The 139,791-nt window shown below is 35.6% G+C and overlaps 18 protein-coding genes, 1 non-coding gene and 1 pseudogene across 24 annotated transcripts in view; 11 read left to right on the forward strand and 9 right to left on the reverse strand.

Annotated features, from left to right (window-relative positions):
• Window positions 1-4,309: 4,309 nt before the first annotated feature.
• LOC132191091 (cucurbitadienol 11-hydroxylase-like) lies at window positions 4,310-7,761 on the reverse strand (annotated as a pseudogene).
• Window positions 7,762-9,860: 2,099 nt separating this feature from the next.
• On the forward strand, window positions 9,861-10,914 carry LOC132190407 (uncharacterized). Its single transcript, XM_059605386.2, has 2 exons — window positions 9,861-10,062; window positions 10,167-10,914. Exons 1-2 carry the CDS (start codon window positions 9,945-9,947, stop codon window positions 10,688-10,690), a joined length of 642 nt encoding a protein of 213 aa, XP_059461369.1. The 5' UTR covers window positions 9,861-9,944; the 3' UTR covers window positions 10,691-10,914.
• Window positions 10,915-16,823: 5,909 nt separating this feature from the next.
• On the forward strand, window positions 16,824-18,687 carry LOC132190578 (alkane hydroxylase MAH1-like). The gene is made up of 2 exons (XM_059605613.2): window positions 16,824-17,790; window positions 17,973-18,687. Exons 1-2 carry the CDS (start codon window positions 16,824-16,826, stop codon window positions 18,563-18,565), a joined length of 1,560 nt encoding a protein of 519 aa, XP_059461596.2. The 3' UTR covers window positions 18,566-18,687.
• Window positions 18,688-21,026: 2,339 nt separating this feature from the next.
• On the reverse strand, window positions 21,027-24,166 carry LOC132189871 (dolichol-phosphate mannosyltransferase subunit 1). The gene is made up of 8 exons (XM_059604689.2): window positions 24,026-24,166; window positions 23,596-23,695; window positions 23,437-23,470; window positions 23,292-23,368; window positions 22,841-22,866; window positions 22,572-22,736; window positions 22,375-22,489; window positions 21,027-21,328 (listed from the first exon to the last, which is right to left on the reverse strand). The coding sequence occupies exons 1-8, from the start codon at window positions 24,118-24,120 to the stop codon at window positions 21,224-21,226; spliced, it is 717 nt and encodes a 238-aa protein (XP_059460672.1). The 5' UTR covers window positions 24,121-24,166; the 3' UTR covers window positions 21,027-21,223.
• An 868-nt stretch (window positions 24,167-25,034) lies between these two features.
• LOC132189181 (1,4-alpha-glucan-branching enzyme 1, chloroplastic/amyloplastic) lies at window positions 25,035-32,787 on the reverse strand. The gene is made up of 14 exons (XM_059603773.2): window positions 32,669-32,787; window positions 31,507-31,626; window positions 31,143-31,353; window positions 30,665-30,734; window positions 30,300-30,569; window positions 29,078-29,984; window positions 28,658-28,774; window positions 28,259-28,321; window positions 27,859-27,966; window positions 26,759-26,860; window positions 26,236-26,303; window positions 25,993-26,074; window positions 25,755-25,871; window positions 25,035-25,492 (listed from the first exon to the last, which is right to left on the reverse strand). The coding sequence occupies exons 1-14, from the start codon at window positions 32,735-32,737 to the stop codon at window positions 25,256-25,258; spliced, it is 2,541 nt and encodes an 846-aa protein (XP_059459756.1). The 5' UTR covers window positions 32,738-32,787; the 3' UTR covers window positions 25,035-25,255.
• A 2,286-nt stretch (window positions 32,788-35,073) lies between these two features.
• Window positions 35,074-37,480, forward strand: LOC132189739 (small nuclear ribonucleoprotein SmD3b). The gene is made up of 5 exons (XM_059604520.2): window positions 35,074-35,318; window positions 36,437-36,489; window positions 36,609-36,675; window positions 36,763-36,819; window positions 37,162-37,480. The coding sequence occupies exons 1-5, from the start codon at window positions 35,160-35,162 to the stop codon at window positions 37,222-37,224; spliced, it is 399 nt and encodes a 132-aa protein (XP_059460503.1). The 5' UTR covers window positions 35,074-35,159; the 3' UTR covers window positions 37,225-37,480.
• Window positions 37,481-38,188: 708 nt separating this feature from the next.
• Window positions 38,189-45,365, reverse strand: LOC132189142 (BTB/POZ domain-containing protein). The gene is made up of 13 exons (XM_059603690.2): window positions 45,244-45,365; window positions 43,815-44,725; window positions 43,354-43,683; window positions 42,187-42,417; window positions 41,660-41,821; window positions 40,868-41,080; window positions 40,728-40,775; window positions 40,458-40,513; window positions 39,963-40,095; window positions 39,731-39,805; window positions 39,568-39,648; window positions 38,744-38,812; window positions 38,189-38,544 (listed from the first exon to the last, which is right to left on the reverse strand). Exons 2-13 carry the CDS (start codon window positions 44,610-44,612, stop codon window positions 38,326-38,328), a joined length of 2,415 nt encoding a protein of 804 aa, XP_059459673.2. The 5' UTR covers window positions 44,613-44,725; window positions 45,244-45,365; the 3' UTR covers window positions 38,189-38,325.
• A 1,247-nt stretch (window positions 45,366-46,612) lies between these two features.
• TRNAE-CUC (transfer RNA glutamic acid (anticodon CUC)) lies at window positions 46,613-46,685 on the forward strand. Its single transcript has one exon. It is a non-coding gene; the product is annotated as a tRNA-Glu (tRNA).
• Window positions 46,686-47,134: 449 nt separating this feature from the next.
• LOC132189209 (G2/mitotic-specific cyclin-2) lies at window positions 47,135-50,633 on the reverse strand. 3 transcript variants are annotated; one of them, XM_059603826.2, is made up of 12 exons: window positions 50,371-50,629; window positions 50,104-50,162; window positions 49,865-50,000; window positions 49,617-49,673; window positions 49,488-49,533; window positions 49,262-49,411; window positions 49,066-49,191; window positions 48,534-48,623; window positions 48,212-48,433; window positions 48,024-48,122; window positions 47,754-47,932; window positions 47,135-47,665 (listed from the first exon to the last, which is right to left on the reverse strand). In XM_059603826.2, exons 2-12 carry the CDS (start codon window positions 50,156-50,158, stop codon window positions 47,524-47,526), a joined length of 1,302 nt encoding a protein of 433 aa, XP_059459809.2. In that variant the 5' UTR covers window positions 50,159-50,162; window positions 50,371-50,629; the 3' UTR covers window positions 47,135-47,523. The 3 variants fall into 3 exon arrangements, with proteins under 3 accessions (XP_059459809.2, XP_059459811.2, XP_088366964.1); XM_059603828.2 differs by having other exon boundaries at window positions 49,066-49,188; window positions 50,371-50,628; XM_088510838.1 differs by lacking the exon at window positions 47,135-47,665 and having other exon boundaries at window positions 47,750-47,932; window positions 50,371-50,633.
• A 2,397-nt stretch (window positions 50,634-53,030) lies between these two features.
• PUB15 (Plant U-Box 15) lies at window positions 53,031-56,867 on the forward strand. The gene is made up of 4 exons (XM_059603829.2): window positions 53,031-53,620; window positions 53,729-53,845; window positions 54,197-54,622; window positions 54,969-56,867. Exons 1-4 carry the CDS (start codon window positions 53,276-53,278, stop codon window positions 56,022-56,024), a joined length of 1,944 nt encoding a protein of 647 aa, XP_059459812.1. The 5' UTR covers window positions 53,031-53,275; the 3' UTR covers window positions 56,025-56,867.
• Window positions 56,868-60,657: 3,790 nt separating this feature from the next.
• On the forward strand, window positions 60,658-64,708 carry LOC132189213 (catalase isozyme 3). Its single transcript, XM_059603832.2, has 8 exons — window positions 60,658-60,766; window positions 61,096-61,192; window positions 62,063-62,340; window positions 62,802-63,578; window positions 63,698-63,787; window positions 63,958-64,025; window positions 64,218-64,311; window positions 64,436-64,708. The coding sequence occupies exons 1-8, from the start codon at window positions 60,752-60,754 to the stop codon at window positions 64,493-64,495; spliced, it is 1,479 nt and encodes a 492-aa protein (XP_059459815.1). The 5' UTR covers window positions 60,658-60,751; the 3' UTR covers window positions 64,496-64,708.
• A 2,311-nt stretch (window positions 64,709-67,019) lies between these two features.
• Window positions 67,020-70,409, reverse strand: LOC132191092 (putative late blight resistance protein homolog R1B-16). Its single transcript, XM_088510840.1, has one exon. It carries the CDS (start codon window positions 70,148-70,150, stop codon window positions 67,436-67,438), a length of 2,715 nt encoding a protein of 904 aa, XP_088366966.1. The 5' UTR covers window positions 70,151-70,409; the 3' UTR covers window positions 67,020-67,435.
• Window positions 70,410-73,434: 3,025 nt separating this feature from the next.
• LOC132189924 (disease resistance protein RPP13) lies at window positions 73,435-76,628 on the reverse strand. The gene is made up of 2 exons (XM_059604767.2): window positions 73,966-76,628; window positions 73,435-73,800 (listed from the first exon to the last, which is right to left on the reverse strand). The coding sequence occupies exon 1, from the start codon at window positions 76,615-76,617 to the stop codon at window positions 74,008-74,010; it is 2,610 nt and encodes an 869-aa protein (XP_059460750.2). The 5' UTR covers window positions 76,618-76,628; the 3' UTR covers window positions 73,435-73,800; window positions 73,966-74,007.
• A 22,501-nt stretch (window positions 76,629-99,129) lies between these two features.
• LOC132191103 (disease resistance protein RPP13-like) lies at window positions 99,130-102,195 on the reverse strand. Its single transcript, XM_059606115.2, has one exon. It carries the CDS (start codon window positions 102,064-102,066, stop codon window positions 99,385-99,387), a length of 2,682 nt encoding a protein of 893 aa, XP_059462098.2. The 5' UTR covers window positions 102,067-102,195; the 3' UTR covers window positions 99,130-99,384.
• A 7,982-nt stretch (window positions 102,196-110,177) lies between these two features.
• Window positions 110,178-113,677, forward strand: LOC132190233 (disease resistance protein RPP13). 2 transcript variants are annotated; one of them, XM_059605155.2, is made up of 2 exons: window positions 110,178-112,947; window positions 113,080-113,677. In XM_059605155.2, exon 1 carries the CDS (start codon window positions 110,320-110,322, stop codon window positions 112,936-112,938), a length of 2,619 nt encoding a protein of 872 aa, XP_059461138.1. In that variant the 5' UTR covers window positions 110,178-110,319; the 3' UTR covers window positions 112,939-112,947; window positions 113,080-113,677. The 2 variants fall into 2 exon arrangements, with proteins under 2 accessions (XP_059461138.1, XP_059461140.2); XM_059605157.2 differs by lacking the exon at window positions 113,080-113,677 and having other exon boundaries at window positions 110,178-111,819; window positions 112,646-112,749.
• A 2,835-nt stretch (window positions 113,678-116,512) lies between these two features.
• LOC132190006 (putative disease resistance RPP13-like protein 3) lies at window positions 116,513-119,894 on the reverse strand. Of its 2 annotated transcripts, XM_059604875.2 has the most exons (2): window positions 118,100-119,894; window positions 117,052-117,138 (listed from the first exon to the last, which is right to left on the reverse strand). In XM_059604875.2, the coding sequence occupies exons 1-2, from the start codon at window positions 119,633-119,635 to the stop codon at window positions 117,097-117,099; spliced, it is 1,578 nt and encodes a 525-aa protein (XP_059460858.2). In that variant the 5' UTR covers window positions 119,636-119,894; the 3' UTR covers window positions 117,052-117,096. The 2 variants fall into 2 exon arrangements, with proteins under 2 accessions (XP_088366965.1, XP_059460858.2); XM_088510839.1 differs by having other exon boundaries at window positions 116,513-119,894.
• A 399-nt stretch (window positions 119,895-120,293) lies between these two features.
• LOC132191101 (putative disease resistance RPP13-like protein 3) lies at window positions 120,294-123,247 on the forward strand. The gene has a single exon (XM_059606112.2). It carries the CDS (start codon window positions 120,476-120,478, stop codon window positions 123,056-123,058), a length of 2,583 nt encoding a protein of 860 aa, XP_059462095.2. The 5' UTR covers window positions 120,294-120,475; the 3' UTR covers window positions 123,059-123,247.
• A 1,029-nt stretch (window positions 123,248-124,276) lies between these two features.
• Window positions 124,277-127,645, forward strand: LOC132189216 (uncharacterized). 2 transcript variants are annotated; one of them, XM_059603834.2, is made up of 4 exons: window positions 124,277-124,486; window positions 125,820-126,559; window positions 126,707-126,790; window positions 126,942-127,645. In XM_059603834.2, exons 2-4 carry the CDS (start codon window positions 125,869-125,871, stop codon window positions 127,445-127,447), a joined length of 1,281 nt encoding a protein of 426 aa, XP_059459817.2. In that variant the 5' UTR covers window positions 124,277-124,486; window positions 125,820-125,868; the 3' UTR covers window positions 127,448-127,645. The 2 variants fall into 2 exon arrangements, with proteins under 2 accessions (XP_059459817.2, XP_088366967.1); XM_088510841.1 differs by lacking the exon at window positions 124,277-124,486 and adding an exon at window positions 124,522-124,661.
• A 1,132-nt stretch (window positions 127,646-128,777) lies between these two features.
• On the forward strand, window positions 128,778-133,049 carry LOC132189217 (uncharacterized). The gene is made up of 4 exons (XM_059603835.2): window positions 128,778-128,945; window positions 130,982-131,722; window positions 131,829-131,912; window positions 132,741-133,049. Exons 2-4 carry the CDS (start codon window positions 131,032-131,034, stop codon window positions 132,839-132,841), a joined length of 876 nt encoding a protein of 291 aa, XP_059459818.2. The 5' UTR covers window positions 128,778-128,945; window positions 130,982-131,031; the 3' UTR covers window positions 132,842-133,049.
• A 2,996-nt stretch (window positions 133,050-136,045) lies between these two features.
• Window positions 136,046-139,791, forward strand: part of LOC132189215 (catalase isozyme 1) — a 4,542-nt gene continuing 796 nt past the window's right edge. The window contains exons 1-5 of the mRNA XM_059603833.2: window positions 136,046-136,187; window positions 136,419-136,515; window positions 137,729-138,006; window positions 138,468-139,244; window positions 139,414-139,503. Of these exons, the coding sequence (XP_059459816.2) occupies window positions 136,173-136,187; window positions 136,419-136,515; window positions 137,729-138,006; window positions 138,468-139,244; window positions 139,414-139,503 (1,257 nt within the window). The 5' untranslated portion in view covers window positions 136,046-136,172. The remainder of the gene's footprint in view (window positions 136,188-136,418; window positions 136,516-137,728; window positions 138,007-138,467; window positions 139,245-139,413; window positions 139,504-139,791) is intronic.

Below are 139,791 nucleotides of genomic sequence, written 5' to 3' on the forward strand. Positions count from 1 at the left end.
TTGATAAGAAAAGCCACCCCCGAGGTTGGGGCCAGCCACCTCTAGAGCCATGAACTCCTTTTTAGCTCCACCCTCACTTCTTATTTATTTTTTTTAATATCTAACTTTTTAACTTTTTTTGAACTTATAATTTTTATATATATAAGTGACATGTGTTGTAATTTCATTAGATATGATATAGCACACTAATAGTATGTGTCCAGTTTTTTATGGAATTTGATAGTAAAAATTAATTTGTTATTTTTGCATACCACATAAGAGCATTTTAAAACCACCCGGAGCTTATTATAAATCAGTGAATGCTAGAAGTCATTTTTATGACTCCCAACAACTCGAATAATGCTATAAGTCACTTTTATGTTCATCTTGTGTCACTCTAAAAATGATGTGTCTTCTAAAATTATCATTAGGCTTGTAATTGATCACTGTTGAATTTTGATAAAATAATAATTTTAAAAGTGACCCCATTCATGAAGTGATACAATATGAACACAAGAACGAATTCTAGAATTACTCTATCAACTCTTTCGGAGGCCAATCTTTTATTCTGAGATTAAAATATAAAATTGCATATCCTTGACCCTAGCTTGGTTTTAGGCGACAAATCCGCGGGAGGCCATTAGGCCAAACAATATTAAGAAATACCAAGTCAATTAATATTTTTGAGCCCGATGTTGTGTTAGGAAGAGATTTTTTATTTTTTATTTTTAAAGTCTATGTATTAATTGGGATCCGGATTACCAGCGTGTATGCGGTAGTAGATTAATGGTCAGGAATCAGGATGCACCAAAATAATAAAGAGAAAGAAAAGCTTAGAGAAAGAGGAAAGCTTGAGAGAGAAAGAGAAAGGAAGATAAGGAAGAAAAAAAATTGCAAAGGCAGCACAGTTGCCTCTGTCACTAGATCCAGCAAGCAACTGGCATGACCGAACGGCGAACTCCTCCACACCATGGTGTACGTGACTGTAACAGTAGGAAAATCACTGGAGACAAAGCAAACCCATTTCTCCTATATAGCCACTAAAATAGAGTCACAGCACAACATAGATAGAAGAAAGCTATAGTAATAGCCAAGAGATTTTGTGCTCAGATTTGAACTCTAAAATTAAGGAAGGTGAAGAGGTGGTGGTGAACTTGGTGAAGGAAGGTGTAGATGCAAAAGAAGTCGGTTAAGTCATTGGTGCCTATTTTTTCCTTTCTCTCTCTGTCAAGTTTTTCTTTCTCTTTTTTATTTTTGTGCATCTTGACCGTTAATATGTTACCGCATTACATGCTGTTAAAATTTTAACAGCATGTAAGCGGGATTGACCTAAATGATAGTGTTCCTCTTCAACTTTTAAGTGACAATATTATTTCAAATTAAAGAAAATTGACGATGTCTCCCAAGGCCAGTATTGACAATGTTCCCCTTAATTAGGATAATGTCTCCCTAAACTACTAGAAAATTAACAATGTTCCATAAGGACAATGAAAAGACAAAAATGATCAAAAATGTCAATAAGACAAAAATACCCTTACAAATTTTTTTTAAAAAAAATTAAACTAATATATATGTTTAAATCTATTTCATAACAAAAACGATTTTTTAAAAAAATAAAAAATAAAAATTCACTCCCTTTTTAATTTTTTTTTTTTTAATTTTAATTTTATTAAGGGTATTTCAATATTAGAGTGGACATTAACAATTTTTTATAGTAATTTGAGGAAGTAGGTGGACTTTTTTTTTTTTTTTTTTGAAAAATGTTAGGAATAAGTTATGGCTGCAATTATTGAAACAAGTCGATCTTTCTTTTTCCACTCGATGCCAACAAAAGTTTAGGAGGCCAAAAAATATTAATAAAGACTTGCTAAGTTGATTAGTACCAAGATTAAAAGATAAAATTGCATATCTTTGAACCATGGTTTGAGGCGAAAAATCCGTGATGCCAAACAATTTTAAGAAAGACGTGCCAAGTCAATTATATTTTTAGCTAACGGTCGGTTGATGCGAATAGATTCTTTATATTTCAAATGAAAATGTGATTCAATATTATTTAAAATTTTTAAAATATTGATTAATATTTACTTTATATACACCATTAACTATACCAATTTTTTTTTTAAAATAAAAAACAATAAAATAAATACTATTAATTTAATTTGAGATTGAGTAATTGTCCATTGATAGCAGAAGTTATCCATGTTATATATCCCAATTATTGACACAAGTCTCTGCTCCTTTGGGCGCCTACCAAATTTTGAGGTGGCCAACAAATATTTAATGACTTGCTAAGTAATTAGTACAATTTCAAGATTATATAGAAAGAAAAAAAAAATGATACACTTACTCTCATTTCTTAATACATTTTTTTCACACTTATAGGTGACTTTTACAACTACCATTAGATATGAAATTGATCTTAATTGATTAATCCAATTGTAGTTTTAAAAGCCACATATGAGTGTGAAAAAATTGTTTAAAGAAATAGGAGTAAGTGTAGTATTAGAGTGGAGAATGCTAGGTGCTCTCATAGTGTTCTCATAGTCCTAAGTAAATATTGTTTTCTAAAAAAATAAATGATGTAAGACATCTCATTCATGAATTGACACAAGAGTGATTTATAGAATTACTCGCAGTATTTTTTTTAAAAAAATTAGTATAATTTCAAGATTAGAATATAATTAAATTTCCGAGCCTTTGGCATTTGGCTTGAGGGGAAAAATATTAAGATAGATTGCAAATCAATTAATATTTTTGAGCTCACTATTGGTTCTAGCTGAAGTTATGCACATAATGGAAATTATTGTTTTTTTTTTTTTTTTAATATATATATATATATATATATATATATATATATATATATATATATATAACAATGCTTATTCTCTCTATTTATTTCATAAAAATATAGCACGTTGGTCTAACAAAACAATATTATAGATACAATGAAAAAAAAATTTCTATCCAAATTTGATTTATGCTTTGTTTGACTCTTTGAATGTCACCGTCCTAATTAGTTTCTAGATCTACAGCATATTCTAACAAATTACGTCCTTAGCCACTGCCCGGTCCATCACAACTTTTTCAATTATAGTGATTTTCTGACTTTTACATATCTGCTACAAGCGCATTTCTAAATGCAGTTATCTTCGTTGCCTCTACCATAAGTAACAATTCTTTTGTATGCCTGATACTTCATCTGCCATCGATCACTAATTTGACCTCAAAAAAGAATCATAGAGAAACTAAAGACAGAACGGAGCTCTAAGATTGTTACTCTAAAGGTTCTTAGAAAATAACTAAAGGAAATCGAAACCTAACTAACCAAAAAAAACTTCATCCTATAGATCGCTGCCGGCAGCAAATCTAGAGAGAATACAAATATAAACAGCTGCAAAGCTTAAACATCAGCAGACTGTTCACTATATTAGTAAAAAAAAAAAAAATGAAAGAGTTGGGTGATCGAGGGAAGAAACAAAATGGAAATTAATGGCACAAGAAAGTCTTTCATTTTTCTCTGGACGCCCAACAACTCTTTAGCAGGCCAAAAGATAGTAATTATTAAGGAATAAGGAAGACGTGCTAAGTTTATTATTATAATTTTGAACGTGTCTTTGACCCTTGGTTTAAGGCGAGAAATCCGTGGGCAGCCCAAAAACAAATTAAGAAAGACTAATATTTTGGGACCCGCGCGCTGTTGCTTGATATATGGCAGATGCCAGAAGTTACTGCCTTCATGGCAATTATTGACTCAAAAAGTTTAGGCTCCCTTTAGGCCGGGAGGGGAGGGCCAAAAAAATGGAGTGGATTTGGCCTGCAGAGGATCCAGTCCTTTATAATAATGCAGGCATTATTATAAAGGACTGGATCCTCTCCAATCTGTTAGTCCCAAAAAAATATTGGTTAAATGGTTCGGTCGGACGCATCACGCATGCATTATTATAAAGGACTGGATCCTCTCCAATCCGTTAGTCCCAAAAAAATATTGGTTAAATGGTTCGGTCGGACGCATCACGCATGTGGTCAGACGACTTAGACCCAATTTCAAATTACTTTTTTCCAAACTATCGATAAGTATCACATATGAATATGATACTTGTTTTAAGCCTAAATAAAGAGATGGTACTTTCCTTCATTTTTTATTCATGAATTTAACATAGAGACGTCAAAGCAATTAAAAACTGCTACGTTACCCATATGCTTCATTATAATTTATGTTTCGTAAGAAAAAATTAGTGAAACAAATTAAAGAATAACCCACAAATCAAACTTGCATGCAGTACAGGTTGTAAAAGTGGGAAGCATTTGTTGAATTGTGTAGGCCATAAAATCAAGTTTTGATGGCTCCGAATGCAGAAGAAAAATAACCATCTCCAAATTTTAAGGAAGGAGACCGAATCACCTCTCCTCCCTTGGTTGCTGTCCATCTAGGCGGCCATATATATAATTCAATTACGTATAATTCAAAAGTCAGTTTTCTTTCAACTTAATTGGCTACGGGCTACATGTGCATGAACGTAAAAGGAGATACACCTGTATTTGGTGACAAAAACATGAAGAAAAACAGCCATTAATTAGAACCTTGCTGAAATCTGCTCCTGCACACGACTTCATGCCTTCTCCAAATGCTATGAAATTCTTTACTGTGACGTTTGCTGAGATGTTCTTTACATCATAATTAAGGAAAGAAAAAATAGTAGAATATAAGGTAAGCCAACTAAAATTGGCCATGTTTTAGTAAGTCACCGTGGTGATCATGACTGATGAGCATAACAAGTTTTTTTTTTTTTTTTTTTTATTGTCAACCGACCTGCCAGCGCCATGGATTGAAGGCAAGAGGATCCTTATAAGTGTTTGGATTAAGTTGAATGGCAGCAGGAACAACCATAAGTACCCAGCCTTTTGGAATTGTATACCCTGTATATATAATTAATGAGAGTGCCTCATATATATATATATATATATATATATATTTTTATCATAATAAATGTTAAAACCACTTATTTCAGATGTTAATATATATATATATATATATATATATATATATATATATTAACATCTGAAATAAGTGGTTTTAACATTTATTATGATAAAAATAATTGAACATATATGATGTTGTCAGATTTGATTTTGAACTAATTACCATTTACTTGAATGTCATGAATTGTTCTTCTCAGAATCCCAGGAGCAACACTAGCCAATCTTAGTGATTCATTGACCACCTATTTTTCCAATTCATTGGACAGTAAAAATGAAGCCAATAACCAGAAGCCCTTCCAGGACTAGAAAATTAAAGTGAGAGAATATTAATCCACTCACATGATGGGTAAAGGTCATGGATTTGTATTCCTTCCACGTGAGTCCAGAACTGGTATATTCTCTGCTATTAAGAATTGCTTCATGCTCCTCCTAAATAATATAATATATAAAACGTTGTTAAGAAATACTAAACACCAAAAATGTTGTTTTCCAAACCTGATTCATGAAATTTCGGTACTTAATTGTATATGTCACTAACCGTTAGTTCTTGCACCACTTCAGGGTGATCGGTAATTAACTTAATGGCCAAAGTAAGAGTTGATGTTAAAGACTCAAAGCCGGCAAGGAGAAGCCCAAACATCATATGGATAATGAATTTTTCGGTCAAGAAGGTCTCCGTTTTCATGTCTGCCAACATCTGATCTAATAAATCTCCTTTACGAATGTCAGGATTACGCCTTCTCTCTTTCAGCATTTTAGTTATTAAGTTCATCGCCTTCTTCTTGTTCTGCATGACAATCGATTATATATATATATATATATATATATATATATATATATATATTTTAGGAGTTTAATTAAGTTGTACGTTAAAGTGTTAATTAAATTATTAAATTAATTTTTTTATTTGAAATGGCTTAACCACGGGTATGTGAGAAACTAATTTTATTATTATTTCTCTTCTAAAAAGAAAGAGAAGATCGAATGTAATTAAGGAATTGACTTTGGAGGACTTACCTGTAGACATGCATGGTAAGATGTACCGGGGATGTTAATGGGAATGACACAATTAAGTCCCTGGTTATAGTCTGTGAAGAATTCACCAATATTTTCCCCTGATTTCTCAGCATCATAACTGAACATCTGCGCGGCTGTAAAATCAAAGATCGTCCGCAAATAACCAACAAAGAGGTAATTGTAGGGGAAAAAAAAAAATATATATCTACCTTTAATTTTTAGGTACTGATCAACAAAAGAAAAAAGAAAAAAGAAATTAAAACTTTTGTTTATCATAAGAATTTGAAATATTTTGAATAATATTTGTGTGTATATATATATTTAACAGCATAAATTAAATTATATATGTATTAAAAAATTTCCATACTAGACTTATGTGAAAATACTTTAATTGCACTGATTTTTAATACTCTTATATTTTTTTTAGGGAAATCTTTCATATATATATTCATTCATTAAAAAAAAGATCAAGAGCATAAAGCCCTTATATCAGAGAGCATAAAGGTCTGATAAATCATAGCCAAAGCTATGAGCTTACAATGTATAAAACAAACATAAAATCTTATAATCAAGTCCTTAATTACTACTCTTATATTTGGCACTATAGTTATTTATTAAGAGTTATATTACAATAATCGACAACACAACGGACTATGGCAATATCTTATTATTTCAAGTTTTACAATTCATATATAATTAGTATCAATATTTTCATTTTTTAATTTATACTTTAATCAGTTTAAGTTTTTCTAGCTATATCTATCTGTGTGTGTGTGTGAATATATTGATTTAATTACATAATTTAATACTCTTTTAGTTCCTAAACTCCATAAAAGACTCATAGATACTTATATTTACGTTTCTCTCGGGTCCAATTTATATGCAGAATTTTGTATACATTTTTTAAAACCTTATATTGAATGAAAAAGACGTATATATGTATTTCAAATCATATATATATTCCGTTCTGAATATTACTAATTATGGTTTATGCATGCCTAATATGGTACTTTTATTTGTCACCTCTTAATTAAAGGTTTCAATATATAATTACCTTGGAATTAATTAAACATAATCCAACTCAAACAAGTGATCATTGATCTTATTAATGATCATGAGAATGTTTTTAGAAGGGACTGAGTTGATTGCTTACAGCTGCAACACTTTTCTGCACTTCCAAACTTGGGAGCTTAGCCCAATTCTGCAACCTTTGATTTATGACATCCTCTAACTTGGGCAGCATGTTGTCCTTGAGAGCCTCAGACCAAAGTGACCCAACACTAATTTTCGGACGTACTTATGAATGTTTTTATGAGCATGGATTTTTGTTGCGTCTTGGTTAAGAAGCTTTGAAAAGGAATCCATATACCACCGTTCCAGTACTAGTTTTCCCTCTTGTTGGAAAACATAATAGTTGAATTCTGGATCCGATGATACCACAACTGGCCGCCCTGCCAGGCTTGTCCGAAATATTGGCCCATATCTGAAATGAAAGAATAATTAAAAGATTAATTATATACATGCAGTTGAGATATATATGTGTGTGTGTGTGTAACAAATTGCATGAGGATTATTGTGGGCTTACTTTTTCATCTTTTTCTTGATAAAAGGCAGCATGTCTAATGACTTGTTTGGGACGAGAAAATCAAGGGTCTCCCCAATGAGTGGGAAGCCCATAGAGCCTGGAGGCAATGTTCCCTTACATTTAGGGTTCCTCCACCTATAAAGCCAATGGGTGGCAGCCACTAAAAACAAGCTAATGACAGAAAGCCAAACAGACCACATCCTTAATTAATATATACTACTGAGGAATAGAGGGCCGACTTTGGGTTGGTTTATAGGAAAAGCTATAGCGCAGCTCTTTATATAGGCAAAGACTAATAATTAGGTGGTGATCATGTAATGAGGAGTACGATTGTTTCTTTCTTCATTGATTAATTTAAAATATTTAGCTTATAATTGAACATTTTAGAGTTTTCCCCCTCTCACGTGTTTCTTAGACCAAGAAAAAAGAATGATCGGACATTTTCAAGAGTTCTCCCCCTCCTTTGGTTCCCTCTGTTCCCACTTGTAGCAGAAATTTGAATTAGGACCTTTGTTCTTATACTAAGTTAATACTACTTATTTTACAAATTTAAGACAATGAGCCTTTGCTCTAACTCATTTTAGACCTTGATACCATGTTAAATTATCAGTTGACTTAAAAACTTAAACTTTTAATTAGGATAAGAAATGATTTAAGGTCATAAAAATAGAAAGAAAAAAAAAATCAGAGATATATAATATTGCTTGCTCGAACACATGGGTATTTATATACAAGGCAATTAGGGGAATAAATCCCAGGTATTATATTGCTTAATTGCTTGAACACATGGGTATTTTTACGTTTTAAATTGTAGCATAACCCATAATCTATTCAATATTAGTGTCACTGAGAAATTATAATCTATTTCCTTTCTATTTACTTTATTTTCTGGAATCTAGATGTCCAATCACGCTCCGTTGCATATATACTTTGAGTACATACCAAATAAATAATCATTTTCCAGTGTTGAATGATTTAAAATTTGTAACCACATGAAATACGTTTTCCATTTTTTTTTTAAAAAAATTTTTATTGCACTATACTTATACGTGACAGTTGGTTTTAAACAACATTGTATACGAATTGTTCTGTAGAAAAATTCTTATACCTTTGCATTTGCATAAGAATTTTTTGGTTGAAGGCAAGATTCTCTTCATGAAAATGAATTATATTACGATTTAAATTTTATCTTACTGCATTTAATGTTATATATAATGCTACTTTATTTCAAAATTTTAAATGACATGAAGATATATTTACTCTAACGGTTATAACCGTCGGTTATTGGCTATAACCGGCAACTGACTTGGATGGTTATCAGTTTTTAATAATCGCAACTGCAACCGCAACCGCCTAGACAGTTATGGTTATTTTATAACCGGTTATTCAATCCAATAACCGCTTTAAAAAAAATAAAATTAAAAATTAAAAAAATAAAATAAAATTTTTGGGCTTTTTAAGTGTTTTGGACCTTTAATTTGCTTTTTTTTTTTTTTTTGTCTTATTTTAAGAGTTTAAGGCAAAAAAATGTTCCAAAAAAGATGAAAAAAAACATGGCCAAATAAATTCTAGCCCAAAAACATGGCTAAAAAAACATAGCCCAAATCTATTAATCCAAATACAAATGAAAAAATAAAAATGACAAATCCCAAATCCTTTATAGCGTCGCAGATGTTTTATTTAATAGTTTATATATATATATATATATATATATATATATATATATATATAAAGTCGGTTACCAGTTCTAACCTCTTTACCCTACCGGCCCGGCCCTAAAACCACTAACCGCAACCGCTCTAGTCGGTTAGCGGTTTTTAATAATGGACTACCAAAGCGGTTTTAGTGGTTAACAATTATCGATTAGCGGTTGGCGGATCGACCCGCTTGAACACCCCTAATTTACTAGAAAACAATATATATTATTATATATATAAAATTTAATTTAGACGATAAAATGCTTCTCTCCGATTCAAAGAAATCTGATCATGCTTGAAAGTTGAACATCATCTTTTTCTTTTTTAAATGAACTTTGAATAGTATTTAGAAATGCAAAGAAAGAACAATATATACAAAAATTTAAGTGATTAAGCGGACACGTACGCAAATTTTAACGGCTACCAATACGGAAAAATCCAAGCAATATATGGAAGAGTATCTTACGTTAGAGAAATCGAACCCACTGTTTTAAATCTCAAAATATTTCAGGCCGTCCGATCAAGAATATAACCGTTGGAGTCGGCTCCCCTTTTCTCGCCCCCCAATTCAAACCATGCCTCCCAATAAAAACCAATCAACTCACTCAGAAAAGGCAAATCTCTCTCTCTCTCTCTCTCTCTCTCTCTCTCTCTCTCTCTCTCCAATTTGCTTTTGAAATCCATCGATGTATTCTGTGACAAAAATGAGGTCAGATCGCAAGCCTCCGCTCGCTAAATCGCCGGTCCGGCTTCGTCCCCGCCGAGTTCTTCGCTCAAACTCAACCTCTCTGCAAACCCCACCAGGTGGGTCTGGACAAGCATGTCTCAAATTCGCCTTCTCTCTCTCTCTCTGAGTTATCATTGTCATTTCTATGTATCTTTACCGGCTTTTGTTTCCATTTTTACAGGCTCTTTGACAAAATCCGAGAGACCGAACCGTTGTTTGGGCACGGACGCATCGGATCTCCGACCCGAGTACCTCTCGATCTCGTGCGAGTTACGTGCTTTATCGAAGATGGTACGCGATGAGTTTGGCAATGGAGATATGGACAATGCTGGGATTTCCGATTCTTTCGGTGCCAACTCGAGCACTCTGTTTGAGAGGGGTCGGTTCTACGAGGAGTACTCTGCGAGAAGGAACGAGAGGCTGAAGAGGAAGAAGAACGAGACAGGGGAGGGGAGGAAGAGCGTGTACAATCTCGGTGTAACGGTGGAGTCTGCGAAAAAGAGCACTAGCACTAAGAAGCTTGAGAGCCTGAGGAAATCGGTGTCGGCGGCTTACACCGTGGAGCGGAGCGAGGCTCCGACTCCAAGATACATGCTTAGAAGTATGAGGAAGGAGAATAAGAAACCCCCTCTGGCTGTCACTTCTGGAAGATCTGTGCTTGGCACGGAGACAAAAGTTGGCGCTCGAAGGCTTCGGAGAGACTGATTTTTCAACTTCAACGGTCTGGTATTTTAGGTGAATTCTACAGTTGGACAAACTTTTAGTTTTCCTTCGATTGGTTGAAGAAATTTCTTTCCACTCAATCTATTAAACTGAAATTTGTTCAGTGATTTGGAAGAATTTTCAACAACCCAATTTGATATGTGATTTGAGTCTGTTTTCTTTGTTTGTGGATTTTGAGTAAATGGTTGGTGGTATTAGCAATTGCATATCAGTTTTCAAAGTTCGAGGTTTCAATTTGACAAAGAAACCTTCTTGTTGTTATTCAGTCTGAGATGTAAATATATGGATGCATTTGATCTATTATTACGGCCTCCTTGTTTGAGTCAAATTGTTGGTTGTGTTGATATTTTAAGCAACTTGAGGACACAGATAGGAATACCCAACCAATTCCTTGTGATAGGCAATATCATGGGGTTCAATTTATGGGAATAGGGCTATTTAGGAGGAAATGAGTGCCTAAGCATCTGGTCAAAGGAATAAAGTTAAGGCAGAATTCACCCACAATGACTACCTAAGCATATCTTTTCCTTTGGCTTTTTGTGGTTTTAGGTTTACAAGTTTTGTTTATTACCCTCCAAATTCTTGTAACAAAGGGGGAATTTGTGAGAGGGAAAGGCTTTTGTAACCTATTCGTTTGGTAAAAAAAAGGAAAAAAAAAAAACAAAGTTGAGGTATAGTGTACCTTTCTTGTTTAATTCTTTAGGCACCTAGGCCTAATCCCTAGATATAAATAATCATTTGTAAACATAAAAGTTGCCAATAGGATGAAGTTTTGTGGATGATCACATAAGGGAAAATCAGAATTTCACCTAAGGAAAAGTCATGGAATAGGTTCCTCCCTCTTCATTTCATTTGAAATGGAATTATGGAGGGGAGCCTGTTAGAGTTAACTTTTTTAGTTGATACCAAAAGATTGATTGACTGACTCTCTCCTCTTTCAGTTCCATTGAATATCCGCTCATTTGAGTTGATACCAATCTCTATGCAACACAAAGTTTTGTGGATGATCACATAAGGGAAAGTCAGAATGTCACCTAAGGAAAAGTCATGGAATAGGTTCCTCCCTCTTCATTTCATTTGAAATGGAATTATGGAGGAGAGCCTGTTAGAGTTAACTTTTTGAGTTGATACCAAAAGATTGATTGACTGACTCTCTCCTCTTTCGGTTCCATTGAATATCCGCTCATTTGAGTTGATACCAATCTCTATGCAACTAAAATGATCACCTTAGTCTATCACTTCACTACACAGTTTGTGCATTTAGTATTTGCACATAGACAGTAAGCGGGAATATCCTAGAATTGGGAGAAAAGGCTGTTTTATACCGAAACATTATGCCAAAATGGTGTTGGAAGTTGCAGAAACGGCTTCAACTTGGACAAGAGAAGAAGTTGAGCAAAGCTTTTGATCGATTATTGAACCAATATGCATATATCTCATCAAAGCGAAAAGAATTAAGCCAATGCAGAACCCAATTGGAGGAAGAGGACTTCGAATTATTGAAAGCATACATAATGCAAGAGGAACAAGGAATAAGGAATGCAAGCTTCATTATGCAATGGGAAGGATGGAAGAAATATGGGGTGAAGATTGTATATGTTATGATAATAATGGCATGTCAACTTCTAATTTTTTTTGACGAAACCATCAAATGTCATGCCATATAATCACCAATCAGACAATGACATATGTCACTTATAATAATAAAAAATTATAAATATATAGTATTAATAACTTGAATAAAGATATCCTGCTTCTATGGCAAAATTATCTTAGGACCATTTTGAATGGTTAACTACTTAATTATTATTATTATTATTTTTTTTTTTTGGCGTTTTGGGATCGACGAGCCAACCTCTCCGAACATATCTACAAATGGGTAGTTTACCAAAGGAGTGGCTCTGCCACTTCCCAAATATGCTTGAAAAGGGTTATACTTATACGGACACCCAAAATGGCCCATAGAAAAAGATACCGGAAAGTTACAAGGAAAGTGACGATGAAATATTTTGATATAAAGATACCCGTGAATATACGGCTGGTCCAAAAATCGTAGGTGGAGACGGAGACGGAAAAGGTGTCCATACTTCCGTGTCAACGACACCATTATGTCTCTGCCGGAAACATTAAATCAAATTAACGGTCATACGAGGCAAAAATTGAATTCTCAAATTCAGAACTTTCGTACGAATTTAATTTGTTCAAATGTGGCTGCGTATACGGATAAATTCCGGTGAATAAGAGTAGAGGGAGAAACCAAAAGAAATTTTAATTTTTCCCAATACATGTAATTTTGCGTTCCCGAGTCCCAGGCTTTTGAAAGCTCCTCCTTGTCTGCAAGAAAAACTAGGGGTGCAAAGGCGGTTACGGTTAGCGGTTAGTGGCAATAACCGCTAACCGTAACCGCCCTAGCGGTTAGTGGCCGGTTAGCGGTTAGTGAAATAGATAACCGCCCGCTAACCGCTTTTTTAAAATTGGGCTTTTTTTTTTGGGCTTTTTTTTACCCTCATTTTTTTTTTCTTGTATTTTTAATATCTTCTTGGGCCCAATTGCTATAAATATTTGAATTGTCATTGGATCATATGATTAAGTGTTGATCTTATAAACTTACAAACAAACAAAAATACTTCAATTGTAGTTATAAGTAACACATTGTTTAATCCAATGTCAATTATTTAATTTGATATTATATGAATCACATTGTCATTGTCATTGTACATGAATAATTGATTAAGTATTGGAATTGTAATTGGATCATATAGTTAAATATTTATCTTATACATTTATATTATTCAATATGCATATAATATAACTATATATATATATATATATATATATATATATATATATATATATATATAATTCAAAATTGTTCAAAATTGTTAATTTTCTTTTTTTTTTTCTTTCAAAAAATGGTTAAATTTCTTTTTCTAAAAAATGTTCAAAAAATACGTTAATACTTCAATTGTGATTATAAGTAACACATTGTTGAATCTAATGTCAATTACTTAATTTGATATTATATAATCATATAGTCTCATTAAATTATATCATATGATTCATATGATTACTTATTTAAATTCTTATCATATTTACTTATAATCTTTTTTCTTTGAATTGAACTTAATATCTAATGGTAAATGGTAATGTTCAAACTCCTAAATCCTAAATTCCTAAAGTATCTAATAATGCTTTAATTAAATTGTAGACTTGTAGTTATAAGTAACATATTGTTTAATTCAATTGAATCAATTGTGATTATCATTGTACATGAATCATATGATTAACTTGTAGACTTATGACTTATGAGTTATGTCATATTATATATGTATTATTTATTATTATATAATCATATGATTTAATGATCAAGTCATCATGTGATATAATCATATCAATTATAGTGATAATATATAAATTACTAAAATTATAATGATAATACATTAATACTTAAATTATGTTTATAAGTAACACATTGGTCATTGTTTAATCCAATGTCAATTACTTAATTTGATATTATACGAATCATATCATCATTGTACATTAATAATATGATTCACTTGAAGTCTTGAATAAAGTATTTGAATTGTCATTGAATCATATGATTAACTATTGATATTATACATTTATATTATTCATATACATATGTAGACTTATATAGACTTATAGGTTTATAACATACATTGGAAATAAGTCTCTAGATATTTAATTGTTGTATTAGTATGAATTAGTATACTTATGAGTTATGTCATATTATATATATATAATTTGTTATTATATAATCAAATGATTTAATAATCAATCTCATGTGATATAATCATATAAATTATAGTGATAATATATTAATACTCAAATTGTGATTTAATTATTTTTTTAAAAAAAATTGTGATTTAATGATCAAGTGATTATATGATATAATCATATAAATTATAGTGATAATATATTAATACTCAAATTGTGATTTAATTATTTTAAAAAAAAATTGTGATTTAATGATCAAGTGATTATGTTATATGTATAATTATAAAAATATATTATATAAAAAGGCGGTTAGCGGTTAGCGGTTACGGTTAGTAGACCCAATAACCGCTAACCGCTAACCGCTAGGCGGTTATAACGGTTAGGCGGTTAGCGGTTAATGCGGTTAAACGGTTAGGCGGTTAGGCGGTTGGCGGTTAGCGGGCGGTTAAAAACCGCCCGCCTTTGCACCCCTAAGAAAAACCATGCGGCCGCCATTAATTATATTTAGACCATGCGGCATGCGGCATGCAGCAGTCATTATTATATTTACCAAAACTAAATACCATGATTAATTAACGAACATATTTTTATGGCTGAAAACATAGCTATGTTTGGGAAGAGCCAGGCCCGGCACTGTAGCTGGAACGGTACTGTTTCAGCTACAGTGCCAACTAACACGTGGCGCTAGAAATTGATTTTTTATCTTAATTTTTTTTTTTTAAAAAAAAAAAAGGTGGGGAACGCTGGGGTGGTTCCAGCCACCCCCTGGCCGATCTGGGGGTGGTCGAACCAGCCCCATGGCCAAGGGGGTGGTCCGGCTACCCCTTGGCCCAAAAAAAAAAAAAAAAAAAAAAGGGAACCGGTGCATTTGGGGGTGGCCAGACCACCCCCAGCCCCTTGGGGGTGGGCCACCCCCAAATGCACCGGTTCCCTTTTTTTTTTTTTTTTTTTTTTTTGGGCCAAGGGGTGGTCCGGCCACCCCTTGGCCACGGGGCTGGTTCGACCACCCCCAGATCGGCCAGGGGGTGGCTCCAGCCACTCCCTTGGCCAAAAATGGGGTGGTCGGAATTTTGGCCAAGGGGTGGCTGGAACCACCCCAGCGTTTTCCACATTTTTTTTTAAATTAAAAAAATAATAATAATAAAAAAATAATAAAAAAAAAGATAAAAAATCAATTTCTTCTGCCACGTGTCAGTTGGCACTGTAGCTGGAACAGTACCGTTCCAGCTACAATGCCGGGCCTAGCTCTTCCCAAACATAGCGCATGAGTTACAATTGCAGTTTTGATTATTGTAGCTTAGGAACCAATTCGACATTGAGGGCTGTTGTGTTTAGTTAGGTGATGTGACTTGAAATTGAAATTCATCAAATCCAAATTATGGATATGTGGACAAAATTCTCTAACAACCGTTAACTTATAATTAGGGTTCTAAAAATGAAATTAGCATTAAATGGAATCCTAACTCTAGCTTTGACTCTTACAAATATTATTAATTAAAGCACCCCCACCAAAAAAGTCTTCAGTAGCTGCCACACTAGTGTGGCAGCGGCCACCCCTTGGGTTTAGGGGTGGCACGTAGCCATCCCTAACAGTCCTTGGGGTGGCTTGCTGTCACTCTTTGGGTTTAGCTTCTGGCTATCCCTTCTATATATATATATATATATATATTTTAATTGTTATTTAACTTTTAAATTAAATTAATAAAGCATAATAGACGTGAAAAAACGGTGTATTTCAACCAATCTAACGGTAGTTAAAAAAATTTGACGGTAGAAATTTTCTTGACATTTTGATTGACCCAGGGATTTTGTTGACTTTGGTTCACATATATATATATATATATATATATATATATATATATATATATATATATTTTGTAAGTTGACTACGCCAATCTTTAAGTTTGTTGACTTTGGTTCACATATATTGAACCAGCCTAGCCTACTGAGATAATTGGATGACAATTTGGTCCAATTCGTTCACCAATTGTCAATTGAATTGTTAGCAATTTGGACAAATAATATAAAATATTTTATGTAAAATTTATTTGTCTAAATAAAAGATGAACTTTTATATTAATTATTTGTTGAAATTAATAACAATTCGGACAAACCATAATTAAAGCGAGACGTCCCATACAAAATAGTTGTCTCTAGCTCTATATGAGGAGGAGAATGTTCCTCTCCAATTGAATTCAACTAAAAACTGTTGATGTCCTTCATTTAGAAGGGACCGGCTCTCCGGTTGAATTCCACCGGGAGAGGATCCCTTTCCATACGAGGGAGGTGGCATTATGGTATCTAACGCGTGTGCATGCCTTAATTGCCTATAAAAGCCACCCAACTTCTGGAGCTTAAAACACGTACAGCTCCTCTAATGGCTGTAGCTGAGTACGCAGTGATAGTCCTTTTAGGACTTGTCTGCAGCTTCCTTTTTGTTCGCCAGTGGAAGCGCAGCAAAAACTCCCCCATCACCAACTGGCCTGTCGTAGGAATGGTTCCGGGGCTTCTTCGCAACGCGTCAAATGTGTTCGAGTGCACCAACCGCGTTCTAAAACATTATGGGGGCACTATCGAGGTTAAGGGCCCTTGGTTTGCTGGCATGGACTTCATCATCACCAGCGATCCCATGAACGTCAACCACATTCTGAGCAAAAACTTCGTCAACTACGAAAAAGGGTCGGAGATACGGGAGATTTTGGAGCCTTTGGGAGATGGGCTCATCAATTCCGATTCAGATTGGTGGACGTATCAGAGAAAAATGATGCATTCTTTAATAAGAAACAGCAAGTTCGAGCTGTTTTTGGAGAAAGTTATTCGGCAAAAGGCGGCGAATGGGCTGATTCCGGTTCTAGATCATGTCTCCGAGGCGGATGGGCTGATTCCGGAGATAGAGGTGGATTTACAAGAAGTTTTTAAGCGCTTCACGTTTGATAATAGTTGCTTAATGGTTTTAGGCTTCGACCCAACCTCCCTTTCTGTTGACTTCCCAAAACGTACGTATGCAAAGGCTTTCGATGAAATAGAAGAGGCAACTTTATATCGACACATCCTGCCCAAGTGGTGTTGGAAGTTGCAGAGATGGCTGCAACTCGGACAGGAGAAGAAGCTGAGGAAAGCTTGGAAAACCTTCGATGGATTCTTATACCACTGCATCTCGTCAAAGCGAGAAGAATTAAGCCGATCCAGCAGAACCCAGTTGGAGGAGGAAGGGGAGTTCGACTTGTTGACAGCTTATATCATGCAAGCGGAGAAAGAAGACATGGGAGGTGGTTTTGGTGAATCCAACAAATTTTTGAGGGATACAGTAATGAATCTCATGGCAGCGGGGAGTGATACTATGGGTAAGCTAATAGAGAAAAGATGAATTTAATCATTTAATTTATATTCTAATATATTTTTTTTAAAATTATTTAATTTATATTCTAATATATTTTTTTTAAAATTATTTAATTTATATTCTAATATATTTTTTTTTGAAATATATAAATAAATAAATTTAATTTTTTATTTTATATTGTAACAGGTACAGCTTTGGCTTGGTTCTTTTGGCTTGTCGCAACGCACCCATCAGTGGAAATGAAAATTCTGGAGGAGATGAAAGAGAGTATTGGTGTGAAAGATGACAAGAAGTGGGATAATTGCTTTGGCACACAACAACTAGACAAACAGGTTTATCTCCATGCAGCCTTATGTGAAGCATTACGGCTATACCCGGTGGTGGCCTTTGATCCCCGAACTGCAACCGGAGTAGATACTCTTCCGAGCGGCCACCGTATCGGTCAGAATACAAAGATTATAATTTTCATTTATGCAATGGGAAGGATGGAAGAAATATGGGGTGACGATTGCTTGCAGTACAAACCAGAGAGATGGATCTCGGGGCAAGGAGGAATCGTATCCGTACCATCTTACAAGTTCTCAGCGTTTGGCGGGGGGCCAAGGAGTTGTTTGGGTAAGGCCATGGCCTTCATTCAGATGAAAATTGTCGCAACCGCCATTTTGTGGAATTACCATGTTCAAGTGGTTGAAGATCATCCCGTTTCGCCAAGTGTTTCTGTCGTACTTCACATGAAACATGGTCTCAAGGTTCGGATCACCCAAAGAATTACTGTTTGATGAAGATCAAGTGATGTCGTTGGGTAATGTTAGAGCATTCACAATAGAATCTAATCTATGTATGGAATATATTTCATAAATACATATAACTTGAATCGCGTAGGATATGATAGACCTATTTGTAAAATACTGTTTAAAATAAATAATCACATTTGCATTCTTAGGAAACAATGAAGTTCTCTATTTTTTTTGTAAGGGAAATGCTAGGTGTTCTCTGGTGTTTTTCTTGTGTCCTCTTCGTCCTAAGTGAAAATTATTTTATAAAAATTAAATGAGAAAAATAAGAGCAACTTTCTTTTTTGTTTTTTATAAAATAATTTCCACTTAGGACGAGAAGGATACACGGAGAACAATCTTAAAGCACCTAGCATTCTCATTTTTTTTAACAAGTAATTGACCCTAAGAGAGAGGAAAAGAAGAGATTTGAACTAATGACATCTGCTCAACGAGACCAGGTGTAAGGCCACCAGCCCCGAGCAGCTCAAAATAATTCTTTGTGAAGTTGCTCGAAATAATTTTAACAATCAACTATAAGGGATTCGATTATGATTTGTCAAGATATAGAGACAAAATGCACTAGTGTAGGGCTCTCCTATTCCACGAGTTGGGTAGGTGAACCACATAGGAGCTCTCTCATATTTGCAAGCAATCTTGACAAAAAAGCTAATGGCGATTCATATTCAAGATTTTCTAGAGATTTTTCTTAGCGGACAATTCTTCCATTGTGATTCTCCAAAGATATTATTTTCTTCTTAGCCACTAAATGCAATTGCTTGTCTGAGCAAGTAATTTTTGAAAATTGAGCTCTAATATGAAAAGATTTTTCGTCAAAGCCTATAGATGGTTGAACTTGACAAGAATTCTCTCAATTTTACATGAAGTGGAAATGGTCTTTGTTCATATAAGAATAGGATCCTTTCTATTTCAAGTAAAATAGAAATAAACTATTTTATGGACATAATTTAATATTATTGTATCTAATGGTGTAAATTACGTCATTTATTTTAATTTCAAAATTATAATGTAGTATTGACCTATCAAGCTGTTGACCTTGGAAACCAGAAGCCATAGCAAAGTGATTGTCTTCCTTTTTACTCTTTTTATTATTTATAAATAGCGCTTTGTCTGCCTTTTTATTATTTTTATTCTTCTTTTAATTTTTTGTTTTCAAAATAAAAATATCAACAAACAATTTAAAATATAGAACATACACAAAATACTCAAAATTACTTTTACTTTTATGTTATATTAAAATATTTTTTCAAACACATTAACAGACGAAAAAGACATGTTAAAACTTAAAACTCGTTTTCCATGAAATAAAAATTATCTATCTAGGCTTTGTTTGTTTAAACTTCTACTTTTCTTTTTTCTTTTTTTTTTTCAAAACAAAAAGATTAACAATCAATCAAAAACATGGAACACTCGTAAAATTATTGTAGTCCAAGGTACCACAATTCATTACTACCCTAGCAAATCACTAGATCCTAAATACGATACACTCACATTCAATATGTGTTCTAGGTAATTGTTGAACATATAAAATTATGATCTTTTAATCTGTGATCAAACAACTCAACTGCCATAAGAAGTAAATCTTACTTAAAAGGAAGTGACTCATCAGGGGTAGAGGCAGGGGTTGAGAGGGGTCAAATACCTCCCTCACCTCCCAAAAGTTTCCCTTACCCATGGTAAAATTCCTTCAGATATCTTGATTGCCCACCCTCCCCACTCATGGAGGGCAAATATTTTTCAAGTGAACCAAGCAACTCACGCCGGTGTAAAATATTTTTCTGTCAGTGACTCTCTGTTTCAGTTTTTGTAATTAGGTCAAACAAAGGTTGATGAAAGTGGGGTTGAAGACGACTCTTATTCTTTGGAAAAACGCACCTTTTAAATCTTTCTTTTGTCTACCAAAACTAACTTTTAAGTAATGCAAAGCGCCCGGTTTAACTAAAAATGCAAAAAGCTCGTTTTTTCCAAGCTAACGCACCACTTTTACAAAAAACTAAAGCATGACAGAATTACGAGGGTTTAAATTAAACGTAAACTCTTAACAAACAAACAACATTATTCTTTGTTGTTGCAAAATAGTAATTTTTTGACTACTTGCGTTTTGTGACTTTTGTTAAAGTTTCATTCTCCAGAGAATACAATTTGATTTCTTCTTACAATATCTCTTACAACTTCAAGCTTTCAACAGTTTAAATTAATTGTAGGTATGCAATCAAAATTTAACATTGATTAAGCTTTTATATTTATGAATATATATTCATATAATTATTTATATAAGCTTTTTAAATAAATTATTTATGACTATATATAATTTTTGTTATATATTTTAATTGTATAAAATATATATTTGTAGCTACCTGAAATTAATTCTAAATGAGCTCGTATGGATCGAGCATGAGTCAAATTTGTTCAATTTTTTTTTTTTTTTTTTTCATTCACAAACAAATTAAAAAAAATCTAGGTCCCTATAAACCAAAGTCTTGGACTCATAAACACGAGCCAATGTGCTAATCTGCAGTTGTTTGTATGATAAGGCCTATCAAAATTCATAAACAAAAAGATGATTTATAGAGTGAAAAACCTTACACGACTAGTGTACAAAATGAAAAAAGATGATCACTTGCTTGTCATTTCTGCTTTGTTTTATGTTGTGACCAACAGATATGCAAGGCCTTTTAGATATTCCACAATTTCAGATCCTCCAAGCTTTGAACTTCCGTATATTCTATCGACAAATGAAATTGGAACCTGTAGACAAGCACAGGACCCAGATCAACTAAAAGGTGGAAGATCAATGAGTACACCTAGAAAATACATACATAAAAGTTAATCAAGCAACACAAAGCATTCATTATCATGAGTACTTAAAACTGCTCTTCCCATAGATTCTGCAGAACTAGCTTAAATGTAAGTTCAAGCATCACTACCGAACTCCCAATGTTACAAATCCTTCGAATACGCCAGTGTGTTTAGGAAGAAAGAGAATTAGGCAACATGGTCAGATAGGCAAAACAGTAGCATCGATGACGAATTGGCTGTTTACTGTTGATGCTGAGCTGGGTTACATCAAGTTGCAAAGGTAATCATAAATTTGAATTTGTGGCAGATTTGCCTTGTTAACTCAAGACAGCTATCAATAAGGCATAGCTGCATTCATGAAGCACAACATTGAGAGGAGTCACATGGCATAAATTCAAAAATACATATGTATGTTCATCCTTGCTTACACACATACAGGCCTGACTATGCACTTGTGCATGCGCTGTTGGCATTTCTAACTGCTTCCATGTATTTAATTTTCTAAGCTGATTCCATGTGTTTAACTGTATAAGAGAATTTTTTTTCCTCAAGGACTCAAAAGAGGAGAAAGTATATCTCACTTTTCGAGCTCCTATTATTCCATATATTTCAGTCCTTACTTCTTTACCAAAAATTATTTCCTTCCACCCATATTGATAAAGTTCACAATTAATATTCAATTTGCCACAGAACTTGAAACAGAAAAACCAGGAAGACAAATCATAATGGTAGGATATTTAAAATGCAACTGGAACTAGTCTGACCAACTCAAAGCCACAAATGCTAGTAAAGTTCTTTTGCTATAACTTTAACCAAGTGAGATGTTGAGGTATTGCCATAGGATGAGTCCCAGTAAATTTAGTATTTGAGAGCATAAGATCCAAAAAAAAAAAAAAAAAAACTCTGGTTAGGATCAAGACCCACACAACTGAATGTGCACAAAGTTTGTCAATTTCAATTTTAAACCATGATAATAGACAAATATGTAACTCTACCTCTTCAATATGGTAGCCTTTTCTAGAAGCTCGAACAATCATCTCCATTTGAAAGACATATCCCTTGCTCACACAGGAACTAATGATATCTTCAAGAACTGATTTCCTATAAAGCCTTCAAATGATCCAAGTAACTTCAGTTTCAAAATCATGGAAGTGTCAAGAAATTGAATAACTTCATACTATAGTTTGTGTACCGGAAAGATCCAGTCAAATCTGATACACCAGGCCATAGAAGTGTTTGTGCAAGAACATTGGCTCCCCTACTTGTTAGCTTGCGCATAAGATTCCATCCATGAACACCCCCACCTTTAACATAGCGGGTTCCAGTAACTATATTTGCACCAGTCTCCAACTGTTTCCTTAATAAACACATCATAGTAAAAGAAGTCAGAAGGTTTTCCAGAAACTAGGCACCTATGTTAAAATATGAACATAGAAAAGAATCGAATGGAATTTCTCTTACTTGATGAAGCTTGGCAAGTACGTAGGCTGCATGACGAGAAGCAAATAGGTCAGATGAAGAAAACTATAGCTGATGGAAAATTGGAAACAATAATGTGATAAATTAAAACTACGAGCAGGGCTAGCAACTACAAATTAATAGCCAGAGACTCCATGCACTTACCGGGTCAGTAGGTCTCATGGATGTTTTAACTACCATAGGTGAATCCAATTTATATTTTGGACATTTATTTTGGGTAACCACATGAATGAAATACTAGATGGTTCACAGAAAAAGAAACACCAAAGCATAATCAAGTTGTAGACATCAGAAATAAGTCGGTTGCTTTCCTAGCTGCCAACGTACACAACTGAAAGTGGCAAATTATCATCCATGGCAACCTAGATGCCTTCCCAATTTCAAACTTCAACATTGCACCAAATTATTATCCACATCCCACCGACATACTTACATGGTGTGATAGATCAGCATCCATGATTACAACAAAATTTCCAGACGCATGCTTAAGGCCATGAGAGTAAGCCGTTCCTGAAATTTAAAAACACATCAAAGCAAGCTCCCTGTAATTTTTCATATACAGATTATAACAGACATACCTAACCCAAGCTTCTTAGGTCTAGCTCTCAAAAGCTGCATCATTTGAAAAAAAAAAAAAAAAAAAAAAAGTAGGGGATCATCGTCACAAGTCAGAAATAAGCAGAAAAAATGAGTCTACTAAGAAATTCAGATACATTTTCAAGTCTTATGGTACTCACAATGCGATCTTCACCATATACTTGCTGTAATTGTTTTACAACTTCTTGAGTCCCATCAGGACTACCATCGTCCACAACAATTATTTCAAAATCAACATCCCTTAACCAAACAAGAAATTGTATGAGACGTCCATTCACGAAACTATTAACTATTGCCAACATAATCTCAAGCACGGTCTACATGCAAGGCGCAGGAACAAGCAAATGAAACCCATAAATGATTGTATATGTTTATAAGACCCAAATCCCAAAACAAGGCCAATTTTCATTTCAATTTCGAGAAGCCTTAACAAAATCAAGAAGAGTAACCCAAAATCAGATCCCAGAAAAAAAAAACAAAAACAAAAACAAAAACAAAACAAAACCTGGTACGACAAAAAATGTAACTTGTCGAAAAAGAATTCTAGGATCAGATACGAGGTGGGCATACCAGAGATGCTTGAAGACGAGGAACACCACGAGGGCAATATTGAGGCGTTCGTTGTAGGTCGGGATAATTATGCTGTACTTGTTCCTCTCCGCCATTCTGAGCGCCAAAGATTGTAGAGCTGAGTTGGCTCGCAAAAAGTGTTGTAAACCTTTTGGGCTGAGCCCATGTTGGTTGCGCTTGAGGTTGGGCTGCCTAACTGTCGTGTATATCACATGCTTAAATCAAATCATGCAAAAATAATAAAAATATCATATGTTTTTAAGCAGTGATGACCATTTATTGATGCATTTCTTTCTTTAATGGCCAAATCCTGCTATTCCATCCAACTTGTTCTAAAGGCTTCATGCATCTTGCCTTTAGAGGCATGAAAATTGAAATATATCAAAAACGCATGAGTCTTGCTAACAAAATGCATTAATGATGCGTTTATAGCTCATTTACTTTATTCGAGAATCTAAGCAGTCCCCATTTAAAAAAAAAAAAAAAAAAAAAATCTAAACAATCCATTATTGCTCCTTTGGTCTGACCGGCGCCGACTATCACGCCTCACACTGTCTTTAATCTTAACCATCAATTATTTTTGATCTCCACCATCCCCTGATAGTATAACCCTAACGTTGATCTTTCAATTTCTTCTAAGCACTTCCATTCTTCTTCTATCTTTTCTATTTCTACATAATCATGATACAGATGGTTATGAAGTTTGATTTCCTTGTATCTCATAGTTGCTATCCAAAATTACTCCCAAAGACCCTCTTTGCCTATAAATCCTCCTTTGGATTGCTGCCAGCCCACCTTTCCAATAATCTCGTCATTGAAAATGGTCATTTTAGGGGAATGAGAGGTTTTGAGAAACTACACAACATTCAATTTTATTTGTTATTTTTATTATTATAACAAAACCTTAACTCATTATTTCAATAAATCCTCACAATCTTTATCGTATTGTAGCCGTAATCTGTGTTGAAAACCAACCCAACAAAAGTGCATGATACTTGACGAAAATAGCTACTCCAATCAAAGCAAGAGACTATATTCCCATTTATGATGACTATATTACATCAGGCATAGTCTTTCTTCTCATATATACATGTAGGCCATACATTCATCTACATAAAGTATACACAGCCTAAATGAAAGCCTCTTTATTTATTCACATGTCTAGCCTCTTTATTTATTCACATGTCTATCACCTCTCAGGAACTGTAACTATGACAAATGAACCGCCATTTAGTCATATGAGGCTCCTTCCACCGTCCCTTCTGCTTCAACATCTGTTGTTTTGTTGGTCTCTTCTACCTCTGAATCTTTTCCCCTGCTTGGGCTGGCATCACCATTCTCTACAAAACCCGATTCTTCAAAATTGTCCTGCCCAGGCCCTATGTCTGCTGCTGCTAATGTCTCAGTCACACGAGTCAAATCACTAGCGCTGCCTTCTTCTACACCTTCTTCCACTCTATGATAAACCTTTGAAAAGTAATAAAAGACTTATTAGTGATTTCCATATAATTCCAGTAAGGAAACAACAAATTTAACCAGAGACCGGAGATTTGACTTCCAAAATGCTAGTCACGCAGGGCTAAAGGCCTATTAACTTGATAGCTCAATTAATTTTCAACACTAATTAGCTCAAGCAATCACCGTTATTATCTCTCTATTCTATGGCAAGAAGAAATGTATGATAACTGAAAAAACCAAAAGTAGCAATGACCAAAAGAGTCGCCCATACCACACACGTGCGAGGTGGTGAGAGTATTTTGAAGGAATTGGGTCGATTATTAAAATTTGTTTCAGGAACTCCTGGGATCCCTTCAGGGGATGTGAAGTGGTCAACATCATGGCTCACCTGCCAAAGGAATCATCATGTCAATAAGAGATCAGAAGCAACTGATGAAATGGAGCACACTATGTCAAAGAAATCTTTGACACCAATGGCATGCATGCTTATTCTATGAGGTTTTCCTTACTCTTCCATGTCCACCAAATTCCCGAGCATCGCTATCTAGTGCAACTCTATACTTCCCAGGTAAGTCACACCCAACTTTATACCTGTTTGTTCAAGATTAAATAAAGTCACCCAAAGAATCTTTTGGTTCTGAGCGAAAATGAAAAAATAAAAAAGTATAAAATCTTGCAAATTACGTCATCTTGCCAACATTCCACATGCAGAAAACACATACACCCCTTGGCATAATTAAAAAACGACATACCCATCATATGTATTGTCCGGATGAAAATTAAACACGAAAACCAGATCTCCACGCTCAAAGACAATAACCTGTAACATGAAACAATCATGCATTTGTTTAATAGTGAAGCATATTTAACTGAAATGATCAGGGCTTGTTTATTCCCAATCAAGCAGAGTTAGGACCACCCAAGTAAATGGAAAAGACAAGATTAACTGTTCAGCACTCTTTTAAGTCAATATATAAGGCCCATAAACTGCTCCCTTTTCTTGGTTCAATAAAACGTGATCAAGAGACATCAGCTCTAATGACCACCCTTGAAAACCTATATATTCTTTCCAAACAGAGTCATTGTTTCAATTGATTTTACTTGCTCTTATGAGATCCAAGAACTAATTCTCCACTTCTATAAGTAAAAGAAAGGGTAAGAAAGGGTTTTCTTACCCTAAACTATTTTACTATAAGAAATGGTTTTCTTATAGTTTAGGGTAATAAAGTATAATTTATCCTAAAAGAAATATTGATCATCCAGAGGCATCTGTACCTTGTCTTCTTCATTTGTGCTGCTTACAATCTGTTTAGTCGATGCTAGGAATGAAAATTTCTCGTCAAGTAAATTCATAGCTGTGTCAAACGCATTCATGAACTGTGCAAGTTTCAAGGACACAGAAAATGATAACATTAAACTCTATCAACTGAAAGCAAAACAGAAAATTTACACAACCATAAACAGCAATAGTTAGATAAGAACCAAAAAAGAAATATAGAACATAGCCTTGTGTACTCTATAGAGACAGAGGTGCAGTGTCCAAGATTACATATGCCCCACCATGGTCCTGTGTCATAAGGTAACATGAACATGTACGGATAATTGAGGTCTAATATGTTCTTAATCAGGTCATTTAAAACACAATCTTGGTTGGGACTCTTCATAGATCAAATTTTGTATGGGTTTGAGAAGGATTGGAGTTACAATATGATACAATTCTCAACACCCGAATTTGATTCGAATCTTATATTTTACAATTATGTAAAATACTTGAATTTTACTTCTTATAAAAATTGTAAATAACTTCCATATGATTATATAATATAAAAATCTCATAATCCATAACTCTTAAAAGTGAGAGATTTTAATCAAGATGACCTATTGAACTTTGAATTAGATCCAACTTTAATTGAATTCTAAAAATTGGATTTGAATTCAAATTGAATACCAGAATTGGACCTTAATTGGGTCAGATATCAATCAAGCTTTGATCCTAACCCAACCCATTGACAGCCCTAATCTTGGACTGCCTTAACATGTATTATATCAGAATTGCCATATTACTTCAACTTATGACCTAACAAGTGTTAAAGATGTGACCATAAAATGGAAGTTTTTACGCAAGTGGTCCATTTAAACACAAGGGGAATGTGCGGGGTGGAGGTTGGTCAGACAATATTTGTAACATTGTATTAAGTGGACTTGCGTATTAGCGTCAGGTGTGGGCATGTGTTCAAGTGTTTACTTCACATGTCTTCCTCTGATTTTTCACCAACCATTTAGGAGTGTCTGGTAGCCATACTCTTCTTACCCAATACAAATTGAATGGTAGGATCAAATGAAGGGACTCAACCGGTAAAGATGTGATCCCAAACCTTGTATCTCAAGTGGTCTGTATCCACCAGGTTCCATTGGCGTCTGCATTTTTCATAGCTCCACTCATTTCCTTCTCTTGGGAAGTCAATCCACTCAGGATGGCCAAACTATACAAACATTCATGACAAATAAGTTAAGAGTATAACAATACTGCATAATATACATGGACAACTTAAAAGGATCTCCTTCACTTGCTAATCTCATTTTTTCTGTTGATGTTATTTAAGTAACAAATTAATCAACATGGAATGAGCCAAAACCTTCTTTCTTTTTTAAGTATTTGAAATCTTTGAGGACCATCCAATCTAAAGCTCCAATACATACTATCTAAGAAAATATCTAGGACTCACTGCACATCGATCCCATGCAGAAGTCAGGAGCGGAGGCCAGTATGCTTACCTCATTCCCCATGAAGTTGAGGTATCCATCACCTCCTAATGCCATAGTTATAAAATGTATCATCTGCAAAAGATAAAAATAACATAGAGAACAGCGAAAAATTAATATCCATCAAAAGACACTATCTCCGAAATTAACTTTTCTCTGGATCCATTATATAAATCAGTGCCACAATCATTGTATGAAACACAGATATTTTTTACTATTTGGTCATCTGGAAGGGGCTGAAATGAAGTAGTAAGACTTCATGGTAGTGAATATAGCCAGAAAGCCAATTATAAAAGGAAAGAAAGAAAGAAGAAGGGAATTCATAGTTGTGGTGGAGGCTATCTACCAGTTCAGCTATCAAAGATACCACAATAATAGAAAGCAATCCCCACAAACTCGTAAGGAACAAACCTTGTGAAGTGCAAGCCCTCGCTCAACAGTAGGAGAAGCATCTGTTAAGCTAGACATGCCAGAATACATTTCTGTATCCATTAGAAGAAATGCAATTGTTTTGTCACCTACAATGGCCTGCACCAGTAAAACCAACTAGTATTTAAAAATATATCTGAGGAAAAGGTAAAAATTCAAAATGATGAAATGAAAGACCAAAATATAAAACCCTAAATGTCTGATGCCTGCTTTCTTTTCAAAATGATGAAATGAAAGACCAAAAAATTCAAAATGTCAACTGTCTCTTTTCTTTTCTTTTGTTTTCCTTCTTGGAAATTCAGCTGTAACTAAATCTTAAGACATTTCCTTTTGGAACAAGGTTGGGGCACAGCGACTAGTAATAAAAATTAACAACACAACAAGAATAGAAAAATTGCATACCTGATCATGGCATTCAGCATAAGCTATACACTTCTCAGTGTATCTCCTATTCGTCAAAGTCCAGGAAATTTCCTTCACCGACCATTCTTCATCTGTTTTGTTCTTCAAGTAATCAATCCACTTGTCAGGAATGGCCATTGCCAGGCGGTAATCAAAACCAATTCCACCCTCAGAGACAAGCCGACCAAGTCCAGGCATACCAGAAACATCTTCAGCAATGACAGTCGCATCGGGCAAGATGTTATGAATCAGAGAATTTGCCAGCATCAGATAAACAACAGCATCAATATCGGTTGCTTCACTAAAATACTCATTATAATTTCCCGTAAATGCCATGTTAATTCCATGGTGATGATACAACATCGAAGTAACCCCATCGAATCGAAAGCCATCAAATTTAAACTCTTCAAGCCACCAACTTAAGTTGGATAAAAGGAAGCGGAGAACTTCCCAATTAGCATAGTTAAAGAGTTTGCTATCCCATAACTTATGGTAACCTTGATCTCCATTGTGGAAGTAGGAATCTTGTGAGCTTTGGCCAATATCAAAGCCATTGAGGCCATCAGTCACATTGTTGCTTGCATGGCTGTGAACAATATCCATCAAAACCCGCAGACCTAAGCTATGGGCCTTATCAACTAAATATTTCAAGTCCTCTGGGGTCCCGGATCTACTGCTTACAGCAAAGAAGTTCGTAACATGATACCCGAATGATCCGTAATAGGAATGCTCCATCACAGCCATCAACTGGACTGTGTTATAGTTATTTGCTTGAATACGAGGCAAAACTTCATCAGCAAATTCTCTGTATGAATTAATGCGGGGATCTGAGCTACTCATTCCGACGTGAGCTTCATATATTCGCGGGGCCTTGGATTTTGGAGGACGGGGATACTTAAACTGATACCTGCATGATAAATGGAAGAAAAGGTCAACATTCTGCTTATTCCCATATGGTTAAAAATGAAGACATCAAAGTACAATAGCTCCCTTATTTAGTGAAACTAGACCAAGCAACAATAGAAAGGTCTTTGAAATTTGTTGAAGAGTTTTTTCCAACTGAGCCATCATGTAATGTGACCCAACCAGAAACTGAGAAATGATGCATCGTAATGGTCAGTCCTGAGGGCATTGGCCATTTGGATATCTTTCATCCTGTTTCTCGATCAAAGATATTCACTTAATCCAAATTGGGTTTAAGAAAAATATGAGTGGTTGGCACCTTTCTGAAGGAGGAGGGTCCCAGTATACACCATCATACGGTGCTCCAAATCTTGTCGGGTCGAAAGTGGCATATTTAATCCAAGCAGGGATGCGATCAACCCAAACTCCATCACCATACTTGAATCGGAACTTGACTCTTGAATTGTGAGGAATGGTTGGATTTCCACCAGAATCAGGAACTCTGATACTCCAGACACCAAATTGATTCTTTTCCATTTCGTGGTTAGCACCATTCCATTCGTTGAAGTCCCCAACAAGTTGTGCTTCTCTACATTATAGAAAATATAACTTCTATAAACAATTAATCACATACAATAGCTAGCAAAGATAATAATTTCATATTTCAAAGCCTAAAAAACTCACTGAGCAGCAGGCGCCCATTCACGGTACACAATGCCACCTTCTTCTCTGTTAAATCCGAATTTCAAATAACCTACAGAATGGAGGAACCAAATAGAGAGTTTTACACTGGAGAGGACACTACTAAGCAGATCATAAAATTGGCTTAGTTATTGAACATAGGAAAGACATGAAGAGACTCAAGAGGCCAAAGGATAATCAATTTGGAAACAAAAAAAGAATAAAGAAAGAAAAAGAAGTGATGGACTCGATGTGATGCTTTTAAGCATAAGCAGAAGTTCATGCATCAAACCGCCTTAGTGTATATATTTATTATAGGCACTTGCAAGTGAAGTATCAACTAATATGATTTGTGTTCTATGTGCAAAAACTCAGCAATTTTGTACATTAGAAAATGTCGAGTACTTATCGAAAACTTTCCACATAGAAAGTAAGAGAAAACAAAATGGGAGCAAATTTCATATCTGATAAAGCTACCCACCTAGAGCAAATTCCTCGAGACCTCCTTCATATTTCTCAAGAAGGGCTTTCTGATCAATGTATCTCCTTACTCTACATGCAAAGTGATCTTTATAAGGTTCCAAGCCTGGATCAATCCCCAGGATACCAACATTGTCTGCATCTTCCTCAGAGGGTGTCATTGTTGCACTCTCATCTGTTACAAGAGCTGAGATCGAGGAACTGTGCTGCACCTAGAGAAGAAAATGCAACAGATCACAGCTTATATACGTGCAATAAACTCACACATAATAGTTTCACAGGAAGAATATCTTAGCCTCCATGTGTAATGAGAGAAATGCTAGGCCCTGATGCACAAAAATCCATGTTAGAAATGTAGCACATACCCTCCTGTATATTGAAATTCTTGATGGAAAAAGGAAGGTTGGGTGCTCAAGCAATTTTTGAGATCCACAGGCCACTCCAATTCGTTGTTGCTTGGCAAGGTGTCGGTTATTTCTCAATATCTGTCAAACAATAAAATAAGAGAACCATCAAAAATCCTTTTGAGTATATAGAAAGACATAACGGTGCACACACTGCATATTGTAAAATACCAGGCAAGAAACTGCAATACTGAAATTGAAGTATAATAGACTCCCAACTTTTAGTGTTCATAAGGTTTTATGATAAGCAACCCCTTCTTCTATATACACGGCCACACCTAAAGTTAGGTATTACAGTAAGAGATAACAAGCTTTCTTCTCCCTTCTTGATATATATATCCTGAAGAGAGAAGAAAGCTAATTCTTGGTTGGGCTCAAGGCCCAAAACCATGATAATAGGATGATTGTAGTTCATTCAGCTGAGATAAATGACTCTTAATATGTCCTGTCATGCTCGTGTCCAAGGTTGAAACTCAAAATCTTTTGACTGATGATAATTGTTTATTTTTGTTTTTTAAGAAATAAGTCTCATATATTATGATTCTGCACAACTTTGGACAACGTCGATCCCTGGTTTACCAAAGCAGGGGATGGATATTTTTTAAGAGTTCATACAGACAATTAAATGCCCTTCTTATGGTCATCTTAATCTAGCCAGTGATAAAAAAAAAATTTAACCCATGATTTTGCTACTTGAACCCCACCAATCTCATTAACTAAATTTTGCGCAGATAGACACTCACTCGTCTAATTTTAGTAAGTTATGAAGTATTTTATGAGTTCTTTAATCCCAAACTAAAATTCGACAATTAAACACATCCAACAGAATTACTACATTACTACTACAATTAAATTTACATCAACAATAACATAACAGAAAGATCCATTTTTTGAATTAAACCCACGATCAAATACATAAACAAGAGGCGACCAATACATCAAATATGAGAAAGGGAATTTACTAGAAACAATAGCACGATTTCTAGTATGAACCACATAGGCATCAATGCACCAACATATACAACCAACTCGAAGAATTCGAGTCACTCATTTGCAACTCCCAAAGCAACAAGAACCATATTTTAATAGACAGGAACTTAAACAATACGAGCAAAGTTCAAACCTTGCTTGAAGAAGAAGGTGGTAAAGACCCAAGAACAGATGTGTGAAGAAAACTCAGAGAGCCCATCATCTTCCCCAACTCTCAGACTCTCTCTAGCTCACTTTCTCATTCTCACTCTGCTTGCAAAAACTCACTCTTTAAAGACCGTCAATCATGGCGAGTAGTCTCTATCAGAACATCTGGGCCGTTGGTCTCTTGGACCCACAATCACACGTATTATTATTGATCGCTATCCTTTTCTTTCCTGTGTTTTTACTTGCCGTGCGATAGCGAAAGGAGACCCAATAAGCAAAGGATATGCTCCACGTACAACGCACTAGCCGTCATAATTAAGAATTGGGAAAAAACCCGCTTCTTATTAGAAACCGCCACGTGTACAAAAAGTTGTTGGTAATCTGTCGGCTATGAACCGATCACACTGCAAATTCTGCTGAAAAGTCGTCACACCAACGCCCAGGATTCGATCAACGCTATTATTATTTTGGTACGAAAAATCTCCTTAAATAATAATAATAATTATTATTTTTTGTTTCCTAGAACAATGCCATTTGCAAAGATATTTCTAAAAATAGTACTACTTTTGTTTTTATTGCCCAAATAGTGTTGATTGTGACACGATATGCCATGTTGGAAAAGGGGGAAAAAAACATAAATAGAAGAAATGAAAAGGTCGCTAAATAATTATGTTAGCCAGGCTCAATAACATATATTTTAGGATCCACAGTTTTTCTCGAAACTTATGAGTAATTTCTTCTAATTTAATATGTTAAACTGATATATGTTTACATGGTTAACATATATCAATTTAATAAATTGGTTTAAAATAAAGTATTTCAATCCAATTTATATAAAACTTTGTCCTTATAGAATATGTACGTAAAATAATATGAATATGAAGATGTTAAAAAATCTTGTAAGATACATTGGTACAACATGACATGCCAACGGCAATAACATAGATGTACCCAAATTACCGACGGGACGCTCCTTTGGGCCCAACTACCCGAAAATAAAGTTCAAAGCATCAAACGCTCCTCTAGTCCACTCGACCATTGAGGGCCAACAAGAGGCCTATGAGTTTTCAGCCTAGTGTGTTCCATCCTTTGGTTGAGTGAAGGGCTCACAAAATTCCATAAGGTGCAATGCACCCAATTAAGCTCATGCTACATTGTGTGTGTGTGTGTTTTTTAAAAAAAAAAACGAATAGGAAACTCTCTAAAGTATGTGATATTTTGTGAATCCACCTATATTGGATAAACTTTGGACTTATGTAAAGTGTCTCTTCACGTGGACTTGGTGATATTTTGGCTTCGTTGGTGGGCTAGCTCCAATAAATTGTTTGCGTATAAGAGAATTCAAACTTTAAACTTAAAATTGCCACCAAGACCAAAATCATTACAGCTTAGGCAATCCCTTGGAGTTAAACTCATGCTAAATTGTATAACTATCCTGGACCAATCAACAAAACTCCTTGATTTTCCACATCACGTAACCGTATGGAACCACATGGAATAACATTGCCAATATTTTCCTAGGAGAAATCTCCCATAGCTGCAACCATAAGACGGGCAGGAGCCGAGACCCGTCTTGGAGAAGGCAAAAAACTGCCACTTTTAAGTAGAGAGGATGCGACTTCTTCATGTACAATCTATTCTCTTAACCTTTTTTTATACTTTCTTTAATTTCTCTTCCTTATTTTCCTACTGACTTAATCATCAAAGTAATTCTTACCGGGACACCCAATAAGCCTCACCACTTATCTTTATCTTTCTTACAAATCTCTTTCATTAAGCATGTTGTGTGGTCCTTGTATCAACAAATAAACACACATTATGCTCTAAAGTAAAGGCATTACTCTCTCAATCACGTTTAAGGTGCTCTTGATGTCTACAAGTCATTTCAAATATCAAAATTTATATATCTTCCATTTTAACGTATCTATGAGAAGTGTCTCACAACTTTGGAATTTATATTTAATGTGTCCAATAAGTATAAAACCCAATTAAGCAAATTGGACATACAATATTTGTAAATATTTGATAGGCTCATATTTTTTGTATCATATGCAATATGTTAAATTCATCTATTACTAGTATACTTTTGAATTTTTATTATATAAACGCATAAGCATTGCTTTAATAAATAAGAAGCAATAAAAAATCGATGTAATCATGTAAATATTGTAGACCTATGACTCTATGAGGATTTATTGAGTCGACCTAAAAACCATGGCGGCCTTAGTAACTAGATTAATAAGTCGGGATAGTCCTAATAACACAAAGTCGCCTCAACAGCTAGAATCAAACTTTTTGCATTCCACAATTGCCACCATATACTTTCGAAAATGATAAAAATACCCCCGATCACTGTCCCGGAGCAATAGCGCTATAAAATCAAGTAGCGCTATAGAGTCCACAGTCAAACACGGCGAAAGCTTGGGGGTTTATTAGGGTTTTGCAGAGAGCAACCGAGTGAGAGACAGAGAGACAACATGAGCCGGAGCTTGGGAATTCCGGTGAAGCTGCTACACGAGGCCTCGGGGCACGTGGTCACGGTCGAGCTCAAGAGCGGAGAGCTCTACAGAGGTAGCATGGTCGAGTGCGAGGACAACTGGAACTGCCAGCTCGAGAACATCACCTACACCGCTAAGGTACCTAAAACCCTAGATTTCCTTTCTCTAAATGTTTTTCTATTTTGATTAGTTTCATTGTTCGATTAATCCTTGAACACCCCAAAGGACATATTGTTAACCCTAGTGATGTTTGGTTGCTCGGATTTTTATTTTTTTTGTTGAGTGGGAATCGATAAAATGCATAATTAAAAAGTATACTCACTGAGAAGATTAGGCCTTTTAGGTTCTGAATGATTGGTGCAAAGATTGTATGCCCTGTTTCGTATAGTTTTTATATGGAATAAGAAAACGGCGACACACGGAAAGGAATCGGCTATGTTGCGCTCTTTTGGTCTAGAAAGAAAAGTTAGGATAATGCAGAAAAGAATCCTTTAAGTTATTTCAAGAGAGCCCTTCAGTCTCTTTCTCATTTTCTTCGATCCTTTTTGCTGTTTTTTTATTTCTCATAGTTCAGAAATCGTACCAATAATGTTGAATACATTTTTCTTGGCTAATTCATTTCACGAGGGATCATAGTTCTATTAGGTCCTACTCTTTACTTTCACAGGTCATGAATTTGAATGATCAAGGAGACTAAAGCTCTCTTTATGGGTATGGATGGTGTCCTCGGGAAAATATATGCATTTAATGTTGATTGTGAAATTTGACATCATAAGTTATTGTTACACTTCCTTTAGATCAATCTCTATATCCTGTAATCTGCTTAATTATTTCTGGATAACAAAGTTTGGTCGATCTAAAATGAGAGGGATATTTGCCCACAAGCAGGCAGGGGAGATCACAAACTGATAAATATAATGTTTTTTTTTTTTTGTTTGCAAAGTGAATTGAAATGTATATTGAGATGTTGTTTTACGAATGTGGAAAAAACTGGGGCCACCAAGGCTGACACTTGCTGGTATACTTGTAAGTACCACTGGCATTGACATCGAGACTCATACCCAATGTTTCTGTCTTTTAGAAGTTTTTTGAAGGCCGTTGTTCCTGGTTTTTTAAGATTTTGTGGAAAAATCAGATGTTCAGTTTCTGGTTCTAATTGAGTCAGCTTGAATAGTTATTTAGGTAATTATTTCTGCTGTTTCCATTCTTATTCTTATTTTTGTGATAGTTGCTCATTCTAATTGACAATTCTACAGGATGGGAAGGTCTCACAACTTGAGCATGTCTTTATTCGAGGCAGCAAAGTGAGGTATCTAAGTCATATGTTGTTTGGATAAGAATATCTAAATTATATGTTCCTTGAGCCACTTTTGTTGGCTACATACAAACTGACTGCAATTCTTTGAAAATGATGTGAAATTTTAACAGGTTTATGGTCATACCAGACATGCTGAAGAATGCTCCAATGTTCAAGCGTCTTGATGCCAGAATCAAGGTACCTCACTGTTTTGAAGTTATTAGAATCTCCTGAGTCACTCCTTACTTTACTTTTTCTGACCTATGCTTTTTGAACTTCTTAAAGGGCAAGGGTGCGGCACTTGGAGTTGGCAGGGGTAGAGCGGTTGCAATGCGGGCCAAGGTAATACTCTTCTGTATTTGGTTTGTTTACAGTATTATTCTCTCTGGCCAATAACATCTTAAAAACGAGGTTATGGTTTGAGACACTGATTTGAGATTTGTATTTATGAACCTAAATGAAACAAATAGTTCAGTGCCTTCTAACTGCATGAATTGTCATGCCTAGCCCTCTTAATTGCAGATTGTTCCATGAATGGTATTATTTTTGAAATTTGAGCATTTGTCTGGCTTAGACAGCAAAACACATTGATATCATTGTTGTTGGTATACATAACATGTTTCTTTCTCATTTTTAATGGATTGGAAGGGGTCCTGACTTCATATATTACTTTCTTTTTTACAGGCTCAGGCTGCTGGTCGTGGAGCACCACCCGGTAGGGGTGTTGTACCACCTGTTCGGAGGTAATCAACATCTGAGTGGTTTCTTGTCCTCTTCATTCTAGAGCATCGCTTGTCTTCTGTTGGTAGCCTGTCGAATCGTAGATCCTGCCCTTGACATCCTCAAAATTTTATGTAAAAGAATGAGTTTTCGTTTGGGAAGAAAGAAGGTGGAGACCATATTTTCTGGATCTTGATGGACTGATCTTACTTTATTAGATGTATGCTATTGCAAATTACCTTCTATTATGTACTATTAGTGTAAGTGATTTGTCTTTCGTGTTTGTGATTCTCTCTCTTTATCTTTCATATCTATAAAAATTTAAGAAGAAAATGAGAGAACCTTGTGGGTAAACTTTTACTGAGCACGCAGCCAACTCAAAGGACATTTTTCATGTAATGATGTAAACTTTTAGCACAACTTTAGTCGTCGGACCGCATTCTTTTTGCTAGTCTACTTATTTGGCTTGCCAAGGTTTTGTGGTACACTTATATTTAGCAACTTCTAGCTCACTCAGTGATTTATAGCAAGTTCTTTTTAGTAAATGATCTACTCTTGGCAGTTGGCACCACTTCATCTAATCAAATTGTGGCGCAGTCAATCAACGAGACCACTTTCAAACAAACATGATTTTGAGTGTGTTGGGTCCTGCGAATTTGCGAGTTACAATAAAATTGTAGAAAATATCATGATGAAAAGCGGTATGAAAATGTGAAAAATTTACATTCTCAAATTGCAGGCAATAGTGTATTTTTAAAAGCCTATAATTTTAAAAATTAAATTACATTTTTACGAAATGTTTAATTATGTTTTAAATATCATGTTTTCATTAATTCCGTTCTAAAATCAATTTTTTTAACCACACGTTTTGAAACTGTTAAACTAATCATACCCTTTGATTGATATCTTTGGAATTACCCTTTGATCAGATGAAAATTTGGTTATGTATCGGGGTAGATATTTGCCTTTATGTTTGGCCACATGCACGATGTAAAAAGAAAGGCTCGAGTTTATTCTTGCTATGTTCACATAACCAAGCAAATGTACATGATGGGGGCAATACAAATAAGGAAAGAAAGCCACAGACGATTAAGATACAAGCCAGAGAGGGAAGTACTTGCAGTCAAGCTAATGGAAGTAACCATAAAGTTCTAAGAAGCAAATGCTGAAGTTCCAGGGGTTAGAAGCATCAGTGGTCGGGCTGGTCAGTATAACCCTGAAGAATCTGAAAGGCAGGAGAGCGTTAGGTCCAACTATAGGCCACGATGCAAACTGACCAGGTTTACACACTGTTTGGTCATTCTCATGTATTCTCAAGTTTGTCCAAGTCTTCCCATCCAAAGAGCCCTGAAGAGAGATAATCCAATCAATATTTCACCCGCCAACCCATTTTTGGTGAGACCAAAACAAAGAAAGAGTAATGCTAGACCAACAACTTGTTGGCATGTGACAGTATGTGATTGAAGCCACGTTGTAAAAGAGTTGTAGGTAAAGCATTATCCAAAAAAATACAAAACATTGCTCCAATCCTGAAGATGGTCTTTACCTGAAGATTCCAAGATCTCATGTAAGCCCTTGAACCGTCCTGTCTCAAGGTGTAGTAGCTGCACATAAGCTGCACCAACACGTCTTGCATCAGGATGTAATTAGAGAATAACCATAATATTGAGTAACCTAATGAAATGAAGGTACTGGGGAAAAAAGCATTATATGACCCACGATTTGGCTTCCAAAAATATAGCTTGATGCCTACAATTATTTAAGATGGTTTAGGGCTCACAAACACATACAGAGGAAAACTCATTCGACTGTATGAATCGGCCCAACTATGGCTCCATTTTGATCATACCCTATTGGTGTCTTTCCTCATCCACTCTTTTCACTTACTCTTCTCTTTTCTGCAGGAGGCCTTTTGGTGTAAATGCACATATCAAATAAACCCTAGAGCTTCCTTGTTTCTTTTGATTATATCAGTTTCTTGGTATTTTTAATTTGTACTCTCCAAAGGTCCAATTGTTCCCAAGTCTGAGATTCAACCTACCATTTTCATTTTTAAGGGCGTGAGACTCTCAGACAGGACCTTAATTTCTCAAGTGAAGAATCAGTCCAAACTGAATGTCACTTCAGAAGGCTAAATTGAGCTTACAGACATCGATGTTCAGGAAATTTGTTCATGGTTTTATCAGCTATTTGGTGACCATGATATAATCATATAAGAAGACTTGATCAAATTTGATGCTCGGCTTTTATATGCTTATTATGATAATTCTTCTTCTATGGTGCTTGTATGTCCAAACTTGAAGCACAGCACACAACATTAGGTTTTGTTACTTAATAACAAAATTATATCAGAAGAGTTATGTATGAAACCTGATGGTCTTGGCCTGTGTCAACTGCCCACCATGCACACCTATGTCCATCTTGCATCCGAGGCCCAGCAAATGATGTTCCCTTTATGTAGGATAATACGTTTCAGTTTCCAGTTAAAGAAGCTTATGGTGCAACAACTTCTACAAAGTTGGTTTCATCATACCTGATAAGTTCTGGAGGCCAAAACCTTGGGATCAGTGTATCGTGAAGGGGGACTGCTGGCTGTAATAATAATTCTCTGAAAAGTTCAATTAATAAGGGATAAGTAGCTGAATTAAAAAGAATCAGTTGGCCTATGAAGAACTTGATTTAGATTTTTTTTTTTTTTTCTAAGAAAAAAAAAAAAGAAGAATAAAAAGTTGACAAAGAAAGAAAGGAAGTATTAAGGACTTTACCTTAGACAGAACGGGATTTACCCATTGATGTTTCCCATATGATGTGCCTGCAAAGTACAGAACTCCATTGCTGTCCCCATCACAGATGTACTGGAGCTCCTTATAACTAGATCGCCTATGTTGAAATCTTGCACTACAAAAGCAAGACCACTTTAGCTAACTCCTTAAAAATGTCTACAGAAAGAACTCTACCAAACTCATTCTCCTCAGCGACCAAAGAAACTATTGTGCATCATGTGTTATGGTTCTATCTGATGCATGGAGTTTAACATTATATAATAAGCAAGACAAATGCTAGAAAACTCCTATTTAGAAGTTTCCATAAAAAAATATTATCCAAACTCATTGTTCTTAGCAAACCAAATAAACTATTTTCCATTAAGCATTATCCCTCTACCTTAGATAAAATGACAACTTAGTCCATTAAGAAAGGCCCCTACAGCAAGAGATCAGAAACCATTAACATAATACAGCTCTAAGATACTTCATACTTACTTCTGATTTTCTAGCCTTGCCAATCCAAACTCTACATAATTGATGGCCTCCTCCACCTGGGACATTAACATATCAATTAGAAACAAAATTCCATGTCAACAAATAGTATAATTAGTTTTTGATAATTAATGTATATTCATTCAAAGCACAGAGGGGTGTAACCGTAGTACACAAGGAGTATACTAAAGAACCTCTAAATTATAGAAAAAGAAGAACCTAACTCTCAGAAAACAAATAGTATTATTAGCAAAAAGGAAATTAATAACTTACAAGATTATCAAAATTATGAATATGCCTACTAATGCGGCTCTTCTCCAACTGCAAGATGACAAATATAAGAGAAATCAAACTAAGGCATCACTATATTTAGTAGACTGGCTGATAAGTCTCTATATCAAGGGCCTATATACCTTCTTAAGTAAAGCATGCGGAAGTAACGGAAATCGCACGAAACGTAACAAGTCATGAACTGACAGAAGCCTTTCCCCAAAAAGGTGTTCAGGGGCCAAATTTATTATTAGCTCATCCACCACCTCCCACCCATACAATTCCTTTGCTCCCAGGCCCCACATTAAAATTGCATTGAGAACTTTTTCTTCAGATGTTACTGTCAAATCTGGATGCTGCAAATCCCAAAACATATTGTAAATGATATTATCAATTGATTTTCAAAAAAGTATCAATAAAGTGTTTGGCTGGCCAAACTATCAGAGTAAGACAACTTAGAAGTAATCCTATATGCTTTGGACTTTTAATTTTGGCCAAGGACATGGGGTTTTCCTGTTTCATCTCCAAGAAATAACAGTATCTGAAAATCCAGATATAGATGGGCCCATACTTCTAAATTGCAATCGAGGTACTTCAGCAAATTCCTGAGTGCTTCTCCAACTCCTTACCAATATAGTGTCATATGTGACAAACCGTCTTTGGTCCAACATATTAAATTACCAAATCAACAATCGTTTTCTTTACATATTGGAGAAGTGCGACAGAGAAGTAAACCACTCACTCCTCTCACCCCACTTCCCACTCTTCAAGCTGGTAACCATACTCCAGTTGTGGAGCATTTGCCCCTTCCAGTTCTACGTTATTTAACCACTTATCCTGTTCTTTTCTGGAGAGAGTATGTGTGCCCTTATACGGCTATCTTAATCCTAAACTTAACCATCAATCCACAACCAGTAAGCAACTTAAGAACCAACCTGAATTATATTGCTAAAAGTTGTCTCATCTAGCAAGATGAAGGCGAGGCTTGCAGTTGTACAATAATCAAAGTGCATTGCAAATTTCCTCTCACATGTTTCTTCGATATGTTTACATGATGGGATTGATGAGACCACTTGGAGGATTGGACCTACTGAGTCCTGCAACAAAGTTCAACAGTTAGCTTGAAAAGCAACAGTCCAACTACTTTGCCAAAACTGTCTGCTTCCTCGTCCATTAAACTTGTGCATAATAGAAAAACTCGTTGTATGACCTTCCACTAGGAGAACTCCATCCCTGCATATAATATGTACATGAGAGGTATTAATATTTTATAATTCATTCTCAATGGATCTCTTCTTTTTTTTCTTTTTTTTTTTTCAGAAGTCCGAAACCGCAAGTCACTTCCCCGTCTTTTAGTTCTAGTCAGACAAGCAACATACTGTGATAATGACAGACAAAAACAATGATCTTATCTACAATTGGAAAATCAAATTATTTGCTAAGATAAGGGTTGCCAAACTACCTCCGAGAGGCATTCTAAAAGTGTTTTGCAGCATTCCTGAAGAAGGAGAGTAACTCCAAATTGATCAGCCAAAAACAAAAGTTGGAGCAACAAGGCACTGGAATCCATAATGACTTCCATATCAAGTTCACCGCTATACATGAACTCAAGCATAGCCTTGAATGCTTCTGGTGACACATCCCTCAAAGAAACCTCTGACGACATGGTTTCACTCATTCCATTTGTGAACATCTGCCAAGTTCGATTTTTTTACTTTAGTAGCAAATCCCATGAATTGGTAAAAGAATAAAAACCAACAGGATCCACAAGGAGCAAAGAACTAATAAAATATCTTCTTCTTCTTCTTCTTTTTTCTTTTTCTTTTTTTTTTTTTTTTTTAATAAGTAAAAAGAACTAATAAAATACTTCAAAAGACATACATAAAGAAAAACCTTAATTCCTTTGATAAACCTATATGCCACTCCCTTTCTAGTAGTTTATGCCAACCTTGTGTGTGCCAGATACGGACATACAAACAGAGTACGCAGCATTGTTAGACCCCAAGAAGTTAAAATTTAAAGGGTATTCACAATTTAACCCCCTTTAATATATAAATGATAATGTTTAACTTGTCTATTTTCTGTGTTACAAGAGTCTTCTTGCCAAATCCAGCCATTTTCCCATTTAAATCATGTGAAGATGTAGACGTTCTGGACAGGCAATGAGAAGAAAATGGTTAAAATGACTCTTTGTTCATTTGAGGCTTTGAGCTTATCATGAAGGAAGCCTTAACCTGACAGTGAACAATAATAGTAGTGTTAAAAGCAAGGGCCCCGAACAAAACAACGAAGCCAAGTTTTTTGTTGTTTGCTGTAGATTTCTTTGACCCTACTCATGCAGAATCAGCCAAAAAAATTTGAATTTTACAACCATTAAAGAAAAGCTATTATGGGGCTCAGTCAGATTCTTACCCAATTTCTATTAGAGGTATAACAAGTTTCTAATCCATTTAGCATAATTGAATGGAAATTCCAGTTCACCCGACAGAAAATACTTGTGTCCCTGTTCAGAAGCTAATTGCTTAACCATGGGAAGATTGCAGTTGTGCAATGTCAGAACTTACGTCCCGAAATATCCTATATGCCATATAAGGGGCAAGGGAGTCACACAAGAATGAAGTTTTCTCACCTTTGCAAAAGGGACACTCCACAAACTGAGAATAATTTTATGAGGCTGGGCAACAAGACCTTGGCCCTCAATATAGAGGTCCGTGTCACTGAATTTGCCAGTTAAGTGCAATTGTTTGAGCTTTTGGAGATTGACAGGAAGTCCAGAAGGGAAGGTTGCACAACAATGGGGCCTAGTGCTCGGATATGATAATTCCACATTCTTACCCGAGTCAAACAACCTTTTATTTACTTTAAGCCGTTCCATGGTTTCTTCACACTGCTTGACCAATGACACCACTTCAAAATGTAAGCCCAGAGCCCTCAAGAAACCAAGTTGTGACTCTGGAATCTACGACAAACATAAACACGAGCACCATTAGAATCTAAAGCTCCATAACAAAGTTACAACAGACATAGCTACGAGTATTTGAAAGTCAGGGAAATAAAAAAGGGCATATGAGACTCAGGAAAATAAAGTACCTGGGTGCGGCCTGTGTAGATATATTGAAGAAGCGCATGGAGAACTGGATAATTTACATCCTTAAGGTGGACAACATCTTCGGACGAACTCAAAGGAAAATTACCTGATGCTTCCAAGATAGCCTTGTGAGCAGGTACCGGTCTTTCCTCGGTGTCAACAATGAAAACCATGTCAGATAATTCCCAACTCTCAAGAAAATTTGCAAGACCCCATTTCTCATAATCTGTGAACTCATTTTTCAAATCTTCTTCCGCATCCTCCTCAACTTCTAATTCACCACAATCCACATGCTGCCGCAAAGATATATGATTATGCCTTAAAGGCAACACATTCACATTTCTATAGCCTACATGTTTATCCCAGCTACTAAGCCCAACATACTGAACGCTACAATTCGGATTCGAATCTAGCCACTGAAAGACCAGATTCTGAAAAGGGTATCTTCCCTTACCAATACTTATCAACCCGTCGTAGATACTGATCCAATAGCTTTGAAACGCCGAGGAAGAACAAAGCCCAACACCCGCCACATCAACCACAGGTTTCCCATCTACCTCAATTTTCAACCTCTTATTCCTATGACTACCCAATATAATTGTATAGTGAGGACTATTATCCCTTTTGTAATGGTAGTGTTGGCTTCCGACATTCTCCCGGAAAACCAGGGTGACATCGTTGTGAGCAAAAGCCTCAAAAGCTACACAACCCCTCCCGGCTTCCCGAAATTTCAAATCCTTTCGCCAAGTACACTCAAAGGGTGCCACTGTAAGGAACTTCTTCTCTTTCATTTCCATCATCTTTCCTTGTACAAGAACCCAATTTCTTTTCACTCTCCCTACACACTTACACTGGAAAAATCGACAATTTCTATAGGAACCTTACATAATGAGAGAGACACCACCTTGTCTATCTGAAGACAAAAGGACAAGTTTTTATTAAAGCAACAAGACAGACATCTCATGTAAAAGACACTCATCAAATTCAATTTACCATGAATACGCAAAAATGTGAATTTTTGTGCTAAAATTCAACCACCATATCTCTAGTGGTAAGAGACTGACGCAAAAGTTTTTTGAGTTGTTAAATAAATTATTACAGTTCAACTGTTCAAGCATGCTATCTAAGGGTAACCCAGAAATTGCTAGAAGCCTCCCCACTTGACACCAAAAGATCTAAAACCACTATAAACGACAAGTATCAATCAGAAGCTCGCTCTCAATCCTACACCGCATTCTTATCCAAGTACACGACCAGGACAAAAATATATTAGAGAAACCTCATATAAGGCCAAAAACACCAAAAATTTGGCAAATGAAAGTCATGGGTATTGATTAGAACAGAAGAAAAAAAAATCAGGAATGGATCAAAATCCACCTCAAAATTCCATTGATAAATGGGAAGTCTTTTCATGGTGAGTATTTTCCTTACCTGGTTAAAGATTCATGGGGCCATCTTTGTCAGGGAATCGCAGAACAAGGACCCGCGCACGAACGCAGATATTTTCTACAATTTGGAGAGCAATTTCGTAGTTTTTGGGTGTAGGTGGGCTCCCATTGATACAAATAGTGGGTGGTTTGCAAGTCGGCCATTGGGTTGCGTAAAATTTCTGGCTGTGAAAGGGTCTGACAGATGGAAAGTGAAACGTGGCAGCTGGGCATGAATTGCGGTGTGAGAGGAAATTTTTGGAGTATTGTTTTTGTTGAAAGGCAACGTCGATGGGTAATATTGTCATTAGCTATTATCTTATTCAATAGCCACCTTTGTGTTCCTTTCCTTGCACAGAAAACAACCATGAGAGGGGTGTGTAGTGACGATAATTTGTGGTCGTTTGTATCGGGTTTGAATTTGGTTTAAGCACTTCTTTTTCTTTTTCTTTCTTTTTTTTTTTTAATTTATTTTTTCAACAACCCCATATCTAATTTCAAGTTTTTTTTACTAGAAAGATATTAATGAAATTAGAGATAAGCTATTTAAAAATTACATGAAATGTGATTTAGGTTTTTATTTATTTATTTATTTTTTTAGCACTTAAAGCCAAATCTATTTTAAGTTAGTTGTATCGACACATGAATATAATATTACACACGTCAATCATACCTCAATCTATTTAATTAAATGGATCAAACTCATCAATCTTAACTTGTTAAATTTGCGTTGTGTTCGTATATAATTTGTAGGTCGTGTCAAAAATTGTTAACTCTAAATATTGCTTATCAGGTTTGGGTTATATTGAGACATGTGTATAAGACTATATAAGTTAACTTTAATTCAATTCATTTAATAAAACAGGTCAAACTCTTAAACCATAACTCCAAAATTGATGTTAAATTCATGTCAAGTTTGCAATTCGCTTCAAAAATTGTAAGTTTAAGATTGTCTAAGCTTTAAGACCAAATTAATAATTTAATTTAGAAGGGATCGCTAGCATTGAAGTGTTTTTAGGACCTAAATATATTTTAAAAATTTTTTGATACTAGTTTGTTTTTTTGTGTGTCCCAACAATATCTCACATAAGATTTGTCTTAACACGTGAGGCTCAACTTGCTTGAACTATTATTTAAGTAGGTGAGACATTTTCCAAAATATTTTAAAGAATTTCCTTATACTCTACAAAAATGAAACAAATGCAGTAAGATGCGAATGTTAGGAGATTTCTTTTTCGCATTTCGATCCTTGTTTGGTGATTTGATCAATCCGTTCTCAATCTTTATGTAAAATTATCTGAAATAAGAATTATTTCAAAAGATATCGAATAAATTCTATAATAAATATATTAGATGCCGTCTAGTTAGTAAAATACGTTGTAGTCTAGTTGGTTAGGATACTCGGCTCTCACCCGAGAGACCCGGGTTCAAGTCCCGGCAACGGAATTTTTACATATTTTTTCGCTTTTGTTTTTGTTTCTTGTCGTTTTTGGTGCAATTCTTACTTGTGGTAATATTGTAAATATTACAATATTTTTTTAGGAATATGATTATCTTCATTTTACACTAACTTGATTCTCTCCATTTGGTGCAATTCTTACTCGTGGTAATATTGTAAATATTTACAATATTTTTTTAGGAATATGATTATCTTCATTTTACACTAACTTGATTCTTCTCTCCATTTCAAATATCATTCTCTTATTTTCTATCCGCTTCAATTTACTACTCTAAATAATCTTCCATTGGCATTATCACTAGTTTATATTGTGTTCTCACTTGGTTTTAATGCTTATTATCTCCTCTTTGGTCCAGCATCTACAGTTTAAACAGACAGATAATGCATGCCCGTTCAAATTCAAGTAGATAGTATAAATGCAAAGCTCATCTGCTGCGTGAAATCACCTCAATAGATTATAAAATGCTTTGAGCATAAATGGCCGAGTTCAAGTAGAGAGTATAAATGCTTTGAGCCATCTATCTGTGGAACATGGATTAACAAAACAAACTAATGAACATTGACTTTATCATTCATTAGAGGACAATATCCAAAACAAGTTTTAAAAAGAACTGAAATTATTTTCCTCTACAAAAGGAAAAAGAGAAAAAAAAGAAGAAGAAGAGGAAATCCCTCTTATGTTTATAAAAGACTGATTTTTGGAATACGATATTAGAACCCAGGGGCAACTTTTGTTGCTCAATTGAACCCCAACCAACCCCCAAGTGCCTAGTTTAGTTAGTCTTGTGTTTGATGCATCATCATCTGTGTCTTTGCCCTGGCTCATCATCTGGTCCCCAAGAGAAAGTTAGCAGGATCAGTTTTTGCAGCATAACCATACTTAGAAGTATTATACTTCCGGTGAACACCAGTGAGCTTCCCTGTGCCAGATTTCTGGTGGAAATCAACCATCATCCTTGAGCATTCCCTATACAAACAGAAAAAGAAATGCATCCAATTAATTGCACTGATTCATAAACTTGTAATAATGATATGAAGACAAAATAACCGCTTACAATAGTTGCTCCTCCGAGTAGCTGGTGTACCACTCGCAGGTTTTGCTCCACTGCTTAAAGCCACCGAGGGTACATTTAGCTGTAAATATTGCGGCAGCAGCCAACAGAGAAGGTGAAAACTTCACCATCTCATATTCAACCAGGCACATTTCGATCAGGAAGAACGAGAGCAGCTCGAGCTGATTCAAGGTCACAATAAAATCTCTCTAATCAAAATCATTGCTAAATATACAACTGTACAGTTTAGTTGATTTATTTTATATTATATACCTTCTTGTCAGCTTCAGCAGCTTTGAGAAACCTCCTCATAAACACATATGGCGTGGGAACCGAGAGGTTGAACTGTAGGGAATTGACCATAAGCTTCTCCTGCATGGCATATAATAAGTGAATCATATGCTCTCATCTTAATTATGTTTAAAGAGAATGTAAAACAAAATGCTTCTAGTTAAATCTACCATCTCAAGCACTTCTTTTCTGCTGTAAGCCCTGTCAGAAATCACAATGAAATCCTCCACAACAGGAACTGCAACTTCTTCGTATTTGCAGGCTAGAAGCATCGCTGTTACTCCGACAAGCTGGAGTTTCTTCCTCACCACTGGTTGAGCAGCTAAGAATCTATCAATCAGGTTTACAGTAAGAAATAAGGTCTCATCCATCAGTTCAAACTTGTAGTGCACCTGTAATTTTATTCATTAACTCGTTAGTGATTTCAGTTAAACTAGATGAGACCATATACCATATCCTAGATTTAAGCCACTAAAACGAAGTTTAATGTACCTCAATCAGCCAATCAATGAGAATAGCTCTCATCCTCTCGTTAATATCAGATTGCTGTGCCATGTAGTTTGCTGGGACACAACTAGAACTCTGTAAGGGAACATTGAACAAAAATATTAATTAATACATTGTAATTGTATTATGAACCAGCTATTCATCAACCAAACTCCCAATTACTGCATCAGTAAGCGTTCTACTATCTAGGACCACAAACTCCCACCTTGTGAAGTTTTTTTTTTTTTTTTTTTTAATAACATTTTCCTTGACAATCTTCCATATATATATATATATATATATACTTTTCATTAACCTAAATTCACTTAATTAATAAGCCTTATACGTTCCTACAAGGCCCAAAAATTCTCACCTACAATATGATAGTCAACGGTTTCAAAATGATCCTCTAAATAGATATCAAATTAATTTGTTGCTAAAAAAAATAAAAGAACTCGGACTTAAACAGGACTACCAAAGCAGTTTCATGATTAAACGAAACTCAAATGAAGCAGGTAGAGTGGAGATTAAGTATCACCTCTGCTTCCTTGTAGTATGTATATAAATCATTAATATACTCAACAACTGCAAGTTGGTTCTTTTTATCGCAGCTGTCTATGTCAAGAACTGGCTCTTCGGCTAGGTCTTCCATTTCTACCTCCTGCTGGAAATCAAAACACATTAATACCATTCCAACCAAACATTTTAAGTAAAAGGAGAGGAGCAGAAAATACCATTCGATAAATCTCCTCCAGCATTGCTTCTGTGTGTTGCACAAACATTGGCAGATCACTAGTCGCCTTGTAGTCTTCCACATCTATGATGGTACAGTAGTCTTCAGACTCACTAGGATTTGGGACCAAGTGGACTGGTTTCTCAGTTTCCTAATAAATCAATCCAATCTTAAAACCGACCTCATGTAACCAAATCAACTATCTTCAATGATCACAGTAATAGTACCTCTGATATAGGTTGCTGCGTATTCGACATCTGGGCAGCAAACTTCCTAAAAATGAAAAAGAAAAGCAAAAATCAAAAGCCAAAGAAAAACTTTTAAGCACAAGAAACATTTTGGAGAAGATTACTGACCTAGTAATTGGTCGATGTCCCGGAATCGGAGGTTTCTTACTGCAATCTGCATGTTTTCTGTTTACCAAACCGAAAGTTCTATTAAGTTTCTTTGTCTTTTACAATCTTTTGATTACAGTATAAAAGTAATGCGCCTATTTCACCCACTCGAATTAAGTTGCTAATAATTAAGGTTTCTTTCATTTTCTTCTACTTTCCTCTGGTTTTTCCCATTTTGACCAAATGGACACTAGGTTTTAAGTACTTACTCAGAAAAAACATTTTTGCTGACCGCATAAGGGTAAGGAAGAGCTCCTTCTATATTCTTGTTAATGTTGCTCAATGCTCTCCGGTTGTGTCCAACCCGCAAACCCATTTTTCCACCACCGGCATGAAATCCACCTTCTGATTCGCAATAAAAAAGTGCCAAAAAAAAAAAATCCCATTTTTCAGACTAGGGCTTAGAGCCTAAACATAGAAATTTCACAACCAAATCCGGGCCTAGTACCTTGAAAATTTGTGAGTCTGATCCCGCCCGGATTGTTTTCGTCTGATCCAGCCATTTCTCTAACAAAAAAAGACGAAAACAAAGATTCAGAATCCAATCGCAAAAACACAAACCCAAATGCAAATCCCACAATCGCAAAGTTGAGAAAGAACGCCGAAAGCCCTCGATCGAAAATCGAACCAGAAAGAAAATAGAAAAGAACCCAATCAAGAACTGAAATTCACAAGTAACACCCAGATCGTTAAATTCCAAATCCCACCAACATACATTAAGAAAAATCCACGGATTCCCTTTACCGATTCCAATCAAACAAACAAAAAATTCCAAACTAAAATACTCCTTTGAGCCCCTGACACGATCTTTCTTGAAACGCCAAACAAAAAAGAGAGACTCTTTAGAAAAACTGCATCAAAACTCCAAGCGATCTCTCTCTCTCTCTCTCTCTCTCCCTTCTCTGAGCCTGTCTCGTTCTTCAGGTTTTTGGGGTTTATCCCCCCCCAAAAAAGAGAGAGGAAATTGGACGAACTGTATGAGCGAGATTAGGACCCAATGAGCGAATATATGTGTCCGCTCTCCAAATTTTTAAATCCAACGGCTAGTGAACAGTAGCCGTCCGATCTCCCAGATTGAAAAGTCGCGTTCTTCCGTGTCTGCCCTAACGGCTACCTTCGCATGTGCTTTTCAAATTTTCACAGCACACTTTAACACATTTACATGCCTTCAAAAGGTTGGGTGTATTTAAAGCTATCCTCTCTGGTTTTATTAGTGTTACTTAATTCGTCTCCATCACAGATTTTGCCACGTAGTGTGAAAGTCAAACACTCAATGGCTTATATTTCACGTTCCCTCTACTTGTTAATTATCACGGTATTGATTTTTTTGTTTTTTTTGGTAGGTAGCAATTTAGCATGCGCTCTAGAGCACTATGGAGTGGGATTGAGCGGGGTGTTTTGAAATACTAGAATGACACGTAATGAAGGTGCTAACCGTTGACATTGATGGTCTTTTCATGATCAAACATGGTCGATTTCATTGAAATTGGGGCAATTCAAAAGAGATTGTAGAGGTCTTTTATCGGAAACAAGTCAAACAACCCCTTAGAATTGCTACTAATAGGGGGCTTATATAATTTTCTTTTTATAAGTTGCCTGAATTTCATGGGCATGCTAAATATAAGAGATTCTTATCTTTATATAAAATAGGTTTGACTTGACTGTAATTGTGAGAAGTTTTTAATAGGATCTATTTGTCCGAACATGTGCTTGGTTATGTGGGCTTTATAGGGTTTTTTCTTTCTTTTTTTACTCAATTAAACCACACTTACAGGAAATAATTGTAAAAAATTTCAGTTCACTCAACACTTAGACGGTCCAAATTGCTTGCAATTCGAATAACTACACACAGAGAGAGGCTATGAGCTCACCTTCCCAAAGTGCATATCTTATTTGTTCGAAACAACTAATTATAAGGAATTTCTATCCATCTGTATTACCCCACAGTTTGTAAATTGTAACGGACAACATTTAATGTTAGTTGGTTGGTGGGAATATTAAGGTATTATTTCAAAGTGAGTTTTAATTGCACATTCTTCTTTGTGTTTATCCTTCTAATTAATAGTATTAAAGCTTATCATAACAATAAGGTAAATTGTGCAGATGATGACATAGATACATATGCTTGAAAAGTTAATTCAAGATAGGGTTTCAATTTGAACGAACGTAATCCCAGTATCCCACCTACATTGATTTTGATTTAAAAGATAATTGATTGGATAAAACGGTCAAGGCAATGCTAGCTCAAGTTGTTGCTCGTGCTGCAGACAACAAAACAATAATAGATAACGATATTGTCTTTTTCAACGGCTACTAATTATTGATGTCACATTTTCTGAACAATTTCCCTCTTGGCAAAACTGCCCAAAGTCCTCCTCATCAGTTTGAGCTCCTGCTGGGTTAGAGGGCCTTGATTCATGAAGTATCATATTGGGCTCAAATCTGACCCGTAACAAGACCAAAATTTGATTATCCATTGATCCAGACCCATTAAAAAGCTTTTTGGTTCACAGATTTCCACCCACAATTTCTCTTTCATTATTGTTGGGCAATCTGACCCAACAAATAAAAGTATAGGGCCTATAGGCAGAAAAGGGCCCAAATGATTCTTCACCAACAAGACACAAGAATTGCCGGACAAGTGGACAAGTTAATGGCCGGCAAAACAGTTACTGTCATTACCTGTTTACGACCCATTTATTTTATGCATTTTTTTTATAATAAAGTTTATCTAAGCGTTATAAAGAATAGTTAGATAAACATGTACCTGTTTATTTGCCACGTACCTATTTTGTCAACCTTGTCAAACAGACACTTACAAGTACAACTCTATTTTTTGATATCACAACTCTCTCAAGATACCATTTACCATACAATAAAGTTTGTGTAAAATGTGTTAAAATATTAATTAAATAATTAATTTTTTTATTTATAATTTTAAAATAATTGGTGATGATAGTATTAGGGCAATTTTTTTTTTTAAAAAAAAAATTAAAACTTTTAGAATAAATGGTAATTTATCATTATATATACTAAAATATTCATCTGGTTTAGTAGTTTCAAATGCGTTTAAAATCGTGAGATTTAAAAAATGCATCATTTTATTTACCATTTAAAAACATAAAAGAATCAACAATATTTTTTTTTTTTTTTTTTTTATTCCAAATGTAATCTAGTTTTTTCGATTTTATTTAAAATCACGTGTAAAAGGGGTAAGTACAAATACACCTACAACAAATAAATTATTAAATATAACAAATCTGAACGCTAATGTACAGCGTGGACGTTGTTCCGGAAGTAACTAACTTTCGAACTAGTTTCTATTTAAAGCTCCAAGACTCGGCAAAATGCATTAAAACGAACAAAAACCCGAAAAGCCCGCGAAAACCTTCTCACCCACAAAGAAAGAAACACACAGCACCGCAATCCATGGAGATTAGGGTTAGGGTTTCTTTCTCTTTCCCTCAATCCTCCTGATCATGGCCACCGTGCTGTTGAATTAGAAAAGAAAAGAAAAGAAAAAAAAAAATAGAACCCCTAGTATAGTGCAGAGCGATTATATAGCTCTGCAAAAGCCCTGGAAATCGGAGCTTTCTCGGTAGTGTATAGGTTGCAGATCCATGGTGATGGATGAAGAGAGGGAAGACGGAGGAGGAGAGGAAGCTCTGGAGGAAATTAACGTTTTGGGCGAGTCAAATCAGCCGGATAAATTGGATGTGGTTCAAGAGATAGTGGGTGTGATTGAATCTGTGGCTCAGTTTGGAGAGTACAGAAGGACACAGAAGAAAGCATGCTACGGAATTGTTAGGCGGATGAAGCTCTTGTTGCCACTTTTTGAAGAGATCAGGGACCTCGAAACTTCGATTCCGGAGACGGGTATTGCTTGGTTGTGTAATTTGAAGAAGGCGCTTCTTTTGGCGAAGAGGTTGTTGAAAACTTGTAACGAGGGGAGCAAGATTCATCTGGTTAGAATTTTGAAGCTTTTTCTGTCATTTCTTTGAAAATGGGTGTTAGGAATTTAGGATTTTGTTTTTCTTTTCCTATGTTTCCTAATTGATCTGCTCATAATTTAGGCATTGGAAAGCGAGGCGGTGATGATCAGATTTTATGCCGTCCATGAAAAGTTAATTCAAGCTTTGGATGGTTTACCTAGCGATGAACTTGGGGTCTCCGATGAAGTGAAAGAACAGGTACTTTTCTTTTTGTTTTTGATCTTTTAGGGGGTTGCATTTTTCAATATGAATTATGTCTCAAATAATCATAAGCATTAAAAAATGATTGGCTCACATGGGAAGCATCATTTCCCCTGTTTCTCTTCTTTAGGCCATTGGAGGTTTTCTGATGTTGCCATTTTGGGTAATGAAATGTAATTGAGAGATACAAAGACATGAAGGGTTTGCAGAGATTTAAGTCAGTAGTTTGATTGCTACGGTCAAGATTATGAGATTATGAACATGTGTCTACTTCGAAATTATAGCCAATTCTTTTAACTTTCTGCAAGAATATAATATCCAAGTACTTATGCTTATTTCTGTGTTCAGCTTGAGTTAATGTGCTTGCAACTTAGAAGAGCAAGGAGGCGAACGGATACACAGGACATAGAACTAGCAATGGATATGATGGTGGTATTTTCTAAAACGGATGACAGGAATGCTGACAGTGCCATAATAGAAAGATTAGCAAAAAAGCTGGATCTGCATACAATTGAGGACCTTAATAGAGAGACAATAGCTGTAAGGAACCTTGTCAGAGAAAGAGGGGGGCAAAATGCAGAGACTACCCAACATATCATTGACCTTCTGAACAAATTTCGACAAGTTGCAGGCATGGAAGCAACTAATGTTCTTGACGATCCTGTTATGCCTAAAATGCTTGCCAAGTGCCCTTCTTTATTGATCCCTCATGAATTCCTCTGTCCAATCACACTCGAGATTATGACAGATCCTGTTATTGTTGCAAGTGGGCAGGTAATATCTTTGTGCCAAATGGAATCCTCTTATTTTCCTTACCTTTTATTTTCCAGTTGAGCAATTCAAGTAGTAGTTGAATAGGGGAAAGCAAAAATAAGTATAAAAGAAGCAATGTAAGAGCTACAAGTAGATAGGACAAAATGGCTATATTCAGTTTAATTGAATTTCTTAAGAACTTCAAGCATGAAAAAGGCAGATTTTACTTTCTTTCTATTTTTTTTCTTTCCCATCTGAAGTTTACATTTGCATGATTTATGTTAGTAGATAATTGTAACACTAAAGAAACTAATATTACGTTTTTTTTTTTATTTGGTACCATATTTTATTTCATTATTCATCGAAGACATACGAGAGAGAAAGCATACAGAAGTGGTTTGACTCCAACCACAGGACCTGTCCAAAGACCAGGCAAACTCTGGCTCACCTGTCATTAGCACCAAATTATGCTCTCAGGAATTTGATCTTGCAGTGGTGTGAGAAGAACAATTTTCGGCTTCCTAGGAAAGACAGCCGTGTAGGCCAGGATGCTTCCTCAGCCGAACACAAAGAGAAAATCTTGTCATTGGTTAAAGACCTATCTTCTTGTCTGCTAGAAGTGCAGAGAAAGGCTGTAAAGAAGATCCGAATGCTCTCAAAAGAGAACCCCGAGAACAGGGTTTTGATTGCCGAGAGTGGAGGAATTCCACCGTTGGTGCAGCTCCTATCCTATCCGGATTCTAAAATTCAAGAGCACGCCGTGACAGCGCTGTTGAATTTATCCATTAATGAGACTAATAAGAAACAAATATCTAGAAAAGGAGCCATTCCAGCTATAATAGAAGTCTTGCAGAAGGGAAGTATTGAGGCTAGGGAGAACTCTGCAGCAGCTTTATTTAGCCTATCAATGCTGGATGAGAATAAAGAAACTGTGGGGTTATCAGATGGGATTCCACCATTGGTAGATCTGTTGCAGAATGGGACGATTAGAGGCAAAAAAGATGCTGCAACTGCACTCTTTAACTTATCTCTCTACCAAGCAAACAAGGCCAGGGCTATTAGTGCTGGTATTGTGCCCCCCTTGCGCCAGTTAGTGAATGACAGAAACGTAGGCATGGTTGATGAGGCACTTTCCATCTTCTCACTTCTTGCAACACACCCAGATGGACGGCAAGAGATTGGACAGCTCTCATTTATTGAAACTCTTGTTCAAATCATCCGAGAAGGAACCCATAAGAACAAGGAGTGCTCAACAGCAGTTCTTCTTGAGTTGGGATCAAACAATTCATCTTTCATATTGGCAGCGCTTCAGTTTGGAGTATATGAGCACTTGATCGAGATTACAAGGAGTGGAACCAACAGAGCACAAAGGAAAGCAAAGGCACTTTTGCAGCTCATTAGCAACAGCGAACAGATTCCCTAAAGTTACATAACTAAATTTCCAATTTGGTGGTTATGCATGTTTTCTTGTGTTAATGTTTCCATGTTCATATTGAATGGAACCTTACATTTGCCTGTAATCTAGTTATTAACTTATATGAACAACCATCTAAGCCAAACAATTTCTGCAGAAGTATGAGCCACGGTAATTATATGTAGCTTTTGAACTAGATTGAGAAAAAAACCATATTTTGCTTCTTACTTCTCCAAATCAGCATCTGAATATGATACTGATCAGAATACGAACAACAGTAACTCAATGCTAAGAACATGGACAACATAAGTAATATCAGGCAGACTAATTCGAAGATACACAAGACACCCTTTAATTTGACGATGCAGAGAAGGATTCTGCAGAGGAACCCCATCAGTAGTCTATGTATCACTAACACGCTCATCAGTTTTTCAAAAGCATGTTGTATTTACAGAAGATATGAACTTTTAGATGCTCCTATTAGATCTCACACATGAAATCTCACATGGAACTTCTTATTTTTATCCAGGGGTGAAGGTACATTTGTATGGAAATTGCATATAATAAAAAGTTCACTCCTTTTTATAGATGAAATCCTACGTGAGTTCCATATACAGTGGCTCTTGCACACATTAAATACAATTCTCCCACATCACATGTCAAGCAACAGTGCTGATCACCTTGCTACACTTGACTGAGATCTCCTGCAATTTTCCCAATGATGAGCAATGTTATCTCAGTGCATAAAAAGGAAGAAAAGCGAAAAAGGTACCCACTGATGAGCCACGTCATCTCAATGCATAAAAAGAAAGAGAGGGAAAAAAGGTGAAAGAAGTTAAAAGACCAAAGGGAATCATTGCCCATATCAAAACAGAGCACATGTTGCCTGTGAAGAAGATAATGGCAAAATATAGGACAACTTGTCGTCGTTGTCGATCCCACTACTCCTCATAAAGAATGTGAATTATTGCTTCAATTGATGGTCGATTTGGACAATAAAGAGAAATTTGTTGTCGTAACTACTGTACTAGAAAGTGTGTGCCAGCTACTGATGTTATTTTTAAAAGGACCAGACTGGGGGACATAAAACCATCATAATATTGCATAAAGTCGAGTATAGTACAAATTATATTTTCTATATTATTAGTGGAGAATGATTTTTGACATAGACTATGTAAATAAAATGCTAATCAAGGGTTTTTTTTAAAAAAAATTAGTTGTAGAGAATGATTGCTATATAGATTAGTGTATCGCTTAACATGGATAAAATACTATCAGTTTGCACTGAGTTAATGTGAATCGTTATTCTATAATCAAAATATGTCATGTCAGATGTTAAATCTCACCGACCTAGGAATGATACCCCTCACCAAGCAGAGAGAGACTGTTAGGAAATTGTTGGAATTTTTTAGTCTGTTTGAATTTTTGTGAATGAAATTGCAAGATTCACCTCTTCCGAAGAAATGGATTTCGGATTTTTAAATACTCGGTATAAGTGTGTCCCGCATCTCTTAACTTACCCCAATTCTTGTAAAATTCAAATAGTCTAATAACATAAGATTTGCATCCCATCAAATCACCATATCTAAATAAATAATAATAATAATAATAATAATAATTCTGCACATCACCCTTTAGCCTTTGGAATACATTTTCCCATTGCAGAACAATGCAATCAAAAGACTAATTAACCCTCACTGAAACTGTTTAGTAAAATTAGATAATGAGAATGGTTTGCAGGTGTCTTATTCATGGAAGTCTCTTGTACGTTTGGAATGTTGCACGAAGAGATGAGAAGATAAATCAAAGAAGGGAAAACTACGTACACTTAACAGTTCATTATATTCCTTTGATCGGATATTCATCAGATTTAGTTTCCACATAATTGGAGAGGCAGGATCCACTTGCCCTGAGTAGGCCATGCTTCAAACTCCACTTGCTCTCTGTCATTGTCTTAATTACGTACAATTGGGATATCAATTATATATAGGAGGTCCATCCTATAGCCTATAGGGAAAGAGATTAAAAAATAAAATAAAATGAAGAGTCAAATGCATGAATCTGAGGGCAAGCTCTCGTCGGCCAGTGGGACGAACCAAAGCCTCCCCACCAACTTGTCTTGATTGATGCTCATAAAGTAAAAGACAATATGTATCTCTATGCGTTTGACCTCTAAAATTGCAGGGCCACAAGCACTCATAATCCTACTAATCAATGATAATTCCAATTCACTGTGTTACTCCATGGCAGGGAAAGAGATCAAAAGGATGAAATCTCTAAAAACTAAATGGGATTCTCATCCCTACAATCTCCCAGTAGATATGTTTGGTGTCATTTTTTTAGGCATTTTTTTGACCATAAGAAATGTTGCTAAGCATTTTCAAATGTCCAAATCCACGTGCATGCTTATCCGTTGAAATTCAAGCCGCCTATCAATAAGGAATTCCGCTCCCAAATCTCTCCAGCAGTGGACTAGCCAAATCCTCCACCAATAATCATCGGTGCAGTTACGTTAAGTGACTGATTCAACAGATTTTTGGGTAAAACACAACGCAATGGGCCAAAGAAGTCAGTGTTACGGCATCTTGTTTGTATGGTCCACGCCACGTGCTTCCCTGAAGTGGGGCGAGAAAGATATTGTCGCAAAACACCAAAGAACATGATAAGGATCAATTGAAAACTCTCATGACTTCTGACCTTCTCAATTATTTCTACCGAGTTCTCAACGTCAATCGTCCGTTTTCGGATTTATATAATCCTATAAATGGCACGTTTCTAACCGTGGGCCTGCTCACCCCTAAAATCAGGATAAGGCATCACCAAATTTCCACCCAATCTCCGAAGTTTAGGAGATCTATCGTCATCCTAATCAACAGTACTTCTTATAAAGGGGCCCCTCTTTTACTTTCCCTGAATTATTTATCACTGGCATCGGAATATACCACATAATATTTGTAATCTCAAATGCGGACACAAATTTTCTCTAAATTTGTTAGAAATAAATTTTTTTCAACTTACTCAAATAAGTGTTAAGTGTCCTTTAAAATGTTTAGATTTCTCAAACATTAATGTTTGGCTTCTTAACTTAAGTTAGTAGAATGACAATAATAACTATTAAAAATATTTAAAAAAACCTGTGAGAGATGGGAAAAATGATCCATCCCATCTAAAATACTTGAAATGAAAAGTATCTAATTAGTGTATTTTAGAGTATCAAAATTATATATAAAAAAAAATTAAAAAGACAATTTTACCCATCTAAAATACACTAACCAGATACTCTCAATTTCAAATGAAATTGAGAGGATCATATTCCAGAGAGATGACACTTGACACTTATTAGAGTAAGTCATAAAAAATTTCCTCCAAACTGATTAGGAGGAAATTTCTGTCCATCCCAAATTTATTTATTTATTTATTTTAAAGCAAGAATTGAATAGAAGTTACAATTTAAATCATGCATCAACCGGAAATTTTATGATTACTTTTTCTTTCCTTTTTCATTTTTTTTATTTTTTGGTGACACCCTTTTCTTTTATCCTTTTTTAAGTTACCTAAGATTACACCTAACTTTCAAAAAAAAAAATCGATGACGAAATTTTCTATACTTTATTCAATATTGTATCCCTTCTCCATATATATATATATATATATATATATATATATATATATATTTTGCATTGATTGTTGTAGCCTCCCACCCAAATAATTGCACTACTCCCCAACATTCACGTGTCGCTACTACTATTGTTAAACAATGCAATGGAAAATAGGAATAGCATCTTCTCAATTCCAAGAGAAACCATTTCATGATCGAAATAAAATATTAATCATAAAATAACCCTTCGTGAAGATGATCCTTCTCCAAGACAATACTTGTAGACATTAAAAATAGCATTATTAGTATTGCTGATAGATTTTATTTCAACTCCGCTCCTTGCTCCAGTTGGTGATTCTGTTTTGTGGCTTTTTGTATTTTGTCTTATGTATTTTTTGATTTCCTGTTATTTTTTCTATGTATTTTTCTTGTGTGTTTTGTTGTCTCGGCCTTTGGGGTGAGAACGTAAATAATTTTTTGGCATTCAAGTTAAGGAGGATTAGTTTTGGTGTGAGGTTTTTTACCTTATGGCCGGGGAATGGGCTACGTACCCATGCACTAGATAGAGTCTGCGTGGAGCAAATATGTTCTATAAGCTAAAGATTAAGCATGGGTCAACGGCTGTAGATGTCATAAATAGTAGACTTGAATGTAAGATTCTTATTATTATCTCTATGACGTGTAATGTTATAACTTCGGCTATGATCTTGATATAAAAGCTTCGCGCTTGTGACTATTCATCAATTAATGAAATATAAATGATTTTCCTTAAAAAAATATTAATATCATTTTACCATCATAGGAAAACTTAGTGTTACTTTTTTTTATTTTTTTAGTTGTGAACTAATATGACTAATATAACTTTACTGTCGAAATCGTAAATAAAATTGTTTTTCTGTTCATCCAAGAGGACAAATTTGTCAAAAAACATAGAGAGAAATCGACGGTGCACGAGAGTGACGAGACTATAGTTGCGTTGTAATTATCAGTCACTGGTGGACAACGATAAGGCTAAGAGGGATTGAGTAAAATGACCGAAATAGAGCCTTGCTTTTGTGTATAAATCTTCTCAAATCAATACCCAGGCTTGCCACACGCTCTTCTAACTATCTCTCTCTCTCTCTCTTCTTCTTGCGCCATGGATCCCTACAAGGTACTCGATCGATCAACCTCGGACTTCATCTTTCTTGTTATTAATTCATGTATTTGTTTTTATTTCTTCAAAAATATTATGGGAGTGTGGATCATACAAATGTGACTTGCCCGATCGCCCATCGACTTTGATACTATTTTTGTAAAGATCATACTATAGTTTATATTTAATGGATTTGGTCTAATAATATTATATTAACTTATATATATCTTTCTAATATAGATGAGATCTAAAGTATTTTTCAGTCACTCTGGTATATTCCAACAAAAATATGTTAAACTATATAAATATATACTAAATATGGTATTTGTGTTATATGCATGATGCAGTTCCGTCCCTCAAGTGCTTACGATTCACCCTACTGGACTACGAACGCCGGTGCTCCGGTTTACAACAATGACTCATCCTTGACCGTTGGACCTAGAGGTATATATTGACCCTAGTTTTTGTGTGTTTCTTTAGTTTTGTCCTCTTGGTGCTCCTGTGAAAGAGACTGCTTTACTGGAACTATCTAGTTATTTAAGTCTCTTTGCGGTACCTAGTTAGCACATGTCTGTCGTCACTATTCACTACCATTGTCGCTTCCAGAAATACATGGGTGTTGGATTTGGGAAGAAATTTTAGTAATTTAGCGCAATTCAAACAGTAAATGTGTATAAATATTTACCGACAAACTTGTCTAATGAGGTCTTAGTCTCAAATTGTTTTAAATAGTAGTTTAATGGGTTGAGGATCATATTTCATAAAATGAAGGTCACTAGTTAATTTAAATCTCTCTTCCCTTATCTATGTGTACATGTCAAAAAAAAAAAAAAAAATCAAACAACCTACACACCATTTTAGACATATAAAGATTGCTAGCGGGAGATCTGAATCCGTTGAATTTTTATGACGGACATATTCAACATTTGTTTTAAGAGACAACAAATTGAATATTTTGTTAGAATATTAATTAAATGGTTAAATTTATTATGTTTTAATAGTTTAAAAATAAATAATAATTTAACATAATATGAAATCAGATATTTGAGTTCGGATCTTATTTATCTAATTCATCTCCTATTTTAATTAAATATGTAACTCCCACAAGTGTGTTCGACATAAATAAATAAAAGATCTTAACTACTTATTAGCAATTAGCATCATAATATTAGAAAACATCGAAACTTTTTTGAGGTTTCGGGTAATTTCTTGGTCCCCGACTCTCCATGATGAACAAATATATGAGTTTTAGGGTACTTATGATTCTTTTTGGTTTAGGATCTGAACTCTCTATTTTTTTTTTTTTTTGGACAGGTCCAATTCTTCTGGAGGACTATCATCTGGTAGAGAAACTTGCCAACTTTGAAAGGGAGCGGATCCCAGAACGTGTCGTCCATGCAAGGGGAGCGAGTGCAAAGGGGTTCTTTGAGGTCACCCATGATGTTACTCACCTTACTTGCGCCGATTTCCTGCGAGCCCCAGGAGTTCAGACACCTGTCATTGTCCGTTTCTCCACTGTTATCCATGAGCGTGGTAGCCCTGAAACCATCAGGGATCCTCGAGGTTTTGCTACCAAGTTCTACACTAGAGAGGTAAGCTGGCCGGCCTCATCTAATATCTGATTATATGAATTCATATGTGTCAATTTTTTTAGAATTCTTAAGATATTTTTATTATATAAATTTTCTTTATTTTTATCTTATCTCGTTGATGTGACACTGTTAATTAATTATTGATTTATTTTTACTAAACAAAAGCTGATTGGTAGAGAGTCAAGCAAAATAGAATAAAAATGAAATAATCGTGTACGTGGTGTATTATGTATAACATTTCTCATAAAGAAAATGTTGAAATAATAAATGTTAAGCCAATAAAAATGGTATATAGCAATATTTCAACCATTTAATTAGTGAAAATTTGTATATGGTTTTTACGGCATGATATTGTAAGAAAATATTTCAGTTCTATCATTCTGCAAAAAATTTCCCAGAACTATTGATTTCACTTGATTAATTAAGGTTAATAATATGTTCACCATCTTGTTGGCGCTCAGGGTAATTGGGATCTTGTGGGAAACAATTTCCCCATCTTCTTCGTCCGCGATCCAATGAAATTTCCAGATGTGATCCATGCTTTCAAACCCAACCCGAAGACGAATATCCAGGAGTATTGGAGGGTTCTTGACTTTCTCTCCTACCATCCAGAAAGTCTCAACACCTTCATGTTCCTGTTCGACGATGTGGGTGTTCCACAAGATTACCGTCACATTGACGGCTCAGGCGTTCAAGCCTATACTCTGATCAACAAGGCCGGAAAAGTTAATTATGTCAAGTTTCACTGGAGACCCACTTGCGGGGTTAAGAATTTGTTGGAGGAAGAGGCGATTAGGGTCGGAGGAACCAATCACAGCCATGCCACCAAGGATCTCTATGATTCCATTGCTGCCGGAAACTTCCCTGAGTGGAAGTTTTACTTCCAGATCATGGATCCAGAGGATGAGGACAAGTTTGACTTTGACCCACTTGACACGACCAAAATCTGGCCGGAGGACATTCTGCCGCTGATTCCGGTGGGGAGGTTGGTTTTGAACAGGAACATCGACAACTTCTTTTCAGAGAATGAGCAACTTGCGTTTAACCCTGCCCATGTGGTTCCTGGTATCTACTATTCCAATGACAAGATGCTTCAGGGTCGTGTCTTTGCCTACTCCGATACTCACCGGCACCGTCTCGGACCAAACTATCTTCAGCTGCCGGTTAATGCTCCCAAGTGTGCTCATCACAACAATCACCATGAGGGTTCCATGAATTTCATGCACAGGGATGAGGAGGTAGTTAATTAATTAACCATCTTTTTTTCAAATTTCAATTTTTTAAAAACAATTTGATTTGAATTCCCACTTTTGATTTGATTGGTTAATTTATATATAAACTAATGCTAATTTTTTAGGTCAATTACTTCCCCTCGAGGTTTGATCCTGTTCGTCATGCTGAGACATACCCCATCAACAACCATATCCTCCATGGAAGGCGTGACAGGGTCTGTATTCATCAATTACACTCTGTTTTAAGTTGCAATTGTCAAAAATTTAAGTGGATAGAAAAAATTTAGGTGGTCATTTAATTAGTATTTTAACAATATTATACATTCATTTGTTAAACTTGAAAAAGGTGTATTGGAATTCACACTGAATTTGTTGGTGAATGCAGCTCGTCATTCCGAAGGAGAACAACTTTAAACAACCAGGAGTGATGTACAGATCCTGGGCACCAGACAGGTCCTTGTCGATCCCCACTGTTGTTTTTTTTTTCAAAGAGAAATCATTTTTTATTCATCTTTAATTGAATTTGTTAGACCCACGTGTGGGTTCTTGAATTTAATAGTGAATTTACCAAAAAAAAAAAAAAAGGAAAATGATGAGTAACATGTCTTTTACGTATATGTGTATGTTGTTTTGCAATTATCTCAGGCAAGATCGATTTATCCGCCGATGGGTTGATGTTTTAGCCGATTCTCGTGTCACCCACGAGATCCGCAGCATCTGGATCTCATACCTCACTCAGGTGAGTATCTCTCCGGTGTTGCTTCAAAAATTGTAGCTGTGATAATGGAAAGATGAAATTTTTTTTTTTTTGTATTTGTATATTATGGTGATTTGATTGATGTTCCTGGTGGCATTGGGTACAGGCTGACAGATCTCTGGGTCAGAAGGTAGCAGCTCGTCTTAATGTGAGGCCAACCATGTGAAGTGGATGGTGATACAAGGTGGAGCTGAATAAATGGAGCGAGAAAGAGTAAAATGTGAGAGGTTGCAGGTGATATGGAAGGATAAATCGCTGCTGATCCTGTAATTTATGTGTAATATCTTATGAGATATATTCTAAACTTTACATGTTGTGAGACGCTTCAACCTGATGTTTCAATGTAATAAATGCCGGTTGTATGTGCAAGTTCTGTATACATTTTCTTGGGATTGAGTATTGCACCTTGCAATAGATATTATCTGACCTTTCATTTCATATGGTTAACCACCTTTTGGGTGGTTTGGAGGTGGTTAACCACCTCGTGGATAAGGGGTGGCAGTGGCTTGGCTACCCCCTATGGGTGTCAGGGGTGGTGCAAGCACCTCCGAATCACCACTTAGGGTGGCCGAATCATTTATTTAAGTGCTTCAGCTGCCCTAATAGATGTCCAACTACCATTTTTTTAGTACTTATTGTCATGATTTGGGCCGGTCGTTTTAAATAAATGACCTTGATATTTTTAGATATTAAGGTCATATTTAGATATGACCATTCATATTTTTACTAATCATATCAATGAGCCTATTTTAGTCTCTTGAGTCTTCTATGGGTTTATGACTTATTTTAAACGATTTTGAAAATAATTTAAACCTATTTGTAGTATTTTTGGACTTGTTTAAATTTTTTTTAAGCCCTAATGTTTTGAAAATATATTGATCTCATATTACTTATGTCTTTTTGCCCAAGTGCGAAAAAAAAAGAAAAAAAAAAAAGGCCTAAAACAATGTAAGCATAACATATACTTCATCCAAAATGACGTTTTGGTGAATTGTTTTAAGGCATATTCGCATACTCCAAAACCGCTATCCGCATCCACATATGCGGATAATAGATTTTCCTAACCCAATTGCATCTGCATTTGCGAATAGCGAATAATTGTGGATAGCGGATGCGAGTGATTAATATCCTCCTCCATGTAAACCCCTACCCATAATAACTAAATTTGACTATTGTAAACTATTTTTTGTGTTCAAGAGAGTAGTTACTTTAACATTTTTCTTTACACTGTGAATAGTAAATAGGTTATTTTAGTGTGAATAGTAAATAAGCTATTTTGCATATTCATTAATGACACTACAAAAGTTTTCATTATTGTTTTCTTTGTCTCATTTCTTTTTTTCGCATTCTCTCCCACACAATATTTAAAGAAAATAAATAGTAAAATAAAGAATGTATTGGAGTGTGCATTAAAAAAAAGAGTATCTAAAATAATTTTTTTTACTTTTTTGATAGCTAATTTGGTTATCCCGCTGGAGATGCTTTTAAAGTTATAGGTCGGTTTGCTATTTTATAAGGTTTGACACCCGAGGCCCAATTTTATATGGTTTGACACCCGAGGCCCAATTTTATATGGTTTGACACCCGAGGCCCAATTGAACACTTCTTTAGCAATTGGCTTTTGCGAAAGATTCTATCTGGTCCCGTTAAGAATGTCGGCACAGAGTCATAGCGGATTGTTTCGGTGGCTAGCTGATAAAAGAGAATTTCGAAGCTTTTGTTGACTGGGCCCGTGGTGTAAGCACAACCAAGTTCGCTCCTTTTGGTTGGTGTCAGGTCTAGAATCATGCATCCAGAATTTTTAAATATTTTATCATATAATTTTTTTTTTTTCAAATTTTAATTATTATTACAATTTATTCACATCCATATTTATTATTTTTAAAACATCATAACATATAATAAGTACTCAAATAATAAATATTGAGTTGGTAAATGTGATGGATATTTATATTGAAGAAAGCTTACTCGATTTGTTGCAGATGTTGGGCTTATGGTTTGGAAGATTGCTTCAAAGGAAATTGAAGGTTTTACCCATCATATTCGAAATAAAATTAAATTAAAAGAACTTGAATATTCAATATTAGACTCGACTCGATTATAGAAGTAGAAACTATTACAAGTAACAACCACCAAATTGTTACATAACAACAAAAAGACACCAACTGTCCAGCAAACAAAGACCATGCAAGGGACTACCCCCAATAGGTATCATTAGGCAAGTGACCCGCTTGTCTATTATTGCAGTAGTTTAATTTCCATAACGTTTGAAATTTTTTTCAACTTCGATTGTATGATGATGAACTTTGTGGTTTGAAATTAACACTCCCAGCGAATATGCAATGAAAGATCTCAAAGACGTGAATTTCTCTTGGCACGAGAAAGAGAGGATTGGGCACTGTTTAGGCTCAAGAACAATGAACATGGACAAAAACTCTGCGGAACAATAATAAAATAGCCTCTTCCATATCCAAAGTCATGGGTAATGATGCTTATATAAACTAGGGAAATACAAGGCTATTCAAAAGAAAAAAAAAAAAAAAAAAAAGAGTTTGATTGATTTAAATCTTCAACACTAGATTTTTCATTGTTTTTGCTCCAAAGTTGTCTTGAACACAACCCTAAATCTAAAACTTACAATCAAATATGTTTTGACACTGAATTTGTCTACAACACATTTCAATTCCCACTCATACATGAATTTTAACAAGCACATTTGATAAAACACAATTCCTTCCTTCCAAAAGATAACATAATACTTTCACAAATACAAACAAAGCATACAAATGGGAGACATTAGTTATCCTCCTATAAAATATTAAAATGCGATAAACAATGGACTTAATGGTAATCATGGGATATTTGAGCTCAACCCCAATTGTAGTAGCTAGGTAGAATGCTTCCATCACATACGAGTAGAGTAACCCTTCTGCTTCACAATTTTCAACATTCTCATCAACCGCAACTTCCTTCTCTCTGTGGCACCCATTCTACAAGTTCCTATCTGATCATGTGCAAAACAATATATGATCCCGTGTAGCAGCTCCAATACGTATCCACTCTAATATGATCCCGTGTAACAACTTCCTTCTCTCGCGCCATCACTCTAATATGTATCCACGTGGTCTCCTTGATCAGCTTCGCCCTTGGGGAGAGGTGGAGGAATAGGTGGGGAAATAGGTCGGCTTAGCAGGTTCAACTGGGTTCCAAACTTCGCAATCGACTCCGTAAGTCCCTCGAAAATTCTTTTCTTCACCTGCCCTCTCTTTATCAAACCCTGATCCTTGGAGTGGCGAGGTAATAGGGAAGTAGGTTCGCTCTGCGACTTCCACTTCGAGGGCAATGGTGAGAAAATAGATTGGCTCTGCCACTTCCCCTTTGAGGGGCCCAGCCTGGCCGAATATTCGGACACTCGAGATTCCGATTCAGTGAGGAGAGGTGGGGGAGTAGGTGGGCCCAGCCTGGACGAATATTCGGACACTCGAGATTCCGATTCACTGAGGATAGGTGGGGGAGTAGGTGGGCCCAGCCTGGACGAACATTCGGACACTAGAGATTCCGATTGAAGGTCGTTAGTCATCTTTTCAGGAGGATAGTCTGGATAGATCAATAGCTTGAATTCAAGCTTCATCTGCATTTCCCGAAGCATCGTTGCCAATTCTAAGGTGCTCCATAATATCTCCACATCTCGCAAGGCGGTCAAGCTCCATAGATTCGATGGTAGCACAGTCAACTCAATACATTGTTTGATAACCAGATGCTTGAGGCATGGCATTGCACCTCTTCTCTGTTGCCATTTTTTAATTCTCAAATTTTCCAATTTAAGGACTTGAAGTTTAGGAAACGAACCTGCAAAGACGTATAACTTACAAGAAAGCAAGCAACTTTGTAATTTCAGTATTTGAAGATTGGGAAGTTTCCCCAGCACTTTCATGTCTCGACGGACTTTTACGCGCACATGTCGTAGGGTTATCTTGGTGATTGACAGAGGAAATGAAATCGGTAGACTAGGACGTTCGGAGCAATTTATAATTTTCAATATTTGAAGATGATCCAAATGGTCGAGACAGTTCAAAACATCTACTACTTTATTGTTGATCTCGTCGGCTGCAAACCATATCCCTAATTTCCTTAAATTAGGGAGCTTGGCCTCGACAATGGGACAATCACTTTGTGGGTTCAGTGATGCAGTGGAAAGGGTTTGAAGGCTCGAAAGAGCTCTAACCTCTGGGTCCAAATTGTCCGGTAAACTCACAGGTCCAGACATATATAAATTTCTTAAATGTGGCAGCATCCATATCCCTTTTGGCAAACAATTCAGAAAAGTACCTCTAAAATCAAGTGTTTCTAGATTTGTAAGCTTGCCAATGGAATCTGGAATTGCTTTCAGAGCATCAGATTCTACAGCCAAGTACCTCAAATGGATCAATTCTTCTATCCTTGTGGGAATGGAGTAGAGATCTACACACCCAAAATTAAGCACTCGAAGCAACAGGAAGTTTTCGAGGACCCATTTCCAGTGGTTTGGGTCAAATCTATATGTGCGTTGGCCAAGAAACAACAAAGAACGGGAAGGGTAAGAGGAATTTGAAGAAATATATGGATCAATGCTATCCTGGATGCAAACTCTAAGGGATTTGTTCGCCAATAAAAGATTAACATTTGTACAAACCTCAAGAAACTTCTCTTTTACACTCTCTAATATGCAGAGGTCTTGTATAAGAGCATGTATACGACATGTCTTGACGACTCCATTTGTCCTCCTGCTAGCCACCTGGATCAAGCTTAGATCTATTAGCTCCTCCAAGTACTCTTCAGCAACATCCTCCAGGTCTGTACGGCCAGTGTGCTGCATGAATCCTTCCGCTATCCACATCTGGACCAATTGACTCACAGGGATCTCAAAGCCTTTTGGGTATACAGCAAAATACAAAAAGCAAGGTTTCAAGTGCCGAGGCAAAAGGGTGTAGGTCAAGGCGAGTATGTCTTCGCATATTGAACTGACCTCCTTAAGGTCCCAATTTAAGTTGCTAATCAATTCGGACCATGCTTGGCTTGTCTTCTCTTTGGTTGCTAATAGGCTCCCTAATACCACGATGGAAAGTGGCAAACCACAACAATGTCCCGCAATTGTTATTCCCAAACTTTCCAATTCGGGAGGACATGTTCCTCCTCGAAACACCTTCTTACTAAAGAGCTCCCAACTTTCATCTATCCCAAGAAATGAGAGATTAAAAGTATGGCTAAGTGAAGTTCGTTTTAAGCAGCCAATGAGCAATATCCTGCTTCCGTTGGACTCATCAGGAAAAGCAGATCTTACTTCATCCCAGAGTTCGGTAATAATGTCGTCCATGACTATCAAGTACCTCCTCCCTTGCAAGCATTTGAATAGCTTCTTTTTTAGTTCATCATCATTTGAGTATTTGAACAGCTTCTTCCCTGTCAACTCTGATTTTGGCATCTCATACTTCAAAATTTGAAGCAACACATTTCTGATTTTGAAATTTTGAGAAATACACACCCACGCACGACAATTAAAGTGACTTTTAATGTCGACATTATTGTAGATTTTCCTCGCAAGAGTGGTTTTCCCCAACCCACATGTGCCGCCGATTGAAACGACACCAAGCTGTAGATTCCCTTCCGTAAGCTGTTGAACCAATCTAGTTGAATGATCATGGAAGCCCACCACGTCATCTTCCATGACTTTTCTCCTACGTTCGTATAGAGCCTCCGTCGTTGTATCTGCACTAGATTCGGCAATTTCAACGCCGTACTTTTCTCTATTGTCGAACAATTCGGCATTCAACAAGTCTTCCATATCCTTTTGCAAATTCGTCAGACATTATTGACTGCTTAATATGGGGTCTTTTATGGTGAGGGGTGAGAGAGGAAAGAGGCCAGGAAAAGAGGAGGATGAAAGGAAACTGATCGATTAAGTTTAGTAAATCACCGCCGGTATTCACGACCGATTAAAAGCCACTCACAAACTTTTTTTCTCTCTCCTGTTCTTTTTTCTTTTTTTTGGGGTGGAGGTGGATCCGGTGGTAGTGGTTAGGGAAGAAACATTTTTGGTCCTTTTTTTTCTTTTTCTTTTTTTTTTTTTTTTTTTTTTTTTGTTAAATACCTCAAACTCCCTTAGGGTTTACTGATTTTATTTTTTCCCTTAGGTTTTCATTTTTATCATAGGATCCCCTTGAAGTTTTGATAAAGGACCAAATTAGTTCATCCGTTAGTTGACCGTTAGGACTAACACGTGGACCAATCAGACGTCGACATGTGGCACATATTTAATTTTTTTTTTAAATTAAAAAAAAAAAAAAAAAAAAAAAAGCAAAAAAAAATTGGGGGTGGGGTGGCTCGGCCACCCCCTTTGGCCATGGGGGTGGCCATCTGGTCGGATGGACTAAATTGGTCAACTAACTGATGGACTAAATTGGTCCTTTATCAAAACTTCAAGAGGTCTTGTAATAAAAATGAAACCCTAAGGAAAAAAAAATAAAGTTGTTAAATCTCAGGAGAATTTGAGGTATTTAACTTCTTTTTTTTTTTTTTTTTTTTTTTTTCTTCTGTTCTTGTTTTAGGGAAGAAATATACAGAGTTGAGAAGCCACAACTTGTCGAGTGGTCCGAATAAGAAAGACTTGCTGGGTAACTTCATTATTGAACCAAAAAGTCATTCTTTTATTGATTAGAAAAAAAAAAAAAAAAAAAAAAAAAAAAGTTAATGAACCAGGGTGGCACAAAGGCCACACCCTGGTTCATTTTTCCTGTATAGTCACACCAGCATCTATATCTAATTTAACATCGGTTAGCGCGTCAATCGATAGTCAGAAATTATTTGACACCATCGCATTATTGAACCAAAAAGTCATTCTTTTTTATTGATTAGAAAAAAAAAAAAAAAAAAGTAATTGTAAAGAGTGCATGCACATGGCACCCAACATCGGTTCATGTGCATGATATCTTTAATTATATTGTAAAGCGTGCATGCACATGGCACCCAACATCGGCTCAGCTGCATCGGTTCACCCAACATCGGTTCATGCACATGATATCTTTAATTATATTGTAAAGCGTGCATGCACATGGCACCCAACATCGGTTCATGTGCATCGGTTCACTCAACATCAGTTCATGCACATGATATCTTTAATCATATTGTAAAGCGTGCACGCACATGGCACCCAACATCGGTTCATGTGCATCGGTTCACCCAACATCGGTTCATGCACATGATATCTTTAATCATGATTTCTACTTTGAAAATTGTATATCAAACATCGGTTCACCCAACACAATCATATAAATATATCAAGCCAGCCTTGTGGATCACGAACACAATATTATAAGATTCACAGTTTATTTATTTTTCCTTTATAGTCGCCATGTATATCGGTTCACCTAACAACACAATAATAGAAAAATGCAACTTGTGTGCTATATAAACGAGCTTGTACATGTGCAATGCACGGGTTATTTTTTAAAATGACATGATAAAAACAATAATAATAATAATAATTAGTTGATGGATAAATGAGAAGAAAAAAAAAGTTTGAGTTTTTTGTGAGCATTAAACCTCACTACCTATTCTCGATACAACAAATATTAAATAATGAGCTTAAAGAAATATTTTGCAAATTATTTTAGAATGACAAAATATTTTGGCATGATTGGTTCTTAATATTAGATTTTTAATCAGACATATAGTTAATTTGGCCTTTTTTTCGTGACTCAGTTTTGCCAAATATTCGTATTACCAAGAACATATTGCTTCATTTATATTCTAATATAACGTGTTATTTTTTACCCATGTTATATTCAAATATAACATTCAACCAATAATGAGCTCAAGAACAATTTTTTATTTCTGAGTTTAAGGAGATCTGTATGAAATTATTTAATTAGGACATTATTTTGAACAGATAAAAAATAGTCATAGCAAGAAGCAAAAATGAGGCAATGTGAATTAGTATTAACCATATATGGTAAAAGTTCAAGCATGCAAATTATGATTAAGTGGTGGAGTTATTTTCCAATTTCTTTTCTATAAGTTGTTTCTACTTTCTGTTTTTTCTACATTCGGGTTAGAAGGCCAAATTTTGAACTATAAGTAATAAACGTTTTGAGATAATGAAGAGAGAAAGCTCATGTAAAAACTGCAGAAAAATTCTAAATGAGTATCTATCAAAATGTTCTAAAACTTTTTGGGTTCTTATTATCATAAAAAATCATTAAAATCATTTAATAATTTATAAAATTGGAATTGGTTATAAATTAAATTAATATCAAAAGCATTTACGAAGACAACAGTGATCAAAACACAGCAATAGAAATTGAAAGCGAAAAGACAAAAAAAAAAAGGCATTAACGGATTATAAGTAATTAATTCAAGAAATCATTTAGTTTTTGAGAAAAAAGTTAGAACGATATGTCTTTTCTTTTTTCTTTTTTTTTTTAATTGTATTAAGGGTAGAAGTAAATTTCACCGCACAAAGGCAATCTTTAGGAAATTGTGAATTACATTTTTTAAGAGAATTTTGATTTTGTAGGGAACAATTTTTAGACTTTTTGAAAAAACAAAAATGAAAACAGAATGTTTTTATTAAAAATGAGAACAAAAGTCTGAAAAATTCTCGTTAACACGAAAGGGCATCCCTGCATTAAGAGTTTGATGGGTTTGAACAATATGAGTATTCTAAGAATCAAGGAAAAGAACATAGTGCAAGAATAGAAAGTAAATCTTAACAGAAGAGTAAATGGAATTTTGTAAGGCATAATTGAATGCCTTAACAACATATTCCAATTATATGCCATCACATGCCAGCAAGTTGTAGACTAGTTGTCCCTAAGAAGTAGATCAATCGGTTAGGACCACGCCTAATGAAGCAAAAATCACTAATTCGAATCCCTCTCCCTCCTCTTGTACGAATATGTCAAAAAACAAAAAAAAAGTTATAGACTAGTTTTAAGTCCAATGTTTACACACTAACATATGAATTCAAAGTTCTCCACAGTATCACATTGGTATTCTTCATAATTTTTTTTTTTCACATGTTCGCACAAAAGAAAAGGAGAAAAGGGATGTAAATTACGTCCGCTTCATCCTTAAACCTTAAATGGAAGCAAAAACAGTGTCGTAAATTATTAAAAATTCATTTAAATGAACATTCCAATGTTTCCATCTCCTTTTGTTTTCGTTAGAAACCCTCTGATTCCTTAGATAACTTCAATAATCACCGACAGCAAAGTACGTGAAACCACAAAAAGTGGGAGGAGAATACAGAATGAGAAGCAGCAGCAGCAACAGAGGAAGCAAACCAAGATCGAAAAACAGCAATTGAATGTGGATCGGAAACCGCCGGTAACGCTATTCCATGCATGAACCCGATAGCAAGAATTATTGAATGGGAAAGCCTTGTAACAGCAGTCGAAAGGAATTAACTTGATCATTTTCGTTTCCATCGAAATTCTGTCATCATATAATCATCATTAATGCAATAAAGACAAAGCAAGAACAATTAATTGATGACTGTATCAGCAAAATTGTGACTATTTTGTTCAGAAAAGAAAAAAACATTTGGGCACTACACTAATTGGATCAGAATCAAAAGAAAAAGGTCGAGAAAGTATATACCAGCATGCTAGCTCTCTATGAAGTCATCAGAGATACCACGGTTCATTGATAGAAGTTGTCACCTGGAAGAGGATCGATCAATAGATTGAACCCAAGATTCTTCTGTAAATTTTGAAGCGTAATTACTGATTCTATGCTGCTCCGTAAGACATCCACATCGCGCAAAGCATGCAAACTACAGAGTTCCGAAGGGAGGACGGTCAACTCAGTGCATTCTTTGATAACCAAATGCTTTAGACATGACAATGCGCCTTTCTCCTGTTTCCATTCTTTAGTTTGCAAATTCTCCAATTTCATGACTTCGAGTCGAGGGAATGAACCTTCATTCACTTCGAGGTAATTCCTAGAACACAAGCATATTCTTTGTAGTTTCATAATCAGAAGACCGGGAAGTTCGCCTAGCACTTTCATGAAGCCACTGTCATCGAAGGTCACTTCTCGTAAAGTTATTTTGGTGATTTTCGACGAAAATGAAATCGGAAAACCAGGACGCTCTGAACAACTTATAATTTTCAATGTGTGAAGATGAGGCAAGTCGATGAGACTTTTCAAAACTACTTCGTTGTTGCTATCGTCAGACGCAAAACATATTCCTAATTTCCTTATATTAGCAAGCTCGGCCTTGACAATTAGACCCACATTTTGTGGCGTAAGAGATACAGTGGAAAGGACTTGAAGGTTCCACAGAGCTTTAATGTCTGGGTCTAAATTGTTAGGAAAACTCACCGGCCCAGACATATATAGTTTCCTTAAGCGCCGCATCATCCATATCCCTTTTGGCAAACGATTCAGAAAAGTGCCTTTCATGTCCAGCGTTTCTAGATTCGTGAGGTTGCAAATGGAAGTTGGAATAACTTTTAATGCATCAGATTTTATACCCAAATACCTCAAATGGAAAAATTTTCCTATGCTTGGGGTCGGAGGAATGGAGAGATTTACACATCCAAAATTAAGCACCCGAACCAACTTGAAGTTTTTGTGGACCCATGTCCAGTGGTTACTGTGGTTTTGATCAAAATCATTCGTCTCTTGGTCGAGAAACAACAAAGAACGGGGCAATATAGAGTGAGAAGGGTTTGAAGAAATATATGAATCAATGCTACCTTGGACGGAAAGTCTGCGGGATTTGTTGGCAACTAAATGGTTAACTTCCGTACGGACCTCAAGAAACTTCTCTTCTGCGCTATGAGATAAGCAAAGATCTCGTAGAAGATCATGTATACGACATGTCTTTGCTGATCTTCTGTCTGTCCTCCAGCTAGCTACTTGAATCAAGCTTCGATTAATGAGCTGTTCAAAGTAGTTTTCAGCAACATCCTCTGTATCCATATTGTGAGTGTGTTGTATGAAACCCTCAGCTATCCATAGGTTGATCAATTGCCTTACAGAAATCTCAAAGTCTTCGGGATATGCACCAAGATACAAAAAGCACGGCTTCAAGTACTGAGGCAGGTGAGTATAGCTCAAGGCAAGTATGTCTTTACATCGAGTAAGGTGGCGATTTACCCCGATAAATTTCGACCATGTTAGCAATTCCTGCTTTTCGTTTGCTAAAATGCCCCCTAATACAACAATTGAAAGCGGTAAGCCACGACAGGCTTCTGCTAGTTCTCTCGCCAGAGGCTCTAACTTGAGACAACATTTTCCTCCTCGAAACACCTTCTTATGAAAGAGTTTCCAGCTTTCATCTTTATTGAGAAATGGAAGAATGTAAGGAGGAGTATGACTTGCCTTGAAAACCACATCTTTATTACGACTAGTGATCAATATTCTACTTCCATTAGAGTTATTAGGAAATACAGATCTTACCTCATCCCAAAAATCAGTTTTCCAGATGTCATCCATGACTACTAGGTACTTTTCCTCTTTCAAGTATTTGGACAACGTCTCTTTCAATTCATCCTCCCCCATGCCTTCGAGATTTCTTCTCAACTCATCTGATATTGGCATTTCCTTCAAAATTTTAAGCAACAGCTCTTTAGTTTTGTCAAGTTGAGATACATCGATCCATGCACGGCGTGGGAAGCGACTCCTGAAGTCAGTTGTGTGGTAGATTTTTCTGGCAAGAGTTGTTTTCCCCAAACCACCCATGCCGATGATTGAAATGACATCAAGCTCAGCACCGTTCGCACTAAAAAGCTTCTCCATTGCCATTAAGTTGTTATCGAAGCCTTCCACGTCATCTTCTTCGACTTCTTTCCTACGTCTGTGCAATGCCTCTTCGGAATCTGCATCTCCACTAGCTTCAGCTCCTTCACCGGCGTACTTCGTTCTACTGTCGAAGATTTGATTGATTTCTTTGTTGAGGCTTTCTATCCTCCTTGCTAGATCGAGAAGCTTTTTTGCGTGGTTAGACCCATGGATCATCTTCTCCACCATGTTCCTCCTGGTGTGATTTGAGGTGTCGAGGATGAAAGTGTCGATTACATCCTCAGCCTCGTAAGCCTTCTTCCTGATTTGGCCGATTACCACCTTCGATATGGGATGCTCCTTCCGCTTGCCCCCGGACGTATCCAGGTAGTTAGATATGAAATCGAGCTCCACCTGAAGTGAAGTGACTTCAGCCTTCACTCCACCAACGAGTCTTGCTTGCTCATCGACTAGCTGGACCATGTACTGTACGACGGGAGTAAGGAGACCGGTTGCCTCCATTTAGGCTTTATCTTCCCCAAACTCAGAAACGTTTGTTTGCTTCTTTTTTCCCTTGTTAGAGAGGATGGTGAGGAGTGGGAGACGAAAGAGGGAGAGGAGAATGAAAGGAAACTGATCGATTAAGTTCGGTAAATCACCGCCGGTATTGACGTTCCGATTTTTGAGAGCCACTCGCAAACTGTTTTTCTCTCTCTTTTTTTTTTTTTTTTCTGGTTGGGTGGAGGTGGTAGGCGAGAAAGAGATTAAGAGGGAAAGAAGGGTTAAAGAAATATGTTCGTTTAGCAAACGACTTGAAAAAGGCAGTGAATACAAAACTTGTATGAAAAAGTAGAAAGGAAAAATTATTTTGTAGTGATTTTTAAAAATAAGAATAGTAGAGTTTATTTTAAAAGAATTTTTTTGAATCTTCCGGTCTGGTCCTTTGGTAAACAGGCTCTACAGAGAAGCACGACTTGTTGAGTGCTCCGAATAACAAAGACTTGTTGGGTGCCCAGAGAAAAAACGAAGGCCTTTTGGGTCAATAATTCCGATCACGTGGATAACTTCTGTCCAGCGGGTCATTCTTCATATTCGTTTCACATTCTCTAAGCTGGCTTTTGATCAGAAATTATTGACATCATCACATTCTTGAACCAAAAAGTCATTCTTTTTTATTGATTAAAAAAAAAAAAAAAAAAAAAAAGGGAAACTCCACTTACACTTTTACGATTTTTACAAACACTCTCTTATTGTTCAAAAACTCTCACTTGAATATATTTAACTTTCGTTTCCTTCCACTTTGCCCATTCCGTTAGGATTTTCTGTTAAATACTAACGGAGGGGTGTGAAATTTCAATCTTGCCCTTATTTTTTATTAGAAAATATATATATTTTTTTAAATCTTGACCCGTGGGTTTACTGGTGGATCTAACTCATTCATATTGTGACCTACGGGTCATATTATTATTATTATATATTAAAAAAAAGGAAAAAAAAAAAGTTGACGGTGTTTGACCCACCGGGGGTCACTTTGTGACCCGCCGGTGGGTCACTTTTTTTTTTTTTTAATATAATAATTATAATAATAATTTTTTATTTATAAATAAGAGTAAATTTGGAATTTTTTAAAAAAAAATTAAGGGTATAAAGGACTTTTACTCATTTGACCGTTTGATTTAATTACAAAATCCTAATGGAAGGGGCAAAGTGGAAATAAACGAAAGTTGGATACATTAAAGTGAGAGTTTTTGAACAATGAAAAAGTGTCTGCAAAAACTGCAAAAGTATAAAAGGGTAAGTAAAGTTTCCAAAAAATAAAAAAAATTAATGAAAAGCTTGCGTGCAAATGGCACCAAGGCCCCACCCTGGTTCATTTTTTCTGTATAGTCGCTCTATATCTAATGTGAAATGTTAAAGTTTCAACTATTTTGTTCATCTAACTTTTGCCTCTTTTTTTCTTTTTTTTTTTTAATTTAAAAAACAAAAAAATTAAAAAAATATATAAAACAATAATATCTATTTTTGTCTTTTTTTTTTAGTTTTTCTTTTAAAAAAATGATATTTTTCTTTATAATATTGACTTTTTATAAAAAAAAAATGACATTATTATTAAGAAAAATACCATTTTTTATTTTAAAAAAAATACCAAAAAAAATGGACCAAAAATAGATATTATTGCTTTAGACATTTTTTTCATTTTTTTTTTTAATTTTTAAAAAAATTACAAAAAAAAAATGCAAAAGTTTGACATTTATTGGGCAAAATTGTTAGGTTCCTATCATCCCTCATATCAAATATCATTTAGCACGTCAATCGATGGTTAGAGGATATATCTTTAATCATGGGATTTCTACTGAGGGTGGGCAAAAACCCGCCTAACCCGCAAACCCGCCCCAATTTGTTTGGATTTAGTTTTTTTTTTTTTTTTTTTTTTTGCAAAAATGGGTTGAATTTCTTTTAACCCGTGCAGGGCGGAACGGGTTTCGGGTAGAGAAAATTTTGGGCAGCGGGTACTCACCCCACTTTAACCTAAACCTAATAACCCAAAATATCTCCCTCTCCCTCAATTCTCACACGCCTGACACCTCCATCTCCCTCAATTTTCTCACTCTCACATCTTTCTCTCACGTCTCCTAGACTCCCTTAGTTCTCTCACGAGTCACGCCTCCCTCTCCCTCAGCCTCACTCTACGCCACTCCTGGTGGACGGAGCTTCGATCACAAGGTTTGTTTCTTTCATTCTCTCTCTTCTGCTCAGGCTTCCTACCGAATCAACCTCTCTCTCTCTCTCTCTCTCTTAGTCGGCTGACAAACTTTGATTTAGGTTTTCTCTTTTCTTTTTTGCTCTTTTTCTTTTTCTTTTTCTTTTTCTTTTTCTTTTTTTTTGGATTAACACGATACACACTTATAAAACCAAACATATATAAATACCTGAACCCACCCCGCAAAACCCGCCCAACATACCCAATACCTGGCGGACAAAATCAAATGTAGCCGGGTGACGGGTTACAATTTTCAAACCCGCATGGTGTGGGGCGGGTGCCAGAAATGGACAATACCCAACTCGCGCCCGACCCGTGCCCAACCCTAATTTCTACTTTGAAAATTGTATATCTATCATCAGTTCACCTAACACAATCATATAAATATATCGAGCCGGCCTTGTGGATCACAAGAACATAAATATTTTAAGGCTGGTTTAATTTACGAAATAGGTATTACATTAGGGGAAAAAATATATATATATATATATGTATTACTTTTTTATTATTATTAACATGTCCACATAAGGGAAGGAGGATGAGGAATTCGAACTAGTGAATAGAAAAATAGAAGATGTTGGAATAGAATAATTATTTTAATTTTTTAGTTTGGATAACAATACACATGGTATAACTAAAATTGAATCAAAATTACTAAAAACCATCACATTATTATTATTATTATTATTTCAATTCATATTAGAAAATACTTTTTTTAAAAAAATAAAGAAACAAAAACTCTAAAAAAAGTGGGTGGCCGACCACCCCCAATGAGTGGTCGGCCACCCACTTTAATTTCTATAATTAACTTTTTCTTTTTTTTTTGTGTTTGTGTAAAATGTATTTCATTCCTTAATAAGTAGCTATTCATCTCATTTTTTAGATGAATAGTTATTTCTGTACGTAAAACATTAGTAATTCGCATAGAAATAACTATTATTGCGAATAGACCCTTGTCAAACAAAAGAATTATTTTTCATAAGGTCTCAATAATGAGACCTTACAAGGCCACGACTTCAGCCCAGCTCATGGCCCATGAGGCCCAAAATGCATCCCTTCTTTGTGCTCCAAACGACAATACTTTAGCATTGAGTTAGATTACTACCCTTAAACAAATGAAATAGGATCATCTTCAATTCAAAATAAATGGGGGAATAGTTAATGGTCAAGAGAGATCCTGAGGTCATAAATGAGATATATGTTCCATTAATATAAATAATAATAAAATATTATTTATATTTCAAAAATAATTAAATTAATAATAAGAAACAATTAAAAAAAAAAAGCAAGGGGTGGCTGGCCACCTCAATTGGGCTCGAAGCCACCCCCAACCCGCCCAAGGGCCAAATAAAAAAAAAAAACTAGACCGGCCGGTCTGGGGTGGCTTTACAAGTCCAACTAGGGTGGTTGGCCAACCCCTTACTTTTTTATTTTTTATTTTTTATTTTAATTATTTTTAAAGTATAAATAATATTTTATTATTATTTATATTAATGGGACATATGCCCCATTTATAGCCCTAGGATCTCTCTAAAGAGATACTAACCATTAACTGGATATTTTCCAATTCATTTTGGATTAGAGAGGACCCTATTCCTAAACAATGAGCATTTAGGCCCCATTTAAAAAAAAAAAAAAAAAACTTGAAACTGTTGAAGCCTCTTTGTTAGTTCTTGTGTTGGCTTAATTCAGTTTCAAAATGCAAAGGCTACTGTTTACAGGCTCAAACACTGATATAGAATGCTCAGAATCAAATCTCCACCGTCCATAATGTAGATTCATGTGTCATGAACGTCCCTGCAAAATTTCAGCTCAATTGGACCACAAACGCCTATCGATCGGAGCTGTTGATCAAGGCTGGACAACATTTCTAGAATGTTGTTTCACCCATTGCATGTCCGGTTCGGACATGCCTTCCCCGGGTCCGGACAGCCCATTAACCTGTTCGAACACCCCGTACCTATTATGCCCAAAAACGTGTTTTTAGTGGGCTCGGGTCTAAGGTTTGATATACTGATTTATATACATCATTATAGAGGAGAGAGACACAAATTTTCACCCCAGAGAGTTCGTCGGAGGCTGTGCTAAGAGAGATCATATGTGGTGAGCGTTAAATTGAATCTCTTAGAGTTTTAGTTATTCCTTTGATAAATTTATAGTTGAGAAGTCTATCGGAAGGGTCCGGTAAAGGAGAATCACGTTGAAGAAGATTGTGAGCAAAGAGACGAGTTGTAGGCTTGTCGATCTTACAGAACCAAGGTCTTGCAAAGGGTTGTAAGTGTTCCTAGTATCTGTAATCTCTGGATAATCTTTTGATAGTGATTTCCTTGGTTTGGCTGCCCCGGAAAGGTTTTACTTTTAGATCGGTTTCTAAAAGGTTTCCTATTCGTAACCAAAATATCTGTATCTGCCTCTTTATTGCTTTTTATATTTTGGGCGATTGAATTGTTTATTGCTTCATAGTATTAATTCCACATAAATTGTGATAAACAAGTTTTTGGAGTCGGCACAACATTTTTCAATTGGTATCAGAGAGGGTTCACTCTGTTTGGATTAAATTCCTGAGTGAGATCTGTTGAACTCCTGTTTGCTATGAATACTTCTCAAGGGGAATATGATCTTATAAACTTCTTCAACAATTTGTTGAAAAAATTCACTCTTTTGAGACATCAATACACAAATTGTTTTGAGAATTTTCAAAATCTTAAACATGTGAAAGAATCTCTTGTTACTAAGTTGTCTGAATCACATGTTTTAATTGATTCTTTAAAATCTAACAATCTTGTTTTAGGTTCTAAAGTTGATTTGTTAGAGAATAAATTAAAATAGTCAGAAACTCAATTGAAAAAATTCTCTAGCAATTTCCTTGAGAATATCTTGCATACTCAGAATTCTGATTGTGATAAATCTGAGTTAAGTTTTGATTGTCATGTTGCTTTGTTTTTTAACAATGATTCTACTTCCGAGATAATATTTGTTAAATCAAAAAAAGTAGAAGACACTTTGGTTAAAAGAAAAACAGCAGCTGTCTCGACCTCACAAGGTAAGAAAGTTAAGAAAATTCAAATTGAACCTTGTGTATCTTATCCCAAGTATAGAGTCGTACATCCTCCTAAGAATCTACCTCCTAAAAGGTTTATCCCTACTTGTCATCATTGTGAAAAAAGTTGGTCATATTCGACCCAACTGTTTTAAATTGAAACCTCATGTGCATAAAAATAAAAATTATGTTTCTAGGAAAAAACCTTTGGAGTTATGCACAATGATGATGGGAGGTTTGTCTAGATTAAACAAGATTGAAAATGTTCACGTCTCTACACCTTCTTTCAAGAAAGTTTGGGTTAGGAATGATTATACCGTTCACCAATTGAGGGGGAGTGGTAGTGATCTCACCTAAATTTAGGTGAGTAAATAATATGTCTAGGAATGATTATTTTGCTTATTTTTGAAAATCCTAGAGCATGTTATTTTTCTTTACTTTGCATTTTTTTTTTTTTTTGCTTTCTTGTTTATGCATTGCATTTTTTGGTTGTTACACTTTTTGTGTGAAGAGTGCATACATGGTTGCTTTGAGATTCTTGTTTTGAAGCATATTCATAAAGGATTTTTCAAGAAATTCATATATCATGATCTTTGAAAGGCTTATAGATGAGATGTTGTGTGCGGACCACCAAGATTTTTGTCTACTTGCTAATCAATTGTTATGAATGTGTAATGCCTTGTGAAGACCTAGAAGTAGTTATTAAACCAAATCATTATTTTGTAGTGGGACCTATAAAATGTGATGAAAGTTTAATGTTAAAGGATATTCATGTATTACTTGTTGTAATCTCAATTCAAGCATGTTTTTTTCTTTTTTCTTTTTGCATTGCATTTTTGTTTGTTTTGCATTTTTTTTCGTTTGTGTGCATTTCTTTTGTGAAAAATTTAAAAAAGACAAAAATATGTTACTTTGATTGGTTTATTTTCTTTCTTTTGTCTTATGCACCTAGATAGTCCATTAATTTATCATGTTGCTTTTTATGGATTTAATTTCTTGCGTCTTGAAATGTAATATGCATGAGATGAAAATTTGTGTCAGTGGACTTGTTTTTGTGGTTACCTAAAGCCTGAGTTTATATGGTACATTTTGCTTATGCTTTATCTATTGTGCACATTTAAGCTTAAATTGAGGTTTTGTTTTACTTTATTTGTGAGGCCTATTAGGTAACTATATGAGGTTTTTGACTAGTTATATTTTTCAAATTGACCATATGCTAGTTGAACCTAGGGCTTAAAAATTCATGCTTTCTCTTTTGTGATATGCACCAAAAGTTTAAGGACACTTTCTCCAAGAGAAAAATAAACAAAATAGTGAAACAAATTAAATCAAAATATCATATTCCAAAAGGAATTTATTTCACTGTGTCAAACTTGTGCAAAATGTTTTACAAAGAGAAATGTATAGGATGAGAGTGGCTAGGCCCTAGTATGATAATGTTTGATTTTTGATTTGATATACTTGTCAAAACCTCATGGTGGTGAAACTTTCTCCTCATTTTGTAAGTTGACCATTTTTCTCTTTGAATGGTTTACACACACACACACACACACACACACACCACACAAGCATGGGTTAAATGAAACATTGTGTCTTTTGTTTGGGTTAAACAATATGAGTTCCTTGCCATTTCTAGTCTTATGTATATTTTGCATATTTTGAGCATGTTTGGGATATTTATTGTTGAAATACCTGAGTCGTTGATGTGTGTTCATTTGACTTTTGAGGGAGAGAAACATGTTTTTGCTTTTTTAGCTTCTTGTTGATTATTGAGTCATATGTTGAGGGGGAGTTTTTACTGATGTTTCTTCATGATCTTGCATTACTTCATGTATGTTCTGTTATCTGTGATCATGAGTTCTATTTCTGTATTCCTGTTCCACATATGTCTTGATGTATTTTGTGAAGTGTTTCAGGAAACATGAAGATTTTTTGTCATTCTGTGATAAAAATTGAGAGTAAATATGGGAAGAATATGGGGAGATGATGGGATTGGCTCGGCATTTTGGTTTTGTCACCGAATTGCCAAAGGGAGAGTTTGTTAATTCTTGTGTTGGCTTAATTCAGTTAAAAAATTCAGAGGTTACTGTTTACGGGCTCAAACACTAATATAGAATGCTCAGAATCAAATCTCCACCGACATAATGTAGATTCATGTGTCATGAACACCCCTGCAAAATTTCAGCTCAATTGGACCACAAATGCCCATCAATCGGAGTTGTTGATCAAGGCTAGACAGCATTTCCAAATGCTGTTTCACTCATTGCATGCCCGGTCCGGACAGGCCTTCCTTGGGTCCGGACCGCATTTCTAGAAACTACATTTTTGCTCTGCAAGGCCATGTCCAGAGCCCATTAACCTGTCCGGACACCCCGTACCTATTATGCCAAAAAACATGTTTTTAGTGGGCCCAGGTCTAGGGTTTGATGTACTGATATATATACATCGTTATAGAAGAGAGAAGCATGAATTTTCACCCCCAGAGAGTTCGTCGGAGGCTGTGCTAAAAGAGATCATATGTGGTGAGCGTTAAATTGAATCTTTTAGAGTTTTAGTTATTCATTTGATAAATCTATAGTTGAGAAGTCTATAGGAAATGTCCGGTAAAGGAGAATCACGTTGAAGAAGATTGTGAGCAATGAAAAGAGTTGTAGGCTTGTCGATCTTACAGAGCCAATGTCTTGCAAAGGGTTGTAAGTGTTCCTAGTGTCTGTAATATCTGGATAATCTTTTGATAGTGATTTCCTGGGTTTGGCTGCTTCGGAGAGGTTTTACTTCTAGATCGGTTCCTAAAAGGTTTCTTCTTCGTAACCAAAATATATGTGTCTGCCTTTTTATTGCTTTATATATTTTGGGTGATTGAATTATTTATTGCTTCACAGTATTAATTCCGCATAAATTGTGATAAACAAGTTTTTGGAGTCGGCACAACATTTTTCACTCTTCTTCGTCAAATTTCGGCCATAATAAACGATGCCAACTAAAATTGCTAGTATTTAAGTTTCAGCATGGTAGTTGATCGATATCAGTAAGAGTCACTAGTGTTTAAGTTTCGACCATAATAGTCGATGCCAGTCAAATTGCCGAAATTCAAATTCCGGCCATAACAATCGATGTTCTAATTTAGGACATAATAGTCATTCAATATTTAAGATCAACGATAGTTAACTGACCATTTATCTTGCGGGACATGATAAAGATATAAATTATTTTGTGATAAATAGTAATTTGTATTTTCTAAATTAAGAAATTTGTTTATTAATTTACTTGTATTTTAAAATATTCAAATCAATTTACTCGTAGTAAAAATGGATGTAGGCCCTAAAGATAAATACTATTATGAGATGCCATATTGATAAGAATCATAAGATGGTGGGAAGTTTGGTGATTTGAATGGTTATTTTAATGTTTCAAAAAAAAAAAAGAATGGTTATTTTAATAAAAATGTGCCGCATTAGCATTAGATGTCAACTGTAAGTGTGATTTTTTTTTTTTCTAATTAACTGTTAAGTGTGATTATTAACCGATATTTGTTCCTGCGTGGTATTTGATCAACGAGTGAAGTGTAGACGGTAATGCTTTACGTCTGGGTGTTTGAATGTAGGATTAAAAGAATTTTTTTTTTTTTGTTTATCCAATTGCTCACTGATGAGAAGAGGAAAAAGCAGATAAAGCAAAGGCCTCTTTCCCTCGGCTCTTTTCGAAGTGAGCCAATTGCATATATAGAAATATGGAGACTTTTTAATGTATATATATATATATATATATATATATATATATATATATATATATATATTTTAATCAATTTAGATTTTAGAATAAATTCAACCGAGATCCGATGTAAAGAATGTGACGTGTACAATACTTTTCAAATACTGGCACGATTCTTTTCTTTTCTTTTTTCCCTTAAATGGATGTATAAGTCTTCTTCTTGTCTCTCTGTCGATGAGGATGTTGGGCGTTATTATTGTTTATGGTGTTTTGTAGGAGGGAAATAGTAGACATCCCAATTTTTTTTTTTTTTTTTTTCAGTATATATATATATTTTTTTCAAATGATTTGGTCCATTTAATAAATAAATAGATTTATATATATATTTTTTAAATGAACGTGGGGCCTAGCTCATTTTGAAAAGAAAATTTACAAAAAAAGTATTGGGATGCTTAACAGCATTCTTTGTAGAATACTGCAATGTCAATAAATTGTTATGACCGTTATTCAATCTGTGAAATGATGGTTTTTGAAAGACTCGGAGGCAAAGCATTTAAATTAATCTTTCATATGTTTAGAATTGATGTGTGAATTATAATTCGAGCTTGTAAAAAATTCCATTGAAACCAATAATATGATTTAGCCATCAAAACATATGTTTGGCTTCGGCTATATTCCCTTCATTGCTCTCTACACTTTTTTGAAGCCCATTGCGCCAAAAGTAGAAGGCCAAAAAATTTAACTATGAGGGGGCTTCCTTTGGCATTTTGAGAAGTAGTGTAGACGAGGGTGTCTTTTCTTTTATTTTTTCTAGGTAGAAGGTGGTGTCATTGGCAGGAGGACCTCAATTCTTATTTCTTACAAGTTTAATGTGGAATTCCAAGGGTTTATATACAAGTAACAATGGATATGGATGGGGACTTCCAAAGAGGAGGGAGCAGAAAAATTGAAAATTGTAGCCCCTTTATGAAAGAGGATAAGGGCCAGGAATTGTCTAAAAATTTAATTTACAAATAATAATTAAAATTTTAAAAAATCATATATTAGTAAATTATCTTAAGAATTAGAGGATAATTTTGAAACCACCTCCTTTCTGCCCACCAATGAGTAGAGAGAGAGATCAAGGGAGTAAGGGTCTAAGGGGGGGTATGAGGGAGAGACGAGGGCGTCGCTGGAGAGAGAGGGAGAGAAAGGGAGAGAGAGAGAGAGAGAGGGAGGGAGAGAGAAAAAGGAGGATTTTTGTGATTTTGGGAGAAATAGTGTATAATCAAGTGTTTTGCATCTTATTTTAGTTGGTGTAATAATTCTTGTTGTTAAATGTTCATTGGTGGGCAAAAATGAGGTAGTGTAAACCACCCCCTTATAGAAGTTATCCTCACAAAAATTATATGCGACAATATTTTACACTGGAGTTAATAGGCTTTACCAATCCGGACAGCCCAGGTGCAAGTCGTGCTCGTCCAAAATAGGTGAAGCAGCAGCACCTTTACGGACTCTTCATCCCATTATATATTTAGTCAAATGCTAAAGGTTCAACCTTTTTGCTCAACTTTGGGTCAACTTTTGCCTTTTTTTTTTTTTTTTTTTTTTTAAACAAAATAAAAAATAGAAAAAATGTCTGAAGCAACCCCATCTATTTTTTGCCTTTCTTTTATTTGGTATTTTTTTTAATGAAAAATGGTATTTTTCTTTATAATAATTACATTTTCTTAAAAATAATGACATTATTATGAAAAAAAAAAAACCTTTTTCATTTTAAAAAAAAAATACAAAATAAAATAAAGGCAAAAAATAGATAGGGTTGCTTCAGACATTTTTTTCATTTTTTATTTTGTTTTTTTTTAAAAAAATAATAATAATAAGACAAAAATTGGCCTAAAATTAGACAAAAAAATTGGGTCCCTATCATCCCTCATATATTTAAGAGAGAAGATATAACTCCAACTTTTTTGTCAAACATGTCTAACTTTTGTCTTTTGTCTTTTATTTTTTTTATTTTTTATTTTTTTATTTAAAAAAAAAATGGAAAAAATTTCTGAAGCAATCCTATCCATTTTTTGTCCTTCTTTTATTTGGTATTTTTTAAAAAATAAAAATGATATTTTTATGTTAGGTAAATAAATTGGGCTTTATATATTTAAACCAAGCAGCTGAAAAACCTTCATGTCTGTATACCTCCATTCGAGGCAACATTCACCTTTTTCAAATCACACGCTCGCTGTTGTCGGTTGCAAAAGGCTGCGGTGCTTCAATTGTAATTCTTCTATCCAAATCTTTTATCTCTAGTTATTTTCTATCTTCGAAAAGCTTTTTTCTTCTGATTCTCCAGAGTCATGTTACACCCTTTCTCTCTCTCTCTCCCCCTCTCTCTCTCTCTCTCCCACACACACACCCACAAACACAAAAACAGACATAAATTGAAAATTCTACCATTTCTCCGCATAGAATTACAATGGGTTGGTGTTTGTTCTCCGATATTTAAGGTAGAGCACACTACTGGTGGTCTGTCGAGTCGAATTCTTGAATACGAGTTCCGGAGAAACTTGTAGCATTGTTCTTTAAGCTAGAATGACTTTTTTAAATTTTTTATTTTTTATTTTTCTAAATAACCCAGTTGACTGGAACACAGTTTGAGCACTACCTAGTCTGAAGTTTGAAACTTAAAGTCTCTGTCTATATTTCATCTTTGGGTCATACGACAGAGAGATATTACTGTGGTATTGTTACTAGGGCTTCCAGTCAATTTGGTTTTTTCTCCCAGTGCTGTTTTGTTCTATTTTGTTGTGCCCAAATTGTGGGGGAAATCTTGTGGGTATGTGTGACGAAACATGTGAAGTTGCTGAATGGTATTGGGTTTGAGTGTCCTTGGGAATAATATCACCCAATCAGCCGGCCCATCAGAAGAATCATGGCCTTAAGGGTCCCGGCCCAAGAAGATGTTACAGCAGAGAGCCACTACCAGGATAGGATCATAGGGGAGGCCGGATGGCCATACCAGGTCTCCTTACAATTCCGTGTTCAATATTGGACAACGGATAGGAAAAATTGGGTGAAATCTCTAGTTGTAGGGCATTCCATTTCCAGTCCGATACTTGATCAAATTTTAAAAATTTATTTTACAAATAATAATTAAAGAATCATATATTAATAAAATATCTTAGAAATTATATGTGATAATATTTTACGGTGGACTATATTGATGGAGATAATACTAGCTCAACACCTTGTACATTTGTAATGCAATCCAGTGCCTTCCACTCAAATACACGGTCATTTCCATCAAATTGGGCAGCAATAACAAATACTCCAATAAAACCTTAGAAAGGATTCTCTCAATTTCAAACAAAATAGATAGATAGCATTTATTATATATGGATATGGGTTATATGTTTTGATAAAACAACAAACATAAAATCATTTCATGACAACTAAAAATAAATACAACAAAAATAAATAAATAAATAAATACAACAAACTGAGCAGCAAAAATAAATAAATAAATAAATAAATCATATAGATAAAAAAAAAAAATTAAATTTTTTTTTTAAAAAAAGATAATCGGATGTATGATGTCTTTTAAAACTTATTAGCTAAAAAATTAGATAAAATAGGTTTTGATTAGCTATTTTGCATAAAAATATGCATAAACCAATGTGATTGCTCTTAATTAGCATTTAATAATATTATACATTTATTTGTTTACTGTTGTTACATAGGAGATCATCTAATTATAACATATAATGGGGCTTAAAAATCTTCTTGAGAGCCTAATGAAAAGCACGAAAATAAAAATAAAATCAACTTTCTTTCTTCTCGTTTTCTCAACTAGCATGAATGTTGCAAATTTTTCATTTTCCACAAATTGATGTAGAACAATACTTAATTTTCATTGAGTTAGAGACATATAAAGATTGCTAGCAGGAGATCTGAATCCGTTGAATTTTCATAACGGACATATTCTACATTTGTTCTAAGAGACATCAGATTGAATATTTTGTTAGAATATTAATTAAATGATTAAATTTATTATTTTTTAATAGTTTAAAAATAAAGAATAATTTAACATATATGAAATCAGATATTTGAGTTTGAATCTTATTTATCTAATTCATCTCCTATTTTAATTAAATATGCAACTCCTACAAGTGAGCTTGACATAAATAAATAAATAAAAAAAGATCTTAACTACGCATTAGTGAATTGTTTTAGTGAGCATAACATATACTTCATCCAAAACGACGTTTTAGTGAATTGTTTTAAGGCATCATCCGCATCCACATATGCAGATGGTAGATTTTGCTAATCCAATTGCATATGCATTTGCGAATAGCGAATAGTTGCGGATAGCGAATGCAAGCGGTTAATATTTGCCTGCATGTATACCTCTACCCATAATAACTAAATATGACTATCGTAAACTATTTTTTGTGTTCAACAGAGTAGTTACTTTAACATTTTTCTTTATAAATAATAAATAGGTTATTTGAGTGTGAATAGTAAATATGCTATTTTGCATATTCATTAATCACACTACAAAAGTTTTTTTATTATTTTCTTTATCTCATTTCTTTCTTTCACATTCTCTCCCACACAACAGAATATTTAAAGAAAAAAAAAATAGAGAATACATTCGAGAGTGTATAAGAAAATAAGGATCTAAAATAAAAAAATTATACTTTTTGGATAGCTAATTTGGTTACCCCACTGGCGCTGGAGATCCTCTTAAGGAGCCAAGTTATGGGACGGTTTGCTATTTTATAAGGTTTGACACCCGAGGCCCAATTTTATATGGTTTGACACCCGAGGCCCAATTGAACACTTCTTTAGAAATTGGCTTTTGCGAAAGTTTCTATCTAGTCCAGTTAAGAATGTCGGCACAGAGTCGAAGCGGTTGTTTCGGTGGCTAGTTGATAAAAGAGAATTTCGAAGCTTTTGGTTGACTAGGCCCGTGGTGTAAGAACAACCAAGTTCGTTCCTTTTGGTTGGCGTACGGTCTAGAATCATGCATCCAGAATTTTTAAATATTTTATCATATAATTTTTTTTTTTTCAAATTTTAATTATTATTTTTAAATTTAATAAATTATAATTTAATCACATCCATACTTATTATTTTTAAAACATCATAGCATATAATAAGTACTCAAATAATAAATATTGAGTTGGTAAATGTGATAGATGTTTATATTGAACAAAGAAAACTCGTTTTGTTGCAGATCATGGGCTTATAGTTTGGTAGATTGCTCCCAAGGAAATTGAAAGTTTTACTTTTACCCATCGTGTTGGAAATAAAATTAAATTAAAAGAACTTGAATATTCAATATTAGACTCGACTCGATTATAGAAGTATAAGTAGAAACTATTACAAGTAACAGCCACCAAATTGTTACATAACAACAAAAAGACTCCAACTGTCCAGCAAACAAAGACCATGCAAGGGACTACTCCTAATGGGGACCAAAAAGATAGACTTCGGTTGTTTGATGATGAACTTTGTGATTTGAAAGAAACACTCGAAGAGAATATGCAATGAAAGCTCTCAAAGACATGAATTTCTCTTGGCACGAGAACGAGAGGATTGGGCACTGTTAGTGTTTAGGCTCATGAACAATGAACATGGATGAAAACTCCGGAACAATAATAAAATAGCCTCTCTTCCATATCCAAAATCATGGGTAATGATGCTTATATAAACTAGGGAAATATATACAAGGCTATTTGAGCAAAGTTAGTTGTCAAACAAACTTTTCCTTGTCCAGAAAAATTTGAGTTTGATTGATCCAAATCTTCAACGCTAGATTTTTCATCGTAATGAGAGACATTAGTGATCCTCCTACAAAATGCGATAAACAATGGACTTAATGGTAATCACTAATCATGGGATTGAGCCCCAATTGTAGTCGGTAGAATGCTTCCATCACATAAGAGTAACCCTTTTGCTTCACAGAATCACAATTTTCAACATTCTCTCAACTGCAACTTCCTTCTCTCTTGGCACCCATTCTACAAGTTCCTATCTGATGTGCAAAACAATAAATGATTCTGAGCACTACCAGCAGTTTATTTGTTATTTTTCTTAAGTTTATGGAGCAAAATTATTTTTTGCTTCCATATCATAATATACTTTACAATTGTTTTTCTTATCTTTCCCTATATATACCATTAAAATATTATTTATTTACAAAATACAAGTTTCATACTTACCGTTCAATTTTTTACAAAATCCAAACACAATCCCCAATAAAAAAACAAAAGATGAAAAAGAAAAAATGAAAGAAAAATGTTTATATTAAAATAATGTATAGTGAACAACTTTTGGTTCTCTACACATTTGGTAGCACTATAACATTCCCAATGTTTAAGGAAGCAATAAAAAAGCTGCTGCAAGTGACTTTTTTGTGATTTTTTTTTAATTTATTTTTCTATATATAAGGAATGAAATGAGTTATATAAGTACCCTAATTCAGTAATTCTCCTTATTCTTGTAGTCATAGGATATATGTTGTTATTGCTGTAATAATCAAGTTTGAAAGATGGCGCGACACCTTTTTAGTCCAAGGTCGACTTGGCATCTTTCCCATTGGGGGCGGGGGAGGTAGGGGATCAGGTGGGCTCCACCTGGCCAAATATTCAGACACCCGAGATTTCGGGTCTGCTTGTCAAACAACACCCCACAACACCCCCTTCCCAATTCCCCAAAAAAATAACACTTTTATATCACATTATTTATTTTTTATATCATATCATTTACTTTTTATTACTATTTAAATAAAAAAAATCACTATAAAACAAAAAATTTTTATTTTTTTTTATACCAATCATTATTTTAATTTTTTATTTTTTTTCATTGTAAACAGTGCCATGAAAAAGCCATGTTGTTTGCCAAACACTACCTCCAATTTAGTCACAGTTTTTTCCGTAAAGGTCATTAGTCATCTTAGGAGGATAGATCAATAGCTTGAATCCAACCTTCATCTCCATTTTCCGAAACATCTTTGCCAATTCTAAGGTGCTCCATAATATCTCATCTCCATTTCAAAATTCTTCAATTTTTTTTATTTAGTGTATTTTGAAGAGTAGTGTTGTCCAAAAGTTTTAATGATGGTAGTGCATTAAATGCAACACCCTTAAAAATGCACTAAATAAAGGAAATGGAGAGATTTTAAAATGGAAATGATCCTTTTCCTAAATTCGAGGGGAGCACTAGCAGCAAATACTTTATATCTCATTAATTTCCTTATATTTTTTTTAAAAAAAAAAATTCAAAAAAATCACATAAACTCACCCACATCATTTTTCCTAAATTTAATCAACACTCTTAGATAGCTACAGGGTTTTCCAATGTGTAGAAAACCAAAAATGGTTCTTTATATATTATTTTAATATAAATATTTTTTTGTCTTTTTTTATCTTTCATCTTTTTTGTCTTTCTATATAAATTGTGTTAGAATTTTGTAAAAAATGCGGTAATGGCTAGGTTCTTCTTTTTTCTTTGATTATTCTTTTTAGTGGTGGAGGTGATAGTGGTTAAGTTTTTTTTTTTTTTTTTTTGTCTTGTCTTGTCTTGTTTATTTTTGTTTTTTGCGGAGGTGGTAGTGGTTAGGAATTTTTTTTTTCCTTGATTATTTTTGTTTTTAGTGGTGGAGGTGGTAGTGGTCAAGGAACAGTGGAATAATTAAGTAGACACACAGTTACACAGATCAGACGTACGGCACGGCTGTTCCAGTTGAGGCATTCATGTTTTTATTAAATGATGAGTGGACTGGGGTCCCAAAAACTAATTAATTACGTCAATAATTTTTGCTGTACAACGATTGCGGCCAGCCAATTTTGAAGACTTTCTAATCAATTTTGAGATTAAAATATAAAGTTGATGTCTTTATCCATTGGTTTGAAGCGATAAATCCGTGGGAATCTAACTACTTAATTTCTTTCCGAAAGGGTGAATTAGGCGGAAAAAAAAAAAAATACCCTCAAACGACAAGGGTTCAAAATTATACTAATAAACTTAGCAAGTCTTCCTTAATATTTTTAATATTTTTTGGCATCCTAAAGAGTTGTTAGGCGTGCAGCAGAAAAAGAAAGACTTGTTGTGTCTAATTGTCCTGATGTCACAATCAATGGGGGTGGTTAAGTGCCCGCTTTAACATAATCTCTATGCAGTTAGATAAGTATTAAGGCGATGGTTTACTCTTGAAAAATGTGGGTACCAAATTTTTTATTAAATGAAGAGTGGACTGGGTCCAAAAAATAATTGATTACGTCGATAACTTCTGTTGTCCAACGATGACGACCGTCCAATTTTGAAGACTTTCTAATCAATTTTGAGATTAAAATATAAAGTTGATGTCTCTATCCCTTGGTTTGAAGCGATAAATCCGTGGGGAATCTAGCTACTTTCTTTTCGAAAGGGTGAATTAGGCGGAATAAAAAAAAACCCTCAAACGACAAAGGTTCAAAATTATACTAATAAACTTAGCAAGTTTTCCTTAATATTTTTAATATTTTTTGGCATCCTAAAGAGTTGTTGGGCGTGCAGTGGAAAAAGAAAGACTTGTTGTGTCTAATTGTCTTAATGCCACAATCAATGGGGGTGGTTAAGTGGTCGGCTTTAACATAATCTCTATGCAGTTAGATAAGTATTAAGGCGATGGTTGACTCTTGATAAATGTGGGTACCAAATTTTTTATTAAATGAAGAGTGGACTGGGTTCAAAAAATAATTGATTATGTCGATAGCTTCTGTTGTCCAAAGATGACAGCCGGCCAATTTTGAAGACTTTCTAATCAATTTTGAGATTAAAATATAAAGTTGATATCTTTATCCCTTGGTTTGAAGCGATAAATCCGTGGGGAATCTAGCTACTTTCTTTTAGAAAGGATGGATTAGGCGAAAGTGCCCTTCAAGCAAATGTTTTTTTTTTTTTTAACAAAAAAAAAAAAAAAACCCCTCAAACAAAGGTTCAAAGACACGCTCAAAATTATAGTAATAAACTTAGCAACTCTTCCTTAATATTTTTAATATTTTTTGGTCACCTAAAGAGTTGTTGGGCGTCCATAGGAAAAAGAAAAACTTGTTAGGTCTAATTGCCCCGTTGTCACAATCGATGGGGGTGATTAAGTGGCTTTAAGATAATCTCTATGTAGTTAGATAAGTATTAAGGGACTCTTGCTCTTGTCATATCTGATTGGTTGGATATGACAAGAGTCAACCATTGCCTCAAACCAAAGAGTAATTATAGGTAACCTACTTGTATCCTACTAAGAATGATGTGGTTATTAAAATTATAATTTGATCAAAATTCAATAATGAGTAATCACAAGTCCAATGATGATTTTAATAGTTGTCGATTCCCATTGTTTTTTTTTTTTTAAGAGAAATCATTTTTTATTCAACCTGATGTTTCAATGTAATAAATGCTAGTTGTATGTGCAAGTTTAAAAATATATAATATTTTAGGGGAGAGGCTTAGGTGCGGTAGTGCAAAACTACCGCACTATGCAGTAGCCCAAAACGACCCAGTTTGGGGTTGTTTTGGCCAATAAAAAACTTTTTTTTTTTTTTTTAAGTAATAATATATATTAAAAAACTAAAAATATTAAAAAAAAAAATAGAAGAGAAAGAAAAAAAAAATGAAAGCAGTGGCTGGGGGCCAAAATGGGGTGGCCGTACCACCCCATTTGTGGCCAAGGGAGTGGCCGTACCACCCCATTTGTGGCCAAGGGAGTGGCTGGAGCCACCCCTTGGCCGGTCTGGGGTGGACGAACCACCCCCATGGCCAAGGGGGTGGTCCAGCCACCCCCAAAAGGCCAAAAAAAAAAAAAAAAAAACGTTTGGGTTTTGGTCCTTTGGGGGTGGCCGGACCACCCCCAAGGGCCTGGGGGTGGTTTCGGCCACCCCATACCGGCCTTGGGGGTGGCCGAAACCACCCCCAGGCCCTTGGGGGTGGTCCGACCACCCCCAAAGGACCAAAACCCAAACGTTTTTTTTTTTTGGCCTTTTGGGGGTGGCCGGACCACCCCCTTGGCCATGGGGGTGGTTCGTCCACCCTAGACCGGCCAAGGGGTGGCTCCAGCCACTCCCTTGGCCACAAATGGGGTGGTCCGGCCACCCCATTTTGGCCCCCAGTCACTGCTTTCATTTTTTTTTTTCTTTCTCTTCTATTTTTTTTTTTATAAATATTTTTAGTTTTTTAATATATATTATTACTTAAAAAAAAAAGTTTTTTATTGCCCAAAACGACCCCAAACTGGGTCGTTTTGGGCTACTGCATGGTGCGGTAGTTTTGCACTACCGCACCTAAGCCTCTCCCATATTTTAGTAGTTTTTTTTTATTAATGGGACAGATGTCCCATTTATGGCCTTAGGATCTTTCTAGAGAGTTCTTAGTCATTAACTGGACATTTTCTAGTCAAAAATAGTTTTGTATACATTTTTCTTGAGTTGCTTTGCTCTTTCATTTCCTTTTATTCAGTATGGTTGGGCGAGTAATGTTACAAGTCTCCCTTGTGTCCCTCCAATGATAATACAGCTATTAAAATCATCATTTGACTTGTGATTGATCATTATTAAATTTTAATTAAATTGTAATTTTAAAAGCTACCTCATTTTTGAAAGGATACAAGAGAAACTTATAGAATTACTCATGGTTGGGCTAAGCAAAATTTTTGTGCTTAAATATGCTATAAGTGAATCTTTCAATACAGCCAGCCTTAGAGCATTCCCAGCGAACAAGTGGAATCAACTTTTTAGCCAAATTTTAGTTAGAGCACTATTAATATCCTTATAAAAATTATTTTTTTGTTTATTTTTGTAAGACAATTTGGTAAAAATCCTTAAAAAAAACTTTTATTTTTAGTATCACCAATTTGATGGAAAAAAATGGCGAGTAAAATAGTGAGTACTATTTACTCATAAATTGAATAAAAAATAGTTTATCTCTCGTATTTTTCTTTTCTGTTTCTTTCTCTTCTATTAATAGTTAGAAAAAGAATATATATTTAAAAAATAATATTTAAATAAAATAGTAAAATTACTGAGTAAACTCTGAAAAATGAGTAATTAAAATTGGAAAAAAAATATAGTTATTTTAGTGAATAAAATTTGGTGAGCCCGGCTTTCAACCCCTCAAAATGCCACCCAAGTCAAACTCTTTGTGCTACAGTATTTTTTGCCTCTTGTCACTTGTCAGACTTTATAGCTATCTCTGGCAAGTAAATGTTGCCACTTTGTATACTGATTTCCTCTGTCTGTTTGCTCTCATCTTTCCCTCCTTCGGGGAGCAGCTTCTTTTTTATTTTTTATTTTTAAGTTTAAGCAATAAAACTATTTTTTATTTTTCAATAAAAAATATATTTTACAATAAATTCTCTTCTCTTTTTTTATATCATTAATTTTTTTTTTTTTTTTTACAAAATACAAGTTCCCTTCATACTTTCACTTTTTTCACAAAATTTCAACACAATCCTCAATTAAAGACAAAAAGATGAAAAATGAAAGATAAATGTTTATATTAAAATAATGTGTAGGATACTACTTTTGGTTCCCTACACATTGGGAAACACTGTAGCAACCATTGAAAGATGGTTGAATATAAAAAATTTGATTTGAGTAGGTTTTTGTGGGTTTTTTGAAATTTTCTCAAAACATAGAGAAATAAGTGACATATAGGACATCTGTTGCTAGTCGTCTAAATGGACCGACAGCAAAGATATGCTCTCTTCCTTCGGCTTGATTTGAGATTTGAGAATGTATTTTGTTGAAAAAAAACCCCCGATCCCATGGGCTTCCTCTGGTGCCTCTTCGGCTTCGTCCCCAAAATTCCCAAATTAAGGATAAGATGAAAATGATATTCTGAAGAAGACCACCTAATAACCCTGCCAACACCCAAACAACGCCGTCCTAACTCATCGATGATCTGGACCCCAACAAGTGCTATAATATATTTCTTATATTGGATTTATATATTCTTTATTAGATGATTCCCCATATAATATAATTGTGATTGTAATAGAACTTTTATGATTTGATTGCCTTATTTGTATTGTGTTAACCTACCATATTTTCACTATAAAGGGAATCATTGGTATTCACATATACGACATGATCAAGATAATTTACCTTGTTCATCTTCTTAAAAGTGGGCTTATGTTTGTTTGAATGACTCTTAGGCATGGGTTTGTAATACCTAACTATTATGTTATGATGAGTCATAACATAATAGTCCTAGACGATGACATTTGGTGATTATGTTAGATATTTGAAAGAAATTATCTATATATTATGATGTTTTAGATTTGCTATAATCTTTATTAATTATTGTGGGTTTAAATAGTAACTATCTCTATATATGAAAGTGACATTTATTAGATTTTACATGGTCTGTTTCGTTGAGGACTGAGGAGAAAGTGGAACAAAATGTTTAAGGAAAGTTTGGAACTTTTAATTAATAGAGAGATCTCGGGCTCAAGTGTTGCCATCTTTTCGACTCTCTTTTCTGTGTCTTCTTGGCATCCAAATGTGTTATTAATTATCTTGTCTTGTCTCTTTTCAAGCTACTTTTTTCTTTTTTCTTTATTGGTTGTATTCACGTAAGTGCTTTAATTTGTGGTTAGAATGAGAAGATTAATGAAGAACTACAATACACTAGCACTGAGACTTGAAATTTCATTACAGATTTTCGTTCTTTTGGTGGATGAAGCGATTGAAATTGGTTAACTAATTTGTTTGTACAATTTATCTTTATCAAGTGCCTCTTTATTTTTCGCAGATTTTCACTTCTGTTGCATGAATTAAGATTCAGGAGACAATTTGCAAGATTTTTCATTTTTCTTAACATCTGGGCCATGAGTTGCTGCACCTCTTTCTTTTTGAGAATTTAAACTGGAAGAATTTTGGAATCTAAGCTAGCATTTCACAGCCGAGGCACGTCACTGTGAGCATGTAAATTGGAATTTAACGGTATAAGAGTCAACCAAAATGTATAAGCTATTGTGAATGTTCTTAAAGCATGTAAATTGGAATTAGTTTGTGTTAGGCCTTGAGTACATTAATATAATTATTTAAGCATCATTTTAGCTCAAAAACTTTGGTTAATATGCTTAAATTCACTTAAATTTATTAACTATTTATTTTCTTTATATTTTTTTTTTAAATATTGGACACAACACTCATGTGTGCGCTATTTGATTTAGCTAGGATAAATAATCAGCTGAATACAAATCCTTTCACTCAATTACACTGTCATTTTCATTCAATTGGGCTGCAATATTCTAAATAAAGAAAAATATTAAGTTTATAAACAAATTTTATTAAAAAAAAAAAAATAAATTATAACAAGATCTATACAATATAATTGTGTTTCTTAAAAATTAAATTTATTTCATTTTCAATTATATTATGTCACATCATATTATAAAATTTGTTTATAAACCTAACTTTCTTCGGTCACATGTTTGAAAACCGACCAACACCAAATACAAATTCATTGAATCAAGATGCTTATATACAGCTATTATAAACACTTGAACAGTCTGCCGGGTGGCATGCCTCGGATAACGAAGATCCAAGAACAAATTAATAGAAGCAACAAACATAAAATTATTACATGTCAACGAAAAATAGAGACAGCAAACAAAGACCATGCAAAGGACTACCTGGTAAAAAGGTAACAGCAATAGGAAGGAACGCCATCTCTGTTCCGTCAAGCACCCTGACACCGCATAGAACACTGGCAGAAGGACATAAACCAAGAGCAGTTGCATTAATTGCTAAACTTGTCATTTCGCTGCAGGTTTTTCATGGAGGTCGTCAGTCAAAGGAGGATAGATCAGTAGCTTGAATCCAGCCTTCACCTGCAATTCCTGAAGCAACTTTGCTGCTTCTGGGCTGCTCCATAATACTTCCACATTTCTCAAAGTGGTCAAACTCAATCGATTCGATGGGAGCATGGTCAACTCACTGCATTGTTTGATAACCAAATGCTTGAGACATGGCATTGCGCCTCTGCACTGTTTCCAATTTTTAATTCTCAAATCTTCTAATTTAAGGACTTCAAGTTGAGGAAACGGGGACCAAGGAACCGAGAGTTGAGGATGCCCATCTACACAGATGTGGAGTTTACTACAAAGCAAGCAACTTTGTAATTTTAGTATCTTCAGACTCTGAAGTTTTCCCAGCAATATCATGTCGCGACGAACTTTTAAGCGCACATGTCGTAAAGTTATCTTGCTGAGATTCGATGGGAATAAAAGTGACATCCGAAGACAATGATATTTTGAACAATTTATAATCTTCAATGTTTGAAGACGATGTAAATGGTAGATTAATTTTAAAACATTTAGTACTTCCCGTTTGCTCTTGTCGGGCGGAAACCACAATCCTAATTTCCTTACTTTACGGATCCTTGAGCTACGGGAAAGAAATATTTCTGGCACATGTGATACAGTGGAGAGGACTTGAAGAGACTCATGCCGATACCACTCTCCGGGGTTAGGTAAACTCACCGGCACCGGCCCAGACATATACAAATTCCTTAAATGTGGAAGCTTCCATATTCCTTCTGGCAAACAATTCAGAAAGGTACCTCTAAAATCAAGTGTTTCTAGTCTGTCAAGCTTGCAAATGGAAGCTGGAATAGCTTTCAGAGCATCAGATTCTATACCCAAGTACCTCAAACAGATCAATTCTTCTATCCTTGTGGGAATGGAGTAGAGATCTACACACCCGAAATTAAGCATTCGAAGAAACTTGAAGTTTTCGAGGACCCATTTCCAGTGGTTTGGGTCGAAGCCATATGTATGTTGACCAAGAAACAACAAAGAACGGGAAGGATGAGAGGGATTTGAAGAAATATATGGATCAATGCTACCCTGGATGGAAAGTCTACGGGATTTGTTAACGGATAAAAGGTTAAGGTTAACATTTGTACAAACCTCAAAAAACTTCTCTTCCGCACTCTTTGATATGCAGAAATCTCGCAAAATATCATGGACATGGCATGTCTTTACTCCTCCATCTGTCCTCCTCCTAGCCACTTGGATCAAACCTCGATCTATTAACTCGTCCAAGTACTCTTCAGCAACATCCTCTGGGTCCCTATTGTTAATGTGCTGAATTAATCTCTCAGCTATCCAAAGTTGAATTAGTTGCCTTACAGGGATTTCAAAGCCTTCTGGGTATACACCAAAATACAAAAAACAAGGTTTCAAGCGCAGAGGCAAGTGGATGTAGATCAAGGCTAGTATGTCTTTGCATATTGTATTAGCCTGGCACCAAATGACACTGCCAATCAATTTGGACCATGTTTGGTATTTCTTCTTTTCGAATGCTAAAAATCCCCCTAATACTACAATAGAAAGTGGTAAACCACAACAATTTTCCACGACTTTTCTTCCAAGAGCTTCCAACTCGGGAGGACATGTTTCACCTCGGAACACCTTCTTGTTAAAGAGTTCCCAACTTTCATCTTTGTTAAGAAATCGGAGAAAGTGAGGAGGAGTAAGGCTTGCATGTAAGGCTACTTTTTTTATGCGGCTAGTAATCAATATTCTGCTTCCGTTGAAGTTACGAAGAAAAATAGAACTTACCTCATCCCATTGTTCAGGTTTACAAATGTCTTCAATGACTATCAGGTACCTCCTCCCTTGCAAGCATCTAAATAGCTTCCTTTTTAATTCATCCTCACTCAAGCATTTGAACCGCTTCTTCCTTGTCAACTCATCTGATTTTGGCATCTCAGCTGACTTCAAAATTTCAAGCAACAGTTCTCTGGTTCGGAAATTTTGAGATATACAGACCCACGCACGGCAATTAAACAGACTTTTGATGACAACATTATTGTAGATTTTCCTAGCAAGAGTGGTCTTCCCAGAGCCACCCGTGCCAATGATTGAAACGACATCAAGCTGTGGATTCCCTTCAATGAGCTGCTTCACCAATAAAGTTGATTCATCCTGGAAGCCCACCACGTCATCTTCCTCGTCTTCTGATCTCCTGCGTTCGTATACTGCCTCCTTCGCTGCATCTGCACTAGCTTCAACCCTTGCAATGCCGTACTTTTCTCTACTGTCGTAGATCTTGTTGATTTCCTTTTTGAGGTCTTTTATCTTCTTTGAAACCTTGTGAAGCTGAATGTTGCACAAAAGCAACCTGGAAGCCGGGAGCCGGCTGACTACTGATTTTTTCGATTCGTCGAGGATGAGTACTGTATCGAGAATATCCTCAACCTCGTAAGCAACGTCCCTGATTTGGCTAACTAACTCCACAATTTGCTCGTTCCGTTTCTCCGCGGAGTTCTTCAGTAAGATACTTATCAGTCTGAGATCTCTAAGGACTTCTAGCACCTTGGGGGCGTTCCCATCATCCACCACTACTCCACCGAGGACTTCTAGCACGTTGGGGAAGAGCTCTAATACATCATGTAAGTAGTTTATGACGCAATTAACAGCAACGTCTGCCATTTTTGCTTAAATCTCTTTCAAACTCACAAACGCCAGTTTTTCACTCTTGTTTGGGGAGGTGATCAGGGAAAGAGGAAAGAGGGAATTGAAGGAAGGATGAAAGAAATCTGATCGATTAAGTTTGGAAAAACACAGGCGTTTACGTTTCGATTTCTGGAAGCCTCTCTCTCTCTCTCTCGACTATTACGTTTTTATTGGTGGAGGTGGTAGTGGATAGGGGAGAAAGAGATTAGAAGAGTTCAGAAGGCCGGCTTAGTTGGAAAAAGGACCCTCTCAATTTCAAAATTTCTTAATTTTTTTTATTTAGTACATTTTAAAAGGTATTATATTTAATGTATTATTATCATTAAAATTTTTGGACAACATTACCCTTTAAAATGCACTAAATAAAAGAAATTGAAGGCTTTCAAAATGGAAATGATTATTTTCCCTCCAATTGAGGCATTGAGTACAAGTATTTATTAAATTAAACAAAGATTACGTCCATAAATTAATTCTAACATCGAGACGTATTTTGAATTGGGTATAACTTAAAATGAAAGACTTTATTAATATAATTATAAACTTAATGATTAAATTTAAATCAAATACAAATTTAGGAGCTATGATTTTTTTTCATCAAAACATGCGTCGGTTATAAAGGATTAGTTGAACTGAAATTGCACTTGCTTTTGAATAATGTTAAACACACTTACACTTCTTTAGACACATTTTCATCCTTTTAAGAGATTTTTTTTTAAAAAAAAAAATTACCACTGAATTTAGTATTAATTGTTATTGAATTTTGGTCTAATTTTAGTGTTTAAAAATGGGTGTGAGAAAGTAAAAATGTTTGTAACATTACTATGTGCTTTTTAGATGACTTAGCTACTCAATTCTCATAATTTTACTGAATTCTTATGAAATTCAAATAACTTAATGATATAAATCTTCATCCTCGAGAGCACCGTATGTAAAGAAATAAACAAAATTGACAAAATTGAGTAAGGTTACTTTTTATAATTATTTTATACCAACTAATAAAGCGTGTTTTAAGTGGAATTGTAAGGGAGTGGGTTGTTCAACAATAAACCCTAACAGCAGAAACAATACCAAAAAAGTACGATAGATAAGAAGGCCTTGTTTGGGAAGCAAGATTTTCCAACTCAATCTCAAATTTTTTCTAAATTCAAGTTTGGCAATTTTTTAAACTCAATTCAACTCAACTCAAAAAATTTCAACTTAACTCAACAATTTTCAACCCAATTAATAAAAATTATAAATAAATATTGAAAAAATAAATAAATAAATAAATTTAGGGTAGCCGAAACACCTCAGGTGGTGGCTGGGCCACCCCAAGCCCAACTGGGGTGGTCCGACCACCCCTTAATATTTTATTATTTTTTAAAACTTCTTATTATTATTTTTTTATTTAAATTTAAAATATATGTAATATTTTATTATTATTTCTATCAATGGGACATATGTTTCATTTATGACCTTAGAGAGATCCTAATTATTAATTGGATATTCTCTAATCCAAAATGGATAGAAGAAAATCCTCTACCGTGTTTGACCCACATTCCTTCGTGGGCCATAGGTCGAATAATGAAGGTTGTTGATAGAGGACAATTTTCAATCATATTTGCTTTAACAAAAGGGACATATATAGCGATTCTGACATCATATGGAGACATAATTAATGGCGTTGGAAAGCTCATTTAGAGGGTTACAAAGTCATATTTCATTAAGTTTTCCTAATTCAAATGTTTACTGAGTTAAAATAGACAGTAAAAAGAAAATTGAAAAGCCGTACAAAATTGCTCGTATGTTGTTTATGTTTGAACAAGCTTTAAAACAAGTTGACAAAATAGCTCGTTCAATAACTCATATGAAGTTGGGTTCGAATGAGTTATTCATAGATGCACTCGTTTAAAGTTGGGTTAGAACGAGCTGCTGTGTGAATTGACAATTCATGTAAGAATACGAGGAAACCATAGTTAGGTTCGAAAGAACCTCTTACACGTTCAGACAAGCTCCAATAAATTTTTGTAAACAAACTTTTATTTGAGCGTTTTCTTAGGTTCAGGAGTCTAGGTAGTATAAATATATGTAATGGCTATCTATAGCCTTAATTTATTATGTTATTTTGACCAGTGATCAATGAAAAACACTTTTAAGAGTGGTTTTCTTTTCTATCCACATTAAATCCTTGATTGAGTATTAGTTTTAAGAAGAGTTGTGATTCTTATCTTGTTTGTCTTGGCAAACTAATCACTACACGTTGCATTAATTGATATCAAAGTCAAGTTGCACTGCATCAATTATTTAATTGTTGATGGAGATCTTGTGGGCTAAACAACAAAAAAATTTGTCCAAAGCGTGTTAACTAGCAGAGCAGGAACGTTAGTAATTACTACTCTTAACTATCGGCAAATATATCAAGGATTAAATTAAGGGTGAATTAAATTAAGCTGGAAGAGAAATGATAGGATTATAAAATATTTTACAAAATAATTTTATTGTCCTATTATAATTGAAAACGAGATAAATTTATATTTTAAAAAATTTAATCATATTTTTTTTAAATTAAAAAAAAAAAAAAAAAAAAAAATTAGAAGCCTAACAATTTTTCAGCTGAAAAGGCTAAAAAAAAAAAAAAATTGCTAAATAGAAAATCTCTTTTTAAACCATGAGCTAGTAGAATTTGTAAATGGGTTAAAGTAATTCTAAAAATATTTATGTATAATATTTATCCCACAAAAGAAAAGGTAATTGTGAAGTGGGAGAGTATTGTTCTCAAAGTTAGAATTGTCAGAGTCATTCATTTATGAGGACCTCAAAGGGAAGTTGTGGCATTTAAAACTCTCCGCATCCAATTTCCAATGCTCCAACTATCTCGCATTTACTCCGATCGACGGATGGATGGGACAGATTAACAAAAAAAAAAAAAAATTCAGTAATTCTCCCACTATTGCTGGATCCAATCCATCATTTCTTCTCAAATTGCATTTTAGACCCTTGATATTTGACAAAATTGCATGTCCGGGTGTGTCGGTGATCCAGCAGAGATTCTGTCCTTTCCACTGCTCCATGAATCAGACTTTTGTGGTGGAAATGTTAGAAGGACTACTGCTATCGCTAAGAGCATTTTCAGCAGATTTCTCATCATTTTTCTTATATTTAAGGATTCAAACTACTTTTTGCTTCCTTATGTCAAAATACACCCCAATAGCTTCCCTTAATCATTCCCTATATCATTAAAATATTTATTTATTTTTATTATATTATATATATGAGAGGAGAGAGAAGAGAGAATTGTAAGAGGAGAGAGGAGAGTGTAAAGAAGAGAGAGAGATGTTTTTTTTTTTAATTTAATAATCATAAGGATCGCAATAGTGGAACCCTATACTTTGGGTTTTACTGTAGCGATCCTCATGGTTGAGGCTCATTTAAGGAATCTGCTGTGGAATATTTTTTGTGATTTTTTGAACATATTCCTTATACATAGGGAACAGACTCCCTTATAAAGAGTCCGCTGAAAATGCTCTTAGTCATCAGAGGATCATTTACAAAAAGCAGATTTTCACATGGCTTTGTTCTCTTCTGGCAGGTAAAGAAAAAACGACTATTATTATTTTTTTTTTTGGGGACAAGGTCACATGGTTTTGATGTAATAAGGACGAGATTGTGTTTGGTTTTTTCCTTTGCTAGCTGGATACTTTTTTCTGCTTTCCTTTTCTCTTTTTCTATTGACAGACCTATTCCTCCCCATTATTGATGGCCGTGTTATACTCAACTGACTTCTTTTTGTCCTGTTGTGCGTGGAGGCCAGAGGGGGGGACCACATGAAGACGACACAAATCTCAGCCCCAATTGTCTCATTTATGAGCTTCACATGCATACTTACGTGTTCTCTCTCTCACGAATCACGATAGATTAGGTGGTCGTTTCTGAGCCACCACCAATGCAGGCGCAGAGCACATCCGTCCCATCCATCCGTCCATCCGTTGATCGGAGTAAATGCGAGGTAATTGGAGCATTGTGAATTGGATGCGGAGAGTTTTGAATGCCACAACTTCCCTTTGAGGTCCTCATAAATGAATGACTCTGACAATTATAACTTTGAGAACAACACTCTCCCACTTCACAATTACCTTTTCTTTTGTGGGATAAATATTATACATAAATATTTTTGGAATTACTTTAACCCATTTACAAATTCTACCATCTCATGGTTTAAAAAGAGATTTTCTATTTAGCAATTTTTTTTTTTTTAGCCTTTTCAGCTGAAAAATTGTTAGGCTTCTAATTTTTTTTTTTTTTTTTAAAAAAAATATGATTAAATTTTTTAAAATATAAATTTATCTCGTTTTCAATTATAATAGGACAATAAAATTATTTTGTAAAATATTTTATAATCCTATCATTTCTCTTCCAGCTTAATTTAATTCACCCTTAAATTAAATCTATGTAGCATAATTGACACTTTTAAAAACGGATTCTCTCCATAACGGCATTACTCGAAAGGTTGTATATATATAATAGGCAATATTAGTACTTTGGATCACAAAAGGGACTCATTTTAGAACCAGCTGGCATGTGTTAGTAAGGAAATTCTTTTAGGCCATGTAGCTCTGAATTCACTGGAGGGGTTCCACTTTTTATTTATTTATTTTTTATAATTTTATTTTATTTATTCAAATACAATACAGGAACGTGGGAGGGGGATACAAGAGGAGTTAAACTTATTGTTTCTAAACCAAAGCATGAGATATCAACATAAAATGATCTACTTATTAGAAAGGGGGAAAAAAGTACAATCTGCTTGCAAAGATTAGCATACTTATGTTAGTTAAAGTACGATCTTCTAATTGACGTAGGAAAAAGGGTTGTTACAAAGTGAGATTTTCCTACTCTTATTTAAATGGAAAAGAGAATAAGATATCTCATGAAAATACTTTGAAATACGAGACGAGAAGCAAGTAGCAATTACTTTGCCTAAAATGTATACTCTAAAATTTGCACATTACCATCATTTCAAAGCATTCCAACTTTAAAAAGAAGATAAATCTAAGCTAATATAAAAAATAATACTAGCAAAGTTCAAATTATTATTATTATTATTATTTTTAAAATGCTCATACCCCCCACCACCCCCCACCCCCTTCTTTTTTTTTTTCTTTTTTTTTTTCTTTTTTTTTTTCTTTTTTTTTTTCTTTTTTTTTTCAATGCGGGGAAGAGGGGAGAGGGAAAAGTTACAAAAAAAAAAATAAATAAATAAAGGCAACCGAGCCAACTCTATAATAGTTGAAAATATGTCAAATAATTAGAAAATATGTCAATTAATAATTAGGATCTCTCTTGAGAGATATCCTAAGGCCATAAATGAAACATATGTCACATTGATAGAAATAATAATAAAATATTCTATATATTTTAAATTTAATTAAAAAATAATAATAAGAAGTTTACAAAAATAATAAAATATTAAGGGGTGGTCGGACCACCCCAGTTGGGCTTGGGGTGGCCCAACTACCACCTGGGGTGTTTCGGCTACCCTAAATTTATTTATTTATTTTTTCAATCTTTATTTATAATTTTTATTAATTTGGATGAAAATTTTTGAGTTAAGTTGAAATTTTTTGAGTTGAGTTGAATTGAGTTTAAAAAATTGCCAAACATGAATTTAGAAAAAATTTCAGTTTGAGTTGGAAAATCTTGCTTCCCAAACAATCTATGTGCTTTTTAGATGACTTAGCTACTCAATTCTCATAATTTTACTGAATTCTCATAATTTTACTGAATTCTTATGAAATTCAAATAACTTAATGATATAAATCTTCATCCTCGAGAGCACCGTATGTAAAGAAATAAACAAAATTGACAAAATTGAGTAAGGTTACTTTTTATAATTATTTTATACCAACTAATAAAGCGTGTTTTAAGTGGAATTGTAAGGGAGTGGGTTGTTCAACAATAAACCCTAACAGCAGAAACAATACCAAAAAAGTACGATAGATAAGAAATGTGTTTATAAATAATTGCAATAGGATTGTAAATGACTCGTTCTTTACGTCTTGGACAAAAGCTAAACGATTTTGGAACCAAAGCAAATGATGCTTGAAGAACACGAATCTTGAAAGTTTCTACAATCTTTTTCAAATCCGACTTGGTAAAAGCAACATGATAATTACAAATCCTAAATGGAGGATTGATATGGAAAAATAATCCTTATCATGTTTTTTTTTTTTCTTTCCACAATTTTTTTTTTTTTAATATTTTGTGACTATATATAAATAATTCTAGAAATATCTTGCGTCACGTCTCTCACCAGGTAGGAAAAGGATCCTTTCTATTTCAAAATCTCTCAATTTCTTTTATTTAGTGCATTTTGAAGGATAGTGTTGTCCAAAAATTTTAATAATGATAGTGCATTAAATATAATACCTTTCAAAATACATTAAATAAAAGAAATTGAGAGATTTTGAAATGGAAAAGATCCTTTTCCTACCATGTACGCACCCCATTTATTGGAAGCACGTGACATGGACCCCAACACTGACTTTGGTTCCATCATGACTACCGCCGTCTAGCCATTTGCTTTGGTTCAATAATTGTTTTTCTTTGAATTCTTTTTTCATGAACAATCAATCACATCACCGATTAATACTTTATTTTTGGGACCAGGATCCCCTCCAATTGAGATTAATTGGAGAATCTCATGTTGAGGGATCCTGGCCCTTGATGAAATCCAATGGTGTAAGAATTTCATGCAATAACTTTTGTTTTTAAACGATGGCCCTTTTTGTTTTTACCGATGTTCTGTCTGTCTTCCTCAAACTTCTTCTACACACTTTTCCTCACTTCAAAATAAAAATAAAAATAAAAACTTCTTTCTTCCCGACCCTGTACTTCTCTCCACAAACCAACCCCCACTCCACCACCGTCGAGCTTCCCGAGCCACCGGCCCTCTCCCACAAGCCCGGTCCGAGCCCACAGACGCTTCTAGCGGTGGGGTCGGAGCCCAACAAGGCCGTGCACCTCCAAGCCGGTTCGCGGTCGGCGAAGATCATGACCATGGTGTGAAAGGCCTCCAGGACATCGGTAAAAACAAAAAGGGCCATTGTTTAAAAACAAAAATTCAGGACTCCGGATAAATGATCCTTATCATGTTTTATTTTATTTTTTTTATTTTGTGACTATATATAAATAATTCTAGAAATATCTTGTGTCACGTCTCTCACCATATACGCACCCCATTTATTGGAAGCACGTGACACGGACCGCAACACTGACTTTGGTTCCACCATGACTACCGTCTAGCCATTTGCTTTGGTTCAATAATTGTTTTTCTTTGAATTTTTTTTTCATGAACAATCAATCAAATCATCGATGCGATTAATACTTTGTTTTTGTTTGACTTCTTTGATTCAATAATTTCAGCCATTTTCATGAAAGTTATATGTTTATATTCGATGATATAGATGATGAATTGTTAAAGATAATTTTAGTAATAATTTAGATCTTTTTTATTCAGCTTTCCGCTATATAATTTATTATGTGTTCAGGGTAATACCACAAGCTAATTAGCTTGGAAATGGAGGCATTGGTAGTAAAACTCGAAATTAATTAATTTCGAAAGCATTATAATTTCAAACTTTACTCATTTTATCGATTGTATCCGGGTCATATAAGGATAATAACCATTTTCTTATAGAAAAATGCTATAATGCAATAAAATGATCATTTTTTGTTCATAAAGTGTTAGGTGGCAAGAGATCATAGGCTCCATCTATAATTGTTGTGGTCCCACCCACTAATAAGTCTTTGACCTCTTAACACCTAAAACTTTTATGGGCCAAAAATAATTATTTTATTGCGCTATAGCATATCTCTTTCTTATATGCGTATGAATTTACAAAATCACCGAAGCTGATTTATTGACCGAAAAGATCTTCGCTTCTTCTTAATACTTCTTTTATACCTCAACGAGAACAGCCGCGGCTTCTGAACTGTGTATATTTCTTCTGCCGTTCATTCCTGTTAACCGCTACCCAACTCAAACAAATAAATACAAAAAAGCTTTAAAAAAATAAAAAAAATAAAGAAAGAAGTGAGATAAACAGGTTGTGAGTGGCTCTCCAAAATCGAAACGTAAATACCGGTGATTTACCGAACTTAATCGATCAGTTTCCTTTCATCTTCTCTTTCCTCACCCTGGCCTCCTTTCTGAGTTTGTAAAAAGATTTGAGGGTGGGAAGATAAGCCTAAATGGAGGCCACCGGTCTCCTCACTCCCGTCGTACAGTACTTGGTCCGGCTACTCGGAGAAGAAATAAAACTCCTTTGTGAAGTGAAGAATGACGTCGAGTCACTTAAGCTGGAGCTCGGTCTCATATCTGCCTACCTGGATCCACCCGAGGGCAATCGGAAGAAGGATGCCATATCGGAGGTGGTAATAGGGCAAATCAGGGAGAAGGCTTACGAGGCTGAGGATGTAATCGATAAATACATCCTCATCAAAACCTCAAAACACAGCAGGAGGAAATCGGTGGTGAATATACTCCAGGGGTGTGGCCGCCCAAAAGAGCTTGTCGATTTAGCAAAGACAATAGTAAACCTCAAGAATGAAATCAATAATATCTTCAACAATGCCAAAAAGTACGCCATTGAAAGACCTGAAACTAGTGTAGATGCAGAGCCCGATCGAAAGCAGGAACTGCACAAACATTGGTCAGAAGTCAGGGAAGATGACGTGGTGGGCTTCAACAATAACTCAGTGGAATTGGAGAAGCTTTTTAGGAAAAAAGGTACTAAGCTTGATGTGATTTCAATAATCGGCATGGGTGGGTTGGGCAAAACAACTCTTGCCCGGAAAATCTACAACACTACTCAGGTCAGGAGCTTCTTTGCACGCCGTGTATGGGTGTATGTATCTCAACATGCCAAAACTAGAGAGCTGTTGTTTAAAATTTTAAAGGAGATGCCAATTTCGAAGGAGCTGAGAAGGAATCTTGAAGGCATGGGGGACGGCGAATTAAAAGAGACATTGTCCAAATACTTGAACCGGGAGAGGTATTTAATAGTCATGGACGACATCTGGAAAACTGATTTCTGGGATGAGGTAAGATCTGTATTTCCTGATAACTCTAATGGAAGCAGAATCTTAATCACCAGTCGTAATAAAGCTGTGGCTTTGAAGGCAAGTAGTACTCCTCCCTACATTCTCCCATTTCTTAATAGCGACGAAAGCTGTGAACTCTTTCATAAGAAAGTGTTTCAAGGAGGAGAATGTCGCCCCGAGTTAAAGCCTCTGGCCAGACAACTAGCAGAAAGCTGTCGTGGCTTACCACTTTCAATTGTGGTATTAGCGGGCATTTTAAAACACGAACAACAAGAATTGCTAACATGGTCGAAATTTATTCAGGTAAATTGCCACCTTACTGAATGCAGAGACATACTAGCCTTGAGCTACACCCACCTACCCCGGCCCTTAAAACCGTGTTTTTTGTATCTTGGTGCATACCTAGAAGACTCTGAGATTCCTGTAAGGCAACTAATTAACCTTTGGATAGCCGAGAGTTTCATAGAGCACACTCCCAATAAAAACCCTGAGGATGTTGCTGAAGACTACTTGGAGCAGCTCATTGATCGAAGCTTGATCCAAGTAGCTAGCAGGAGGGCAGATAGAAGATCTGTAAAGACATGCCGTATTCATGATCTTTTACGAGATCTCTGCATATCACAGAGTGCTGAAGAAAAATTTCTCGAGGTATGTACAGATGTTAACCCTTCATTTGTAAACAAATCCCGTAGGCTTTCTATTCAAGGTAGCATTGATTCATATATTTCTTCAAACCCCACTCACTCTACGATTCCTCGTTCTTTGTTGTTTCTTGGCCAAGATACAAATGAATTTGATCAAAAGCACTGGACATGGGTCCAGGAAAACTTGTTGTTGGTTCGGGTGTTTAATTTGGGGCATGTAAATCTCTCCGATCACACAAGCATAGGAAGATTCATCCATTTGAGGTACTTGGGTATAAAACTTGATGCAATGGGAGATATTACCGCTTCCATTTGCAGCCTTACGAATTTAGAAACACTTGACCTGAGAGGTAGTACCTTTCTAAATCGCTTGCCAAAAGGGATATGGAAATTGCGACGCTTAAGGAATTTGCATATGTCTGGGCCAGTGGGTCTTCCTGACTATTTGGACCCAGACATTAAAGGTCTGTGGAGCCTTCAAGTCCTTTCCACCGTCTCTCTTACCCCACAAAATGTGGGCCTAATTGTCAAGGGCAACCCTCCTAATATAAGGAAATTAGGAATATGGTTTGAGGACGAGAGCAAGAGCGAAGTAGCAGATGTTTTGAGAAGCCTCACCCACTCATCTCATCTTCAAACACTGAAAATTATAAATTGTTCAGAGCATCCTGGTTTGCCGATTCAATTTCCATCCAACATCACCAAGATAACTTTAAGCCGAGTGAGCATAGAAGTCGATGGCAGCATGAAACTTCTGGGGGAACTTACCGGTCTTCTGATACTGAAACTAAAAAGTTGCTTGCTTTCTAGTAACTTCGAATTCATTGCAGGTTCATTCCCTAGCCTCGAAGTTTTGAGATTGGAAAAATTGAGAATTGAAGAATGGAAACAAGAGGAAAACACAATGCCATACCTCAAGCATTTGGTTATCAAAGAATGCACTGGGTTGACTGTACTCCCTTCGGAACCATGGAGTCTGTTGGCTTTGCGTGATGTGGAGGTATTATGGAGCAGCAGAGAATCTGTAATGACGCTTCAAAATATGCAGAACGATCATGAGTTCAATCTAGTGATTGAGCCTCCTCTGGCTGACTCCTTTTATGACAGAATTGCGATGATCTAGATCACTCCGGTATTTACTTTCTCTACCTTTGTTTCTTTCTATTCTGATCCAATTGCATCGCATTTCTCTTAATAAAGTTACCGATTAATTTCTCTTGCTTTTGTCTTTTCTTCAATTAATATTATAATTACTTAATAACAGTGAACTTCGACGGAAACGTTTCATTTCCACTGCTGTTGCAAGGCTCTCCCACCTCTGTGGCTAGCTGGTGCTTCTCATTTGTATTCTACTCCAACTTTTTGTAGTTGCACGTACTTTCTTGTTACCGTTGATTGTTCAAGCAGGACTATGATGAAAGGAATTCCCCTTAATTACGAGTAATTCTAGATAGTCTGTTTGTGTCCCACTAAGAATAATGTGGCTATTTTTATTTTTTTTGATTTGACATGTCCGCACAAGAGGAAGGAGAGGGGATTCGAACTAATGACCTCCACTTCATTAGGCGTAGTACTAGCCGATTGAGCTACCTCTTGGGGACATGTGGCTATTAAAATCACCCTTTGATCAAAATTCAATAATGATCAATCACAAGTTCAATTGTGATTTTAATAGCCACATTATTCTTAGTTTGACACAAGTATGCCATCTAGAATTACTCATTAATTATTGAAAAGGGTTCCTACCAAAAACAACAGGGAATGGAGACATTGAAATGTTTATTTAAATAAATTTTCAATAATCTAGGACATCGTTTCTGCTTCCATTTAATTTTCAATTATTGAAGAATAGTGTTGCTCTAATGCAGGGACTTTGAATTTACAACTTGTTGACACATGTCGGTATGTAATTGGTTTTGAAGTTTTGATGATTTGAATGGTAATTTTAATAAACACGTACCTTGTTTGAATCCTCCTCCCCCTTCCTTGTGCGAACATGTCAAAAAATAAAAAATAAAAAAATAAACATGTACCTTATTAGTATTAGATGCCAACTATAAGTGAGATTACTAACCAATATTTGTTGCTCCGTGATATTTAACCAATGTGGGTAAGAAATTAGTATATTACGAGTAATTCTATTTATTCCTTAACCAAATAGTTAATCTTCATGCATTAAAATGTTATGAGAACCACGTCGCACCCGTCTTAGAGGGATGAGATGAGAATAATGAAGTGATGTATAGCATTACTCTTACTCGTATATGACAATAATGCATCACCGCATATATATATAGCGATATGAAGATTTTTGATGTATTAATTAAATGATTAAATTTATTATTTTTAATTCGTCTAAAATTGTATCATAAATTCATCCTAGTTCCGATGAAAACATACGTTTGGTTTGGCATTTGCTTATTCTCATGATCTCATCCTTGCTTTACACTTTTTCGAAGCCCATTCAGCCTTAAGTAGAAGGCCGAATTTAACTATGGGGCTTCCTTTGGCATTTGAGACGTGGAAATTGTAGCCCCATGCGAAAGAGGATAAGGGCCATTGTCCAAGCCGGGCTCCTTGAGATCAACTAATTATAAAATATAATGGTGCGTAAAAATCTTCTTGAGAGCGTAATGAAAAACACAAAAATAATAATAAAATAAACTTTCTTTCTCTCCTTTTCTCAGCTACCAGGAACGTTGCAACTTTTTTCATTTTCCACAAATTGACGTAGGTTGATATTTGCCTATATTTTTAGTAAAAACAAAAATAAAATATATATCAAAAATAATATTGAAACAACGCTATCCGGAGGAGGTGTGCATGATTTGGGTGCAGATTTTTCCACAAAACTGACATATCACTCCTTAAAATAATCTCTCAACTAATCCACCAAAAATTAAAGCTGACACATACGTTCAACAACTCTTCAATATTTTCTGTCAGAGTTAATGAGCTTGAACGAGCCTTAACCCATTGTGTTTAACTTAATATAATCCAACCGAAATTTAATCTTATAATATTCTTAAAATCCCATAAATTCCTCATGAATAATTAACACGCTTAATATAAATATTAATATATCTTTAAATGAGGGTTTTAAAATTTGGTATGTACAATTTCTCTCCCCAACATCAATTTTCAACAATAATGGCTCTTATGTCAAAGCTGGTAGAGGAAAGCTCGGATTGCGGTTCCTTTCAATTATTCAAAATTTGAGATTTTCATGTTACGAAATAATGACCATTCATTAAATCTAATGGTCTATAAAATACCAGTTTGTTTTGTATAATCGAGGGGATCTCAATCCCCACTTCACGTCAGCTTAAAATCAAAATTTATTATATTTGTTATACAAAAGCAGCTGTCATTTTATAGATCATCGAATTTAATGAACAGCCATAATTTCATAACATGAAAATATCAAATTTTGAATAATTGGAGGGATCTCAATCCAAGAAGCTCAAGAATGGCTTCAATTTTCAACAATTATGACTATGAAAACCAACAATTATAGCTAAAGTGAAAACTGAGCCTCAATTGTCAAAAGTGTGTTTATTAAGGTAAAGACACAAGACTTTTGAGTTAATAAAGCATGAAGCAGCTTCCTAAGCTAGGGTAACTACTCCAACAACCAAATCTGTCGGGACACTCACGGTGATTGAGTTGGTCAAGTTGATTAATGCCGAGAAAAGATTGACTTTTTATTATCGCTGATAGTCGATAGATGGCTATGCATTTGAGATTGTCATTGAATTTGTATGGTGAAAGTTTTTTGTTCTTACATTGATGGGTGTTGCTCTTTTTCGTTGAAACTGTAAATGGCCTTAGTGGCTCTGTTTTGCTTTCGTTTTTATTTGTCTTTTTTTTTTTTTTTTTTTTTTGGGTTATAGATTTGATGCCAACAAACCTGCATTCAGTAGACGCACCAATTTGTGCAATTGATGATGAATGTTAGATATTGGTGGTGATTTTAGAAAGAATAAATAAAAGTATCTATTTATCAGCTAGAGCATTTTGCTCTGGTTGGCTGATTTACAAATGAGAATTCCACTATTACCTCAAAAAAAAAAAAAAAAAAAAAAGTATCTAAATATACTGGAGAAATATTTAAAGAGTTTGATATGGAGTGCTTTTGAAAAGTGGCTAGTTAAACTAGAAAAGTGAGTTTTCTAGTTAAATTTTAGCTAAAGAGTAGCTAGTTCATTGAATGCTCAATTGAATTTTAAGGTGCCAAGTTATGTGACGGTTTGGTTATTTTACATGGTTTGGCAGGCACAATTGAATTTTAGAATATTAATTAATTATTATCAGCTTTTGAGACAAGTAACAAATGGTTTGGGTTCTAACTTTGTTTTTCATTGTTTACCTTACATTTTAATTAAAGATTATATGTTGGTGTTATTTATTAAGGACGGTTTGTTAAGCCTATACGTGAGAAAAAGTGTTAAAGTATTAATTAAATTATTAGGGTTGAAGTGCAGCAAAAGTTTCGCTGTTCAAAATGTCTTCGTAAACTTGACTGTTTATTTGGCTACTAAAAGATAGTTTTGCAGCTTTGTTGATAAACAATATCAAGGAGATTCATGCATTGTTGCTCAATTGTGTGGTTAATAAAAGCATAAAAGTCACCACACCTTTTGATTTTGAACATAAAAACTAGCTCAACACCTTGCAAATTTGTAATACAATCCAGTATTTATCATTAACAGCTATTAATAGAAACACAATTAGAAACAGCCACTAACAGCTTACAGACAGCTATTAGAAACACTAACGTTTCATCTAAACAGTCTGCTGGTGGCATGCCTCGAATAACGAAGATACAAACACACATTATTAGAAGCAACAAACATAAAATCATTCCATGACAACGAAAAATAAAGACAACAAACTGAGCAGCAAAGACCATGCGGGGGACTAGTTACCTCATTACAGGTAACAGCAATAGAAAGGAACACCATCTCTGTCACTCCATAAATAACTTGCAAAAAGACATAAACCAAGAGCAGTTAAATTAATTGGTAAACTTGTCAAGAGGCAGTTTTTTCATGAAGGTCGTCAATCATAGGAGGATAGATCAATAGATTGAACCCAAACGTCACCTGCAATTCCTGAAGCATCTTTGCTGATACTGAGTTGCTCCATAATACTTGTACATCTCGTAATGCGGTCAAACTCAATCGAATTAAAGGGAGCATGGTCAACTCACTGCATTGTTTGATAACCAAATGCTTGAGGCATGGCATTGCGCCTCTCCTTTGTTTCCATTTTTTCATTTTCAGATTTTCCAATTTAAGGACCTGAAGTTGAGGAAACGAACCTGCAAAGACGTGGAGCTTAGAAAGCAAACAACTTTGTAGTTTCAGTATCTGTAGGTTTGGAAGCTCCCCCAGCATTCTCATGTCTCGACGAACTTTTAAGCGCACAAGTCTTAACGTTATCTTGGTTAATGTCGATGGAAGCGACACTGAAAGACAACGATATTCACAACAATTTATAATTTTCAAAGTTTGAAGATGATGTAAATGGTGGAGGCTTTTTAAAACATCTACTACTTCGCTGTTGCTCTCGTCAGACGCAAACCACAATCCTAAGTTCCTTACATTATTCATCCTGAGTGAACTTTGCGGCTTAGGGGATACAGTGGAAAGGACTTGGAGGTTACACAGAGCTTCAGCGTCTGGGTCCAAATCGTTAGGTAAACTCACTGGCCCAGACACATACAGATTCCTTAAACATCGCAACTTCCATATCTCTGTTGGCAAACAATTCAGAAAAGTACCTTTCATGTTTAGTGTTTCTAGATTTATAAGTTTGCCAATGGAAGAAGGAATAGCTTTCAGTGCATCAGATTCTATACCCAGGTACCTCAAATGGATCAATTTTGTTATCACCGTGGGAATGGAGTAGAGATGTGCTTGCCCTAAATTAAGCACCCGACCCAACTTAAAGTTTTCGTGAACCCATTTCCATTGCTTCGGACCCAAGCCATATGTATCTTGGTTGAAAAAAAACAATGAACGAACACATGTGGTGTCAGGGGTATATTGATGCATAGGATATGGTTCAATGTCAATGGTATATTGATGCATATCAAAATGAGGGGTATTTTGAAGCATATCAAAATGAGGGGTATTTTGAAGCATATCAAATGGTTCAAAGATATTTTGAAGCATATCAAATGGTTCAAAGATATTTTGAGGCCTATCATATGGTTCAATGGGACCCTGGAGGGAAACTCTGCGGGATGTGGTACTGGTCGAAGCGAAAGAGAAAAGTACCTCAAGAAATTTGTCTACTACGCTCCTCTGTATGCAGAGCTCTTGGACGAGATCATGGATGCGGCATGTCTTTGCTCCTCCATCAGTCCTTCTGCTAGCCACTTGGACCCAGCCTTGATCAATGAGCTTCTCCAAGTAGTCTTCAGCAACATCCTCTGGGTCTATATTGCGAGGGTGCTGTATGAAACCCTCCGCTACCCACAGCTTGATCAATAGCCTTACAGGGATCTCAAAGCCTTTTGGGAATACACAAAGATACAAAAGGCATGGTTTCATGTTTCGGGGCAGTTGGAAGTAGCATAATTCCCGTATTTGTTTATTGCAGTTCCCATATACATGACTATTAAAATTCGCCCATGTTTTGTATTTATTCTCTTTGTTTGCTAAAATGCCCGCTAATACCACAATTGAAAGAGGTAAACCTTTACAACTTTCCAAGATTTGTCTCCCAAGCGTTTCTAAATTGGTAGGACAACTTCCTCCTGGGAACACCTTCTTACTAAAGAGCTCCCAGCTTTCATCTTTGTTAAGAGCTGGGAGATGGTAAAGAGGAGTAAGATTTGCAAGTGAAGCCATTTTTTCTATGTGAGTGGTGATCAATATTCTGCTCCCATTCGAGTTATCAGGAAAAGCAGATCTTACCTCATACCAAAATTGAGTTCTCCAAATACCGTCCAAAACTACGAGATACCTCTTCCCTTGCAAGCATTTGAAGAGCTTGTTTTTTAGTTCATCCTCACTCAAGTATTTGAACAGCTTCTTCCTTGTCAACTCATCTGATTTTGGCATCTCTGACTTCAAAATTTCAACCAACACCTCTCTGCAGGTTCTGAAATTTTTAGAAATACACACAACCGCACGGAAATTAAAGTGACTCTTGATGTCAACATTATTGTAGATTTTTAGGGAAAGGGTGGTCTTGCCCGACCCACCTTCACCGAAGATTGAAACGACATCAAGCTGTGGATTCCCTTCCGTAAGCAGTTTCACCAAATTCGGCAAGAGATAATTGAAGCCCACCACGCCATCTTCCTCGTCTTCTCTCCAACGTTTGTGCGGTAGTGCCTCTGTCGCTGCATCTATGCTAGCTTCATCACTTTCAAAGCTGTCCTTTTCCATAATATTGTTGTAGATTTTGTTGATTTCTTTCTTTAGTTCTTGGATCCTCTTTCCAACATCATGAAGCAGTCTTACGTGGGTAGCCTGATTAATATTGTCCGGCCTGTCCGCGTGTGTTGCGACGTTTAAGATGATTGTGTCGATAACATCCTCAGCCTCGTAAGCAACGTCCACGATTTTCCTCAACATTTCACTGCGGCTCCGTTTCCTCATCACATGTTTCCCCTTGGAGTTATACTCCACCATTTCATGAGTACAGCTTCGTTTCCCCTCGGGTGTCTCGAGGAATATATTTATCAGACTGAGCTCCCGTTGAAGTGACTTGACTTGATGCTCCACTCCACCAAAGGAATTTGCTTCTTTTACCAGTAGCTGGGACAAGTGCTCTAGGAGGAAATTAACAACAAAGTCGGCCATATTTGTGTATCTTCCCTCCCTTAAAATCTTTTAAAAACTGAGAAACATGGTGACTGGCGAGGGAAGGGAGGATGTAAGTTCTTTACTCTTCAATTCTTTTTTCTTCTTCTTAGTTGAGGTGGTTGTGGTTAGGGAAGAAAGACATTGGGAGAGAACGAACGGTGGAAGAAGTGGACGCAGTTCAGAAGACACGGACACGGCTGTTCTCGTTAAAGGTATTCAGAAAAAGTACGAAGAGAGACTTGTTGGGTGCCCAGAGAGACTAGCGAAAAGTGATACATTTAAAGGGATTCATGATCAAGCACCTAACAATCTGAGCACCTAACAATAAGTGCGGTAGAGTCGTAGACTTTTGGTAGAGGCTTTTTTCTTGGTTTTGTAGTAATTACGGTGCAGGCTTTTCTTTGGCAGGGAAGGGATTCGTAATTATTGGCCCACCACTTCTTTCTTTTTTCGTTTTTTGGGCACCCCCAACAATTATTTATCTTTCTCTTTCTTAGCACCCAACAAGTCTTTCTTCGTACTTTAACTGGAACAGCCACTTACAAAAAAGAAAATGAAAAAACTGGAACACCGAGTCTTCTTTAGCTGAGTCTTTCTCCCCTAACAATTTCCACTTGAACCAACAAAAAGGGAACATAAAGACTAAAGAGAGAAAACAGTTTGTGAGTGGCGTTCCAAAGTCGAAACTAAAATGGTGTTTTACCGAACTTAATCAATCAGTTTCCTTTCATCCTCCATTCTTGATCTCTCTTTCCTCTCCCTCCCCTCACCTCTCCAACAACATTGGGTAATTTGTGAGTTTGAAAGAGATTTACGGGAGCGAATATAAGCAAAAAAATGGGAGACAATCCTGTTACTTTTCTCCTACAGTACTTGCCCGAGGTACTGGCACAAGAAGCAAATTACCTTCGTGGAGTGGAGGAACAAGTCAATTCACTTCAAAGGGAGCTCAGTCTGATAAATATTTTCCTTGAGAACTCGGAGGAGAAAAGGAACGAGCATGCAATAGTGAAGGAGGTAGTCAGGCAAATTAGGGATGTTGCTCACGAGGCTCACGATGTTATTGACACATTTATCCTTAGCGTTGCAAAGCACAAGAGGAGGAGCACGGTGGGGAAGATATTCTATAGCGTTAACCACGCAAATATGCTTCATAATGTTGCAATGAAGATAGAAGCCATCAACAGGGAAATCAATCAAATCTTCAACAATAGAGAAAGGTACGACATTGAAAGAACTGAAACTAGAGAGAATGAAGCGGCGGAGGCACTGCACAGACGAAGGAGAGAAGTCGAGGAAGACTACGTGGTTGGCCTCACTGATAACTGGACGAAATTGGAGGAGAAACTTATTGGAGGGGATCCTAAGCTTGATGTGATTTCAATTATCGGCATGGGTGGGTTGGGGAAGACAACTCTTTCCAGGAAAACCTACAATTCTTCTCCGGTCAGGAAGCTCTTTGATTGCCATGTATGGGTGTATGTATCTCAAGATTTCCAAACGAGGGAACTGTTGGTTAAAATTTTGAAGGAGATGCAAATACCAGAGGAGTTGAGAAGGAGGCTCAAATACTTGAGAGAGGATAAATTAAAAAAGAACTTGTTCGAATACTTGCAAGGGAAGAAGTACTTTGTAGTCATGGATGACATCTGGAGTGCTGAAGTTTTGAATGAGGTAAGATCGGTTTTTCCCGATAACTGTAATGGAAGTAGAATATTGATCACCAGCCGCAATAAAAAAGTGACTATAGATGTACACGGTTCTTCTGACCCCTACCTTCTCCCATTTCTTAAAGAAGATGAAAGCTGGAAACTCTTTTGTAAAAAGGTATTCCATGGAGGATATTGTCCTCCAGAGTTAGAAGCTTTGGGAATACAAATGGTAAAAAGTTGTGGTGGCTTACCACTTTCCATTGTAGTATTAGGGGGTCTTTTAGCAAATAAAGAGAAGACACACCGAATATGGTCCAAATTATTTGGCAATGTAAAATGGCATCTTAAAGAATGCAAAGACATCCTAGCCTTAAGCTACACCCACCTGCCTCGACACTTAAAACCATGCTTTTTGTATCTTGGTGTATATTCAAAAGACTTTGAGATTCCTGTAAAACAACTGATCAACCTGTGGATAGCTGAGGGTTTCATACCACACACTCACAGTATAGACCCAAAGGATGTTGCTGAAGACTACCTTGAGCAGCTCATCGATCGAAGTTTGGTCCAAGTGGCTAGCTTAAAGACTGATGGTGGAGTAAAGACATGTCGTATCCATGATCTTCTGCGAGACTTCTGCATGACTGAGAGTTTAGAAGAGAAGTTTCTTGAGGTTCTTGATGTTAAGCATTTATCGGCAAACAAATCCCGCAGACTTTCCATCCAAGGTAGCATTGATCCATATATTTCTTCAAACCCCTCTCACCCTACATTTGTCCGTTCTTTGTTGTTTCATGGCGATGATACATATGGCGGCTTTGATCCAAATCACTGGGAATGGGTCCACGAAAACTTCAAGTTAGTTCGGGTGCTTAGTTTCAAGCATGTAAATCTCTATTCCATTCCCACAATGATAGCAAAATTGATCCATTTGAGGTACTTGGGTATAGAATCTGATGCACTGAAAGTTATTCCAGCTTCCATTTGTAACCTTGTGAATTTAGAAACACTTGACATGAGAGGTACTTCTCTCAATCATCTACCAAAAGGGATATGGAAGTTGCGACATCTAAGAAATCTGTATATGTCTGGGCCAGTGAGTTTACCCGACAATTTGAACCCAGACGTTAAAGCTATGTGGAACCTCCAAGTTCTTTCCACTATATCGCTTGACCTGCAAAATATGCCTCTCATTGCCCCTACTATAAGGAAATTAGGAATATGGTTTGCATCCAACGAGAGCAACTGTGGGGCAATAGATGTTTTGGCAAGCCTTTCCGGGTTAGCTTCTCTTCAAACATTGAAAATTATAAATTGTTCAGAAGGTCATAGATTTCCGAGTTCATTTCCATCGACAATTACCAAGATTACATTAAGAGAAGTATATTTAGGAATGGGTGGCGGCATGACAGTGCTCGGGCAACTTCCTAGTCTTCACGTTCTGAAACTACGAAGTTGCTTCCTTTCTGACCCTGAAGTCAATACAGGATGCCCTCCCGGACTCGAAGTTGTCCCAAATTCATTTCCAGTACTCGAAGTTCTGAATTTGGAAGAATTGGAAATTGAAAAATGGGAGCAGGGGATAGGCGCAATGCCACGCCTCATGTGTTTGGTTATCAAAGAATGCAATGAGTTGAAAATGCTCCCTCCGGAACTATCAAGTTTGAATGCCTTGCGAGAAGTGGAGGTGTCCCGGAGCAATCCAGATTTGATAATGTTGCTTCATCCGTTGCAAAGGAATCTTGGGTTTAATCTACTCATCAAATAATCCTAGTAGATGTCTGGTAACTTCATCCGGGGAGCCAGCAATCTGGTATACTTTCTCTTTGAGTTTTGCAGCTGTTGCTGTATGCTGTAGCCTGTAGGAGTGATGATATTTCATTTGTTTAAAGCTTCTTTTGAGGTTCTGGTGTGATTAGGACTGGTGTATTAGCTTCCTGATTGGTGTTTTCAGAACCCAGTTTTACTGGTGTGTTGTAAAATTTGGTTGGTTTTAGTAAAGATTCTTATTCATCGAAAAAACAAAATCCTCTCTGCTTTAATGAAAGGGTTCCTACCAAAAACAAAACGGAATGAAAATTTAAATAAATTTTCAATAATCTAGCTTCCATTTGATGTTCAAGTATCATCTTATAGCTCAGATGGAAAGAATGTAACATGTACAAGACTTTTCAAACACGATTCTTCCTATCTTTTTAACTTCTACTTTTCTCTTAAATGGATGTATAAATCTTGTGACGAGATCTTCTCCTGTTTATCTGTCGATAAAGATGTCGGAGGTTCTTATTGTTTGAAAGATATGGAGTTTTGTAGGATACTACACTTTCAGTAAATTGATAGGACCGCTGCTCAATTTGTGATACGGTAATTTTTGAAATACTCAAGAGGGCAGAGCATTTAAGTTACTTCTTCAATTTAGATTTTGGATTTAGAATTAATGTGTAAATTATAAATGAGGCTTGTCAAAAATTCCATCGAAGCCAATAATATGATTTGGGCCATTTGGCCATCAAAACATATGTTTGGCATTTGGCTATATTCCCTTCAATTCATTGCTCGCTACACTTTTTTGAAGCCCATTGCGTCCAAGTAGAAGGCCAAATTTAGCTATGAGGCTTCCTTTGGCATTTGAGAAGTGTAGACGATGGTATCTTTTGCTTTTATTTATTTTTTCGAGGTAGAAGGTAGTGTCATTGGCATTTGGCAGGACTTACAATTTAACATGGAATTCCAAGGGTTTATATACAAGTACCAATGTATATGGATGGGGATGGGGATTTCCAAAGTGGATTTTGGCCAGAAATTGTCGAAAGAATTATTTTACAAATAATAATTAATTTTTTTTTTTTAAAAAAAAAATCATATATTAGTAAATTATCTTAAAAATTATATGTGACAATATTTTACGGTGGACCATGTTGGTGGAGATTTATTACTATTAGCTGCCCAAATTTTTAAAATATCTTAAAAATTATATGTGGCTCACCAATCCGGACAGCCCAGGTGCAAGACCTGCTTGACCAGAAGAGAAGAGGTGAAGCAGCGGCCTTTTCATCCCCGTTATATATTGAAACCAAGCAGCTGAAAAACCTTCGTGTATGTGTAGTTGTATACCTCCTCCACTCGAGGCAACATTCACCCTTTTCAAATCACTCGCTCGCTGTTGTCGGTTGCAAAAGGCTGCGGTACCTGAAGTGTAATTCTTCTATCCAAATCTTTTATCTCTACACCCTCTCTCTCTCTCTCTCTCTCTCTCTCTCACACACACACACACACACACCCACAAACACAAAAGCAGACATAAATTGAAAATTTTACAATTTCTCCGCATAGAATTAGAATGGGTTGGCGTTTGTTCTCCGATATTTAAGGTAGAGCACACTTGTAGCATTGTTCTTTAAGTTAGAATTTTATTTTATTTTATTTTTAATTTTTCTAAATAACCCAGTTGACTGGAACACAGTTTGAGCACGACCTAGTTTGAAGTTTGAAACTGTGTCGATATTTCATCTTTGGGTCATACGATTGAGAGATATTACTGGGGTATTGTTACTAGGGCATCCACTCAATTTGGTACTTTCTCCTATTGCTGTTGTGTTCTATTTTTTGGGGCCAAATTTTGGGGGAAATCTTTTGGGTATGTGTGACGAAACATGTGAAGTTGCTGAATGGTATTGGGTTTTAATGTATTCATTGTTAGGCCTTTCAATTGGTAAAGATTGAATGTTTATTGGAGATTAGGGTTTCACTAATAACAACATTGAAAAAGATTAATTGGTATATTTGTTTATGTGGTTTAGGGATTTTTTTTTTTTGTTTTGTTTTTGATTTGAAAAAGTGTTGTTATGTGATATGTGAAAAAAATTATTGTGTTTTGAAGAGAGTTTCGTGTTGTTGGCTGTTTGTTGATGATTTGGTTTTGAGAACCAAAAACAGAAGACAGAAAATAAAGATTTGAACAAACATAGCCAATATATCAGAGTGACTATTAGCTGTAATTAGTTGGACCATTTTGGGTGTATCCTTTCCCATCTTTTCTTTCTTTTATTTCATGACAGGCTATTGTAATAGTTAGCCGTATTTACAACAACAGAACACAACATGAAGTTGGTGAGTTGCATTAGACAAAGCTCCAGGTCTTATCCCCATTCTCCATGTTGCACACGTTACCAACCATGTTTTTGGTTTTGTGTTTTGTGTTTTTTTTTTCTTTTTTTTAATGTGAGATTTGTGTTATTTACTGTTTATATGCTCGGTCCTCATATCACTATCAGTGAATCTTGCCGTTAGTATTTAAGTTGTGCAGCAGAAGAAAAAGTGTTAACATTTTACTAGATCTAAATCCTATTATACCTTCTGTTAATGTGATACTAATATGGGTGTCTTGGTGGCACCATAGCATATGTAGGGAATCCATTGGTATCCATGTAGAAACTATATATATCTCATTTAGACTACCTTCTTGGTCATGTACTTGTGTAGTCCATAGCAGTCTGATGTACAATCTTCTTGTACTTTTGCCTCTGCAGCCAAGCCCTTGAAGGATTATTCCCAAGTCGTGTTCTTCTGGTTCCATAAATGATAGACTCTAATCTCAAAAGCAATGGGCTAGGAAATTCTGGGACTGGTTTGCCTGTGTGCCATAAACAATCACCAATTCCCACGAAGAAGGTAGCTTTGATAGATGTGCAGAACGATAGCAGGAGCTTAATCCATAATGAACCAGAGAGTTGGGTTCTAGGACTTAGTGCTGATGCTGTTAAGGTTTCTGGGGCTGAGGGACTTACCCCTGAGTGCCCAATAAACCCCTGTTACCACCAGTCCTGGAGAAGTAATGGTGCAAATGAACATCTCACACATTCTTGTAGGAATTCTGATTCAGAACTAGGCAAGAGAAAAGTTCAAGAGACGTCTAACAAAAAATCTGATTTTCTAAAGTTGAGAAAATATTTCCACAATCGGCCAGAACTACCCCAACTACATCCGGAAGAGGAGGAAAGAACTACATCTGTTGTACCTGCATCTGCACCAACTCCTCCAGCTTCTACGTTAACGTTTTCCACAAATAGACCATCAGTTCCTATTTCTCTCGAAAAGCCTGGTAGTGGTTTGCCAGCTGCTGAATCCAATCACCTTCAGCTTACTTATGAGTCTGAGGTTCCTCATTCAGCTGACTCTAAAGGAAGCACTGATCAGGAAAGAAAAGAACGGTTCCTTCAGAAGCCTCAGAAGCATTGTTATGAGTATGATCAGAGGGATTACATCCACAGTAAGACACTGTAGTCTTGTGGTGCTGCTTTAAGACATTATCTGTTCTATGTTTTTATTTTTTACATTTGAGAGTACCGAAACTGTTTTTTCTTTTTCCTTTTTTTTTTTGTTTTTTTTTGTTTTTTTTTTTCCGTGATTTTATCAGTGTTGCGTCGTTTATCTAGTGTTGAGCTTAGCAGATGTGCCGTCAAGTTAGAGAAAAGATCAATCCAGCTATCAGTTGAGGAAGGTAGGTTTCTCAATTTACAGCAACATTTTGTTACTATAATTCTTTTGAAAATGGAAATATATAATTATTTCAAAACTTGTTTGTATCACAAAAGGAATGAACTTAAATGTTACTATAAGATCTTATACATGATATCTCCATGATATCTCAGCTACAAAGAAGGCTCTAGCACCAAATCAGACCAAAAAGACCAAGATTGGGAAAGCAATTAGAACTAGAGCATCTGGTCGTCTGAGGGAGTATATTCCTGTTAAGAAAGATCCTAACAAAGGGAAGGTGGTTTTTGATCTTACTGGTGACCCAGCTGGTCCAAAAATACCTGGAGCTGGAGCACTTTGTTCATGGGGTCCTCCTAGCAGGGGAGTTAAGTTTAGGATTGCACCACCTGATTATGACCCAACTACCAAGAAGGATGATGGAAAGGGTAAAATCCTTGCAATCAGTGAAGGCATTCTGCCTGATTTTCGCAATGCTGCCGAAAATGATGGTGGAAAGGGCAAAGCCCCTGCGACTATTGAGGGCATACCACCTGATTTCGAACTAATTGCTAAGAAGGATGCCGCAAAGAGCAAACAGGTGGTCTCAATTGTTTCCAGAGCAAAGAGGATCAGAAAGAAGCCCAAGTGGCAGTTGTCATGGTCCGATGATATTGGGTAAATTGGACAATGTTTTGATAATACTTGTTCTGCAATTTAAATGATATGGATTGACATGCTGATGTTGTTGAACATTAGTTTTTTGGTGGGATGTTCAACATCTATTTGGCAGTTGGATGTATTTGTATTTGAAGTTTGTTTTAACAAGAATATGTTAGATGTATTTTGCTATGCCCGATGTATGTGGCATTTTGATATATTGGATATATTTGCATGATTAAACAGAGAAATGTAGCAATTTGCAGTTTGCAGTTTGATGATATATGGCATTTTGCTATACTGGATGTATTTGCAATTTTGCACGCTTAAGTAATTACATATTGTTTTGTACCAATTGGTTGGCTAGAACCTTCTGACTCAAGCAACATGCTTGTGAATGGTTCTTTCATTACAATATGAGAGAGAGGACTTTTTAAAGAGGAAATAAATTTTGTTCAGTCAAGCCATCCTTGTTAAGCTTATATAGAATCAAGGCTTGACTCAAGTCCACCATCAACTTATAAATTTTTTTTTTTTTTTTTGGGAAGAGTCAATCGTCAACTTGAAGTTGGGTACTTTGTGCGGCTGTAATTTAGGCCCTTGGATCACGGAATAGGATATTCCCCATTTCATTTAAAATGGAGAAGAGTCGATTTGACAAAAAAATTGAGATAAAATTGTTCCAATTTTGTCCTAATTTTAACATTTTTTTGCCTAACCAGATTTAAAATGGAGAAGATTCTATTTCTTATGCCCTACTTAAAATTGTGATTTTCTCAATCCAGGATCTGATTTGGAAAGAAAATGTAGAAGGTGGTGTGTCTTTTGTTTTTCCTCCTTTTTTCAGGATTTATATAAGGCAACAATTGATGTGATTAAATTTTAGTAAAAATTATGTATATAATAAAAGGAAAATACTAGATATTCTTTTAGTGTTCTCCTTGTGTCCTTACAACTGTAATGTGGCTTTTAAAATCATTAATAGATTAAAAGTTAATAATGATAATTTCAAATTTAAAAATAATTTTAAAAGCAACATCACAATTGGAAGGATACCAGGAGAACACTAGAAGAATATCTAGCATTTTTTATAATAAAATCTTAAAAAATTATGCCAGGCAATATTTTACAAGAAATGCTAGGGAGCTAAATAAATGAATCCAAAAAAAATTTCAAACTAATGTGACAAGAATTTTTAATTTTTAATTTTTAATTTTTAATTTTTTTTTTTTAAAAAAAAAAACTTAATTTTTTCTCTCTTCTCTACCACATAAGTTTTTTAAAAAAATTTAGGATTATTTGTTTAGCCCGTAGGAGCACCACTTCTCATATTTTACAGTGGAGTGGACCCTTCCACTAAACCAAGTTGGAAAAACCTTCACGCCTCCGTTGGAGCCAACATTTCCCCTTTTCAAAATTCCACATTTCCTCTTTTCAAACAAACAAATCTCAAAATCTCTCTCTCTCTCTCGCTCGCTCGCTCGCCGCCGTCGGTTGCAAAAGCCCGCGGTGCTTGAAGTGTAATTCTTCTATCCAAATCTTTATTTCTAGTAATTTTCTTTCTTTGAAGATTTTATTCTTCTGATTTTCCACAATCATGTTACACCTTCTCTCTCTCTCTCTCTCTCACACACACACACACGCACAATCAAACACATACAAAAACAGACATAAATTGAAATTCATGGTGTCTTCGTTTAGAATTAGTATGGGTTGGTGTTTGTTCTCCAATATTTAAAGGTGGAGCACACTACTGGTGCTGTATTGATTCGATTTCTTGAATATTGCGTTCTGGAGAGACTTGTAGCATTGTTTTTTAAGTTAGAATTCATATGTTTTTTGTTTTCTCAATAACCCAGTTGACTGGAACACAGTTTGAGTACTACCTCGTTTGGAGTTTGAAACTTAGATCTGTGTCGATATCTCATCGTTGTGTCATACAATTGGGAGATATTACTGGGTATCGTTATTAGGGCAACCACTCAATTTGGTCCTTTCTCTCTGTGCTGTTTTGTTCTATTTTTAGGGGCCAATTGTGGGGAAAATCTTGTGGGTATGTGTGAGGAAACATGTGATGTTGCTTAATGGTATTGGTTTTTAGTGTATTCATTCTTAGGCATTTCATTTGGAAACTTTTGAAAGCGTGAATGTATTACGGGTTAGAATTTAACTAATTATGACATTGAAAAATATTAATATATCGTACTGGTGTTGAGCACTTATTTTTCGCTACCCGTTCACATAGTACAAGCCCATCAAATCAAAAAGATTAACCTAAATGGTGCCACAATTTTGGCTTGGAACGTTAACAAGAAAAAGCTAGAATGTTTCTATCAACAAGTATGGCCAAAGGAGAGTCAACATATTCTACTGTTAGATGCCCATAACCCAGTTGATGACCTAGCCTATTTGGGTTCTGGTCGATCACTCATCCCATTCTATACTCCAGAGGATTGATTACCCAACCTATTTGAGCCCTGTTTGATCACTCATCACATGCTACACTTTGAGGATTGCCGACCCAACCTATTTGGGCCGGGGCAATCACCTATCCTATATTTTACCCGAGAGTCGACAACCCAGCCTATTTGGGCTTATACTTGAATGGTCAACGACTCAGCCTATTTGGGCCCTGGTCGATTACCCCATCCTATACGTTCCCCGGGAGGGGCCCTAGTTGATCGACGACCCAGCCTATTTGGGCTTTGGTCGATCACCCACCCTATACTATGGCATGAAAGGCATATGGCTCAACTGGTATTTCACCACAAAATTGTGGAGAATAAAGGGATGGACTCAAACAGGCCTTTTAGGATTTTGGGCTCAAGTTCTTATTGCAGGCTACAGTGTCATGGTAGCTATTAGATATCTTAGCTGGCGCGAGTGTCGGGCTTGACTCCCTCTCTCGTAAATTAATCCTGGCCCGCAAGGTTGTCCATTTGCCACCTGGACAACAACCGAAAAGAGCCCCCACAGGTGGCCTAGCAAATTATTAGCTGTAATTAGTTGGCCCATTTTGGGTGTATCCTTTCCCATACTTCTTTCTTTTTATTTCATGAAAGATTATTCAAATGGTTAGCTGTAACTAGTGACTAAATTTACAAGAGCAGAACACAACATGAGGTTGGAGAGTTGCATTAGACAAAGCTCCAGATCTTATCCCCATTCCCCAAGTTGCACACGTTACAAAGCAATTTTTTTTGTTGGGTTTGGCGGGTTTAAATTTATGTTATTTACTGTTTAAGTATGTACTTTCCTCATATCGTTATCAGTGAATCATGCTGTTAGTAATTCAAATTGTGTAGCAGAGTGTCAATTTCATGAGGTATAAATCCTATTATTCCATTTGTTAATGTGATATCAATGTCTGTGATGGTTGGCACCATAGCATATGCAGGGAACCTATTGATATCTGTATAGAATCTTTTATCTCATTTATACTAGCGTCTTGGTCATGTTCTGGTGTAGTCCATATCAATCTGATGTACGAAGTACCTTGATTGCAAGGGCATCCTTATTGATTTCATATTTCTTCTTGCTCTTTTTGCCTCTGTAGCCAAGTCCTTCAAGGATTATTCCCTAGCCAAAGTTCTGCTGGCTCCACAAATGATAAACACTAATCTCAAAAACAATGCGCTAGGAAATGTTGGGTTACCTGTGTGTCATAAACAATCACCAATTGGCAGGAAGAAGGTAGCTTTGAGAGATGTGCAGAATGATAGCAGGAGCTTAATCCATAATGATCCAGAGAGTTGCGTTCTAGGACTTAGTACCGATGCTGTTAAGGTTTCTGGGACTGAGAGACTTACCCCTGAGTGCCCTTCAAACCCCTGTTACCACCAGTCCTGGAGAAGTAATGATGCAGATGAACATGTCACACATGCTGGTAGGAATTTTGGTTCAGAGCTAGGCAAGAGAAGAGTTCAAGAGGCATCTAACAAAAAATCTGATTTTCTAAAGTTGAGAAAATATTTCCACAATAAGCCAGAACTACCGCAACAACATCCTGAAGAGAAGGAAAGAAATACATCTGGTGTACCTGCATCTGCACCAACTCCTTCAGCTTCTGTGATAACGTTTTCCCCAGATAGACCATCAGTTCCTATTTCTCTCGCAAACCCTTGTAGTGGTTTGCCAGCTGCTGAGTTCAATTGCCTTCAGCTTACTTCTGAGTCTGACATTCCTCAATTCACTGATTCTAAGGGGAACACTGATCAAGAAAGGAAAGAACAATTCCTTCATCTGCAGAAGCCTCAGAAGCACTGTTATGAGTATGATCAGAGGGACTACATTCATTGTAAGACTGTCTACTGGTGCTGCTTTAAGATGTTACCTGTTCTATGTTCTTATTTTTTAAATTCAAGAGTACTGAGACTGGTTTTTGTTGTTTGTGATTTTATCAGTGTTTCGTCATTTATCTCCTGTTGAGCTTAACAGATGTGCCGTCGAGTTGGAGAAAAGATCAATCCAGCTATCAGTTGAGGAAGGTAGGTTTCTCAATTTACAGCAAAATTTGATTACTACAATTCTTCCAATAAAGAAATGTCTAAATATTGATTCAAAAGCTTGTTTGTATCACAAAGGGTATGAACTCAGATGTTACTATAAGATCTTGTACATGATATCTCAGTGTGGAACTTTTTTTTTGTCCTTTTTTGCTGCTGCATTTGTATGTCTATGCATGTTTCTTTATACATATGCATTACTGTGGGTGTATATGAAATCAGCCTGGAGCCTTAAATAGTACCAAGTTCACTGTACACTGCAAGTTATATAGGAAAGAGGCCTTTGAATTGAAATCCTTTTCTTGCATGAGTGCTACCTCTAAGTACCTAGCTTTTATCTGGCTACTTCTAGTCGAGGGTAAATAATGTAACTCTAAATATTCAGTGAGGACACTTTTGTCTGCATCACGAGTATTAATTAGGTATTTGATTCATGGAAGTCTTGTGTACATATGGAGTGTTAACATAGGGATGTTTATTTATAGGTACAATTTTTTTTCCTCGGGAATTACAATTCCTTTACAAATTGTATGTTGCCTTGAGTTGCCTATCTTTTATCTAAAGGAGGTAGCATTTTAAACATCTTTCTGTAGAATAACTTTATTTCCAAGATTGTTAAGACTACAGCCTCATACGGCTGTTTTTGTTCTTCTCTTTCTATTTATTTATTATTATTTTTTTTATCCCATATGATATTTGATTTTACAAAATATTTTGTTAATTAAGTTTTATTGTGACTTGCTTGCTGAGTTTAGTAATCCATTGTAATTGGATGATTGTAACTCCAATTCACTGTGTTCCTCCGCGCAGCAAAAGAGATTAAAAGGATGACGGCTCTAAATATATTTGTGAAGTCTTCCCTTACAAACAATCCCTTGCAAACATTTCCACAAGTTCAGACCAAAGAGTGAAAACCAATTGGATACAAATGTGTTAGTGTTTCAGATTTTGCAGATGACCCATGTTCGCGAATCTGCCTCAATTCCTTCATTTATCCTTCCATTTTTTGGGTTGGCCTGACAAGAATCTACCTCCTCCATGGTAGCTCTGCCAGGTGCTACTGTAAGCCTGTTGTTTAGGAATTTATATATCAATTGTAATTTTTCTTCTCTTGCTTTTTGTGATAGAATTATTGAGGGCATTGGTAGTGTTATCAATTGCACTTATTATTTTTTGGTGAATGAATGTATCAATATCATTTTCATCTCTGTTTAAATGAATATTTCCAAGTCTCAATAAAAACACTCCTACGAATTTTCAAAATTATGGGTTTTAAAATACTATTGAGACTGAAAACTGAGCCAGCCCACTTAGCTAAGTCAATTAGAAATGACTTTCATGTTTCTCAAAAAAAAAAAAAAAAAAAAATGAAATGACTTTCATGGCTGATTCCCAAAAGCATTTGTTACAAATACTGCAGTGGCCGTAAGTTCGTAAAACCTAGAAGGTGGCTGGTAGAACTAATGAAAAACATTATTTTCTCTTTTTACACCTTGTGGCCCGTGGGCGCGAATTTGATCCAATTCTTTTAGAAAGGCCCGGGGCCCGGGCCTTTCCTCTACCTTTGTATTGAATAGAGAAGGAAAAAAAAAGGGTAAGCGGATGCTGGGCCTGCAATCTTCGAGACCATGAGATCCGAATGCAAATGATTGGTGACACCAACAGCCTCTACATCAATGCATGGACAAACTATACTAAAATAGGCTCAAAATTATTTATGGATTTCAATTCTATGTAATAAGGTTGTCTTATTGCAAAGCCTGTTTGGACTTCACCTACTCGGTGGACAAATCCTCCGACAGTTTGAACAAGGCTAGTAATACTTGAACACGCTCTCACATGAGACTGTCCTATTACTGCGTAATAAAACACAACCCTATTAAACAAAATGCCCGGCCCAAAATTATATAGGTTGCTCTATTGCAGAACCTGCCTAAGATTTTACCTATTCAAACACATGTTCGGACATATGGAACAAGACAAAACAGACAAGATTAAACAAACTTTCACATAAACAATAATACATAATTATACATAATGTCCGTCCCAAAATCATATATGAAGAAATCATCTCGTAGGCATTATAGGGAAACAATGTAAAACATAAACAGTAAGTCAAAGAAACTTTAGAGTCAACTAGACATGTAAGGGACCTCTCAGCTCCAAATCAGCCCAACAAAAAGTTCTAAAATTGGCTTTTGAAAGTGGTTATATACTATATACAATTCATTAGTAGGAGTAGGACCCTTTGGAAATATAGGATTGCTCCCCATGGTTTTGACATTATATTACATTGACCCATTTATCAAAACATTCTTTTCTATTTGCTTCCAATGATTAGCCTGTATCCCAGTTGCCACCGCAAACATTTTCCTTCTCATGGGCACCTACCAAACTTGTAGACCCACCTGCTCTTCTTCTTTATTCATTTTATTATTATTATTATTTCCCTTTTCAAATATCACCAATTGCTTACTCGCCCCCACCAAGCTTCCCCACCCATGAAAAGTCCAACTTCTTAAAATCCCAGCGCCACAAGCCATGCAGCGACGTGTTAGATTTTCATGGTTTCAATGGGTAGGACGAAGTTGTTGAAAAGGACTCCCTTTCCTACCTTTCCCACACAAATTCCGCATTTTTCTTGTTCTTCCATACAAGATAGCATTTTCGTGATACAAATGCATCCATGCATGTTGATCTTTTAACATCCTTTTCTACATGGAAAATATTTCAGGTATAATGACTTTTAGTACATCATCTTTCACCAAACTATCGTGGAACACGTTAAGTGTAAATAAATTTAATTATTTAATAGTTAACTTGGTAAGTGCTATATAGACTTATAAACTATCAAACTCATGTGTCAATTCACATGCTACGTCAGCCATATTAAGTTTAAGAATAAACTTCTTTTACTTCTTAAAAGCCAAGCATTTTTCAATATCTCACTAAACTTTAAGAATTTGCAATATGAGGTTCTAATCTTTCAACCACTTTCAATTATTCTTATTTGTTAGGATTTAACGATAAATTTCTAATGGAAGAAACAAAAATGACCAAAATACTCATTTATAAAAAAAAAAAAAAAAAAAAAAAAAAAAGAAACAAATGAGAAATGTGACCATGGGTTGTCCTTTTTTCAAAATTTCAAATTTTTTTAACTAAGGGTATAGTTGTATTTTTGTAAAATTTATCATGGTAGAATAGAAATTTTACATGCTAGCTGTTTAAGTTAACAAAAAAAGTAAACAATATGGTGATTAAATGGAATTGAAAGATCAGAACCCTACATCGCAAATTTGTAAAGTTTAAAAGGATTTTGAAAAAATTTTAATTTAAAGTTAACAAGTAAAGTTTTTCTTAAATTTAATTATTTAACGACTGACATAATAAGTGTCACTTCACGTCAATTTATAAAAAAGAATAATACTCCTATTATCACTCTTTCTTATTATTATATTTGTTTATATTAGAGAATTAACGAGGTCCCCAAACAATGTTGTTGTACCTGAATTTGGTTGATAGTTGACGTAGCAAAACTCCGACCAATAAACCATTTATTTGTCCTAATTTATTAAGACCGAATAAAAAAAACAAAAATGAGATGGGCCCAGAAGTCAGTCTCGTGGCTCAGCTCACCTGAGCGGCCCATTCGAATCTTATCGGCATATTTCAGCTTTCACACACACTTTTCTCTCTAATTCGTAAAAATCCAAAACTACAAAACGGCTTGTCGAAAGCATATCGGATTTCTGGCTTTCTGCTTTGAGCACACGTCTCAAGGCCTCTCTGCAAACGTGGCGTCATTGCAGTGGTCCATGTCAAGTGGTTATAAATAAAATAAATAATAGGAAACCACCAAAACCAGGATAAGGTACAATCTCTCTCGGTGCCTGACGTTCTCAAATATTTAATTCATTTCTACAAATATTGGCAAATGGCAACCCCATTATTAAAAAAAAAAAAAAAAATCCCTTTTGAATATGGTGGGGATTTGTCGGTTCGTGGAGAAAAATAGACAAAGCGTGAGATTGCTTTGTACTCTTATCGTATCGGGCCGCATTTTTTCGTTGATAAACATGAACCCAACATAGAAAATGGAAAAGAAAAAGAGCATAAAAGCGCGAGCCTCGGACTTCTCTATAAATATTCCCAACCCACCAAACAAAGCTCTCTGATTTCCATACCAATTGACTGTCAAACAGAACCTTCTCTCTTGCTCTCTCTCTTTCGCCTAGCGCCATGGATCCATACAAGGTACTCCATCTTGGGTTCGATTTTGAATCCTATTTCATCGTCGTTTGATAGCTTTGGAATCCTTTTTTTTTTTTTTTTTTTTGTAATTCTTCTGTGCTTGAATTTGGTCCCTTTTTTAAGAAGTTAGTTCATTTTATCGTTTTGGGTATTGATTTTGTTGGATAATAATGTTTTTGGTTAGCTGAGAGCTTTTGCTGAATTTGGTGTTTTGTGTGTTTTCTATGGGTGCAGTACCGTCCCTCAAGCGCTTACAATTCACCCTTCTGGACTACCAACTCCGGTGCTCCGGTTTGGAACAACAACGCGTCCTTGACCGTTGGATCCAGAGGTATTTTGGCTGTGATTTGTGTTAGTTTTTCTGAATGGTTGACGTGGCAATTGTTGTTGTTATGAAGATTATCATAATAATTATCTATTGAGAGTTGGAATGCTTGATTGCAGTTATTTTGTGACGAATTTTTTCTTGGATTGAAATTTTTGAATCCACTTCAATTGGGTTTTCAAATATAAATAGAATATTCCTTCTGGTGCCCGTGAAATTGGCTGCTTTTTCATCTTCACTATCATTTCCATACTAATATTTTCTCATTATTATTGTTGTTGTGGTTGTTGTAACTGTCGCTGCGGTATTTGTTAATTTTTTATGGTCACTTTTGGCAATACTTGGGTGTTGGGTTTCCTACGATGGATATATTCAACTTTTTCCAGATAAGATACTGATTTGTAGATCGAAGTTAAAACGTTCTTTTGAATTTCAGACCATAATTGGACCAAGCATCACCATAGAATGTCTTATGTTTTGAAAATTTTGACCTGAATGAACTGGGTATTTTTGGGTTTGTTTTATTGGCAGATTTCCAAAGTTGACTATTAACTTAGGTATAATGCTTCACACCAGCTCATTTGATCCTCAATGGAGTTCTTATTGTTCTTCTTGGGGGTGTCACGACATTCACAGTAGTAACTCTGCATTCCAATGCTTTTTATTATTATCTTGGTTTCTTCATTCTTGGTTATTTTTAGTGTGCGCCTTGTATGTATTTCACCCTTGTATTTCTCATTACTTTTCGTAAAAAGAAAAAAGATAAGGGTTGGTGTGGCTATCTGCATAAGAGAGTATTGGCTTCAGATTTAAGGACTTGCACAGATGAGGTTAGATGAAAAGAATGAGTTTGCACAGATAAGGACTTGCATAATATTCTAACAGTTCTGATAGAGAAGTCGTGCTGCTTTATAGATTTGGATGGAGCACAATGGAAATATTTGATTTATGTCGTGTTAGGATATGGCTTTTTCCAGGTTGACATACCCTTTTTGTTTAGTCTTGGAAATTTATTTCTGTATTATTTTGTTCTCAAAAGGCGTGAGAGAAAAATATAATAAAAAATAGAGTCTTAACTTTTTTATTTTTTTAAAGGGAAGAATCTAGTAGCAACATAATTTGAGTCTTTCAGGTTTTTTTTTTTTTTTTTATGGTTCTGCTTAAACAAATGGAGTTGAGAAGCTGTATTTTGGATTTGAAATATGTGTGTGTTTCACAGGTCCAATTCTACTCGAGGACTATCATCTGGTGGAGAAGCTTGCACAGTTTGATAGGGAGCGGATCCCAGAACGTGTTGTACATGCTAGGGGAGCCAGTGCGAAGGGGTTCTTTGAGGTCACCCATGATATATCTCACCTTACATGTGCTGATTTCCTGCGAGCCCCTGGGGCTCAGACACCTGTGATTGTCCGTTTCTCCACTGTTATCCATGAGCGTGGTAGCCCTGAAACCTTGAGGGATCCTCGTGGTTTTGCAGTGAAGTTTTACACCAGAGAGGTGAGGGTTCATTCAATATTGGATTATATCAATGCGGTGACTTTACTGGATATGTTTCTAGTGAAGATATCAATAGCTTTTTTTTTTTTTTTTGGGGGGGGGGGGGGGGGGGGGGGGTGTGATTTGATGGAGATATGTTTGATGATGAATGTAGCAGCCCCTCAAGGGGGCTCTGGTGACAAAATACGAACAGCCACTGATTACAGCACCATTGTACTAGTTTTCATCTCAAAAGTTTCTTTTGGGCTGATGTGTGTTTTTATGTGGCTGCAATAAATGGGTTTTTAAAAGCATATTCAATTTTTTTTTAAGAAAATGTTTCGAGTTTTATCTAGATGCAAAAATTTTCGTGTTGCTAGTGGTTTTTGTATTTTTTATTTTATTTCGCATTATCTGTGAAGGTTAATGGGCTTTCAAGTTCCCTTTTTGTTCATATCTTGACCTTTTTTTTGTGTGCTCAGGGTAATTTTGATCTTGTCGGAAACAATTTCCCTGTATTTTTTGTCCGAGATGGTATGAAATTTCCAGACATGGTCCATGCTCTCAAACCCAACCCCAAGTCTCACATCCAGGAGAACTGGAGGATTCTTGACTTCTTCTCTCACCATCCAGAAAGTTTACACATGTTTACCTTCCTATTTGATGATCTGGGTGTTCCACAAGATTACAGGCACATGGAGGGTGCAGGTGTTAACACCTATACGCTAATCAACAAGGCTGGTAAAGTGCATTATGTGAAATTCCACTGGAAACCCACTTGTGGAGTCAAGTGTTTGTTGGAGGATGAGGCTATTAAAATTGGAGGAGCTAATCATAGCCATGCTACGAAGGATCTCTATGACTCAATTGGAGCTGGCAACTATCCTGAGTGGAAACTGTACATCCAGACAATTGACCCTGACCATGAGGACAAATTTGACTTTGACCCACTTGATGTGACCAAAACCTGGCCTGAGGACATTTTGCCCCTGCAGCCAGTTGGCCGCTTGGTCTTGAACAAGAACATTGACAACTTCTTCGCCGAGAATGAACAACTTGCATTTTGCCCTTCCATTGTGGTTCCTGGTGTGTACTACTCAGATGACAAGTTGCTCCAGACTCGGATCTTTTCCTATTCTGATACTCAGAGGCACCGTCTTGGACCAAACTACCTGCAGCTCCCAGCTAATGCTCCCAAGTGTGCTCACCACAACAATCACCATGAGGGTTTCATGAATTTCATGCACAGGGATGAGGAGGTACTTAAGCTGGTTACTGCATTTTTTAGTCTATAAGACTTGTATGCAACCATAGTGACTTATACCCATGAATGGTGTAAGATGCTATGATGGTTTCACAATTTTATGCTTGTTAATTTCTGTATATATATATTTTTTCCTGATTAGACATTATGATGCTAACTTTTAGGTCAATTACTTCCCCTCGAGATATGACCCTGTTCGTCACGCTGAGAGATTCCCCGTTCCTCCTGTTGTCCTCAATGGAAGGCGTGAGAAGGTAAGTTTCCATCAATTGCATCTGCCTTTTGTCTAAATTTAACTTTGGCATATGGGGTTGTTGAATGTGTTCACTGATGATGGTCACAATTGTGTGAGCCTTGCGCATTTGTTTGTTGGGCTCTGCTGTTACCTTGATGAGATCATCTAACTCTAACAGTACAGCTAGTGCTTGGTCTTCTTAATAGCATTATGAGAAACATGAAAAGAAAAGAAAATCGCATTTCCTTCTCCTCCTTTCCTCAACTAGCAGGAAAGTTGGATATTTTTTTATTTCCCAAATTTGACC

Source organism: Corylus avellana, chromosome 9 (genome assembly GCF_965113065.1).
Source record: "Corylus avellana chromosome 9, dhCorAvel1.hap1.2, whole genome shotgun sequence".
Taxonomy (NCBI): domain Eukaryota; kingdom Viridiplantae; phylum Streptophyta; class Magnoliopsida; order Fagales; family Betulaceae; genus Corylus; species Corylus avellana.

What these genes read in the sequence shown, in the direction of transcription:
- LOC132190407 (XM_059605386.2), top strand. Translation starts at nt 9,945, where the DNA reads ATGTATTCTGTGACAAAAATGAGGTCAGATCGCAAGCCTCCGCTCGCT. An exon ending in CTCTCTGCAAACCCCACCAG is followed by an intron (nt 10,063 to 10,166) that starts GTGGGTCTGGAC and finishes CCATTTTTACAG; the next exon opens with GCTCTTTGACAAAATCCGAG.
- LOC132190578 (XM_059605613.2), top strand. Translation starts at nt 16,824, where the DNA reads ATGGCTGTAGCTGAGTACGCAGTGATAGTCCTTTTAGGACTTGTCTGC. An exon ending in AGCGGGGAGTGATACTATGG is followed by an intron (nt 17,791 to 17,972) that starts GTAAGCTAATAG and finishes ATATTGTAACAG; the next exon opens with GTACAGCTTTGGCTTGGTTC.
- LOC132189871 (XM_059604689.2), bottom strand. Translation starts at nt 24,120, where the DNA reads ATGGCGGAGAGGAACAAGTACAGCATAATTATCCCGACCTACAACGAA. An exon ending in ATGCTGATCTATCACACCAT is followed by an intron (nt 22,867 to 23,291) that starts GTAAGTATGTCG and finishes CTCGTCATGCAG; the next exon opens with CCTACGTACTTGCCAAGCTT. An exon ending in GATTTGACTGGATCTTTCCG is followed by an intron (nt 22,490 to 22,571) that starts GTACACAAACTA and finishes GATCATTTGAAG; the next exon opens with GCTTTATAGGAAATCAGTTC.
- LOC132189181 (XM_059603773.2), bottom strand. Translation starts at nt 32,737, where the DNA reads ATGATGGGCTCTCTGAGTTTTCTTCACACATCTGTTCTTGGGTCTTTA. An exon ending in CACCTTCTTCTTCAAGCAAG is followed by an intron (nt 31,627 to 32,668) that starts GTTTGAACTTTG and finishes ATTGTTTGACAG; the next exon opens with ATATTGAGAAATAACCGACA. An exon ending in CCGGACAATACATATGATGG is followed by an intron (nt 26,075 to 26,235) that starts GTATGTCGTTTT and finishes TTGAACAAACAG; the next exon opens with GTATAAAGTTGGGTGTGACT.
- LOC132189739 (XM_059604520.2), top strand. Translation starts at nt 35,160, where the DNA reads ATGAGCCGGAGCTTGGGAATTCCGGTGAAGCTGCTACACGAGGCCTCG. An exon ending in ACATCACCTACACCGCTAAG is followed by an intron (nt 35,319 to 36,436) that starts GTACCTAAAACC and finishes ACAATTCTACAG; the next exon opens with GATGGGAAGGTCTCACAACT. An exon ending in GTCTTGATGCCAGAATCAAG is followed by an intron (nt 36,676 to 36,762) that starts GTACCTCACTGT and finishes AACTTCTTAAAG; the next exon opens with GGCAAGGGTGCGGCACTTGG.
- LOC132189142 (XM_059603690.2), bottom strand. Translation starts at nt 44,612, where the DNA reads ATGATGGAAATGAAAGAGAAGAAGTTCCTTACAGTGGCACCCTTTGAG. An exon ending in TCTACACAGGCCGCACCCAG is followed by an intron (nt 43,684 to 43,814) that starts GTACTTTATTTT and finishes TGTTTGTCGTAG; the next exon opens with ATTCCAGAGTCACAACTTGG. An exon ending in ACACAGGCCAAGACCATCAG is followed by an intron (nt 38,813 to 39,567) that starts GTTTCATACATA and finishes GTGTTGGTGCAG; the next exon opens with CTTATGTGCAGCTACTACAC.
- LOC132189209 (XM_059603826.2), bottom strand. Translation starts at nt 50,158, where the DNA reads ATGGCTGGATCAGACGAAAACAATCCGGGCGGGATCAGACTCACAAAT. An exon ending in CGCAGCAACCTATATCAGAG is followed by an intron (nt 49,412 to 49,487) that starts GTACTATTACTG and finishes TTGATTTATTAG; the next exon opens with GAAACTGAGAAACCAGTCCA. An exon ending in CTGCTGAAGCTGACAAGAAG is followed by an intron (nt 47,933 to 48,023) that starts GTATATAATATA and finishes ACCTTGAATCAG; the next exon opens with CTCGAGCTGCTCTCGTTCTT.
- PUB15 (XM_059603829.2), top strand. Translation starts at nt 53,276, where the DNA reads ATGGTGATGGATGAAGAGAGGGAAGACGGAGGAGGAGAGGAAGCTCTG. An exon ending in AGGGGAGCAAGATTCATCTG is followed by an intron (nt 53,621 to 53,728) that starts GTTAGAATTTTG and finishes CTCATAATTTAG; the next exon opens with GCATTGGAAAGCGAGGCGGT. An exon ending in TTATTGTTGCAAGTGGGCAG is followed by an intron (nt 54,623 to 54,968) that starts GTAATATCTTTG and finishes TATTCATCGAAG; the next exon opens with ACATACGAGAGAGAAAGCAT.
- LOC132189213 (XM_059603832.2), top strand. An exon ending in AGATCCTGGGCACCAGACAG is followed by an intron (nt 64,026 to 64,217) that starts GTCCTTGTCGAT and finishes CAATTATCTCAG; the next exon opens with GCAAGATCGATTTATCCGCC. An exon ending in GGATCTCATACCTCACTCAG is followed by an intron (nt 64,312 to 64,435) that starts GTGAGTATCTCT and finishes CATTGGGTACAG; the next exon opens with GCTGACAGATCTCTGGGTCA.
- LOC132191092 (XM_088510840.1), bottom strand. Translation starts at nt 70,150, where the DNA reads ATGGAAGACTTGTTGAATGCCGAATTGTTCGACAATAGAGAAAAGTAC.
- LOC132189924 (XM_059604767.2), bottom strand. Translation starts at nt 76,617, where the DNA reads ATGGAGGCAACCGGTCTCCTTACTCCCGTCGTACAGTACATGGTCCAG.
- LOC132191103 (XM_059606115.2), bottom strand. Translation starts at nt 102,066, where the DNA reads ATGGCAGACGTTGCTGTTAATTGCGTCATAAACTACTTACATGATGTA.
- LOC132190233 (XM_059605155.2), top strand. Translation starts at nt 110,320, where the DNA reads ATGGAGGCCACCGGTCTCCTCACTCCCGTCGTACAGTACTTGGTCCGG.
- LOC132190006 (XM_088510839.1), bottom strand. Translation starts at nt 119,635, where the DNA reads ATGGCCGACTTTGTTGTTAATTTCCTCCTAGAGCACTTGTCCCAGCTA.
- LOC132191101 (XM_059606112.2), top strand. Translation starts at nt 120,476, where the DNA reads ATGGGAGACAATCCTGTTACTTTTCTCCTACAGTACTTGCCCGAGGTA.
- LOC132189216 (XM_059603834.2), top strand. Translation starts at nt 125,869, where the DNA reads ATGATAGACTCTAATCTCAAAAGCAATGGGCTAGGAAATTCTGGGACT. An exon ending in TCAGAGGGATTACATCCACA is followed by an intron (nt 126,560 to 126,706) that starts GTAAGACACTGT and finishes TGATTTTATCAG; the next exon opens with TGTTGCGTCGTTTATCTAGT. An exon ending in CCAGCTATCAGTTGAGGAAG is followed by an intron (nt 126,791 to 126,941) that starts GTAGGTTTCTCA and finishes ATGATATCTCAG; the next exon opens with CTACAAAGAAGGCTCTAGCA.
- LOC132189217 (XM_059603835.2), top strand. Translation starts at nt 131,032, where the DNA reads ATGATAAACACTAATCTCAAAAACAATGCGCTAGGAAATGTTGGGTTA. An exon ending in TCAGAGGGACTACATTCATT is followed by an intron (nt 131,723 to 131,828) that starts GTAAGACTGTCT and finishes TGATTTTATCAG; the next exon opens with TGTTTCGTCATTTATCTCCT. An exon ending in CCAGCTATCAGTTGAGGAAG is followed by an intron (nt 131,913 to 132,740) that starts GTAGGTTTCTCA and finishes TCCTCCGCGCAG; the next exon opens with CAAAAGAGATTAAAAGGATG.